We start from the raw sequence: 110,574 nt of genomic DNA on the forward strand, positions 1-110,574 counted from the left end.
AATCAAGATTTTTTGGTCGAGAGCAGAATTCATGGTTCCATCAATTACAGCAAAATCAAAGCAGCTCTAGACCTCCCACTGCCAGCACCATGTTTGACATTTCCTATGGTGTGCTTTTTATGAAATACTGTCTTAGTTTTACAGAGATATAATCGAAGTCAAACCTTCCAAAAATCTCAGCTTATGTCTGTCAGTCCACATAATCAAAATGTTTTTCAGGCAAATAAGAGACAAACTTTTGTATTCCTTTTGGTCAGCAGCGGTTTTCACATGGATGCTATTTTGCACAGTTTCTTTCTTATTGTAAACTAAGCAAAGGAAGTAATAGAATAAATCCGACGAATCTTTTGGCTAAAGTGAAGCAGATATTTTATTCTTGTAAATAACTTTAATCAAATTGTTTCATTTCCTGTGATAGAGGTCTGTCATAGATGTGATCAAGATTTCAAAGACAAAATGGATCAGTAGGACACGTATGTTACAGTGTTTGCATTATTTACAATCAACTGCACATCCCAACTTTGGTTATCACACAAAAATCAATCTACACCTATCCATGTAGAGCTAATCTAACATTTATATTTGTAAAAAATAAATAATAAAAAAAATGTATGGATTAAAATTACTGCCCAGTTATCTTTTAATTGACAGTTTTTATTATTAAAAAAAACACACAATTAAATATCAAATAAGATTATCTGAAAATATGCCACTTACTGCTAATTGACTAAATAAAACTACATTTTCTAAATCAGAGCTCTATTAGATTATGCAGGTATACACATTAAACAGTTAGTTGTGAGTTCTCATCACATGCATTTGATACCAATTAATTTTCACCCACCACACCAGCCTGGACCTGTTCATTGTTAAAGAACATCGGGTTATCAAAGGTAGTTAAGTTTTCAGAGATGGACTGGCAGATACCAGACTTTTTCAACAGGAAGATGACGATGATTATCCCAATGGCAGTCACAGTAATGCCCAGCATAACCTCCAAAACCATGTGGCCATTGGCTTTAGGATCCTCTATAGAAGAACTTGCTGTATAGATTGAGCACATAGATTAGTCCAACTAAATTATAAACGTAAGACAAATGTAAAAAAAGACACAACTTACCAATTGTTGTTGGTGCTTGTAATACTAAAAAGAAGATTTAAAAAAAGGTAAACTTTTTGTGTCACTGCAGGGACTGGTACTGTAATGGTAAATCAATTGAAACTAGTGCTGGCAGCATTAATCTCGTTAAAATGACGTTAATGCCATAACTGCATTAACGCGGCAAATCTCCGTTAGCGAGTTAACGTGGAAACGTGTTGTTAAGTGTATGTATTGCACATTTCTGCTATTACAAAACCATTTTTTTAAATTTCTGGACTTACCTTTAGGTGCTTTACAAATAAATCCCCTGGTATTATACATCCTGCTTGTTGTCCAATTCCCATCTAAAGATGCAATTGCTCCATAGGTTCCCATGCCGTCAGGCTCATTTGGACCCCAGCTAACGTAGTCAATGGCTGTTTTATCCAACCATTTCCACAAGCCTAGAAACAAATAGAATTTCTCTTCAGAAATCCGAAAACTCACAAATGCCGAGTGAGAATTTTAAGGTCAGAAATGACTGAGAGCATGCTCTAGTTCATTAGCAAGAAAACTTATAATTTTAAATCAGTACTTTATTTTTACTCTTTGCAATAGGAAATATGTATGAAGGGGAATAACTTGAAAAGTTACATTAATTAGCCACTTCAGAGCAGTAGAAGTGACTGAAAACACAAGGGGCAATTAAGATACGACAGAGCAGCATGACGTTGAAGATAAGGACAGGGCATAAACAGGCAATAAGAATGAGATAAGAAATACACAGACCAGACAGACTAACCAGCTATTTTATGTCACGGTTACAATTGCAGAGCTTTTTCAGTTTATGTGTTCTGTTTTTATTTATCTTCAAGTATACATTAATATTTTTCCATGAAAGAGTGGAAAACGTGACTGTACCTTTGTGAGTCTGATACATGCCAATCCAGAAAAAGCGTTGGCTGTCTTTAAATACTAGCACGTTGTTAAAAATGAATCTTTGCTCAGCAGGATTTTCAATGCTGGTTAGAGTTCCACCTTGACCAACAAAAGATAAACAAACCCTTAAATCCAAACACAGCTGATGGACTGGGAATTTGCATTATACCATTCCCATATCCTTACCATATCTTATACATTGTGCAGATGCATCTCCCCAGTCATAACTTCCTTTGACAAAGAGGTAACAATAACCCTTGAAGGGTACCCAGGTATAACCAGCTCTTGATGCTGGGTCTTCAGGGCAATTTCCTGGAAAACTGACTGATTCTGTTGACTCTGTTGGTGGCACATCTGTGAATTCAAAAGTAACCAGATATATAGTTTAAATCCAATGAGCATTCACGTATCTTTAATTGGTACTGATATACAATAGAGCTGGGCGATAAAACGATAACGATATGTATTGTGAAATAACTTTTTCTCGATAGAAAAATTAAACTATTGCGATAGGCCTCATCTCTCTTGTCCTCTTAAAAAAAAAAAAAAGAACAGCCAATCCAAATTAAGTAGCGCAGAGCCGAACCAATCACAGCCGCAGCGTCACGTCACGTGACTTGTTACGTACAGCACAAGCGCCAAGGCGCACATGTGTATTTGTGTGTGGGCGATCGTGGCTCAAGAGTTTGGAGTTCGCCTTGTAATCGGAAGGTTACCGGTTCGAGCCCCGGCTCGGACAGTCTCGGTCGTTGTGTCCTTGGGCAAGACACTTCACCCGTTGCCTACCGGTGGTGGTCAGAGGGCCCGGTGGCGCCAGTGTCCGGCAGCCTCGCCTCTGTCAGTGCGCCCCAGGGTGGCTGTGGCTACAACGTAGCTTGCCATCACCAGTGTGTGAATGTGTGCGTGAATGGGTGAATGACTGGGTATGTAAAGCGCTTTGGGGTCCTTAGGGACCATAAAGGCGCTATATAAATACAGGCCATTTACCATTTATTTGTTTTTGCAGCTGGGCCGCCCGGGTAATGAAGGAAATGAGTTTGCCGACTAGAGAAAAATCAACCGAGAGCGTGAGCGAAGGTTACCGAAGAAAAAACAGATGATGGTTCCAATGCCGCAGAGCTTGTCGAACGGAAGGGCCAGAGAAGTTCCGTAGTGTGAAGGTATTTCGGCTATTTCAAGTCTGACAAAAAATAGAGTAGCGCGCACTGTAAATTGTGCCGAAAGCAAGTCTGGAAATACAATAAAGCGGTGCATGCTCAATCTCTGACTGAAAGCGCTAATTCGTCATTCGGCTTTTGTCAGACTAAAGTAACTGTTAAAACTGTTTGAAAAGCTAAGCTATACAACAAGGAGAGATTGAGAATTTCCTTTTAGTTCTCAGTTTATTTGATATTGACAAAAGTTAGTCAATTTTGTCTGTTCTTCTGTAAAACGACCTAAGATTTATTTTTAGAATTAATATTTTGTTTCTAAGTGGAATTGACAATTTAGTAGTCTGTTTTGTTTGTTCTATTTTGAAACTTAAACGCTTTAGCGGCTGCCTTTTGTGTAGTTTGCAATATTTGCCTTTATTTATCTGAAACTGAAGTCTCATGTTCCTTAAGTGCATCTACCCTGTTGAACTTATTATGGGAAATAAATATTTTAATTAAAACAAGCTGCAGATTATTTCACATTTTACTTGTGAGCAACGGCACATTTAAATCTTACAAATATAGTTACTTGACTTATATCGTGATATATATCGTTATCGCCTGAAATGAAAAAAACATATCGTGATATGAAAAAATCTTATATCGCCCAGCTCTAATATACAATAAACAAACTATGTCAGATCTAAAATGAGGAAATAAAAAAACATAGTTCATAATGCTAAACCAGAAATGTAGGATCACTTTATCAGATTTTACATGAGCCCTACCTGTAGACTTCATACAAACACTGGCCATGTTGTGAGCGCAATCAGCAGTCTTCCATTTTCCATTTTCATTATTCACATACACACAAGATTGATACATTTCTGGTTCAAGTCGATCCCAGTTGGAAAAGGTCATTTCCCAGCCTTCAATAAATCTGAAATATCCAGTCTGAAGGAAAAAGATGAAGATGATATGTAACATGCTTCATGCTTCACTGATTCACTGGGTGAATGGGTTAAATGCAGAGTGTAATTTCCCTACAGGGGATTTATTAACATCAGGTACATTAGCAAAACTAAATAATTACCATACCCATGGTTTTACGCAAACATTTACATTAGTAAAGTTACAAGTAGATTAGGTGAAACCATTTGTGTGCTGTACCTGCTTTTTGTTCAGTCCAATCCACAAAGGACCTTTCATTTCCAAAGCCATCAGCTCGACATAGACCTGTGACCACTCATTTCGCAGGCTAGCCAGGTTAGCGCCATCAAGCTCACAGTACTTTTTGGCTGAATCCCAGTTCATTTTCTGAGTAACAACTTTGATTGAATCATTAAATATTTTCACATAACCATTGTTAGCTGTTGGTTCAGGGGAGTCTGGGAGAGATGGATCTGTGTATAGTAAAAATAAGTAAAATAATTAAAAAACTTAATTAAATTTTAATTTGCTTCATCTATGTTTGAAAGCTAGAATATTGTTCTGCTAGGAGCACTAGGAAATACTACATTCAAGACAAATAATACAGAGCATGAACTTAAATCATCTCTTAAATTCAAAATAAAAACTCAAAACGCTGATTTGAAGACCCAGGACCATGACACAAAATGCACTGATAGTTAGTCAAACATTTTTAGACATTTTTTTCCAAACAATATACTAATTTCTGTGTTCTAATGCTATATACACTCTCATGGCAGCAGTACAATACATTCTTGAACATGTGAAATTAGCTGATTGTACTCAGTTGGCCTCCATAGTCACCAGATTTCAACCCAAAAGAGCACCTTAGGGATATGTTGGAACAGGAGGAGCTACTTACATAGAGCTACAGCATTTTTCTGATACACTACATTATAAAAATACAAATAAATAAATATATATAACAAGCATTTGAAAATCTTGGCTCACCAAGATTACGAAGACAGATATATCCATTTTTGTCACTGCAGGACCTTTGGTCCCATTTTCCAATACCAGTGGTTCGATCAGTTGTCATCACAGCACACCCTTTCTGGTGAGACAGACAGAAAGAATAGAAATAAAGAAACTAAGGTTATATCTGGATCTGTTTTGCTGGCCTTACTTTCCATATTTATGGTTTGTGTTTATTGCCAATATACTACTGTGAACAATTTCTTTAATTCATTATTAACCCTTACATACTTTTCAGGTCAAATTTGATGTGGTTTGACATTTGACAGAAGAAATGTCCTAAATGTCATTATTTTATTATGACATTTGATGACTAAACGAAAATAATAGTACTTTAATTTTTTTTTCTTTTTGGGGGGTGGGGTTATTTATTATGTTTTGAATGTTGTACAGGAATTCGTAGCACTGTTCCAGGTCAATGGGGGTGTCAAAATTCATAGGCTGCAACCTCCTGAGGCCGCATTTTTAGGCCGATTACATCACAGCGATGTGACAAAGGCTGTCCAAATTTGATTTGAAGGATGGGTTGGATGTATCCTTCGTGGCCTACCATATCCCAGAATTCATAGCGCAGCCCAGCCAATTCCAGTTTCCAACAATGGCGGCAGCTACTTAGTTTTAATATTACTCTTTTTACTCTTTCTGGGTCACAAAATAAATTTTTAACATATTTCAGGCTTGAATGTAGCTGTGTAAACTTCAAATATCTGCTTGGTTTATCAATACATCACATATTTGCAAAAGTGCTACGACATTTTCGGAGACGTCTGTTACCCACCAGCTCGATAGCTAGCCGGGGTGAGAACAGCGAACTCCCGGCACATCGTTTTCAAACCCCCCACGGTCTTTCGCTACTCAGGTTAAACATGAGAGAAAGGGACCTTCTGGTCTATAAAGGATTAGGCTGCACAGTATCTTTGCTGTTCCTACGACTGCGTTGTTCTAACCTGAGATCTCGTATGTTGTTCCTGGGATCTGACGCGGGTCACTGCCCTGGGTGCCCTTGTTACCACTAGGACCACTGTTGCCTTCACTACGGGTGTCTTCCACTGCTTGTCCACAATACTATGGCTGGTTGGTTAGCTATCACCAGTTTGCCTGTCTGTATCTGGAAGTCCCACTTGCACCCTGCTGTTATGTGATGGATTGCTCATCCATTCCAAATACACTATTTATTGTGCTAAATTGAGCTTTGTTCAAAATTATTATTGTATCAATACTATGATGGAATTCTTGGTCTGGATCAAGATATAGAATACAAATAGTATGTAAGGGTATATAATATTAACTGTTTTGTTTTTTTTAATGTGGCATAAGGAGAGTAGTTACCCTGGCATCTCTTGAGAAATAACCGCGATGATCTCTCTGCAATGAAAATTAGGATATGAACTAGAGCGATATTTGAATATAAGGAGAAAGTATATTACATATAATGACAATTAAATAAAAAGCACAATGTATCATGTGCTAGAATCATTAGCTACACCCGACCTTTCTGTGAGTTGTAACAAATTAAGTGTTATTGCACCTTCCAGTTAAATAATCAAGTACCTCATCCTCATCATCCGTAAAATGCATCCAGTGCCCAGTCATCTGCAGCTGAAGAATGGTACGTTAAACATGTTTAACAATGCACAAAAATACAGTGTATACAATTCAGATGTATACAAATGACTATAATGCTAATAATTTTTTGTTGTTGTAAAGTAAGAGGAATAACAAAACTGACAAGGTTAAACTTCAAGTACACCCATGACCACTCACAGAATGCCAGTTGGTGTACCGCACTGGTTGTCCATCGGTCCAGTAAAATGAATAACCAAGCAAATAATGTAAACCGATCCAGAGGTCTGTAGTAGGCGCGTCCAACATTTTAGAAGTCAAAAACACTAGAAATAATATAAACAACAGACATTGTTTTGTGTTTGTCACAAATATATGCTTATTTTGAATTTCATGTTAGCAGTTTAAATTAAGAAAATGGTACGACAGGGCATTGTTTAGCACTGTGTCATCATTTACATTTATAGTTTTACATCATGGAGCCCTGCTCTCAAAAACTGACATAGATGTAACACTGCCTGTGTAGCTGGATTTAAGAAATAAGTGCTTAAAGTTAAACTTTAAAAACACGTTTACTACCATCTTCTGACAGTACGGAACGTTACATCACTGGTTTGGTTGGTTGGTTGTGGTCAATAGACTTAAATTAGTTTATGTTAGCTAACTAGTAACAGAACCAGTAATTCAAGAGAAAATAAAGCTAAAAATCAGTTTAAGGGGATCACTTTTGTGCTGTCCCTGGCTGCAACAAGGAGTTTTATGTTAAGAAACAAAGGATATACTGTCCACTTTTACTCTCTATTTCGTTAGCAGTAAAAGGCTGTATGCTGTTTGGCTAGCTGCACTGAAACAGGAAAATCCACCTCTTAGCCGTAATGTTCAGGTTTATAAAGCACTTTATGAATGAGGACAGGGTGGAGGAAAGTCTCTGTGAGTCAGGTGACAGGTGGCTCACCAGACCAACAAACTGGAGTCAGTAAATTATTTTTCCTTGTCTGGCCAAGTGTACCCAGCAGCGCAATAAGCTGATGTGATCAGCGCTATTTTATGCAATAAAATAGTCTCTTGTCATACACACATCTAGACAGTTTACATCACACAAAAGCATAACTATGTTTCTTATTGAAGCATGATTGGGAAACCCATCAGCATGTCTGCAGGGAAAATAGGTCAATGTATGCGATAAAGAAAAACAACCAAAAAACTGAGGGGATCAGAGGAAAAGATGCCACACTTTATGGACACACTTTCATGTGTCCACCACATATTTTTCCTGGTAACATAAAACAGATCTTTCTATTAGTATAACTGAGCATAAAAACCCAAATAATGAATGGGTTCAGACCTTTTAACGTCTTTGTTATAAAAGAGAATGTATAATATAAAAAGGACAAACCTTGCACATGCTTTGAGAGAATTGAGGCCAGATTTCCTCCTTTGTTTTTGCATTGGGTTCTTGCTCCTTCCCACGTCTCTAACTCCCTGCTAATGATGCTGTAACACTGTAGTTGAAAAATGAACAGCTTGTGATACTTCAGATTTGCTCATTCTTATGCAAAACCATAAATTTTTAAAATGCAGTGTTATAACACACTGTTGAGTTACATCACATTTCTTTAGGAGACAATATTAAGGTGTGACTCTGACCTTTGAATGAAATTTTTTCCAGTCCTGTGGGCAGCCACCCTTTGGAAGAGCAGTTGGTACCACTGAAATGTGCTCGGGCACTGAGCTATTGCGTTTACAAATGAAGGAAAGCTGAAATCCACAGTTATAATCATGCCAGAACCCTGTGAGCCGATTCCAAATATAAAATATTTTTTGTAATTGAAAGAATAAATATGCAGATAATGGACTTCATTAGTGTTTTATACTCATGTTAATATTTGGATGAAAGCTAGTGAAAATGTATCAGCTTACTCACCCGTAGAGGGAGTAATAGCCACGCAGTTCTCGTCATTGTTCTGGAAGTCGGGCTGATTTTCACTCCATGCTTGAAAGATGACTGGAGAATCATCCATCCAGCTTTTTGAAACACAGATTTTCAAAGACACAAATGTGCATTTCTTTTTCTACCTTTTAAACTCATTGTGTGTGTTAGGAACAATTCATAGTTTTGTGAGCTTTAACCTGAGATTCTGCTGTTTCTGGCAAAACACATTTATATTTAAAAATCGATTCAGGATGTAATGAATCGATATTGCTTTATTCAAGCTAAAATCGATTTTAATTGAAAAATCGATTATCGAACCCACCCCTAGTTTCCAGCACCTCGTTGAATCTATGCCATTAAGAATTAAGGCACTTCTGGCAGTAAAAGGGGGTCCAAACTGGTACAAGCAAGGTGTACCTGACAAAGTGGCCCATGTTAAGTTATTCACATAAACTGACCTAGTTTCTTTCAAATAACGTCACACAGTGTTCAACAGGTAATATCGGCTATATGTCAACTATTTTTGTTAAGTTTCTTTCTCGTCTTACATTTTTATGTAATTTACTCAGAATGAGAATTTGCATATTAATGTTCAAGGAACTGACCTCCCAGCCCATTGTTCATTAAGTGGTGCTAGTTTCAGTCTTATGCAAATGTACTGTTTATAAGGTTGGGGAGACTGAAGAAGTCACTTGGATGAGTGACGAAGCATTTCTCCCACTGAAAAGGCTCCCTACAGATGAACAGAATCAACTTTTTGGAATTTACTTAGAAACATTATTTATTTTATACTCACGCAAATGTTCCATCAAGATCTACAATGAGGCCAATCCAGTAAGGACGATAACCTGTGTCTTGTATCTAGTCACAAGTAGAAAGGAACCTGAGTCAGAAATCTTCAACTTGTAGCATGACCTGAACTTAAATTCTGTGGAAATGGATGCTAGTAGTGTAGTACAGTATGTTGCTGCTCACCAGCTTCCATAGAAAGACCCTTTCAGCTTCACTGCTGATAGTTACCAAGTCACTATGCCTCTGCTGGCAGTACCGACGAGCATCTTCCATGCCCATCTGATTTCTGTTAATATAATAATGATTCCTGTTCCATTCAAACCACCCATCTGATGTTTTATTATAGCCTGGAAATAAATCAAAACATGCAATATGGATTAAATTCACTATAACTGTTGTTGTTTTTTTTGATTTTCTGTTTTTTTAGGAAGACATAGTGGTTGTGTAGTTGAAAATTTAGTGAACTAAACAACAGATCAGCTATAGGTTTTAAAAAGTTAACCCACAGTTGTAAGCTTTATTGGGCTTAGAAGAACAAAAAAAATGGAGATAAAGGTGATTTTCTTCAAGTTTGATGAAAAAAATGCCAGACTTACTTGGAGTGACGGGGTCTGGAGGTGGATTTGGGGTCACTCCTGTATTGTTATAAAATAATTTAAATACAGTACACTGGACAGAGAATTCGAGGTTCTGCAGCTCTAAGCAGAGAATGTGTTAAGAAATATGACTAAATCAAAGCCTATGTACATCCTAGTCTTCAAGAACATGGGTACTAAACCAAGAAATCGTGCATATAGGAACAAACCAATCTGTACACAAAATCAGCTCCCAAATAAAGATTTTATCAATAGTTTGATGTTTACTCCAAAATCTGAGGACAATAAATCTTAGGAAGACATTGTGGGAAAGTTGCTCTCACTGAGTTCACCTTCAACAAATGCATCTTAGAGAGAGAAATGTGTTTAGTTAGCAATTTCACCTGCACGGATCTGGCACAGCCAGTCGCTGTATTTCTCACAGTGTATGTCGCTCCACAGTGTATGTCTTCTGAATGTGCGCTCTGGTTTCATTTCCACACAAGACTCAACATTATTTTTATTGTTTGGCTCTCCAATCTTCCATTGTTGGAAATTTAGCTTTAAAAAGAAGGAAACAACGAAAAATACAGTGACTCAAAGCCATTGTTTATTTAATTGCATCTCCTGAATAATGCATAAAAATGAACAACTTACTGGAGTTCCGTCGCTCCATACATAACCTGTGTCAGGATCTGGGGCACTAAGTCCAATCCAGACTGCTTTAAATCTGTAATAGAAATTTACATTAATGATATAAACTTAAAAAATAATTGTGAGATATTTCCCAACTCATTAGTTATCTGTGGAAGAACTTGCTAGCAATTATTATTTGTAACAGCTAGTTCTATTTTTTTTATACTGTACCGAAGTTGTACGGATTGAAGTTCAGCAGAACTGTGGATGCTGAGCAAGTCTCCTCCGATAGCCCTGCAGTAATCTTTGGCTTCATACCAGGTCCTCTTTTGTCTAGAATACCTATCAAACAACTTAACACCAACCGACATAAAGAAGTTCAGTGTGATTTGGTAATGTCACGGTCACAGAACTTTGATACACTGTACAAAGGCTAAGATGTTGTATTCACGTGGGGTGATCAAAAGGTTACTGGACTTAAACATCAAAAAGATTATCCAATAAAATTTTTGTCAGGCTGCTGTTTTTAAATTGTTTTCTGTAAGCCCTGTTCTGATCATACACACTGTGCACTCTGCAGTTTCAACATAGACCTTAAACTTGCACAAACAGCAAAAAACAACTTCTGTTTTAAATTGGTCCAAAAGTCTTACAAAAGGACCAACACAGCTGACGGGAGCTGGTTCTGCTGCTATGACTGAGCAGTTTTCTGGAGGTTTTAGCTGAACAGTTTCCAACCACAAAGGCAGACTGCCGTGTGAAGAGCGAGACCAGAATTGCCTGAACTTTAGCCTGAAACATGGTGTATGCTAGCATGCTAGCATGCACTACTATAGCGAGCACTGAAAAACACAGTGGCACTTTGGCCGTACCAGCATAATCTTTGCTTGCCAACTTGGAACATTCAGCATTATTGCCTCGCTGAAACATTGTCCACTTCCCGAAATGTAAAATTAAGCACAAAGGAAGATCACAGGACTGCAATGAAGTGATGTGAAAATAGAAGCTGTTTTATAAGGGAGATTTAGCACATTTAAATCACTTTTATTGATCTATACTGGGAACTTTTTGATGACCCTTTATATATATGATTTTGTCTTTAGTATGAGTTAGGAAAACCTGATCAAATTAAGTTTTTCCTTGAGATTGTACCTTAAAACACCGGTTACTAAACCCCAGGCGAGTCCAGCCAGATGCACACTCAGGAGGGAAAAGAGTGGGTGGTGGAGGGGTTAAAACTGCCCCCTCGGCCAGGTGCTTACAGATGTATTTCTCCTTATTTGTGCAGGGCACCACATCCCAGAGGCCAGCAAAAATCCCAGTTTTCATCGCAACACAACCCTGTCTGTTCCCTTTCATTGTCAGGGAAATAATAAGAAATTTGGTTGTGAGGCTACGTTCTGCAATGTCTTACTGATGGAGTTAAATGTGTCACCATACCTGGCATTTCAGCATTCCAGTGTGTGAATCTCACTGAGTCTGTGTTGGTCCATACAAATTCTTCAGTATTTTTCTGGTTTGAAAGCCCCAGCCAGAAGTATTTCTCTGGTCGCATCCCCACCAAGCTTACAAGAAATGCATTATCCACCCTGAAAATAATTTCAAGAGTTCAGCCATTTAAAAAGCTTCAAAAGCTGATGTGATTATTTATGTTTGTTTTTCGTTCACATTTTGTTTTGTGCGCTCAAAACATATGGAATAAAGACATGCAAAACAAATCTTACCCATTTGAAACATCAGCTAAGTAAGAAAGGGAACCTTTACAGTCATCTTTAGCTTCATCAAATGTTTTAGTCTGTATTCCTATAAAGTAGCAGTATGAGCCGTGTCTCCTCCACCCCTGGTTTGATGGAAAAGAAGATCATGAAGAAACACTGTAAATGATTCAGATTTTTAACAATGACAAAGAAAAGGGGATTTTTTTTTTTTTTTTAAAGCTCAGTTCTGGTCAGTTCTTATTATGACCCAGCAGCTGTGTGGGGCTCCCATGAGTAATAATATGGAGCTTGAAATGAGTGAACAGGTTCAACAGTATTTGTCAAACATTGGTCATGTTAAAAATGACTGTCAACACACTCAAGCAACCCAGTCCACTAACTTTCACCTAATTGTCTCATTGTACGAAATGATTCTTTAGCTTTAAATTTAGCAGAAAACAGTATTAATTTAATGAAATAATCATTATTTCATGCAACCTCAACCCCAACCTAATCACTTCACCATTCTTGTGGTTTATTTTTTAAACAAATTCATAATTGTACCCACATTTTTGCAGCCTGTGTTCTGCTCCACTTCCTCTCCAGATGGTCTTAAGGCACTCATCTTCTTACAAATAAAGCCATGTTGCTCCTCGCATCCACGATCTGCCCAGTTTCCATTCTGCAACAAAGTACCATAAGTAGATCTGGAAGTACTGGTATTGGTATTGTTTTAATCTTTACAAATTTAATGTCATATGTTAATGTAAATATTTATTGTATATGCTGTGCATTGTGTGTTCAGTATAGTATGTTGGAGGACGAAGACAGTGGTGCAGTCTACAGTGTGCATATGGACTTTTACTTTTATTGCACAAAAGAGAGCGCGATGATAAAGTGCAAACTGCATCCAGGACAGAAACAAATGTATTATGCTACTGACACAGCTCATGGCTCTTAGCAAACACCTGCGCAGAAAGCATGCTAACACTAAGCTAGCCGAAAACCCAGAGTGACGATAAGGCTGAGTGAATTTTGACCCCAATCCGGTGTTGTGCCAAAAAGTGATCGTCTGCCAAAAACTGATTTCCGGTATTTGCCAAAAACTGATTGCTTGTATTTAAACTGCTATAAATAACTTGTTGGTCTATAATATGTGAAACATATGTCAAATGTATCACTCATGAATGATATCAAGTCATCTTGAGCAGCAAACAACATTCCTATAACAAGGTAGAAGCCGCAATCAGTTTTTGGCAGTGACTTTTATGTATGCTTTATTTATGCAGTTAAAAACATTCTTGTTGACTTTAAAAATGTCTCTTTTAAGAGTAATCTGGCCAAGAGGACAGCTGAAATTGCAACAAATGCAATAATAGTTCTGTAAACATATTTTAAGTGGACAAAAGGGACCAGATTGACTATATTGCAAGTACAATAACACAGTTATAAAGATACTTGAGAAACAGGTAATTTTTAAATTTTATATATAACCCCTTTGTAATACCTGTTCACCAAAGTATATTTAGGAACACACGTAAAGATATTACACATAAAAAACACACGGAAACATTGGAAATCACTTTTTGGCGGGCAATCACTTTTTGGCACAACACCGGCAGGCAGACTCTGAACTTCAACAGGTAACAAAAGCAATGACAAGATGATTACACTGATCAGAACAAAGAAGGGAAATAACTCCAACATGCACACACATTTGACCACACAGTGTGCAATTAATTTGCATGACTATAACGTTTTTGATATGCTGCTCAGCGACGGTGGTGACTCTCAAAGCAGAGCCAATGAGAACCCGAAAAGAACTGATAAGAGAATCGATAAGTAATCAAATCAATGAGTAATATTGATAATGGAATCTGAATCACAAAATCATTATCTATTTCCATCCATAGTGTTCAGAAATGCTCTACAGCCTCACGTTGTATTATATTGGTTATTGAATATTTGAGTTACTGTTGTCTTCTCAAAGTAGTCAAAGCTGAAAGCAGTCATCATCATTTTTGTTTTTCATTCTGATGCTCTGTTTAAACTTCAACGGCTCCCTATCAATGCACTGAGTTGCTGCCAAACTGCCTAATAAAGTGGCCAGTGAGTGTAGATTGAAGTAATATGTGCACCATATGCACTCAATGATGCTGCTTACCTCTCCGTGCATGAGAACACAGTCTTTTATTTCAGAAGACACAGCTGGTTTCCCAAACTCCCAGCTGGTGAAGGTGACAGTCGAGTGGTCAGACCAGTCAAATAACCCCTCTGTTTTCCTGTCATTCATTCCAATCCAAAGCTGATCAGTGGATGCTGCAGACATTGGTTAAAAACAAAAGGAAATTTTTGTATTTTTCCAAATGTACACATGGATTACATGCATGTTAGAAAACATGTTCCATACAGTTTGCTTGTTTTTATTCATGGTTGTAAATCTTTAGCCTCAACGGTCTTTATATTTTCCTGATGTCAAAGTATTGATTCATTAACATAAGGAATAGAGACCAGCACCTGAGGATTTACAGGGATTTTTTGTTTTAATTATTTGTTCCTTAACAATGATCCTTTTTAAAATAAATATCCATACATACTATATCCAAGCTGAGAGATGATGAAGCTTTGGTCCTCCACACTGTGGATGCTCACTAAGTCTCCTCCATCCTGGTGGCAAGCTACCTGAGCCTCAGACCATGTTTTCTGAGCCCGATTCCTGTGGAAGCAGTGGCCATTGTAGTGTATCCAGGGGTTTGAACAAAAACCTGTCCCAGCTGATCATAAATAACAAAGTAAAGTAAGTGTTGAGGAATACTTCAGTTATACTGTAACCAAAATCTGAAGAAAAAAAAAAAGATATTTTTATTTACCTTGTGTAGGAGCTTCTTCAGCCCCTTTACTGTAGCAGATGTAGCCCAGTTTATTGCTACAAGGTAAACTTTGCCAAAGGTACCGTACACTAGGATCAACAACTGCACAGTTGTATCCCGGATTAGGAAGTGGATGTCCTAAACATGATGATAGATATACTTTACATGTTAACTTTACAACAGTCTTATATCAGGGCTCCAATTTCTATCTTTCTTTTTGCAGATGCATTTCAGTTTTTTCAGTTAAACAAATTTTATATTTTCTATTAGTATGTTTTATTGTTGCCGTCATAGAGAGTCAGGCTGTTCTGCCTCTTTCATGTCTTTATGCTAACTTAAACAACTGTTTTGCCAGTAATCTGTTAGAATATATTATATCACCTGAGTCCCATTTCATGTAACGGTAAGGCCTGCCATTTATCCATTTCCAGCCATGTTCTGGATCTAGGATCAGTCCAATCCAAAGTGTGTTTCCCCCTTTCCATAGCAGTGCTGTTGGAGCCATTGAGTACAGAAATGAAAAAGAAAAATTGTCTTTTCCTTTGTGTTAAATAAATCTCTAATTGTAACCTCTAACAGTAATCAAAAATAGTGTTATTGTTCTTTTTTTTTTAATGATGGGGAAAAAATCATGTAATCCATAACACAAAGATAAGAGATAAGAAAAGATAGGATAAACTCTGATTAGTCACACCTGTGCAAAATTTGTTGAGTCACGGCAGAAAGTGGACAGTGCAAAGTTACAAGCAGCAACAGTCAAGAAAAACAATGGAATAGAATAAGATAAAAAGAATAACATACTATATAAAATACAATAAAATACAATGTTTGGATACACATACTTTGCAGGAGTTAAAGTATGCACATAAATACATGATCGCTTTTTCAGTGTGTCTGAGGCACATTACCTGTGATATAAGCCTGCTCGTGAGGATCATCGATGCTGAGAAGGGAAGCTCCCTGCTGTTTGCAGCTGACTTGTGCCTGGTGCCAAGTCAAAGCTGACTGTATGTTAAGCTGGTAATACGCTCCTGTTGTTGGGTGCATATTCCAGTCTTCCTTGGCTGTATATACAAAATGCATATATGTTTACAAGTTATGTCAAACTCATTTTAGATCATGGGTAACTTTAATCCTAAGTGGGCCCAACCAGTGAAACTCAACTTTCCTTCAATGCAATTCAAATGCATAGCTCAGGTTCTCCACATGAGAAATGTATGAAATGACAGAAAAGATTCTGGTAGCTCATTGCTCACACTGTCCTTTATCTTTTTAAAAGATAAAACTTTGTTGTAGTATGAATGGAAATAGTGATTGAGTCATTATCAAGGAAAATTGGCAATATAAGAAAAGCAGCACAACTTGTGAAAATACAGTTTAAAGTTTAAAGTCTATGCACTTCTTCATATTTTCCAGAGTCTTCCAGTGGGCTCGATTGGAGTCTTTGCCAGGCCAATCCTGGCCCTGGTCTTTATCTATGTTCGACGCCCCTGGTGCAATAGTTAAGGTAATACTTTACTTCTCCAACTTAATGTTGATTTTTGCCTCTGTTCAGCTATGGGAGTTGACTTAACTTAAGCTAAAAGTATATAATAAACCGGATCATTCTTGTAAGAGCTCTGAAAAATAATTGTAGGACCTAATGGTTCAATTATTTACTTAAATTGGTTTCATTACTCACACATAGTTGGGCAGTACCCCCAGCGTTCGCTTTGATAGTTTGTTTCAACTGCACACCAAAGACGCTTTTCCGAGGAGTCAAATTTAGTGCAGTCTGAATACCACTGAGTTTTGTATAGAAAGGGAAACATACACGGCCTTCCCGCTGCATTTCCACCGATGGTAAAAAGCTCTAAAAGGTCAAATAAACAAACGAACAAAACAAAGAGTGACTGTAAAACACATTTATCTGTTTTGATGTACTTTTTAAAGATTTTATGACAAACAGCTTTAAGACATGAAGCTAGGTAGAAACCTGTGAACCCATTTAATACAACCCTCTTATCTCTTTTTCACATGGTACAATACCTCTATAAGTTCTTGTGCAGGCACCACTGGATGTTCCTGAAATTGTGAGGTGGTTATTTGGTCCTGTTGTCCTGGAGAGAATGGCTGTGCTATCTGCAGTGAGCTCAATGTAAAGCTCCTGGCCTTTGAGAGCGAGCACTGTTTCATTCTTGCATTCCCACTTTTGGAGCTCACTGGCTTCATCGCAATCGTAGAGGTTTACTTCACTGCCCACACTTTTTCCCTGGACACCCAGGCACTTGTTCCTCTCCAGAACCAGTAGTCGATCACCAGTTGTCCAGCGAATGTCATTGCAGTGGTTATTTGTTTTTATCAAACAAAAACCAGTGGCACTGTTAGTTAGCTGAAATGGTGAGTCTGTTGAAGAATAATTGATATAAATTCACTTCATTTCCAAGAGTGGGATTGCTTTTGGTGCCTCATTACTCTGAATCATTTGACTCTTCTTGCTGACAAGAAGAGCCAAATGATATGCTGACATAAATTAGCAGGATAAACACGCTTGTTTTAAAAACACAGAGCAGAGGAAATCAATAAAATCTGACAAAAAATTAAAATTAAAAGTTGGATTACTGTACCATCTGAAGCCAAACCATAAAATGTTTGGATGAGGATCACAAAGACTTTACAAGTTATCCTCATTGTTAGTATTCTTGCATTTCGTAGCAGGAAACTTTATACATGCATTTCTTGCAAAGAGTTTTCGGCTTGTGTGAATGACTGTTGACCACCAGTCCTAAGAGTATTAGTTGTTCTGTCTCAGAGGAACAAGGAGGGCCTTGCCGAATTCCAGTATTACACAAATCCGAATTCCAGTATTACACATATTACTATGTGATAGAAATTGAGTAATAAACAAATCAGTGCGTGAAACAGGAAGTGGTAGAATTACAGTTACAATTATGTTGCAACAACCACACTGAGGAAGTTATGATATCCTTCTGTGAATGCCTGAAAGAACTCAGTGGACTTTCCATGGATGCACTGGTTCTGTTAAACTGATGTACCAGTTTTTATCATTTATCCTGTTTAGTCTTTGCCCTCTACCTATATGATGGATGTACATGTGTTTTTCTTATACACTTTCCATTAACAGTTTTGATACGTGCTATACAATTAAAGCTTTATTATTATTAAAACTCAACAATGAGTATAGCTGATGAATCAGTGTTGCCTTGAGCAGAAAACACACAATGTAAGCCTTGGCTTGCAAAGAGAGTAGAGGAATTGTCTGCATGGCTGAAGAGTGGTTTTATTAAGGTAATCAGTAGCGGTTTTTGATACGGGCGACACGGGCAGTTGCCCGGGGCGGCATCGTGGTGGGGGGCGGCATCACGGGCATCGGCAAAAAAAAAAAGAAAAAAAAATTGCTCGTACTCATGCTGCCCCGACATCAGCCAGCGCATATTGGGGATGGCATAGGCACCGATCGGTTTTCTACCGCCCATTTGCTGGGAGTAAGAGCGCCCTCCGTTTGCGAGGTGCACCTGCTGCTTACGGCGCAGAGAGGAGAGGGCGGGGCGGCGGGGGATTCACTGGCTGGCTGGAGGCAGCATTTACTAACCAACTCGCAAAATAAAACAAAATAAAAACAAACCAACAAACACGAAAACTCCAGACATTATGATACAGACTTATAATTTGCACCGATGTTTTTTCGAAATTCTATACGCGAAAAGTGAGCGCGAGAGCCCTCGGTGCACCTGCTCGCTGCTGAAGTCAAAGTAAACTTTATTGTCACCTCCGCTACATACAGTCCAGTATATAGAGGAAGATGGACAAGAAAAGTTCAAAGCCATCTGGTGCAGTTTAGAAAAAATAGAAAAGAAGAGGAGGAGAAACGAGCCAAAGATACAGGTAAGCAGATATGTCATTGGATAATGGCAGGTCATGTGTCCTGAAACGATCAGAATCAGAATCAGAATCCTTTATTAATCCCTAAGGAAATAATGTGGGTTACAGTTGCTCCAAAAAGAAATGGTAAAAATAGTAACAGTAACCGACTAAACTCCAAACAATACATTATGTTACAGATTTTAATATTAATTAGTCATTGTCAATTGTTGATTTGTCCTGTTCTCATTGTATGACGAATTATGATGGCTGTTTGGTAGCCGTTTGCATACAATGTAAACTCTCTCTCTCTTCATATGTGTGTGTGTGTGTGTGTGTGTGTGTGTGTTTCTCTGGTGAAATTCAGTCTGGTTCCCACAACAGTTTTATGTTAATGTACAATCCCTAATATGTTTTATGTGTGTGTGTGTGTGTGTGTGCGCGCGCGCCAGAGGGAGTGTTCGCCCTGGGCGCCAAACAGGCTAGGACCGCCACTGAAGGTAATAGAATATTGTTTCTTTTGAAATGGTAATTTAAGCACACATATCTGATGACAGCCAATTATAGTTATTTATCTTCTACAGCATAGTGGCTAATTAAAAATTGAAACACTGTTTAGAGGCCCTAGTTAAGAGGAAGTGGGTAGTGGAACTCTGAGAAATGAACCCTAACAAAGAGGAAGATATCCAAAAATTCAGCAGCTGAGAGGTCAAATTATAAACTGCTTAGTAGACAAAGTAGCTGTGTAAGAATGAGAGTAAGAGAAATTTGCAGGTTTCAGCATCAAAACATTAATTGTGCCTTCATGTGAATATTATTGCCTGTTTTTTCAAACTGAATATGTCTTACTTGCTTGTTTTATTAAGCATGAATTATGATATGAATACAACTTGTGTCAACTTATTGTCATGAATCACAGACAGAGAAGGTAGACAGGTTAAACAGAGCAAAACTTTAATTCAGCAGGTTGAGCAGGTCCACAGCAAACAACAAAGCTGCAAAAGCATACAAAATCCCAAATGTTACAATGTTAGAATTTCCAAGTTGATGCAGAAACTCAGAAAAATGCTCAATACCATTTTTGACAGCTATAGCCACTACTGTGGGACAGACTGTTAATCTGCCCAGGTTGTACCTTGCCTCTAGACCACCCCCAACCCTAAACTGGATAAGCAAGTGGGAATGGTTGGATGGATAGCCACTACCTGTTGAATAGGGTAATTCAAATCACTTAATTGTTTTTGGTGTTTTGGAGAATTTTTAATGCACTTATCAAAAAAAATTGTTTAATTGTACAAACAGCACATCCAAGATTTCTGTGCTCCAGTTAGGGTAAGTAAATCTTTTATATTTGTTTGCTAGATAATACTAATTGGTAATTATTGCAGTAAGTTAGCATGTAGTGATGCCTCCATGCAGTCAATAAATGCAGCTTTTGAGATCTTACTGTCTTGTCCTAGGCATAAGAGGCACATGGCTGGCATTTTTTTGGTCTTTTGCTTTTTGTTGACATAGTTGACAGAGTATAAATGTAACTCACACTTTAAAGTGTTTAAAGGTTTGAAAATTTAAAGTCGTTAATAGATCTGAGTTACTCTTGGAATAAGCCATTAACTCAGTTTCCAGCTAGACCCAGAAACACAGAGGTGTTTCATGGCCCAGGAAAGACTCTTTGTCTTATTCTGACGTCTTAGCAATGGCTTTCTTGCTGCAACTCATCCTGTCAAACCTGCAGCTCTTAACAGTTGAAACTGAGACTTGCTTACTATAACCACTATTAAGCTGTGCTCGAAGTTGTTGTCCTGTGAGCCACCTATCACGCGAGCTGTTAACTCTCAGAAGCTTGTCCTCTGATTCAGTTATGGCTTTGGGTCTGCCAGACGTCTTCCTGTCAGAGTTTCTGAGTGCCTTTTGATGGTGAAGGAAACTGTACTCACTGACACTTTTGACATTTTTTGCAATTTTTCTGTAGGAAAATTTACATTTTTATGTGTTATGATGGTCTGTCTCTCTTCCATTGTTAATTGCCTTTTTCTTGCCATTTTTGTAGCAACACACTACTTTCTGCAGTACAATACTGTTCAACTGATGCTCAGTTGGTAGCATCAGTTGTGTTCCAACACTGCTTTCATGGAGACAGAAAGGGTTGTAAGTAATCCAGAAAAGTTGGAACACCTGTAGGAATTAGTAGCACTAGCTTTCAAGGCTGTATAATTCTGAAATGTTCATTATTTTTCAGTTTTGGTTAACCTTACCTTCTTTCCATCCTCTTTCAGTTCATTACTTGCCTTTGTACCATTTCAAGCTATATATTGGACTTGAACGAATTTAATTGCAATAAATAACTTGAAAATTGGGGTGTTCTAAGACTTTTGACCAGTAGTGTATATAGTCTGAATATTTAAGAACTGGTGAGCTACTGGAATTTTCCACAAAACCATCTCTAGGATTTAAAGAGAATGGTCTGAAAAAGAGAAAATATCCAGTGAGCTGCAGTTCTGTGGGTGACGATGCCTCATTGATGTAAGAGGTCAGTGGAGAATGATGATACTACTACAAGCTGACAGGAAGGCAAGAGTAACTCAAATAATTTCTGAATGCATAACATGTAAAGCCTTGAAGCAGATAGAAGAAAAATGTTGCCTGGTCTGGTGAGTCTGGGCTCTTGCTGTGAAATTTGGATGGTATGGTTAGAATCTGATCTCAGCAACATGAAACCATGGATCCTTCCTGATTTGTCTTGATATTTCAGGTTGCTGCGTGCATATATGATTGTTGACTAGAACATGCATTAAACTCAACTTACCCTACCTTTTATCCTAACCATAACTGAAGTGACAAAAGCCAGCATTTATGTAACCTACATTCACAGAATATGATAATATGAGATGATTCTCACCTTTTATTTTCCAATAAGCCATATTAGCTACTTGCTGCCACCTCAGCACAAATTTTCACAACATACTAGGAAATCATATGGGCCATGCAAATGAGCCCAAAATATTTAAATTACATACTGATTAAATTCCCAGTGTTCTCTTCTACTGCATTCTCTACTAGTATACTGGTGTCAGCTTGCTCAGGCTGGGACACCCTACTGTTGAAGAAGAGCGGGTTATCAAAGGTGTTAGGGGCGGGTAACTGATGACGAAATTTCTTAAAGATGAAGACAGCAGTGACTGCCACCACTGCAATCCCAGTAATGACTAACACAACTGCTGTGGTTATATAGACACGCTGTTGATGAGGTAATCCAGTTTCTGTACAGAGTGAAAAAGTAGATGTAATCAGCTAAAAAACATTTGTAACAATTTTACATAAAATAAATAGGTAAAAGAGGTGTTACTTACGGGCTGGTGGTGATGGCGTTGGTAGTAATACTGCAAAAGAAAAAAAAGAACAAATAAGATACTTTATTTAAAAAAGTAGCTCTACTTCATTTCAAAGTAAAAATAAATTGTTCAAGATTCTTGTGGAGCAAACAGGCATTTGCATTTATAAATCTGATTTTGACTGTGCACTCAAGATTCTGACCCACAAGAGTTATTCCTTTCAGCTTTTGGATTCATGTGACTGTGTTATGTATGCAGTCAAAGTCTTACAACTGATTCGAATCAGCATTATAAAAAGGAAAAAAGGAAAAACACTGCAATAAATAAAGATTACTTTACCTTTTTGTGTCTTGCAGATGTAAGGTCTTCGAACCCACATTTCCATATCCTTCCATGTCCCATCTGATGTACTAATCTCTCCTGTGCGCGATCCAAAGCTCATATTATCAGGTTGACCTTCAGCCCAGTTAGTGTAACCCATGACAGTTCTATCCAACCAGAGCCATTCCTCTGCAGGCAAATAGACAAAAAAAGAGATGTAAAAATGTAATTTTCTTTTCCAAAATAATATTTTTAAAGAACATAGCAAAAATAATAAATCACCTTTGTATTGTTTTTTAAACAGGCCAATCCAGAAAGATGTGTAACTATCTTGAAAAGTTCTCAGGTTAATTTCTAGAAATTTTTGCTCAGAGGAATCTTCAATGCTGGGAAGCATTCCACCTTAACAAAACAAATCAGTTGTTAATGAAAACTACAGCAATTTATTGCATAAAAGTATCTTTCACATAGATTGCCTACCATGTGCTACACAGCTGGTAGATGCTTCTTGCCAGTATTTTTGCTCTGTAATAAAAATATAACAATAACCCCTGAATGGTACCCAGATATAGTTGTTGCTTTCTAATGTTGCCTCTGGGTCTTGAGGGCAAACTCCTGGAAAAATAGTCGACTCTGTTGGCAGCACATCTGTGAATGAGAACATGTCAATGGGATCAGTTAATTACATCTTTTAAAACTTTGAAAGATACTGTTGTGGCAACAAACTGTGTGTGTGTGTGTGTTTGGTCGTACCTGTAGATTTCATGCAAACACTCATTAGTGTCTCATTACAGTGAGCAGTTTTCCATTTTCCATCCACATCCATGTATACACAACTTCTGTCCTTTCTTGGTTCATTTGTACCCCATCGACTGAATATTAAATGCCATCCATCAACATATCTGAAAGAACCATTGATCTGAAGCAAAGATTAATGAGACAGAAGTTACCGATATTTTCTGGTTTTCAGGAATATCTGCCTTAGTAAGCATAACTGCATGGAGGGTATAACAGTCAATAAAAAGAGTTTTCTTTCTGTTAATACAGTTAAATTAAACTAACATGATAATCTTCACTGTTTAAAAAATTGGTTGCATAGGTAGTCCAGCTCCTTCAGGATGGCACATGAATATGTGCCATTTCCAGAAGGTTTGCTGTGTCTTCCAGCTCAGTCTCAAGAACACGGAGGAGAGTCCAAAGAGACATGCAGTTACTGTACGAGAGCTTGACAGCTCTACATTTTTTAAACAAGTTTTTTCAGAAAGATGCAGTGTTTGGACACTTTAGAAAAACGTTTTTTTCTCTTCACCTTGGTTGTCTTGATTCTCTACCTATGTTTTGCCCTCTTGTTACATAAGGGGTGCTGTTGCTCAACATGCCTTCCTCTCACAGAGCATCTCCCTGCTGGAGCAGGGATGCTGCACTGCCCACTGCTTATTTAATGAATGCCGTATTTAAGAGTGTTCTTGAGTTTGTTGGTGTTATGTGCAACTGCTTCTTTACATCACATTTATTGGTACCTTCCTTAAATTTAGTCAAGTTAGCCAGTGCTTTATAACAGTAAGTCATTTCAACCATGATTGAGAGTACAGAATGTAAACACACAGTGACTTCAAATGTGTTTGCTTAATGCTGGAAGATTTATTGTCAAAAGGGACAGCTAGATTTAGCTGACATTAGTTAACAGGTTAATACTGGTCACTATTACCATAACGGACTATTATTGCAGCCAATAAACTGAAAACCTGGTGCGGTGCATTTCTAGCTAGAAGGGAATCACAACATCAGCTAGCTCTAGACTTTTAATAAGAAATGGCAGTTGAGGCTGGCTCCATCCTCCAACAACCTTATATTGGATGATCAGAAGAGGATGGATGACAATCTCAGTTCAAAATTTATCATGCAAAAATTGTGCTGGATAAATAACTGAATCAGTGGATAAATAACTGGACCAGTATATTTATCCATCAATGACAATTTCATTTTCATAATTACAGATTATTTAGTTAGATAAAATCTTTGTTGGAACAATTTATTGTACCCATAAGTAAGTTTTAGAATTTTTACCAGAGTCAGTTTCAAACTGATTGACCTATTATTGAGCCATGTACTTTTTATATGTTTTTATAAGTTTACCTGTACTTTGTGTAATCCAAACCATAGAGGAGCCTTGAGATTCAGCGCCAGCAGCTCAACATAAGCTTGTGTCCACTCATTCCTCAGGCTAGCTAGGAGGGCATCATCATTTTTACAGTACTCTGCAGCCTTATCCCATTTCATTTGTTGAGGAACAACCTTAATGGAGTCATTAAGTATTTTGATGTAGTTAGTAGAAATTGTTGGTTCTGGAGGATCTGGTCGAGATGTGTCTGTTTAGGATGAGAATAGAAACAATTTTATTTTTTTTACATTACAAACCCTCTACGGTACTCTTAAACCTATTACAGCTATTGTCAATGCAGAATCATATTCTTGATCATAGATTTTATATATCACTTATAGATATAGATATTAATTATAGGACTAAAAAAGTCAAAACATATTTTTAGTTGTTTTAGAGAGTCTGATGGAGCTGCAGCTGAAGTTGGGTGGCAACAGGCCTGGGGGTAGAAATGGACTCACCAAGATTTCGATGACAGATAAATCCATTGGTGTCATTGCATGACTTTAGAATCCATTTCCCAATACCAGCCAAAGGCTTGGTATTGATCACAAAACAGTTTTTCTGTGGAAACACAGTTGGGTCAACAGAATGATGCTATGTGGTGACACAGGGAATTTACATATACTTCCACATACAATATACTTTATTATTGGTTACTGTCTAATCATCGGAGCAGATTATACTAGGAAAGCTTTCTTTCTTATTTTATTGAAACATGCAAACATTTGAGTGCCCTTGCATAATATATAGCTATATAGATAACAGATAAATAATTAAATAGTAGTTCTGTCACTGTAGAACATGTAAAATACAACAAAAATTGTAAACTGTCATGCCATAAGGTGGCACTGCACTTTACATATAACTTTTAAAAACTACTTACCGGTTGATCGTACCAATACATGTACTGCAATGTAAACACAAAGATTTTAAATATTTATACAAGAATATACAGTTATAGATTATTTCTAAGTATCTGACCCTTCACAATAGGTAATATAGACTGTATCTACATGGTGCAAGTACACTGCTCAAAAAATTAAAGAAACACTTTTTAACCAAAGTATAGCATCGAGGCAGTTAAAGTTCTGGGATACTGATTATTTAATAAGCAGAGAAGGCTCTTAATTGGTTTCAGCTGATTTGCTGTTAATAACATTATCAACAGGTGCACTAGTGAGGCAACAGTGAGAAACACCCTCCAAACCAGGAATGGTTTACCCTCACATTTTTTCCCTGCTCATCTTTCTGTATGTTTTTTCACTAGTTTTGTCATTGGCTAGAGTTCGTGTCATTGCTGGTAGCATGAGGCCTGGACCCTACAGTGGTTGCACAGGTAGTTCTGTGCAACCATATAGTTGTGGTTGTTCACTTTTAAAGAGTATAATGTTTTCTCAGAAAGAGAAACACAATAATTTATTATTATAATTCATTCATTAAATTATCATTAATTAATGTATATATTTAGATTATCCCACTTACATTATCACCCAAATTGGTATATGACTTTGGTTGTCCATCACTCCAGTAAGTTGTCCACTCTGACTGAAATAAACCAATCCACAAGTCTGTAGTAGGTGCACCAACCATTTGAGACAGTAGAAACACTGAAGATGTAGACAAAGGTAGACAAAGACAAATGGTTGAGATATTTTCTTGCAAAAGTGCACCGTGGTATCAGTTCTAACTTGTAGGTATGCCAGAACTGCACAACAACAGAAATTCAGTAGTAATTTTAGCTACTAAGAACAGATATCTATGGACCACACAAGAGAAGAAGTTCACAAGATCTAAATACATATTTGAGTAAAATGAAAATGAAACAAACCTTCCACCTGTCTTGAAGTAATAGATGCCAATTGTCCGCCTTTTTGTCTGCATTTTTCCCTTGCATCGTGCCATGTTAAATTCTGATTGTAAATGACGCTGTAACACTAAAATGGAAACATGAAAAAAATCAATATAGTGTCCTAACCACTAATAACATATCCCTTCAACAGTAAATAATAGAAAAGTTAAAAGACATGAAAAGACATCTGACCTTAGAGTTAAATTTTTTCCAGGGGGGTGGACATCCACCTTTTGGGGACACTGTAGGCACTGCAGCAGTGGTGTTTGTGGGTGGTGAGCTGCTGCGCTTACAGAAGGAGATATACTCTAGCCCACAGTTGGAGTCATGCCAGAATCCTGCAAGCCATTTGAGTATAGTAAATTAATCATATAATCAACTTGAATGAGTGATTTAAAAAAAAAAAATCTATCTTTAATCAGTTTTGATATCACATAAGCCAGCTTTCAGTTCTTGTAGTTTATGTAATAAGCAGAATCATGATCAGAATACATGGTTGTGCACTAAAAAATCTCTATGGGCTATTCTTGTTAGTCTGCAGGCCAGCAAACAAAGCTGCATGAATGGGTATACCTATTATTTCGGAACACTTACCGTTATGATGTGTCATGACAGCACAGTTTTCATCAAAGTTCTTGAATTTAGGTTGATTTTCATCCCACCTTTGAAACAACACTTGAGAACCATCCATCCACCTTAATGTAAAAAGACACAGGGTTTAAATATGTGTGTAAAAACTTATATTACCAACACAGTCACATACTGGTTTAAGTAAAAATACTCTTGGCCTTCTTTCTTTTGGTCACAGTTTTTTGGTTTTCGCTATAGCACCTGAATTAAGTTGGTAAGAAAGATAGCAAACTGGAATAGTAACTCATACATTTTACAAATATTAAATTAAAGTAAGTTAAAGATCACAAATATAAATGCAAATGAATCACGATTTACGGTTAATATGCATTTTGGTAGTTAATAGGTAATTTTGTCTCTGTACACTACCCATCAGATTTTAAATCAAACAATCAAGATATGATTAATAACATTAAAACTGGTATTCTCATATATCCGGCATGCTGCCTTGCACTATTTTATACATGGTGTCACATAAATTTAAGTTAATTGTGTTGCATTTACATTTTTTAACTAAATTCATACTCACTGAAATGTTCCATCAAGATCTACAGATAGGCCAATCCAAGAATTCCAATAACCTGTTGAAATCTGCACAAAAACATGGATACATAGGAAAACTGTTTGTATGGATGTTTCAGTTTGTGCAATTATATCTTAATTACCCATTACCTTGAAAAATATTTTAAAAATGCCATTGCTCACCTGTTTCCATAAAAATATCCTTTCTGCTTCACTGTTGATAAATACCAGGTCACCATGCCTCTGTCTGCAGAAGGTACGAGCGTCCTCCATGGCCATCTCGTTTTTGTTAATGTAATACTGAGCCCCATTCCATTCTAGCCACCCATCAGAGGTCGTGTTATACGCTGAGAATAGATAAGAAATGTGCATGTGTGTGGTTCTCTGGTTGAATTTAGGAAACTAGTACTATGTAAGAAAAAAACCCCACTGTAAATATAGTTGATGAGCAGATTTTAATATGAACAATTTTTGAAATAAAAAAATCTGCAGGTTTTTGATCTTGTGCTCACACCCATATAGTTCACTTTCTTCACTGTAAGTTTTATGCTCATACTGTATCAATCAGGTAAACAGATGTTTTGGTTTTTTTGTTTTTTTAACCAATATCCCTTTATCTTAAGATACTTCAGAAGAGCAAGTTTAGGTTTCTTTTTTTATTTTGGATTTGTTTTTGGGTTACATTAAAAAATTTATTGTATGAGTTCTCATATTACTGCCATGTAGAATTATATAAGAAAAACAAAATCAATAATACTGTTTGGCCACAGATAATCCCCATGCAGTATATCAGCATCCATTAGTTTCGTGTCAGCATAGTATGCTTCATGGCCTGGTAAACATAATAGAAAGTCAAAATTCATGTAAAGATGCTGACTGCCAATGTGGTCATATTCCTCAACATACCAGGGGTGACAGGGTCTGGAGCCGGCTTTGGGGTGTCTCCTGTAAAGGAATAAAAATAAAAAGTGCTGAGTTACTAGTGACCACTTCCAGCTTGACATTGTGAGAATACATGAGCCAGACAACAATGTTAGTTCAAAAAAATGTTACAAAAGGATTTTATAACTGTGACCGTGCTTTACCTGCATGGATCTGACAAATCCAGCCATTGTACTTCTCACAGTGCACATCACTCCAAAAAAAAGTTCCACCCCAATGCTCGTGTTCCATTTCAACACAAAATTCAGCGTCATTCTTATTGTTTGGTTCTCCATCTTTCCACTTTTGGAAGTTTACCTTTATACAAAAATAAGATAATTATGAATAGTAGTAGTAGTATTTGTAGCAGTATTAATAGTAGCTGTAACATTATTAATGTTAATAATCATCATCTTGATGGTTATCATCATTTAGGTTACATAATATCTACACATTGTAGAGAGTTAAATACTGTAAACTCACCGGGGATCCATCACTCCATACATAACCTGTGTCTGGGTCAGGAGCACTAAGTCCAATCCAGTATTGATTAATCCTGTAATGGACAAATGTATGTTCTAAATTTTAATACTTATACAAAACTCACTGCTTAAGCATGACAAGGATCTATGACTTCCAATAATGTATGACTTAGGCTGGTCTCTTCTATGTCTCGTTGCCATCAAGTAAGAAAAGGGGATGGCTTCTACATCAGTAATTCAATTACATTAAAAATACAGTATTTTTATATTTACAATCTTTTGTAATGATAAAAATCTTTACAAAATACTTTCATCTTATGTAGCTCTGATTGTAGACCACAAAATACTATACCAATGATAGTAGCTGTAACTTTGTGTGTGTAGTAAATCAGCACTGCTGTGAATGCTGACTAGGTCTCCTCCAATGGCTCTGCAGTAATCTCTAGCCTCGTACCAGGTCTTTCTCTCTTCTGAATCCTCTGGAAAGATCTATAAATAAAACACAAGAAATTGAATTGTGATCTAAAGCTTTGGTAATATTTGCACATTTAGAACTACATGCTAAACTTGGGCAGTCAGTCCTACATTAAACGGCTCACAAGGTTGTGAGGTTTTTCTTTGTCTGTTTGGGTTTTTTGTTCTTTGAGCAGCACAAAACATTTGGGTTTTGATGATCTTTCTGAGTAAAATAACATTGGACATGTCCTAAACCAGTTTATATAGGTCCCCTGCCACCAGGAGAAGCTCAGGGTAAACCTAGTTTGTTTGTTCGTAGTGTTACTAGACTGTTGTTCTTGGTAACTTCACTGTCATATATATATATATATATATATATATATATATATATATATATATATATATATATACACACACACATATATATGTATATGGCTGTTTATCACCACACAGCTAGCATATATATATATATGCTATATCTATCTGTCTATCTATCTATCTATCTATGGTTAGGTATATATATACATATATATATATATATATATAGAGAGAGAGAGAGAGAGAGAGAGAGAGACAGAGAGAGAGACAGAGAGAGAGACAGAGAGAGAGACAGATACTGTACCTTATAACAGACGTGTCTTGATGGCATCTTAATCCATCCATCTGTGCAGTTAGGTGTGGCAGTGGTTGGTGGAGCAGGGGTTAAAGCTTCCCCCTCTGCCAGGTGTTTGCAGATGTATTTTTCCTTATTGGTACAAGGCAACACATCCCAAAGGCCAGCAAAATGCCCAGTTGCCATAGCAACACAACCCTGCACATGACCTTGTGTTATAAAAGAAACTGTTAGCCGTCATTTGTGAAGGCATCTCTTAACTATAGATTTTGAGATTTGCATTACCTGGCATATTAGTGTTCCAGTGAGTATATCTTGCATAGGCATTGTTGGTCCACATAAAATATTCTCTGTTTTTCAGGTTTGAAAGACCTATCCAGAAGTGTTTCTCTGGCCTCAGTCCCACCAAGTTTATAAGGAAAGCATTATCCACCCTGGAAATGTTTACACAACTCAGATTAGAGACTGCCTGCAACTTGATACAGTGGTGTGAAAAAGTGATTATCCCCTTCCTGATTTCTTTAACATTTTTGTCACACTTAAATGTTTCAGATCATCAAACAAATTTTCATATTTGGCAAAGATACCACAAGTGAACACAAAATACAGTTTCTGAATGAAGGTGTTTATTATTAAGGGGAAAAATCCAAACCTACATGGCCCTGTGTGAAAAAGTGGTGGCCCCCTAATAACTAGTTGGGCCACCTTTAGCAGCAACAACTGCAATCAAGCTTTTGCGATAACTAGCAATGAGTGTTTCTCAGCTCATGCTTCTGTGCAGAATTGGTCTAATTCGGCCACATTGGAGGGTTTTCAAGCATGAACCACCTTTTTAAGATCATCCCACAGCATCTGAATTGGATTGAGGTCAGGACTCCAAAGTCTTTATTTTGTTTTTCTTCAACCATTCAGAGGTGAAGTTGCTGGTGTGTTTTGGATCATTGTCCTGCTGCAGAATACAAGTGCACTTCAGCTTAAGGTCACATTCACCTTCGGGATGTTTTAGTAGACAGCAGAATTAATGGTTACATTTGCCCCAGCAGTTTTCCAGATCCTGAGGCAACAAAACAGCCCCAGATCATTACATTACCATCACCATATGTTACTGTTTGTATGATGTTCCTTTTCTGAAATGTTGTTAGTTTTCTTCCAGATGTACTGGGAATCAAAACTTCCAAAAACTTCAGCTTCTGTTTCATCAGTCTAGTATTTTCCCAAAAGTATTGTGGATCGTTTTGGTCAGTAGTGGTTTTCTCCTTGAACTCTCCCATGGGTGCCATTTTTGCCCAACCTCTTACTTATTGTTTAATCATGAATACTGACCTAACTGAGGCAAGTGAGGAGTGCAGTCCTTTAATGTTGTTCTGGGTTCTTTTTTAACCTCCTGGATGAGTCACTGATGTGCTTTTGGAATAATTTGGTTGGCTTCTAGGAAGATTCACCACTGTTCCGTGTTTTTGTCATTTTTGAATAATGGCCCTCACTGTGGTTCTGTGGAGTTCAACAGCTTTAGAAATGGCTTTATAACCTTTTGCTTTACCAGACTGACAGATGTCAGTGACTTTATTTCTCAGGTGTTTCTTTAGGTTGTAGCATGATGTGTTGCTTTTTGAGATCTTTTAGCCTGCTTCACTTTGTCTGACAAGTTCTATGTAAGTGATTTCTTGATTCAACAGATCTGCCAGTAATCAATATCAGTGAAACTGAACACAACTTTGCAAAAAATGTGGTTAACCACAGTTAATTTGTGATGTAACATGAGAATTCAGAAGGGGGCAAACACTTTTTACACCACTGTATATTACCTTTTTGAATGGTAAAAATTTTAGGAATCATAAAAACTCTTTTACCCAGTTGAAATATCAGCTAAGTAAGATTTTGAGCTCTTGCAGTCATCATTGGCTTCATGAAACGTCTTTGTCTCAGTCCCTACAAAGTAGCAGTAGGATCCATGTCTTTTCCAACCCTGCATTGCAGAGAAACAACAGTTGGAAAGTTATTTAAGCTTGGCTTTATATGCTGTCTTTGTGTACATATCTTTCTGTGGCAGCAAGAAGAAAAACCCCATATGCCCACTTTGACTACTTCAAAGTCAAAGTGAACTTTATTGTCATCTCTGCTATATACAGTACAGTATATAGAGAGACGAGACGACGAGGCTCCAGTTACATTCAGTGCAAAAGACAAACAATAAATATAGGAGTACACTTTAAGACTAAGGTAAAAGGATCAATAACAATTTAAAATTTACAATTTACAGTTTGATAATACTTTGTATTGTATGAGATTGCTTACTCCACAAGATTTTTTTTCCTAAAAATGCAATGACTAAATAAGGTGCTAATTTAATCAGGAGAATCTGCCTGCTTTTTTTTTAATTTTCTTTTTCTTCTAAACAGCATCTAAATACAATGTTTGAGGCATCATATCTTATGGGTATGCTGTTTCCCAGCTATTTCTTGGACCATAGGCACAAAGTAGCTTTAGACAACGTACCATTTGAAATATACAACAGCCTTTATAAAACAAACAGATTACAGAATGTGTGCATTCAGACCAACCAGATGCAGACATTCTTTGGAAAATATAGGAACTGTTCACATACAGTTTTGCAGCCTGCATTCAGCTCCACTTCATCTCCAGAGGGTTCAGAGTCACTTGTCTTCATGCAGATAAAACCATGTTTCTCTTCACACACACGGTCAGCCCAGTTTCCATTCTGCAAGAATGGAAAGAACAAAATTCATGTGGAAACTGAAATTAACAAGAGATAGGCAGGCTGTGGTGCATATCATAAAACAAAAGTCTCATACTCTTTCATATGACCAGGCTGGGTTTTTATTTTTAGTTTTTTATTGTATTTGTTTTGTTTGTTTGAAAAATCATGTGAATGCGATAATTCAAACAGGAAGTAACGTAGGACTCACAAATTCATACCGTAGGTTCATCTACTAGTAGGCTGAGCAGTAGCACTGACATGTCATAATCATCAATAATCACTCCCACATTGTGCACCTTACCTCCCCTCTGATGAGAACACAGTCTTGTTGTTCAGAGGTGACAGTTGGTTCCCTAGAGTCCCAGCTAGTGTAACTCACAGGAGAATGATCACTCCAGACAAACAGCCTCTCTCTCTTCCTGTCATTTAGTCCAATCCAGAGTTCATCAGTGGATGCTACAGACAGAAAATAACATTAATTTGTTGTATAATTTTCTTGATACATTCTGCTCATTTGCTACTCTTTACATGTTACTTTTGCATGTAAGTTTTAGACTGTTGCTAATTGCTGTCTGCCAGATGTGCTGGACTAAACAAACATTATCATATGTGAGATGTGCAACAGGAATCAGAAAACAACAGGAACTTACTGAATGCTTATGAAGAGATAAACATAATGACCTGCCAAAATTAGTCGATTCCAAAAACTAACAACTGACAAATGGTCATTATTATAAAGAGGAAGTCTGCCTGTTGGCTGAGAAATGACTATTACCTGTTGTCAGAGAACTGGATTTTCTTAAGTTGGAGGACAGTTGTACATTGAAACTACAGCAGTAGACCTCTTTTCCAGGAAAAGATGGCTCACATTCTTATTAAGTGTGTAGCTATAAGATGTTCATTAATATCTGGGTTTGGTGTGTCTTTAACTTTTGAGTGTGATTTTCAACCCAACTTAGAGATTTGCAAAATTAAGGAGCGACGACTACTTGTGACTTAAACACAAGATGAAAACTTCCTGGAACTTTAGCAATAACTTCTGATATCCTCGTGTTGGTGTTGTTTCTGGATCAACATAATAGTATTGTTCCAGGACTGAAATTGCAACTGACCAGTCACATTGTTATGATGTCATAGCTTTGCAACTTGCAAAAGAAAAGGGAGGGGTTAGGATTAGAGTTGGGTGTCGTATGTGATCATGGTTTGAGTTATGGTGTTAGGGTTAGGATTTGGTGTGTGGTGTGATGATGTTTCCACATCGCAACACTATGACATCACTGCAATGTGACTGATAACAAGCAATGTTGAACCTGGACAAACATTTCTTTTTTGATCCAGGAACATACCAACACAATCATATTAGATCATGTTTCAAAAATATTTAATTTAGTCACCAGAAAGAGCAGACATGTGGGGAAACTGCCAGCAAGAAAAGATTATGTTAAAGGAATACAAATTTTTATTGCCGTACCATATCCAAGTTGAGAGATGATGAAGCTTTGGTCCTCCACATTACGAATGCTTACTAGGTCTCCTCCTTCTTTACGGCAAGCTTTCTGAGCATCAGACCATTTTTTAGTTTCATTACGATAAAGGTAAAAGCAGTCGCTATTGTAGGGGATCCAGGGTGCTGTACAGAATCCGGTCTCAGCAGCTATGAAGTATATGAAGAACAAAAGAAGAAGATCAAAGGAATAGCGTCGGTAAAATCATCAAGTTTTTTAAAGAGAAGAGAAAAGAAGGGATTTTTTTCTATACCTTCAGTAGGTGCAGCCAAAGGTCCTTCACTGTAGCAGATGTATCCCAGTTTCTTGTTGCATTTTGAACTTTGCCAAGAGTACTGAACAGCGCCATCAATAATTCCACACTTATATCCTGGATTAGAAACTGGATGTCCTAAAGTACAGTGATGGTAAATGATACTTGTCACTTATGAGATGAGACTTGGCAACTTTCCATTCACACGATTCTCCAGATATTTAGAAACACGCTGTGTATTGTGTATAAGCATTTTAGTTTTAATGGAAATGAAGTAGAAGCCTATGATTTCTATCCAAGAGTGACAAGGTTATGTGACACACAACGCCACCGCAATAATTTAGCAGTTGTTGAAATTGCTGACCAATAACAAGTTCTCTGATTATTGCTACATCTGCAGTGTGGCTGGCACGCCCATGTGGAAGAAATTCATGAGAAATAGGGAAAAAAATTCTTTACTTGCTGACAGATAACATTTCTTATATAAATAAAAAAGATGGCAAACATGATCAAGATGAACTGCTGAGGTAATTTAACAATAGTAATATAAATTATCATCAGAATGGTAACACAAAGTCCTGAAACTTGAAAGAAAACTTACCTGAGTCCCAATTCAGATATGCATAAGGATTCCCATTAGACCACTTCCACACATAATCTAAATCCTGGAAGATCAAACCAACCCAGAGCTTGTACTCCTGTCCCCTATTTGCCCCTAATAGTGCTGTCAGTAGAGTTTAACAGAGAAAAGAGACAGAGAAAACAAAAAGTTACCAAGTGTAATACTCAAAACATAATCATCAGCTGGAGCTGTGTCTACAGTCTACAGACCACAACAACTTGAATGTTTCAAGTTTTAGCTATTTTAAACTCTCTCAGCTTAAATGAATCGTTTGGTTTTCAATACATTCAGTGTACTGTGGAGATTTGTTACCTTACCTGAAACATAAGCTTGCTCGTGAGGATTGCTGATACTGAGCAGGGAGGCACCCTGCTGTTTGCAGCTGGCGTCAGCCTGATCCCAGGTCAGCGCTGACTGTGTGTTGAGCTGATAAGATGCTCCTGTTGTGGGGTCTTTGTTCCAGGTTTCTTTGGCTGTGACACAAAAACAGTCAAAGTATTATAGTATTGCACTGAACTTGTACCGCAAGATGGTGTTTCTCAACATTTTAATTTGGGTGTCCACATCCAAACACAAATTCAGGTGGTCTGCTTATACAGTAGATTATTACTCTGAAAACTTGTATTAGAATTTATTGTGTACTTACAGTTAGTTGGGCAATAACCCCAGAGTTCATGATCATATTTTGTTTCAACCGCACACCATTTACGGTTCCCTGCAGAGTCAAATGCAGTGCACTCCGAGTACCAATTGCTTTTGTAGAAGAAAGGAAACATGCACGGCCTTCCAGCTGCATTTCCTTCAATGGTGTAAAGTTCTGAAGGACCAAAATAAGGAAAACGTTTAAGAAAAGAACAAAGATTAGCTTGAATAGTTTAAGCAAATCAATACTTTTATCATTTATCAACATCTTGTAATCATTTGACACACTATCTTTGCATTACAACTATTTTGGAACTAAATATGAAAATCTACACATTTATCTCGTCACTACTATTATTTCCATAAAAGTTATCATGAATAATTTTACAATGTATTTTTATTCATTTCAGTTACCTGTATATGTTCTTGTGCAAGCACCACTGGAAGTCCCAGAAATTGTAAGGTGGCTATTGGGTCCGACTTTATTTGAGAGCACGGCCGAGTTATCAGCAGTGAGGTTAATGTAAAGTTCTTGGCCTTTGAGAGCGATCACAGTTTCATTCTTGCATTCCCACTTTTGGAGCTCACTGGTTTCATCACAATCATAGAAGTTTACTTCACTGCCCACAGTTTTCCCCTGAACACCCAGGCACTTCTTCTTATACTGAACCAAAAGTCGATCCCCAGATGTCCAGCGCATGGATAAACAGAAGTTATTTAATTTTACCAAACAAAAGCCAGTGGCCCTGTTAATTAGTTGAAATTGGGGATCTGTAGAGAAAAAATATTGAAAAACGGTACTGTTGGTGATGTATAAAACAAAGCATAGGTTATAGAGGGTGATAGAGAAATAGAGGGCATAAGAATCTTACATATAGCACAGACAGGCAGGACGTTAATTATGCTCTGTAAAAGAGTAAAAGAATAAAATTAATAGTTGGATTACCGTACCATTTGAAGCCAAACAGAAAAATGTTTGGATGAGAAGCACAAAGGCTGTAGAAGTTATCCTCATTGTTAGTATTCCCATTCCTGTGTCTTATATTTTCATATAAGCTACTTACACAGGACTGAAACATAGGGTGCGAATGATTGTCGACCATGACTCTTTATATCATCCTGTCTTGCCTCATCATGATGGGTGATGTTGCACAAGAAAAGGGAGGGGAAAGTTATTGTGATTTTTGCACAACTGAGGACAACTGAGCAAACAGTGTAGATAAATAACCTTGAAACTCTTTGGATGAAATAGTAAAAGTAAAAAAAAAGTTAAAACTTATAAATAAATGTAAGTGAGCTCTCTAACCATGATAGATACAAACTCACTAAGTCACTAACTCACTAACAAATTTTCCCACGTGTGGGACTAATAAAGGTTATCTTATCTTAACTCAACATAAAGTTGTGGTGTACAGTATTTTCTAAAAAAACACTAACAACAAAAATACAGAATAGTTTGTCAAGTAGATATCAACATCAACATGAAGCTAGGATTTTTTTTGTCATCAGAATCAGAAATACTTTATTAATCCCGGAGTGCTTCATCAGTTGTGTTAGAAAGATGCAGGAACTCAAATTGTGATTTAAGCACAGCCAAACATAATTTGCAGCAGTGACTGATAACTGCAAGCATTGGGTAATAATTGAAAAAAAATAAACTTTCATTTTGCTGACCATCACATTATGTTGCAATGAAAAATTGTGCAATTATTTAAAAGGTTATAACTCTAAATGACGTTAATTGCCAGTGTCCTCTACAACTAACTCACAGCCCAGCAGAAAAGCTTCCTGTTGTGAATCAGAACATTGTCAGGAAAAGGGAAGGACATAAAATTCTCAGTAAACAGTATAAAACTTTCTCAATTTATATCTGCATATTACTTCCTTATTGGGTTTAGAATTTGTAGTTTCAGATTTCAAACAACAGTGCAGATCACCACAAGCTGTGATTTGTACTCCAGCAAACTCTGTATCAGTGATGCTTGCAAGTTTAACAAAGTTAGCAAATGCTTGCTCAATAAAACGGTTTCAACAGTTAACAGTCTGATAAAAAAAAAACAACAACTTTAAGCTAGTTTTATGTTCCCATGTAGACCCACCACATGTTTCCTCGAATCTCTGCATCAGAGGTGGCGAGGTTAAAGTTGACATGTCCCATTGAGCTCCAATAGTGACATAAGCAGGATATTTAGCAAGCTGTAATTTTTACTCCCAAGTTTCAAAACAACATCTCTGGTTTTCTGTTGTAATAAACACAATTGTCTATACATGTCAAGACTATTAAGATGGCTGATAATACACTCAAAAAAGTTTTGCACTCAAACTCGTTTTAATGAGCACTGAAATAAAACATGTACAAATAGATACTTGACATATGAAACTCTTTATCTACAAATAGCGTTTGACGTGTAAGTAAGTGAAAACTTTCTGGATTTAGACTTTCAATTAGATCTTTGTCTTCTGTGACTTGTGTCATTATAAGTTTAAATGGGTGAACTACTGTATGTAAAAACACTTCCAAATTGTTTGAAATGCTATGGTGTGCAAGATAAAGGCTATTTTACTTCCCCCCCCCCCTCTTTAGCAACTCTACCCTCTTCTGATCACAACTGATGTACTTATGCCCTCAGACATGTCAGAGTTACCATTAAATAGAATGACTTGGCCCGGTCTTTAATGCTTATTCAAAAAGGGGAAGTTCCTATTTTAAAATGATACTGTGGAAAAAAACTTTCAAGACACTACTGTCAAACGAATAATCTGTACTATCCAAATAGCATAACGGAAGTCACATTATTTGGAATCCAAGCTCCACAAATATCCTCCCCAAAGAACTTAATTGTTTAGGAACATACATCAAAACTTTAAATAAAGAGAATGGCAAAATATTGTAAAGGTCAGTTTTTACCAACAGAGAACCTTTGGTAAATTAAAGCAATTTATATTATTAAAGGTCTTAAAAACTGTTATCCATTACTTTATCATCTCTCAGACGGACTATTGCGAGACTCGGCATGGGGAAAATAGGAGGACAGGAAAAACTCAATAACTAAAAGATCGAAATGAAATCATAACCTAGGCAAAGGTAATATCCAATCTGAAACTACAATGTCAAGCACAAATATATAACAGCATGTTTCATGCTTTTTCCTATTTTCAAAGCATATTGCTTTGAATTTCCTGCCCTGACACTTTACTTTTTCCTTTTGTAACTTCCCCATTTTGTTTGCACATTCTCCAGATTTCCATTTTACCAATGCATGCAGTTATGTAGAGGCTAATGTAGGAACCAAAGATGAAGGACAAAGATGATAAGTGATATTTTTAAATGAGTTTGAGTAGCTTTTTTGTTTTGGGAGACTTTTATTAGTTAGAAAATTGAAACTGATCAATGACAAAGTAACTTCCATCTAAAATTAAAAATATACACGCTCATGTGATTATAACTGGTAATTTGCAAGGGGTGAATGTGTGTGTCATGTAGCAGAATTTGTTTTAGCTACATACTTGTGCTCAGGAGCATAAATTGTAGTTTGTGAGTTCTACTTGAACCCAGTGAGAATTGATAAGGAATTGAATCAATAAGCAATATTGATAATGGAATCGGAATTGCCGAATTCGTATCAATTCCTATCACTAGTTCCAGGTGAGATCAGTGATGGAAATAAGATCGTTTTGGTGTGAGTGCTAACAACAAAAGAGGGTAAGTCATAACCTGATGTGAGTCTCTCACCAATTTGCTCTGTGCATGCATATATGATTGCTGACTCACACATGCATCAATTTCAGCTTAATCTGACTTTTATCCTAACCATAACTAAAGCAACAAAAGCCAGCATTTGTGCAATTTCAATGCTATTGCTGGTTAATTACACTAGTATACAGAAGTATTATTGCAGTATTGCAGTTACAGAGACAAACATGACCAGTGAGAATTATTTTAATGTTTTTTTCTGATGAATGAAATAGTACCAAAATCTAACTCAAAAAACAAGGTACAACATTTTTTTATATCGTGTTTAACAAATTAGACCACCACCCAGTGCAAGGTTTATGCCACAGCTACATTACTGGAATGACCAGAATTGTTTTTCATGTTTATGTATTGCTTAATCTACCAGTATGTGCAAGCTCTTTATTCAAATATTTTAATGATGAAATCTAATATTGTTATTATCCATGAATGTTCAAATGTACAGATTTCTAAAAGATTTATGCTTTCTTGTTTTTATGTGGTCTGATTAACTTGTTAAGCCCAGTACAATCATAAGCCTACTATACACTGTAACTGTGGACAATATGTAACAGCTATAAACGTAAACGCTACTAATATATACAAAATCCATCCCATCCATCCATTGATTCTGTTCTGCTTATATAATTCTGGGTCACGGGGAGGCTGGAGCCTATCCCAGCTACCATAGGGCAAGAGGCAGGGCACACCCTGGACAGGACCCCAGTCTGTTGTAGGGCAAACACCTAAGCCCCTTTTCCATTAGTTCCATTACCTACCTACTGGGGCGACTGTGGCTCAGGGGGTTGGGAAGCGTATGTGCAAACGGGAAGGTCGCCGGTTTGATCCCTGGGCTCTCTGTCCTGGTCGTTGTGTCCTTGGGCAAGACACTTTACCCTACCGCCTACTGGTGTTGGCCAGAGGGGCCGATGGTGTGATATGGCAGTCTGCCCCAGGGTAGCTGTGGCTACAACAGTAGCTTGCCTCCACCAGTGTGTGAATGTGAGAGTGAATGAATAGTGGCATTGTAAAGCGCTTTGGGTGCCTTGAAAAGCGCTATATGAAATCCAATCCATTATTATTATTATTACTTGGATCGACTCTGCACGGTTCGCCACGGTTTTAAGAGTTTACCATCAGGTCATAGTACATGGTACCAGGTACATTTTTAGCACCTGCTTGGCCGGGGTTCCAAGCGATGTGAGGTAATGCAATGTGTCGTCATCAAACTGCATGCCACTGATTGCCTGGTCAGTGGAGTCACTCAATGAGTCATTAGAGCCTCTCATTCCCAGTAATTAAAACTGCCATTTTTTAAATTTGGCAACGAGGGAAATACAAAAAAAACAATGTTGCGGTCCTGCGAATTTGAAGAAAAGCCACAGACCAAGCACCAGGTATATCGTCACCTCGACATACACCTTTGTTGTAGCGTTCGTGTCGCACTAATTACGTCACTCAGCAGCATTGCTATAACGACAACCACACACATAAGGTAGTACTGGATTGTAATACCTTATCTGGATTGTAATGGAAAACTGGTTGATCGGAATCAAGTTGTAGCGATTTGATCCAAGCAAGTACTATTAGAACAGGTTCTATAGACACAGACAACCATTCAAACTCACATTCACACCAATGGGCAATTTAGATTCACCAATTAACCTAACCCCACTAATTGCATGTCTTCAGACTATGGGAGAAAGGATGGAACTCAGGACCTTCATACTGTGAGGAAACTGTGCCACCGTCCATATACAAAAATGTTTTTAATATTTACATTCACAAAATACAGCAAATTTAATCAATTTTCATAGTCATAACATACATATTTGGTTAAACATGATTCTCCCTTGTTGTTTCAAATATGCTTTTAGCCATTTACTGCCACCTTAGCTCAAATTTTCATAACGTACTAGGAAATCATATGGGCTATGCAAATGAGCCCAAAATATTTAAATTACATACTGATTCAATCTCCAGTGTTCTCTTCTGCTGCATTCTCTACCAGAATATTGGTGTCAGCTTGTTCAGGCTGTGACACCTTACTGCTGAAGAAGAGCGGGTTATCGAAGGTGTTAGGGGCGGGTAACTGATGACCAAATTTCTTGAAGAAGAAGACAGCAGTGACTGCCACCACTGCAATCCCAGTAATGACTAACACAACTGCTGTGGTTATATAGACACGCTGATGATGAGGTAATCCAGTTTCTGTACAGAGTGAAAAAGTAGATGGTAATCAGCTAAAAAACATTTGTAACAATTTGAAATAAAATATGTAAAATAAAGAGTTAAAAGAGGTGTTACTTACTCGATGATGGCGATGGCTTTGGTAGCAATACTACAAAAAGAAAAGAACAATCAAATAAGACGCTTTATCAAAAAGTAGTTCTACTTCATTTAAAAATAAAAGTAAATTGCTGTGGAGTAAACAGGTATTTGCATTTGTAACATGTTAACAAGAGTTATTCCTTTTGGATTCATATGACTGTGTCATGTCTGTTGTGAACATCTTACAGGAGATTCATATCATTACAGAAAAGAAAAGGAGAAAACACTGTTATAAATAAAGATTATTTAACCTTTTTGTGTCTTGCAGATGTAAGGTCTTTGACCCCACATTTCAGTATCCTTCCATGTCCCATCTGATGTACTAATCTCTCCTCTGCGGATTAATCTGCTGCCATTAACAGGTTGACCTTCAGCCCAGTTAGTGTAACCAATGACTGTTTTATCCACCCAGACCCATTCCTCTGCAGGCAAATAGACAAAAAAAACAAACAAACAAAAAAACTGTGTACATCAGTAAAATAAAATTCTTTATTTTAAACTTAAAATTTAGTTAAAAACAAATAATTAAAAAATATGTTATTATTATTATTATTATTTGCCATAAATAATAAATAATGACTCACCATTGAAATGACTTTTAAACAGGCCAATCCAGAAAGATGTGTAACTATCTTGAAAAGTTCTCAGGTTACTTTCAAGAAACTCTTGCTCAGCGGAATCTTCAATGCTGGCAAGCATTCCACCTTAACAGAACAAATCAGTTGTTAATGAAAACTACAGCAATTTATTGCATACAGATATCTTTCAGATAAGTCGCCTACCATGTGCTACACAGCTGGTAGATGCTCCTTGCCAGCGTTTTTGCTCTGTGATAAAAATATAACAGTAACCCCTGAATGGTACCCAGATATAGTTCTTGTTTTCTATTGTTGCCTCTGGGTCTAGAGGGCAAACCCCTGGAAAAAGAGTCGACTCTGTTGGCAGCACATCTGTGAATGAGACAATGATGTCAATGAGATCAATGAATTACATCTTTTAAAACTTTGCAATGTATTGTTTTGACAACAAACGTGTGTGTGTGTGTGTGTGTGTGTGCGTGTGTGTGTGAGAAAAATTTTACAGATATCAGTACCTGTGATCTGTAATTTACGCTTCTCAACAGTGATTCAAGTATAAATGAAACAGACATGTCAGTCACTACAGGGTTATAGGCTATCTATTAGCCAGTGTTTGGTCGTACCTGTAGATTTCATGCAAACACTCATTAGTGTCTCGTTACAGTGAGCGGTTTTCCATCTTCCATCCACATCCATGTATACACAACTTCGGTGCTTGCTTGGTTCATTTTTACCCCATCGACTGAATGTTAAATGCCATCTATCAACATATCTGAAAGAACCATTGATCTGAAAGAAAAGATTAATGAGACAGCAGTTACCAATCAAGACAACTAGCAGAACCATAGGAACCATCTGTTTCATCTGTAATCCAATTTTGAGATCCCTTCCCACATGTCTTAACGCCCTCTCATGATAGGGTGGTGCAAGATCTGACAATGGGTTCACCCGAAACCTTGGCTGATTGTGACCCACACCTGTTTTCACTGCTTGGCTCATGTGATTAGGCAGAGGATCAATAATCAGAATCAGACTCAGAATACTTTATTAATCCCTTAAAGAAATTATGTGGATTACAGTTGCTCACAGTAGCATTAACAAAAACAAACTAGACTATTTATCAATACAATATGTTAAGATATGAAGAATAGCACAATATATACAAGTCACCAAATAATAAACATTCAGGGTTGACAGAGGTGATTATAAATAAATATCAAGAAATTGACAGAAACACTACAGAGTATGAAAGAGTTTGTGCAAAAGGATGTAACTATTGTAGTGTTTACATTGTATTAGATGGAGGAGTTGTACAGGGCGGTGACTACAGGCAGGAATGATGTCCTGTGTCATTCAGTGGTGCTTTTTGGTAATGTCAGTCTCTAACTGAACGTGCTCCTATGGCTAGCCAGTATGTCAGGGAGTGGGTGGGAGGTATTTTCCAACATTGTCTTTATCTTGGACAAAAGTTGGCCTCTCTGACACCACCTTAAGGGAGTCCAGCTCCATACCCACAAAATTACTGGCCTTGCGGATAAGTTAATTTAGTCTGTTGGCATCTGTGACCCTCAACTTGCTGCCCCAGCATGCAACAGCATAGAGGATAGCACTGAACACAACAGAGATACAACAAGATAACACTAATTAGTAGGGATAGTGAAAAGGTCCATTTACGTTTGTTAGCCATTTGGCTATGATAGTAAACAGTAGACACTGATGTAGCTTAGTGAATCTTTTGGACTGTGTTCAGCACAATATTAATTAGTCATTGTCAGTTGTTCATTTGTCCTATTCTAATTGTCTGATGAATTATAATGGCTGTTTGTAAGCCGTTTGCATACTATGCATGCTCTCTCTCTCTTCATATATATATATACATATATGTGTGTGTGTGTATGCGTGTGTGTGTGTGTGTGCGTGTTTGTTTATCTGGTTAAATTCAGAATGGTTCCAACAACAGTTTTTATAGTAAAATATATTATGTATGTACAATCCTTAGCTCAAATTGGGAGTGGGGTAGAGGGTGGGGGGTGGGGGGTGGGGGGCGCCAGAGGGGGTGTTCACCCAGAACACCAAACAGGCTAGGACCTCCACTGTGGTATCAGCAACCCTCAACATGCTGTCCCAGCATGCAACAGCATATAGGATAGCACTGGCCACAACAGACTCAGAAAATCCTGAGCATTGTCCTACAGATGTTGAAGGACCTCAGCCGCCTCAGAAAATAGAGACGACTCTGGGCCTTCCTGTAAAGTGCATTAGGGACACTCCTAATAGGGCTTAAAAATTTGTGACTCTCCACCAATTGCTCTTAGAGCTGAAGAAGCTTCTCAAATGAGAGAAGAAAGGTCTTATTCGGGGTCACCTGATCCAGCCCTACCTATTTGCTTGCCCACACAGTCTGAGAGCCAAGTGTTCTAATGGGGTGCTACAGTAATACCCACATAGCAAGCAGGTCTGGCCTGCTTTCCTATTTTAGTTAGAAGACCCAAATGCCATACTATACTATACTGCTATAGTAGCCAACGTTTCAAATGCAGATTTCACAGGTTTGTGAGTGTACACTTTATCCAAAACCTAGTGACAATTTACTCTGGCTTTCCACTGGGTGGCTGTAGCTCAGTCGGTAGAGCAGGTCACATACTGATTCAAAGGTCAGTGGTTCCATCCCTGGCTCCTCCAGTCTGCATGGTATGAATGTAGTTAGGAAGCACTCAGTTTTGTGAAAGTGGGTGAATATGGCATGTTATATAGAGCACTTTGAGAAATCTGGGAGAGCAGAAAAGCGCTATGAAAGAGTCAATCCATTCACTGTCTGAACAGAGTTTCGTCATGTTACTTTTGCACTATTATGTTCCAGCGCATGTTGTCATTACATGGCTTGATTAAGGTACACATTAGACTGACATCTGGGGCCACAGCTGAAATTGTTCTGGGCCAGCACAGGGCCAGCAGTGTGTCTGCAACTGGCCCGTGGCTGCACACAACTTACACATGGCCCACATACCGCAAGGAATGACGGCCCTTTGGTGGGGGTATATATGTGTAAGCACATTGTGTGGGCCAGATCCTGGCCATAGAATTTTGCTATGTGGGTATGACATCATTAAGATAAGATGGTGCCTGATAGGGCTGCCAAGATTAGTCGACTAGTCACGATTACGTCGACTACAAAAATTGTCGACGACTAATTTAATAGTCGACTTGTCGTTTGAAGCTTTGTAAGTCCTTGAAAGACGCAGGAATAAGCAGTAGGATTTAAGAGTAATAACTGACTGAAACAGAAGATGGCAGCATTGCATGTACAAGGATGCCAGCTGCCGTTAAATGCCAAAGAAGAGGAAGAAGCAGTCTCCGGTATTCTAGCTGTGTCCAAATTTAAGGGCCTCATCCTTCGGAGGCCGTATTTGTAGGCCGATTACGTTACAACGACACAACGAAGGCTGTCCAAATTTGAAGACTTGTCCAAATGCGGCCATCAAATGCGTCCTTCATTTCCCCAGATTTGAAGGATGGGTCGAGTGTAACCTTCGTGGCCCAACCTATCCTAGGATTCATAGCACGGCCCAGCCACTTCCGAGTTTCCAACAATTGCGGTAGCTACTTAGTTTTAATATTACTCTTATTATTCTTCCTGGGTCACAAAATAAACTTTTAACATATTTTCAGGTGAGAATGTAGCTATGTAAACTTTAAATATCTGCTCGGTTTATCAAGACATCACATATTTGCAAGATGACGTCTGTTACCCACCAGCTCGATAGCTAGCCGGGGTTCAAGGCTCACTAGAGCCAACAAGAACACCAAACTCCCGGCACAGTTTTCAGATCCCCGCGATCTTTTGCTACTCAGGTTAAATAAGTCACTTAGATAACTTAAAAATGTTATTGCATGGCCTTTTTCAGTGTTTTATTTGTTCCTCAGTAAATCAGTTTGACTGACATTAAAGTTATAGTTTTTTTTTTTTTACACAGCTGAATAAATGTCAAACAGAAAACTAACTGAACAGAAGTGTGAGATGGTCGAGAATTTACTCCAATGTTCTGTTATATTTTAGGGAGTAAAGAGCAATAATAAACTGTCAGCTTGTCCTTATTTTTAGTTGGCACATACCTTTAACACTTCAAGCTGTAAGCTAATGATAGTTATATAGGAGCAGATGCATGCTGGCTCAATAAGCTATACGTTTTACGTCCAATTAATGCATGATCTGATTAGTCGAGAAAAATAATCGGTTGACTAGTCAACAATCAAAATAATCGTTTGTGGCAGCCCTAGTGCCTGATTATTTAAGATCTCGTATGTGATGAGAAGCATTTTAAATTCAACTCTTGATTTAACAGCGAGCCAACAGTTAGCTGTTTTATAAGTACTCTTTCAAGAGATTTAGGATAAAAGGTAGGTTTGAGATCAGCCTATAATTAGCTAAGACAGCTGGAGCTTTTTAAGATTTTTAAGTAACAGTTTAACCACTCCCAGCTTAAAGGCTTGTGGTACATAGCTGATTAAGATTGAAGCATTTATAATGGTAGGACTTCTTTGAGCAGTCTGGTCTCTGTGCTCACTGCCTGGCACCGTGGAACCCAATTGCCATTTTTCATAGAATACCAGAACTGCCACCAACGCCCTGTGCTTTTCACAGATGAGAGCATGTTCAACCTGACCACATGTGACAAACATGAAGGGACCTGGAGAAGCTGTCAAGAACATAATGTTCCCTGTGATTTTGTTCAGCGTAACTGGTTTTTACTAACAAAAGAGGGAAAAGCCGTCGGCCTGTTCATATCATCATGACAGACACACTGTTGTTCTCTAAAACATCTGCAGTGAATGGTTGTAAGTGAGAAAGTTGCTTTTCTAGATGATTAATCTTTTTGAACAAGTTATACATTGCTTGTAGGTAAAAAGCCAGTGAATTGTGTTTGCAGAATGCAATATTTAGAAGCTTTAGAGAAACTGTGTTTTCACTCCACCTTGGTTGTCTTGATTGTGGCTCTACCTATGTGTTGTCCACTGTGTTACATAAGAGGTGCTGCTGCTTAACATGCCTTCCTCACACAGAGCATCTCCCTGCTGGAATACAGCATAATGTGCAACTGCTTCTTTATATCAGATTTATTGGTACATTTGTAGCAAGTTAGCCAGTGCTTTATAAAGGTCAGTCATGTCAGCCATGATTGAGAGTACAGAATGTAAACACACAGCAACTTCAAATGTGTTTGCGTGATGCTGGGAGACTTATTTTTAAAAGGGATAACTAGATGTAGTTGAAATGGATGGATGATAATCTCATTTCATAAGTAACTGTATGAGTGGATAAATAACTCGACCAGTATATTTATCCATCAACGACGATTTCATTTTCATAATTACAGATTATTTCGTTAGAAAAAATCTTTGCACTTATTTTACCCATAAGTCGGTTTTGGATTGAATTTTTACCAGAGTCAGAAGTTTCAAATTGGTTGGCCCTATTAGTTATGTACTTTTTATATTTTTTTAAAAGTTTACCTGCGCTTTGTGTAATCCAAACCAAAGAGGAGCCTTGAGATTCAGCGCCAGCAGCTCAACATAAGCTTGTGTCCACTCATTCCTTAGGCTAGCTAGGAGGGCATCGTCATTTTGACAGTACTCTGCAGCCTTATCCCATTTCATTTGTCGAGGAACAACCTTAATGGAGTCATTAAGTATTTTGATGTAGTTAGTAGAAATTGTTGGTTCTGGAGGATCTGGTTGAGATGTGTCTGTTTAGGATGAGAACAGAAACAATTTTATTTTTTTACTCAATCATTCTCAAAAGGTTATTATAGCTATTTCCAATGCTGAATCATACCCTTGATCATAGATATCATTATTATTATTGTTATTATTGTTGTTGTTATATATTATTTATACATATAGATATTAATTATAGGAATGAAAAGTCAAATTCTTTGTTGTTTTAGAATAGCTAGAGAGAGTCTGATGGAGCTGCAGCTGAAGTTGGGTGGCAACAGGCCTGGGGGTAGAAATGGACTCACCAAGATTTCGATGACAGATAAATCCATTGGTGTCATTGCATGACTTTTGAATCCATTTTCCAATACCAACCAAAGGCTTGGTATTGATCACAAAACAGTTTTTCTGTGGAAACAGAGTTGGGTCAACAGAGAATAATGATACTTGATGACACAGGGAACTGTGTCAGGGAACACAGGGCATTCTTGGACCTTTAAAAACTGCTTACCTTTTGATTATAATACCAATACCAATGCTGCAATACAAACACAAAGATTTAATTATTTGAAAATATAAAAATATACAATTATAGATTATTTCAATTCATCTGACCCTTCACAATAGGTAATATACACTGTATATACATGGTGCAAGTACACTGCTCAAAAAATGAATGGAACATTTTTAACCAAAGTGTAGCATTGAGTCAGTTAAAGTTCTGGGATACTGATCATTTAATTAGCAGAGAAGGTGTTAATCAGTGTCAGCAGCTTTGGGGTTAATGAAATTATCAACAGGTGCACTAGAGGGGCAACAGTGAGACAACCTCCAAAACAGGAATGGTTTTACAGGTGGAGGACACTGACATTTTTCCCTACTCATCTTTTCCAAGTGTTTTTCACTAGTTTTGCCTTTGGCTAGAATTAATGTCACTGCTCCTCCAGGATGGCACATCAATATGTACCATTGCCAGAAGGTTTGCTGTGTCTCCCAGCACAATCTGAAGAGCATAGAACAGATTCCAGGAGACAGGAGGTTACTCTGGAAGAGCTGGGCAGGCCTGTAGAAGGTCTTTAACTCAACAGCAGGACCAGTATCTGCTCCTTTGTTCAAGGAGGAACAGTACTCAATTAAACAACATTTAATTGAGCACCATTTCGAGTTGTTGCAGTAAAAGTTCAACAAAATGGATTGGCCTGCTGTCTCATTTTTCAAATTTGTTTTTCAGCAGATCTTTGAATTCGGCCACTCTGTAGGCTGATCATTTTAATTTCCATCAAGCAAGGTGAAGCCATACCACGGAAATCTGTTCATTCCTAACACATTACCCAGTCCATATCACTATTTTCAGCATGATTTTTTTTTTTACTCATTGAGAACAGATTACTATTTTCCCACTTACATTATTACCCAAATTGACGTATGACCTTCGTTGTCCATCAGTCCAGTAAGTTCTCCACTGTGACTGAAATAAACCAATCCACAAGTCTGTAGTAGGTGCATCAGCCATTTGAGACAGTAAAAACACTGAAAATGTAGACAAAGATTTATGGTTAAGATATTTTCTTGCAAATAAAAGTGCACCGTGGTATCAGTTCTAACTTGTGGCTAAGCCAAAACTGCACAACAACAGAAATTCAGTGGTAACTTTAGGTATTGGGAATAGATGAATCTTCAAAGGATGGCAAAATATAGCTTGTTTAAAACAGAGTTGTTGGCTTTGTGAGCTGTAGCTGTAGTATCATAAACGGACCACAAAAGAGGAGAAGGTAACAAAATCGAAATACTTATTTGAGTAAAATGAAAATGAAACAAACCTTCCACGTCTCTTGAAGTAATAGACACCAAGTTTCCACCCTTTTGTTTGCATTTTTCCCTTGCATCGTGCCATGTTAAATTCTGATTGTCAATGATGCTGTAACACTAAAATTGAAAGATGAAAAAGATCAATATAGTGTTTCAAGCACTAAGAACATAGTAAATAATAGAAAGATTAAAAGACATGAAAAGACATCTGACCTTAGAGTTAAATTTTTTCCAGGGGTGTGGACATCCACCTTTGGGAGGCACTGTAGGCACTGCAGCAGTGGTGTTTGCAGGTGTTGAGCTGCTGCGCTTACAAATGGACGCATACTCAAGCCCACAGCTGGAGTCATGCCAGAATCCTGCAAGCCAGGTCAGTATATTAAATTAATAACATGATCAACTTGAATGAATAATTTAAAAAATCTTCAATCAATTTTGATATCACACACGCTAGCTTTCACTCATTTTATTTTTTGTAACTTGCCTCTTGAGTACCGTAAATCCCGGACTACACAGCGCACCTGATTAAAAGCCGCATGCTCTAATTGTAGAAAGAAAATCAATTTTGTACTTGTACAGGCCGCACCGGATTTTAAGCCGTATGCGTTTCACTTGTAATATGAGATATTTACACAGAAATATTACACGTGAGGATTTTTAACATTTCATTTAATCCATAAGGTAAGATAAACATGGTAACATACCAAAATACATACTGCAAATGCTCTTTTTTCCTCGAACAGCGCCTGTAAAACGGCTACCTTTAAGTATACGTACGTATCGGTAACACACAAATTACGTTGCTTATGGTTTTTTTTACAGAACAGTACACAAACTACATTACAACGTCTCTTAACAACCGGTAAAAATATATACCGTATATATACTACTGATCATTTTGATTGGTCTTCTGTTACCAGGCAAAATGTTTTTTGCCGCATGAAAAAAAATATGCATTAGCCGCACGTCAGTATAAGCCGCAGTGTTCACAGTGTGGGAAAAAAGTAGCGGCTTATGACCCGAAAACTACAGTAGTTGTTTTCTACATACTTTTTACTTTCACTCTCTACATTTTTAAACAAATATCTGTATTCTACTTCTTACATTTTCAAAACAGGCTCGTTACTATTGCTTTAATGCAAATGGGTCAAGTTATTATTTCGTCACTACGAGCCTCCAGACATCAAACTGATTTGAGCCTAAACAGAAAGAAACACATGAAAGGCAATCCTGTTCATGTGTTTGCTCTAGAGGATGACTTATAAAGAGATGACGTATGCCAAAGTCAGGGGTTATAGGTGGGATGGTGTTTTTCTTTTTTTTTTTTGTCACAACACCGCAACAACTGCAGGGGTCCGTACGTTGCGGTTTAGGTACTTTAGCATCTAGCTAGTGCTACAAAAGAGGAATTAGCATATTGAGAGTGACTTTGTTTTAAGTGGCAATTTCAAATTTAAAGTTTCTGTCGGCTCAGCAAACATGAGCAAACACACAAACTGTTTGTGTGCAGTTTGTCTCACAGTGTGTTGCTAGCTGAAGGCCCAACTGCTGTATTTATCAGGGAGAGAAAAGAAAGAGAGCTAACTTCACTCAGAAGATGACAAAGATGACAAAGACAGGAGAGGAGAGGAAGAAGAGAGCTTAGATTTAAAGTTAGTACTGCTCATTTAAACCTTACGTTTAAGTAGGTTTTTAAGTAAGATATTGGGTCTGTATATGTGACACTGTAGGTTGTTTTTCATAATGTGAAAAATGCAAATCAAACTGAGGTAAACTAAGTGTGTTATTTAAAAGTGCAGGATAAAAAGGTTAGTTTGCTGTACTGTGATGGATTTAAAGTAAAAACAGTGTGTGACTGTGACTACATTTGACTTTTTTTTACGGTGACTTTTTAATGATGACATTAATTTAACTTGTATTTTCTAATAGTAGTATTTCTACTTCTGCTTCAGTAAAGAATGTCTGTACTTTTGCTGTTGTTTTATATGTGTGTATGGGGTGTGAAGGATATGTATTACTGTCATAAAACTAGGGTGCCATTAAAACTGAAGGGCTAGTTGTGACGAGATCGCCTGAGCGCTATCTCTGGGTGATACCACTTGTTCTGTGTATGTATTTCAGTGAAACTGAATCATATTTCGGTACACTCACCATTGTGATATGCCATGAAAGCACAGTTCTCATCAAAGTTCTTGAAGTCAGGTTGATTTTCCTGCCAACTTTGAAACAACAACTGAGAACCATCCATCCACCTTAATGTAACACAGAAAATAAATTTGTTTAAATATATCTGTAAAAGATTTGTGACAATATTACCAAGACAGTGGCATACTGGGTTCATTAAAGATACTCTTATCCGTCTTCTTTTTGGTCACACTTTTGTTGTTTTTAGCTGTAATAACTGAATAAAGTTGATGGGAAAGATTACAAACAGGAAACTCCAAAATTTTACAAATACCGACAAAGCTTTGCAAATAGAAATGCAAATAGATCTTCATTTGCAATTAGAGCTTATCACGGGGTGATCGTGGCTCAAGAGTTGGCAGTTCGTCTTGGCTCCGACAGTCTCGGTCGTTGTGTCCTTGGGCAAGACACTTCACCCGTTGCCTACTGGTGGTGGTCAGAGGGCCCGGTGGCGCCAGTGTCCGGCAGCCTCGCCTCTGTCAGTGCGCCCCAGGGCAGCTGTGGCTACAATGTAGCTTACCATCACCAGTGTGTGAATGTGTGTGAATGTAGTGTAAAGCGCTTTGGGGTCCTTAGAGACTAAGTAAAGCGCTATACAAATACAGGCCATTTACCATTAAAGTATTTTGGACAATATGAAACATTTAATTTCCCCTTTGTATATCAGAACAGTCTATTTTAAATCAAACACTCAAGATATAATTGAATGAAATTAAAACTGGTATACTTATCTGACATGCTGCCTTGCACTAAGTACTCTCTATTTTTAACTTGCTGTTACATAAATTTAAGTTAATTGTGTTGCATTTACATTTTTGTCACTAAATTCATACTCACTGAAATGTTCCATCAAGATCTACAGATAGGCCAATCCAAGAACTCAGATAATCTGTTGAAATCTGCACAAAAACATGGATACATAGTAAAACTTTCACTTTGTGCAATTATACCTTAATTACCCATTGCCTTGGTAAATGTTTTAAAAATGCCATTGCTCACCTGTTTCCATAAAAATATCCTTTCTGCTTCACTGTTGATAGATACCAGGTCACCATGCCTCTGTCTGCAGAAGGTACGAGCGTCCTCCATGGCCATCAAGTTTTCATTAATGTAATACTGAGCCCCATTCCATTCTAGCCACCCATCAGAGGTCTTGTTATACTCTGAGAAAAGATAAGAAATGTGCAATTTATTTCAGTAAAGGTTCAAGTAATATTACCCTCTTTGTCAATTATTTTTATGTTTAGAAAACATTAAAAAAAGTTTTATAAAATCACTGTAAATGTATAAATGTAAATGTATTTTTTTTTGTATAAAAAAAAACTCATGTTTTTCCAGCTGTTCACAGTGAGAATTTAAAATTATCAACAACAACTGCATGTTTTTCATCTTTTCCTTAAACTACACAATGTTCATACTGTATGAATGAGATTCGGTCGCATCAGATTGACACCCTCCTGAGCCTGGTGCTGCCGGAGGTTTCTTCCTGGTAAAATTGAGTTTTTCCTTCCCACTGTCACCAAAGTGCTTGCTTATACACTGTAAAATGTAATATTGTGTTTAATTAAAAATATTAAATAGGCTGAACTCAATTTTTATCAATTTGTTATTAGAACTCAATTTAAATAAGTTACCAGTACTTTTTATGCAAAAATGCTGATAAACTCGATTAATTTGAGTTGTCCTAACTTAGAAAAACTAAGTAAGCTGGAAGTTTTGCTTCTCAGGGCGGAAGGATGAAAGATGTGTTTTGAAAATGCCACGTCCCCCTCCCTCCTGGATCAGTCCGCATGTTCATGGCGCCAGCATTTGTTATGGAATATATTGAGCAAACCTGGAGATATTATTGTTGTCATTGCTGTGGATCTTTACTGACTTGGTGAGTAAATGTTTACTCTTATTCAAACTGATTTTGTGGCTTCTCTTAGTTTAGCACCAGGTTTATAATCTTGCTAGCTAGTTAGTGTTAGCCTAGCGTTGCTGCTGCCGCTGTGCTCATGTTACTTAAAAATTAACACCACAGCCTTAAAAACCTTACATAAAACTATGTCGGTGAATTTTTTTGTTGATTGTTTGAAATAAATAAGTGAGATAAGAGCCCAGACAAAATTCTTTGGGAGGTGCAGCCGTTAGGAGTGGGGGGTGGATAACGGAGCTCTCCGAAAACGTGGAAGCACTTTTGCAAATATGTGATATTTTGATAAATTAAGTAGATATTTGAGCATTACTCAGCTACATTGTCGCCTGAAAATATATTAAAAGGTTATTTTGTGACCCAGAAAGGGTAGTCTGGGGAAAAGGAGGATCGCATTTGTCGGCTGCGGTTGTCAGAGCCTGTGCGCACTTGTAAGCGCGGCAATGGCGGAGGAGCACTGCTGAAAAACGTATTACTTTTTCTGGGTCACAAAATAAACTTTTAAGATATTTTCAGGCGAGAATGTAGTTGTGTGAATTTCAAATATCTGCTCGATCTATCAAGACATCACATATTTGCAAAAATGCTCCGACGTTTTCATGCTTTGTGGCAGCTTTAGAACATCTGTGGCATCTATTAATGTGAAATCTAGCCTTTATTTAACGACATAAGCAAACTCTATGTTACAATGATTGCACAGCCATTAAGGATCAAATCAGTTTCTGAAAAATGTTCTGTTTTTTCTCCCTCTGCTTGCTTCTTACTGTCTTTGAGGCTCGGGACCAGCACTCCTGTTGGACAGAAAGACATCAACTCAGTGGTAAGTGTTTTGGTTTTCCAATATATTAGCAACTGTCAGTGACATTTATATTAATCAGGCTGAACTTTAATCATACTTTAGATCAGCCTGTTTTACTTATTGTTTTGTTTGTGCTTTGGTTTGGGGAAGTTGTTTCTTTACTGATCTTTTCCTGTCTTCTGTTATTAGACTTGAGATATGACTGCACTATGCTGTTGCTGTGACTCCAGTTAATTCTACAAGACATGCTGTGTGAGTAAACAAACAACAACAGTTTGGTCTGCATTTCTTGAAAGATCACATCCCCCAAACTTAGTTTAGAGGGTTTACACTGTATATAGTGAAGTCTGCAAGTTTTCTAACAGCAAAATTTGTTTTGTGCCCAAAATCATTTTGCACATCATTAGAATGAAAGTTATTGCCCATGTTTGCATAGCCCTTTTTAAAATGATGTTTTCATGACAATATTGTGTGTTGCGTGGTGGTCACGGCTATCCAGACTGACAATTTGAGACATTGAATGTCACCTCTCCGGTGGGGAGGGAGCCTGAGATTGTCTAAATTGGAGTCTGTTTTATACCAAATGCAGAAAAAAATGTTTTAAGAAAGCAATTAAGTTCATGTTCCAAAAAATATGATTGTTTGCTTGCAGGACACCAGGAGAGATGAGTCCTCCGTCACAGATGGTGTGGTCAGTGAAGATGGTCGCCTGCAGGTTCAAGCTCATTGCATCTCCAACCCACATCCACTGCCACTGTACTTAAGGGAAGTTAAAGACTTTCTTCTGCACCCACATTTGGATCACCTCGATCAATGATAGTCATTCAGGCAGTAATGCCTGGACTGGAAACAAGCCATCCTTAAAATATTACAACATTCCAGCTCATGTGTTGGAATGGAAAACAAATGTGTTGTTTAAATTAGAGACTGCACTTGTGACAGAACAATAAATATTTTATGTTGATTATATAAGTAATGTAAGTACAAAACGAACTTGTGGTAGGCCTAAACTTATTTTCAGAATAATTACATCTGAGACTTTGTTTCATTGTAAGATTATAACAGTGATGGCAATATAATTGTTTGTTGTTCAGCAGAACAGTGTCCAGTATGTTGGCTGTTGTACTTTGTTGTGTTTGAAAATAAAAGTTGTGCTCATTTTAACATCATTACAAAAATTGTTGTTAATTATTTTTAATCATATTCATGGTACTACAAATTGTTTTTTCATTTAGTTGAACTTGAAATGTTTGTCAGTAGGTAAACAATTAGTATTGTCAGAAAGTCAGAAATATCAAGTTATTCTTAATACTGCAGACTTGCAATGTATAAGTTGTCCTAACAGTCATCCTAAGTAAGCTTTACTTGGTTTTTTTGAGGCAACGAGTTTCCATAATTTTTTTGAGTTCTGGGAACTAACACGGCTGTACAGTGTACTCAAAATGAGTAAGTTGCCCTAACTTGGTCATCTTACGTAAACTTGATCCAATTTTTTTGAGTTCTGGGAACAAATGAGCTTGTACAGAGTACTCAAAATAAATACGTTGTCCTAACTTAGTCATTTTTAGCTAAGCTTTACTCAATTTTTTTGAGGCAACGAGTTTCCATAATTTTTTTGAGTTCTGGGAACTAATTAGATTTTACAGTGTAGGGGGTCATATGATTGTTGGGTTTTTCTCTATATGTGTTATTGTAGGGTCAACCTTAAAATGTAAAGCACCTTGAGGCGAATGCTGTTGTGATTTGGCACTGTATAAATAAAACTGAATTGAATTGAAAAACAGATAAATCCTACATAAGTGTTTTCTCAAGTTATCGTATTCACAAACACGACACCCATCCATCCCATCTGCCTGCCCAGTGGGAGTTACAGCAGTACGCCATCAGCCTTTAACAGCTTAGTGGTAAAAACAAAACAAAACACAATAATACTATTTAGCCTATTATTATTATATTAATTATATTATACTATTTTCAAATATTTGCCTCGCAGAAAACCAGCATCCATGAGACATCAGTTTCCCTGTCAGCATGGTATACATAATGGTCTCAGCCTGGTAATCCCAATAGAAAGTAAACAGTCATGTAAAGATGCTGTCTGGCAATGTGGTCAAATTCCTCAACACACTGGTGCACTTACCAGGGGTGACAGGGTCTGGAGCCGGCTTTGGGGTGACTCCTGTGAAGGAATAAAAACAGAGTAGTGCTGAGTTACTAGTGACCACCTTGATTGACATTGTGAGAATACATGAGCCAGACAACAATAAATGTGTAGTTCAAAAAAATGTTATTAAACAATTGTATAACTGTGACCATGCTGTACCTGCATGGATCTGACAAACCCAGCTATTGTACTTCTCACAGTGCACATCACTCCAAAAGAAATTTGTTCCTCGTAAATTGCGTTTCATTTGAGCACATGATTCAGCGTTATTTTCATTGTTTGGTTCTCCATCTTCCCACTCTTGAAAGTTTACCTTTATACAAAGATAAGATAATTATGAATAGTAGTAGTAGTATTTGTAGCAGTAGTAATAGCAGCTGTAACATCAGTAATATTAATAATCATCATCTTGATCGTTATCATCATTTTGGCTACATAAACCATTGTAGAGAGTTAAAAACTGTAAACTCACCGGGGATCCATCACTCCATACATAACCTGTGCCTGGGTCGGGAGCACTAAGTCCAATCCAGTATTGATTACGCCTGTAATGGACAAATGTATGTCCTAAATTTTTATACTTGTGTAATTTCTTTTTCTTTCTCAAAGACCTTTTATTTAGTTATTTTGCATAAATATTTTGTAAAAGCATGTTTCTTTTTTTCTATCGGTGATTATGCTTATACACAACTCATTGCTTAAGAATGATAAGAATCTATGACTGCCACTAATGTGTGACTTAGGCTGGAGGTGTACTTTACGAAAGATTTTTATCTTATGTAGCTCTGATTGTAGACCAGATAACACTGTACCGTTCAAACTGCCTCGGTAGTAAATCAGCACTGCTGTGAATGCTGACTAGGTCTCCTCCAATGGCTCTGCAGTAATCTCTAGCCTCGTACCAGGTCTTTCTCTTTTCTGAAGCCTCTGGAAAGATCTTAAACAAAAGATAAGAAACTGAATTGTGATCTAAAGCTTTGGTAATATTTGTACATTTAGAACTACATGCTAAACTTGGGCATTCATCTCTGTTTTTATGTCATCCTTATTATGAATAAGATCACAGAATAATCATATCCTTCTACAACAGAAAGGATTATGAGATGGGAAGTGACAGAAACCCTTGTGCAGAAATGATCAGGAATCACTAATAAAAAGGAAAGTCAAGTTGTTAGAAAAAGTCACAACTGTCACAGATACAGTGGTCCCTCGCTATATCACGGTTCACCTTTTGCGGCCTCACTGTTTCACAGATTTTTTTTTGTGCAATTTTCCATGTTTTTTTGTTGGGGTTTTTTTTGCAGCGCATTGTGTTCTGCGTCCTGATTGGCTGTAGACCATTGTCAACAATCTCGTGCCGTGTCTCCTGTACAGTACAGAATGCTTTCAGCAAATTGACATAAATCTTCGATCGCTAGCAGTGTGACTCTGAAATGCTGTACTGTATGTTTATAAGTTGTCTCCCCAGCAAACACAACGATGTCAATGAAACATTTTGCACCATCAAAGGCACCTGCGGGTGCCTTTGGTTTCATTCTATAATACTGCACTTATTTTTCTACGATGGTTTGAGCTTTGAGAGTTTAAACAAGAGACAAAAGTGTGAAAATGTTCATGCCTGTCTGAGAAAAGTGTATAAAGTGTGTAGTGAGGGGTTTTACAGCCTTAAAACATCTATAATAATTGTAAAAAATAAAGTTGGCTACTTCGCAGATTGCACCTATTGCAGATTATTTTTGGAATGTAACTGCTGTGATCAACTAGGGACCACTGTATTTTTGGTGTTTTGTTTTTTTTTGTGGGCTAGTTTTGAAGTTAGCTCTGCAAATCAAAAGGTGATATTACAGCTAAGAGGAATACCATCTATATTTACATCCTGGAAAGCTATCACAAGCAGATGCCTCTTGTCATGTGTCAATACATACTTTATTTTGCACAAATGATCCAACTGACAAGTGTAGTTTGGTGGGAATGAAATCATTCTTACATGAAACTGATCACTGATCACTGTAGCAGCCACAGTACCTTATAACAGATTTGTCTTGATCGTATCTTAATCCATCCATCTGTGCAGTTAGGTGTGGCAGTGGTTGGTGGAGCAGGGGTTAAAGCTTCCCCCTCTGCCAGGTGTTTGCAGATGTATTTTTCCTTATTGGTACAAGGCAACACATCCCAAAGGCCAGCAGAATGCCCAGTTGCCATAGCAACACAGCCCTGCACGTGACCTTGTGTTATAAAAGAAACTGTTAGCTGTCATTTGTGAAGACATCTCTCAACTATAGTTTACATATCGATTCACATTTTTCATTACCTGGCATATGAGTGTTCCAGTGAGTATATCTTGCATAGGCATTGTTGGTCCACATAAAATATTCTCTGTTTTTCAGGTTTGAGAGACCTATCCAGAAGTGTTTCTCTGGCCTCAGTCCCACCAAGCTTACAAGGAAAGCATTATCCACCCTGGAAATATTTACACAACTCGGATTAGAGGCTGCCTGATGCCAAATTACATATACAATTTTTTTTTACACCTGAGGCTTTTTTATGTTAAACATTTCAGGAGTTGTGAAAACTTTTTTACCCAGTTGAAACATCAGCTAAGTAAGACTTTGAGCTCTTGCAGTCATCGTTGGCTTCATGAAAAGTCTTTGTCTCAGTCCCTACAAAGTAGCAGTAGGATCCATGTCTTTTCCAACCCTGCATTGCAGAGAAACAACAGTTGGAGAACTATTCAAGCCTGTCGTTAAATGTTGTCTTTCTGTCTTTTTGTAATAGCAAGGAGTAAAACACCAGAATGCAGAATCACTCTGCATCACTGTGACCACTTGTTTACTCTACTGGAATGTTTTTTTCCCCTAAAAATGCAATGACTAAATAAGATGTTCTCTTAATCAGGACATTCGGCCTGCTTTCGTTTGTTTTTACTATAAACAAGATAAGATAAGATACGATTATCTTATCTTATCTTATCTTATCATTCAGGCCAACCCGATGAAAACATTCTTTGGAAAATATCTGAAAAGTTCACATACAGTTTTGCAGCCTGCATTCAGCTCCACTTCATCTCCAGAGGGTTCAGAGTCACTTGTCTTCATGCAGATAAAGCCATGTTTCTCTTCACACACACGGTCAGCCCAGTTTCCATTCTGCAAGAATGGAAAGAATAAAATTCCTGTGGAAACTGAAATTAACAAGAGATAGGCAGGCTACAGTGCATATCATAAAACAAAGACCTAATTTTCCTGGATAATAATGGACCTATACTGGACGCATAGTTTTACAGAAAAAAGCTGGCGTGTCATAATCATCAATAATCACTCCCACATTGTGCACCTTACCTCCCCTCTAATGAGAACACAGTCTTCTTGTTCAGAGGTGACAGTTGGTTCCCTAGAGTCCCAGCTAGTGTAACTCACAGGAGAATGATCACTCCAGACAAACAGCCTCTCTCTGTTCCTATCGTTTAGTCCAATCCAGAGTTCATCAGTGGACGCTGCAGACAGAAAATGACATTAATTGTTATATAATCTTCTTGATACATTCTGCTCATTTGCTACTCTTTAGATGTTACTTTTACACTTAAGTTTTAGACTGCTGCTAATTGTCTGCCAGAATTGCTGGACGATGTGCAGCGATACAGGGATCAGACAACAGAAAGCGACTGAATGCTTATGAAGCGACAAAAATAAAAACGTAGTTTGTGTCCAAAATAGCAAGATTCCCAAAATGACTGACTAATAAACGGTCATTATTCTAAAGAGGAAGTCTGCATGGTTGGTCTGAAATGACTGTTAGCTGTGGTGAGAGCCCTGGATTTTCTGGAGGTGGTGGGCTGCTGTACATTTCCAAGAATAGATTGCTCACAATTTTTATTATGTGTGTAGCTATAAAATAAGATATTCATTAATATCTGTGTTTGAGTGTGTTTTAACTTCTCAGTGTGATGTTCAAATTAGACATTTTAAAAATTAAGGAGAGACAACTTCTTATGACTTAATTACAAGCTGAACACTTCCTGGAACTTTAACAGTTAACTTCATATTTATGTGGAATTTACATCTTTCAGTAAAGTGGATTGAAGTGAATTTAGGGCTGAAGTATAAAGGAGCATAAATTTGTTCAATATTCAGTCACCTGACTTCTTGTTTTTTTTCTTTTGACTTTAGTTTTATGAGGTTAGATGTGTTCTCAGAAATGGACTATCTGATATAATCACGTTAAATCCATAATTGAACTATAAATCCTTCTCATTACGTACCAGGTCTTGAATAACCTGGCGCCATCTTGTCTTAATGACCTTATCACCCTATTAGAGCACTTCGCTCTCAGCCTGCTGGTTTACTTGTGGCCTCTACAGTACACTTAAACTTAAACTTAGAATGGGAAGCACATCATTCAGCTTCCAACAGCTTATCAACAGTGTATATGAGGTTCGGCATTAGTATGTGCTCTTCGTTAAGGTTTGGGGTGTGGGGTTAGGGTTAGGGTTTGGTGTGTGGTGTGATGGTGTTTCCACATCACAACAGTATGACATCACTGCAATGTGATTGATAACTTGCAATGTTGAACCTGGACAAACATTACTTTTGTTGATCCAGGAACACACCAACACAATCATATTAGATCGTGCCTCAAAAAATTTTGAGTTACTCACCAGCAATTGCAGATATGTCGGGAAATTACCAACAAGATAAATATGAAAAGTGTTGGGTGAAGATTATGTTAAAGGAATGCAAATGGTGCTCAGAAGTTTTTATTGCCATACCATATCCAAGTTGAGAGATGATGAAGCTTTGGTCCTCCACATTACGAATGCTTACTAGGTCTCCTCCTTCTTTACGGCAAGCTTTCTGAGCATCAGACCATTTTTTTGTTTCATTACGATAAAGGTAAAAGCAGTGGCCATTGTAGGGGATCCAGGGTGCTGTACAGAATCCGGTCTCAGCAGCTATGAAGCATAAGAAGAACAAAAGAAGAAGGTCAAAGAAATGGTGTCAATCAAGTTTTTTAAAGAGAAGAGAAAAGAAGGGATTTTTTCTATACCTTCAGTAGGTGCAGCCAAAGGTCCTTCACTGTAGCAGATGTATCCCAGTTTCTTGTTGCATTTTGAACTTTGCCAAGAGTACTGAACAGCGCCATCAATAATTCCACACTTATATCCTGGATTAGAAACTGGATGTCCTAAAGTACAGTGATGGTAAATGATACTTGTCACTTATGAGATGAGACTTGGCAACTTTCCATTCACAAGATTCTCCAGATATTTAGAAGCACGCTGTGTATCATGTATAAGCATTTTAGTTTAAATGGAAATGATGTAGAAGCCTATGATTTCTACCCAAGCGTGACAAGGTTATGTGACACACAACGCCACCGCAATAATTTAGCAGTTGTTGAAATTGCTGACCAATAACAAGTTTTCTGATTATTGCTACATCTGCAGTGTGGCTGGCACGCCCATGTGGAAGAAATTTATGAGAAATAGGGAAAAAAATTATTTACTTGCTGACAGATAACATTTCTTATATAAATAAAAACAGATGGCAAACATGATCAAGATGAACTGCTGAGGTAATTTAACAATAGTAATATAAATTATCATCAGAATGGTAACACAAGCTCCTGAAACTTGAAAGAAAACTTACCTGAGTCCCAATTCAGATATGCATAAGGATTCCCATTAGACCACTTCCACACATAATCTAAATCCTGGAAGATCAAACCAACCCAGAGCTTGTACTCCTGTCCCCTATTTGCCCCTAATAGTGCTGTCAGTAGAGTTTAACAGAGAAAAGAGACAGAGAAAACAAAAAGTTACCAAGTGTAATACTCAAAACATAATCATCAGCTGGAGCTGTGTCTACAGTCTACAGACCACAACAACTTGAATGTTTCAAGTTTTAGCTATTTTAAACTCTCTCAGCTTAAATGAATCGTTTGGTTTTCAATACATTCAGTGTACTGTGGAGATTTGTTACCTTACCTGAAACATAAGCTTGCTCGTGAGGATTGCTGATACTGAGCAGGGAGGCACCCTGCTGTTTGCAGCTGGCGTCAGCCTGATCCCAGGTCAGCGCTGACTGTGTGTTGAGCTGATAAGATGCTCCTGTTGTGGGGTCTTTGTTCCAGGTTTCTTTGGCTGTGACACAAAAACAGTCAAAGTATTATAGTATTGCACTGAACTTGTACCGCAAGATGGTGTTTCTCAACATTTTAATTTGGGTGTCCACATCCAAACACAAATTCAGGTGGTTCTGCTTATACAGTAGATTATTACTCTGAAAACCTGTATTAGAATTTATTGTGTACTTACAGTTAGTTGGGCAATAACCCCAGAGTTCATGATCATATTTTGTTTCAACCGCACACCATTTACGATTCCCTGGAGAGTCAAATGCAGTGCACTCCGAGTACCAATTGCTTTTGTAGAAGAAAGGAAACATGCACGGCCTTCCAGCTGCATTTCCTTCAATGGTGTAAAGTTCTGAAGGACCAAAATAAGGAAAACGTATAAGAAAAGAACAAAGATTAGCTTAAGCAAAATGATACTTTTATCATCTTGTAATCATTTGACACACTATCTTTGCATTACAACTATTTTGGAACTAAATATGAAAATCTTCAAATTTACTATGCCACTACTATTATTTCCATAAAAGTAATCATGATTTACTTTACAATGTTTTTTTGTATTAATATTTCAGTTACCTGTATATGTTCTTGTGCAAGCACCACTGGAAGTCCCAGAAATTGTAAGGTGGCTACTGGGTCCGACTTTATTTGAGAGCACGGCCGAGTTATCAGCAGTGAGGTTAATGTAAAGTTCTTGGCCTTTGAGAGCGATCACAGTTTCATTCTTGCATTCCCACTTTTGGAGCTCACTGGTTTCATCACAATCATAGAAGTTTACTTCACTGCCCACAGTTTTCCCCTGAACACCCAGGCACTTCTTCTTATACTGAACCAAAAGTCGATCCCCAGATGTCCAGCGCATGGATAAACAGAAGTTATTTAATTTTACCAAACAAAAGCCAGTGGCCCTGTTAATTAGTTGAAATTGGGGATCTGTAGAGAAAAAATATTGAAAAACGGTACTGTTGGTGATGTATAAAACAAAGCATAGGTTATAGAGGGTGATAGAGAAATAGAGGGCATAAGAATCTTACATATAGCACAGACAGGCAGGACGTTAATTATGCTCTGTAAAAGAGTAAAAAAAATAAAATTAATAGTTGGATTACCGTACCATTTGAAGCCAAACAGAAAAATGTTTGGATGAGAAGCACAAAGGCTGTAGAAGTTATCCTCATTGTTAGTATTCCCATTCCTATGTCTTATATTTTCATATAAGCTACTTACACAGGACTGAAACATAGGGTGCGAATGATTGTCGACCATGACTCTTTATATCATCCTGTCTTGCCTCATCATGATGGGTGATGTTGCACAAGAAAAGGGAGGGGAAAGTTATTGTGAATTTTGCACAACTGAGGACAACTGAGCAAATAGTGTAGAAACTTTTTGGTTGAAATAGTAAAAGTAAAATATCAATTAAAGTTAAAATTTCACTTTATATCTCAATCCGAAATGCTCCTTTGTCATATGGAGCACAGTCAGGAACAATAAGCCCTTGCCAGTTCAAAATATTAGATTCATCCACTTGAATGATTCGGAAATTCTTTATTCCATAATCACGATAGACTGGGATAGGCTCCAGCGCCCCCCGCAACCCTGAAAAGGATAAGCAGAAGCAAATGGATGGATGGATGGACTTCACTTTATAAATAAATGTAAGTGAGCTCTCTAACCATGATAGATACAAACTCAAAATAAAGTTCTGGTGTACAGTATTTTCCCTGAAAAACACAATAAAAATACAGAATAGTTTGTCATGTAGTCATCAGGGTAGATATCAACATCAATCTAGGCAACACGTTCTCACTCCCAAAGCGTAACATTTTACGCTAGGTGACAAATCGTCAACATATTACGTTTTCGGCCACCCAACGCGTTCCTACATGACGACATCGGAAAACTGCGGACACATGAGAACCGTTTGGACTCAATCTACACATCTTCGCTTTTTCCTTAAAATCGCTTGGGAAAACACTATTTCACGTCATTAAAGTGCTGGTTATGGTTAGGAATAAGGTTATGGTTAGGCTTAGGGATAAGGTTAGGTTTAGGGCTGCAATACAGGGCTGGAACCCGCCGCATACCGTAACAATGTGGAAGGTCACCTTTCGCGTTCCTCAGGAACGCCGCGGGACGTGACAAAACGTCGGGATGTTACGCCTCGGGAATGAGAACGGGCTCATCTAGGATAGGTTTTTATCATCGGAGTGATTCATGAGTTGTGTTAGAAAGATACAGGGACTCAAATTGTGATTTAAGCACAGCCAAACATGATTTGCAGCAATGACTGATAACTACAAGCATTGGGTAATAATGGCAAAAATTAAGCTTTCATTTTGCTGACCGTCACATTTTGTTGCAATGCAAACTTGTGCAAATATTTAGAAAGTTATAACTCTAAATGACGTTAATTGCCAATGTCTTCTACAACTAACTCACAGCCCAGCAGAAAAGCTTCCTGTTGTGAATCAGAACATTGTCAGGAAAAGGGAAGGACATAAAATTCTCAGTAAACAGTATAAATCTTTCCCAATTTATATCTGCATATTACTTCCTTATTGGGTTTAGAATTTGTAGTTTCAGATTTCAAACAACAGTGGAAATCACCACAAGCTGTAATTTGTACTCCAGCAAATGCTGTATCAGTGATGCTTGTAACTTTAATGAAATTAGCAAATATAATGTGCAATATATTGTCTATTTTACTTTTTTCTTTTTTACCCTCTTTAGCAACTCTACCCTCTTCTGATCATAAGTGATGTACTTATGCCCTCAGACATGTCAAAGTTGCCAGTAAATAGAATGACTTGGCCCAGTCATTAATGCTTATTCAAAAAGGGGAAGTTCCTATTTTAAAATGATACTGTGGGAAAAAAACTTTCTAGACATTACTGTCAAACAAAAGTTAGTACAATGACTTTCTTCATATCTAAACGATATAATCGATTGGTGGGAATTTAACGCGTAAATTGCGATTAATTAATTTGAAAAACATAACGTGTTAAAAAAAAAATAATGCATTTAATCGCATTTTGCATTCCAAGCAAAGCTGAACTTTTCTTTTACAAAGAATCAGAAGAAAGCGCGTTGCTAGAACTGATCAGAGGCAAATTTCATTTCAAAAGACTACCCGACAGATATGGAACGCCAGGACTGCCATAATGAATTAATTAAATACACCATTAAATAATTAATTAAATGTGGCAATAATTAATTAAAACTGGAATTAATTAATTAAAATTGGAATTAATTAATTAAATAAATAGTTATGACACATGTAATTAAGTAATTATTGACACATTTAATTAATTATTTATGTATTTCACATTTTAATTAATTATTGACACATTTAATTAATTATTTAATGATATATTTATTTATTTCATTTTGGCAGTCCTGGCGCCTGGCTCTCATCATGAATTAATTTTCTGTCAGCCTCACCCATCAAACTCAGGGGGCGGGGTTAACGCTGATCGAGTCAAAACCATTGCTTTGGCCTGGTGGCCATTGTTTTTAGCACACAACTACCAGCATGTGGAAACTAACAGAACTGAACTTTGAAAAACCCTGTTTGTGTGTCACCAAATACCGTTTTAATATTTTTAGCCGAGAATGTAGTGGTTTAATCTTCATATGTCTGGTCGGTTTGTCAAGATACAGCCTCTTTGCAAAAGTGCTTCAATGATTTCGGAGATGTCTGCCCAGTCTCACGGCAAAGCGTGGGATAGACCCGCTCGCCTCGCAAGCAATCGAGCTGTTATTACCGCCGACAAAGCGCAGGCCCCGGTACACAGCTGCAATAACCCCCGCTGAGACTGACTTATTTTACTGAGGTTATATTTATCTGGGTTTTATTTCCTGATGTTCGTATGTGTCCTACGTGTTTCAGCCAATTCTGAATTATAACTAACATTAAAAACATGTTTAAGGAGGAGAGAGAGCAAATAGATTCGATTAACAGCTGATCTTTGGGTTTTTGTTCAGTAATCAGCGTATAAACGCATAAAAGAGGTAAAGTTGGTGTTTCCGTCATGTGGTAACTGCTGGCTTTAACTGTACAAAGGTTGTTCGACACTATGAAACACATACAGACTTCATGATGTTCGGCTAATATTTTTATTGTGAATATTAATCATGAGGGTAAGCGGACCTGTACACCACGGAGCGAGGTCAGCATATCCACGATATCTTCAGCTCTCTGAGTTAACCCAGCTGACTATCTAACTGTCATCTACGAATATGTCACAGGTCATATCAATATGATTTTACAGAAAAGCATCCTTAATACTGCCAACTATTACAGAGACGTGAAAATCTACAGCATAAAGAACACAAAAATATAGCAGTCTAACACAACACTGTAACAGAAATGAACCGTGAGTTTGTCGCAGATCAAAGTGGAATGAAAGTGATTGGTTGAACAGGTGTTCGTGATCTGTGTTTTCTGCATTTTCATCAGTGTAAGAGACTCAGCAGCAGATTAGAATAACAGTTATACATTTAATAAATCACCAAATGAATCCACAATCAAACCTGTTCCAACAGTTTGAGTTTGTATTCCCTCAGCTGCAGACTCGCTGCTGTTTAAATGTTTGAGAGGAAGATTAGATATAAAGCAAACGTCAAACACAGACTCAGTCTGCATTCACATTTGATATGAGGCCAGCAGGTATAGTGGCTGTGTCCTGTTTTAAGATCATACATGTAAAATTGTTGTCTGACCTCCGTCGATCCAGCCACTCAGAGTCCGTGGTTACCATGGTTACTGCATCTATAATGTAGTATGTAATTAAGCAGCTATAATGTAAACATTACGCAGCATGGGTGTTTATGTTTTTCATTGCAAAAGAACTGTTTGAATGGTTAACTGAAGTCAGGGGCGATTCTAGGATCAGAGCTTTGGGGGTGCTGAGCACCCAGAGAGCTGCCCAGCCAGGCAAGATAAACTTTACTCGTCACGATGAGACGTCTTCCCTGTGTCTGTCAGTCCCTGCATCCTTAAATGTCTCCAGTTGTCCCAAGTTCCCTCTGACTGTCTCCTTGGTGCATTTAAACCCCTGTTCCTCCCTGTCCTCGTTGTCTGTTGTCTTCGTCTTCGTCTCCGTTATCAGTCATCATAATTTTACCATCTCTGTGTAAGTCTGCAAATTTCTTTATTAAATCATAAGATTCTTAAATTCATCAAGTCTCTCTGTGCCTGGGTCCTCGTCACAAAACATGACATCACTGGTTTGTACATTTTAACACAATTTAATCCCCACATGTGTGAAAGAAAAGCAAAACACTTTTTTAAAAAAGTCTGTAACAAAACCATCAAATCAGATGAAGGGTATTTAAATGCTGCAAATGAAGAATGGATTGGAATAAAAAAAAAAAAACATATCCTTACCTTAATTACTGGGAGAAAATGATGAATGATGATCATGGTGAGTAAAAAGTAAACTGAGTGCATTTTTTGGGGACAGAGATTCACTTTTAATGTGTATGTATAATACAATACAGATACATAAAAGTACACTCCAAAAAATAAAGTCCTTGAAATGTACAGATGTACAAAATATTGATAAAAAAAAATTATAAAAATGGAGGCAACTTTGCCTATGGTATACAATGTATGAAAAGATCTTTACGGCAGATACTACTATGGCTCTGCAGATTTTGTCTTTTATTTTAACCTATGTGCCTCACCTTGAGGTTGGCAAATCTGTCCTTCACTTTTTGGTGATCAACTCTCTCAAGCAGTTTAACAGTTTCTGTTTTGCCTGTCACTTTTCCCTGTCTCCTGTCTGTTTCCTTACCTGGTTCTTCCTGACCTTTCACTTTCTCCTCACGTTCCCCTCTTTCCTCTCTCCCTCTTGGGACTGACAATCATACACAAATAGATTGTATTCAATTAGATGAAAAAATTTAATTAATATGAAAAAACAAATACTATTAAGATCACTAATAAAAAAAAGTCCTCTCTCAGTGTACTTTCAACCAAATGCAAATAACCAAACCACATGTACATCTAATAAAAGATATAAATATTGAAACACTGATCCAACATCATTCTTGATTGACGGATCATTTGTTCTTACACTTTTACCTGAATGTTGCTCCTGGGTTTAATATCGGCACATATGACAAAATAACCAGCTTCTCTCATTCCATTTCAAACAGGACAGTGGCAACAACAGTAGGCTACAGACAATTTTAAGTTTTAGATTTTAAATAGGCTGTATACATTTCAATGGGAGCAACAGGACGGTCAAATGTCGCTGATTTTACTACAGAGTAGGACGGATTGCGGGGTAGCAAACATCGTCGGAAAACACGTTTTCAACACTGCAGGTCACCTGGTGTAATGTTTTTCAGCTAAAAAGAAACATGGTCTGACTCCTACCTAACTATATACAGAGTAACTGAAGGTTAAATGCAGCTAATATGTCCTGTTTTAAGCCAGGCACTTACACCTCCGCTCCGCGGGTATTTTTGACAACGGAGATTTTTCTATGCGTTTGCACCTTTCGTCCACACGTAAACGGCGTTTTCGGTCACTGAAAACGGCGATTTCTAAAAACGCCTGCCAGGGTGGATATTTTCGAAAACTCCGTTTTTGCATTTACGTGTGGACCAGAAAAACGGAGAAAACGCAGCGTCAAAGGTGTGCGCCTTTTTGACGTCACTCTGTGCGCCACGTTATTGTTTCGGTGAAATTAATTTCTACAATACTGTTACCGTTAATTGTACTCTCTGCGGTGTTTAAATGCTTACATATACACACACAGTTACTGTCCCTCCACACATAGGACTCGGTTCTGCTTCTATGCCCCAGCTTTGTTTACTATTTCCCACCGAGGCTTCTAGACTTCTGATTGGCCAACATTTCTACAAGGTTAGGAATACATGCCACCTGTTGCTTTGGCATGTTCCTAGCAGCGTTTTCCTTCATTTCTGCGTTTACGTGTGGACCGGATTATTTTTTAAAACGAAAACGGAAAATCTCAGTTTTCAAAAATACCCATGTACGTGTGGACGTAGCCTCAGCCACCATCGCTCTGGCAGCAACTGAGCTAGAGCCAGAGTAGGGGAGAGGCGAGCTGGAACAAACCATTTTAGGAGGGGGGGCCTGTCTATACTTTTGTTGTTAAAATGTTACGTCTCAAACAAGTACTGTATGCTTTTTATATTTTAGTAGTGTGTCACACAAACAGCAAATATTGTCCAAAAAAAGTAAGAAATCTTTGGGGGTGCTTTGATTCATTTTGGGGGTGCTTCAGCACCCCCCAAAATGGGCTAAAATCGCCCCTGACTGGAGCACTGTAACCAAAAATGATTTCCTCTAGGGATCAATAAAGTATTCTGATTCTGATTCTGATATAGTATTGCCCAAATTATTTGTATTTATTCATTTTTGCTTGATATTTATTTTTTTCTGCTTATAGGAGCTCTGTGTTTTCAGAGTTGAGTTTTTGAACCAGGAATGTAAATGCATCTAGCTTGAAAGCACGTGTCATGAAACTGTGTGAGGCAGGCAGGATTGGGGACCCGAAATGTAGACTCACAGCCAAAACAAACTCAAAATACATTTTTATTGCTGATCTGCAGGCTACAAACAGTGTTGCCAACTTAGCGACTTTGTCGCTATATTTAGCGAGTTTTCAGACCCCCTTAGCGACTTTTTTTCTGAAAAGCGACTAGCGACAAATCTGGCGACTTTTTCTGGTGTTATTGGAGTCTTATTTATGACGACTTTTTGACGTGAAAGCGCATATCGTGTGAAGTAAAGTGTAAAGTGTGTTGTGTTAGTCCCCGAAGGGAAATTACTCCTCTGCATTTAACCCATTCACCCAGTGAAGCAGTGGGCAGCCACCAGTGCAGCGCCCGGGGAGCAGTGTGTAGGGACGGTACCTTGCTCAGGGGTACCTCAGGGTAGCCGTTCAGTGGGGTCGAACCCCCGACCTTCCGATCATGGGGCAGACACTCTACCTACTGAGCTATCCCTCGCTCCTACTCTCAACAAGCAGCGGGTGCTGCCGTGGGCACCTCGCCCGTGCCAAAGCGCTCATAGGCGTAGGATAGTCCTCACGCAGCTGCTATCATGTTAGGAGACGTTCACCCCTATGCGTTCAAACTGCAAATGAATCGCGCATGAGCGAAGCCGCTGCTCCCGCACTGACTGTAACGCAGTCAATTCTTCTTTCAATGTTATGCTGTTTTGTGGATCACAAGGTTTAAAACTACTCATAAACACACACACAAAGTAACCCCACCAGAGTGCCGATTTTGGGTCACTTTTGCCAGTCCAAGCCCGGGTAAAGGAGCAGGGTTGGAATTGTGACATTAAAAAAAACAAAACAATAATTGCTAAAAGAAATTTAATTTGTAGTTCTAAATAAATTCTAAATGCATTTAGGACGTTTTTTACTCACTTTATGTCTCTTCCATGATGTTATTTCTCTCTCCAACAACGTAGGTTACATTTACATTAGCGTGACCAATTATGCAAATTAGGCGATGACGTCATTTAGTGACTTCTAGCGACTTTTAGGACAGCCAATAGCGATTTTTCTTACTGAGGAGTTGGCAACACTGGCTATAAACCTAAAACTGGAAAACGCTAACCAGATGGCACACACAACCCGCGGATGAGGATGGATGGAGGGAGGCACAGCACTGGATGGAGGGAAACGCAATACATACACGAGAGGGAATCATAGCTGGACTAACTGACAAGTCAGGGGAACCAAAACTGAACATGATGTACACAGGACAAGCAGTAGCGGTTTTAGATACGGGCGACACGGGCGGTTGCCCGGGGCGGCATCGTGGTGGGGGCGGCATCACGGGCATCGGCAAAAAAAAATAAAAAATTGCTCGTACTCATGCTGCCCCGACATCAGCCAGCACATATTGGGAATGGCACAGGCACCGATCGGCTTTCTATCGCCCATTTGCTGGGAGTAAGGGCGCCCTCCGTTTGCGAGGTGCGCCCGCTGCTTGCGGCGCAGGGAGGAGAGGGCGGGGCGGCGGGGGATTCTCTGGCTGGCTGGAGCAGCATCTAATAACCAACTCGCAAAATAAAACAAAATAAAAACAAACCAACAACACGAAAACACCAGACATTATGATACAGACTTATAATTTGCACCGATGTTTTTCTATATTTCCCTCGGGATGAATAAAGCATAATCAATCAATCAATCAATCAATACACGAAAAGTGAGCGCGAGAGCCCACGGTGCGCCTGCTCGCTGCTGAAGTCAAAGTAAACTTTATTGTCATCTCCGCTACATACAGTTCAGTATATTATAGAGAGACGAGACGACGAGGCTCCAGTTACAGCAGTGCAAGTAAACAAACAATAAATATTTAAGAGTAAAAAAATAAATATACACTTTAGGACTCGGGGTAAAGGGATCAATAACAATTTAAAATGTATATTTTATATTTTGTTGATTTAAAGTCTCACACACAACCCGTTTTTAAAGTTTAAAAAAAGAGAAAAGAAGAGGAGGAGTGTAGCGACTTCCACAGTCGCTAGAGGCCGGGGGATTGAGCCTATTTGCCTGACGCGCTGTCAACTTTACGCAATAGGGCTTTGGAGCGTGATGTCACAGGGGTGGGCGTGGAAAGGATTTTGGCCCGATCCGCCATTTTCGGGGTCTAGCAAGTGAAAAGGGAGCGAAGGCACACACAACAGCCATGGTTCGTATTTGCTGTGCGGTCGGCTGCAATGCTCGATCGCACGACCGGCAAGAGAATAAGCTTGAAAAGGGTTTATCTTTTCATTCTTTCCCAACCTGGAAGCAACATGAGGCAGCTCGTGTATCGATGTTACCAAACGAAGGCGTCTAGCCTGGATAGCAGCTGTGAGACGAGCTGATATCCAGCTCTCTTCCATCTCCAGATATCTGTTGGTGTGCTCCAGACATTTTCATTCCGGTAAGTTCTAAATATGTTCATATCACTCTTTATAGCCTATTAGTTTTATTCTCGATGCGCTTTGAGGTCATAGCAAATTAGTACAAACATCCTAATGAGTGATTTTGCAGAACTATCTTCTGTTTATAGAGTTGCTAATTATTTGGCATTATTGCAGCAAACCAGCCTATGAAATGGATGAAACACATCGTGACTGGGTTCCAGCGCTACATAACGGACCTGCTTCAAACATACCACCATGCCAATCAGATTACTTCTTCATGTGAGGGTGAAGAGGTGACCCTTCTGGATAAGATGGTGAAGGTTTGCTGCGTTTGTTGAACAGTGTGGTAGTAAAACCAGGGAAAAATGAAGCTTGCTCCTGTTAAATATTCTTAAGTCTTGTGCTGTATAAATAGTGGGTTTTTTTTTTTTTTCAAAAGATACAGTAAATAATGTTAGTAGTGGGTGATATCATGTAAACACTGTCATGATTTTATGTAAACATTTTGTCTTTTGTAAACTATAAATGACATGGATTCTACATTGTAACTGATGTGATGTTCTACAAAGTGGTTTTAATAATAAAAAAGAGGCAAAAATTAGTTTGTTTCTTTATTCAATTTTTGAACAGTGGTACTCAGTACATATTCAGTAAATGCAAATTATTTACATGGCAGTGCACTTCAGGCATAAATCTAGACCCCTTGATAAAACATTATGGCATTATAGCAGTGACAACTCCTCCACAGTAGCAGGTGGGATTTTTCTTTTTTGAGGACGGCTCCTTTTACCTTTCACTACGGATGGTCTGTTTATGTTTTGATCAAGAGCCTTTTTTTGGGCAGCTGAAGAGGAGAAGTCTATCTTATGGCCAACCTCTGACTGTATCCAGTATGGAGGTTCATCTGTAACAGGCCTTGTGCCACGGATCAACACTGTTGCTTCTAGATTAAACAGAAGAGCAGCGACATGGGTGCAGGTCTCCACGACTCCGGCCATACAGGTGCAGTGGGCGGCTTCAACCTTCCCTGTGATGCTCACAGTGACCCATGGCTGCAATGCTGTTCATTCAGTCTTTGAGAGTGCAGTACCTGAAACACACACAGACAAAGTTCAATTAAAGACAAGAACTATGAGCCAAGGCCGACATAAATGTGTTTTATCTACTTTATCATAAATATAACAAAGTGTTTAGAAAGTTAGCACATACATGTAATTTTTCATTTCTTTATGTGTCCATCTATAGAACGCTGCATTTTATAGGGTAAATCTGCCTGTTCTCTGTCAGAAACCTGCCTGCAGAAAATGAACCTAAAGTATGTAATGCAAGGATGTCATCACTTTAGAGATGGAGAAAGCATAAAGTGACAATTATGAATCACTTAATATGATAAGGAGATTCTGCAGGTCATTAATCAATGTATAAAATTAAAATAAAATGTATTTTTAGTGACACAAGATACAAATATTGAAGCAAGATCTATAATTAGAATTATTTATAATAAATATGAATAAATCAGTGCAATTTCTTTAACCATAAAGAATAACTAAGTCCTTCAGGACAATGTCACATCAATGCACTGAACTCACTATGTTATCCCTCTAACAGCCTCCACATGTTCTCACTGTAATTTCCCCTCATGAATGAATTTATGCTGCACTAATCTGAATGTTTGCAGGGAAATCAAACGCATTTCACACGCAGTACTCGAGCTGACTTACCTTTGTTTGAATGACAACTTGTACGCGCTGAATCCACAGATAAGGTAAGAAAATATGTCAGGCTATAGCGGTTGCTCTTCAGGGTTTCTACTCCACGGCAGTGTTTCATACGGGTCCACATTTCCAATGCACGCAATTTTCGGCAAGTACCGCTGCTTCGCCTCTGGACGCAATCGGTCTCTATACCGTCCGTTTTCTTTGGAGCTGCTTTTAAGCATGATTCTTGTCGTCGTCGTTCCAACACTGTCTCTTTTGATTCGTAGACCCCGAAAATGGCGCCGCGCTCCGCGGCGTGACATCAACTCCAAAGCCCTATAATGCGAGAGGTGGAATTGCTTGCTTGTTTATTAAAGTGCTTGAAAAGTTTATAGAGCAATGTGATCGGCTCGCGATTCAAACTCTTAAAACATCACAGGCTCTAATGCAACAAGGGGAAACTCGTTGTGCTGCGGTCAACAAAAAATACAGCTACCCAGCCCTGCTCTGTCAAAATCAAACCAGTGAAAGACAGACTGACAACGCCCTCTTAATGTCACCGCTACCACCCACGTGACTCCTGTTACACATCACCATAGCAACCAAACAAATGAAAACCCAGTGATCATTAAAATTCAATACATTTAATTATGGCTCCTACAAGAAGAAACGAGCAAAAGATACAGGTAAGCAGATGTGTCATTGGATAATGGCAGGTCATGTATCCTAAAACTTTCAGAATACTTTCTTAATTATGTGGGTTACAGCTCCTCCAAGAAGAAATGGTAAAAATAGTTACAGTAACAGACTAAACTCCAAACAATATATACAATAATATAATATTAATATAATAGTAATTAGTCAGTGTCACTTGTTGATTTGTCCTGTTCTCATTGTATGACGAATTATGATGTCTGTTTAGTAGCCGTTTGCATACTATATTTCTCTGTCTTCATATATGTATGTGTGTGTGTGTGTGTGTGTGGGGGGGGGGGGGGGGGGCAGAGGGAGTGTTCGCCAGGGCGCCAAATACGCTAGGACCGCCACTGAGGACAAGTGACTATCAAACAGAGAGATATCACAAAAATGCAGACTAGGCATGGGGAATGGGGAAAATAGGAGGACAGGAAAAACTCAAGAACAAAATGACAACATAACCTAGGCAAAGATAAAATCCAAAATGAAAACTACAACATTGTCAAGCATAAATATATGACAGCATGTTTCATGCTTTTTCCAAAGCATATTGCTTTGAATTTTCTATCCTGACACTTTATCCTTTTGTAACTTCCCCATTTTGTTTGCACATTCTCCAGATTTCCATTTCACCCTTGCATGCAGTTACGTAGAGGCCAATGTAGGAACCAAAGATAAATCCAAGAACGATGATAAGTCATATTTTTAAAATGTTTTTAAATGTTGAGTTTGAGTAGCTTTTTTGTTTTGGGAGACTTTTATTAGTTAGAAAATTGTAACTGATCAATGACAAAGTAACTTCCATCTAAGATTAAAAATATACACGCTCATGTGATTATAACTGGTAATTTGCAAGGGGTGAATGTGTGTGTCATGCCAAAATACAAGGAGTGAACAATCAAATAATGAAAACCAAAGTCTGTGCAGAGGTATCTGTAAGCCAAAATGAGATTAAAGCACAAATGCAAAGCAGAGGTGTAGTGCTTTTGTCTTGCAACAGTCATGTGCTTAGAACATACATTACCTTACATCTTTTTCTCCCTCACAACACTGACGAAACCACCAGTTCTTTTAACTCCAGTTTTGTTTTTTGTTTTTCTACTTGCTACTTTCTTCAGTTGCAGTACATTTGACCTCTCAGGGCCACAATACTATATTATTATATTATAATATTATTATAGTACAGTATTGCATAATATGATGTGATATCAGAATTTGTTTTAGCTACATATTTGAACTCAGGAGCATAAATTGTAGTTTGTGAGTTCTACTAGAACGCAGTGAGAGTTGATAAGGAATTGAATCGATAAGCAGTATTTATAATGGAATCGGAATTGCCGAATTCGTATCAATTCCTATCACTAGTTCCAGGTGAGATCAGTGATGGAAATAAGATCGTTTTGGTGTGAGTGCTAACAACAAAAGAGGGTAAGTCATAACCTGATGTGAGTCTCTCACCAATTTGCTCTGTGCATGCATATATGATTGCTGACTCACACATGCATCAATTTCAGCTTAATCTGACTTTTATCCTAACCATAACTAAAGCAACAAAAGCCAGCATTTGTGCAGTTTCAATGCTATTGCTGGTTAATTACACTAGTATACAGAAGTATTATTGCAGTATTGCAGTTACAGAGACAAACATGACCAGTGAGAATTATTTTAATGTTTTTTTCTGATGAATGAAATAGTACCAAATCTAACTCAAAAAACAAGGTACAACATTTTTTTATATCGTGTTTAACAAATTAGACCACCACCCAGTGCAAGGTTTATGCCACAGCTACATTACTGGAATGACCAGAATTGTTTTTCATGTTTATGTATTGCTTAATCTACCAGTGTGTGCAAGCTCTTTATTCAAATATTTTAATGATAAAATCTAATATTGTTATTATCCATGAATGTTCAAATGTACAGATTTCTAAAAGATTTATGTTTTCTTGTTTTTTCGCCACGGTTTTAAGAGTTTACCATCAGGTCATAGTACATGGTACCAGGTACATTTTTAGCACCTGCTTGGCCGGGGTTCCAAGCGATCTGAGCAGGTACTACAATGTGACGTCGTCAAACTGCATGCCACTGATTGTGTAACGCAAAATTATTTAAGGGCTAGTTTTATTGCAGTGGGTAAGTTTACTGACTGACGCGCAGAAGAAATAGTTCTTTATGGAGCCTAGATGGTGTGAATGACGAGACCAAAGACTGCAATACCTTGTACCAAAAATATATTGAATAAATGGGGGAAAGGGGAAATGGAACAAAATAATCAATACAACACACAACATAAATAAATGCCCACAATTAAATAATAAATCAATTGCTGTGATTTTCTGTGAAAGAGTCCTTTTGTTAAGAGTCCTTTTTGGTCCTTTGTTAAAGTTTCTTTTTTTAAGGTATTCCTCCTTAGGGTCCAGCTTCATACAATGGGGAAAAATATGTCCGTAATCCAAAGACGGCAAAGTGGGGGAAAAGAGGGGAAAAAAACAAAGAATGGTCCTACCGGCTCGACACTTCAATATGAAGAAGATCAATTTAAAGGGGGAAAAAAAACCTGACCGCTGAGGTGATACAATTTTATAGACGAATTTAGGGGAGAAAACACTTCGTTTTCCAACGCCGTTCTACACGCAATAAGTTTACAGCCACAGCAGGAGTCGAACCCGCAAGTATCCCTCCACAGCCGGTTTTCATAGTTGCCGCGACGTGGAAGGAGCCAATCAGGAGAGGGACCTCAAATCAGCTGACGTGGGTCATGTGACAGGGAGTAGTTGATATGGGTTACAATTGCCTGGTCAGTGGTGTCACTCAATGAGTCATTCCCAATAATTAAAACTGCCATTTTTGAAATTTGGCAATGAGGGAAATGCAAAAGAAACAATGTCGCGGACCCGCAAATCTGACAAAAAGCCATGGACCAAGCACCAGGTATATCGTCACCTTGGCACCTTTGTTGTAGCGTTCATGTTGCACTAATTACGTCACTCAGCAGCATTGCTTTGACGACAACCACACACATAAGGTAGTACTGGATTGTAATACCTTATCTGGATTGTAATGGAAAACTGGTTGATCGGAATCAAGTTGTAGCGATTTGATCCAAGCAAGTACTATTAGAACAGGTTCTATAGACACAGACAACCATTCAAACTCACATTCACACCAATGGGCAATTTAGATTCACCAATTAACCTAACCCCACTAATTGCATGTCTTCAGACTATGGGAGAAAGGATGGAACTCAGGACCTTCATACTGTGAGGAAACTGTGCCACCGTCCATATACAAAAATGTTTTTAATATTTACATTCACAAAATACAGCAAATTTAATCAATTTTCATAGTCATAACATGCATATTTGGTTAAACATGATTCTCCCTTGTTGTTTCAAATATGCTTTTAGCCATTTACTGCCACCTTAGCTCAAATTTTCATAACATACTAGGAAATCATATGGGCTATGCAAATGAGCCCAAAATATTTAAATTACATACTGATTCAATCTCCAGTGTTCTCTTCTGCTGCATTCTCTACCAGAATACTGGTGTCAGCTTGCTCAGGCTGTGACACCTTACTGCTGAAGAAGAGCGGGTTATCGAAGGTGTTAGGGGCGGGTAACTGATGACCAAATTTCTTGAAGAAGAAGACAGCAGTGACTGCCACCACTGCAATCCCAGTAATGACTAACACAACTGCTGTGGTTATATAGACACGCTGATGATGAGGTAATCCAGTTTCTGTACAGAGTGAAAAAGTAGATGGTAATCAGCTAAAAAACATTTGTAACAATTTGAAATAAAATATGTAAAATAAAGAGTTAAAAGAGGTGTTACTTACTCGATGATGGCGATGGCTTTGGTAGCAATACTACAAAAAGAAAAGAAGAACGATCAAATAAGACGCTTTATCAAAAAGTAGTTCTACTTCATTTAAAAATAAAAGTAAATTGCTGTGGAGTAAACAGGTATTTGCATTTGTAACATGTTAACAAGAGTTATTCCTTTTGGATTCATATGACTGTGTCATGTCTGTTGTGAACATCTTACAGGAGATTCATATCATTACAGAAAAGAAAAGGAGAAAACACTGTTATAAATAAAGATTATTTAACCTTTTTGTGTCTTGCAGATGTAAGGTCTTTGACCCCACATTTCAGTATCCTTCCATGTCCCATCTGATGTACTAATCTCTCCTCTGCGGATTAATCTGCTGCCATTAACAGGTTGACCTTCAGCCCAGTTAGTGTAACCAATGACTGATCTATCCACCCAGAGCCATTCCTCTGCAGGCAAATACACAGAAAAAACAGTGTACATCATTTAAAAAAAAATTATTTATTTTGAACTGAAAATTTAGTTAAAAACAAATGATTAAAAAATATGTTATTATTATTATTATTATTTGCCATAAATAATAAATAATGACTCACCTTTGAAATGTTTTTTAAACAGGCCAATCCAGAAAGATGTGTAACTATCTTGAAAAGTTCTCAGGTTACTTTCAAGAAACTCTTGCTCAGCGGAATCTTCAATGCTGGCAAGCATTCCACCTTAACAGAACAAATCAGTTGTTAATGAAAACTACAGCAATTTATTGCATACAGATATCTTTCAGATAAGTCGCCTACCATGTGCTACACAGCTGGTAGATGCTTCTTGCCAGCCTTTTTGCTCTGTGATAAAAATATAACAGTAACCCCTGAATGGTACCCAGATATAGTTCTTGTTTTCTATTGTTGCCTCTGGGTCTAGAGGGCAAACCCCTGGAAAAAGAGTCGACTCTGTTGGCAGCACATCTGTGAATGAGACAATGATGTCAATGAGATCAATGAATTACATCTTTTAAAACTCTGAAATGTATTGTTTTGACAACAAACGTGTGTGTGTGTGTGTGTGTGCGTGTGTGTGTGAGAAAAATTTTACAGATATCAGTACCTGTGATCTGTAATTTACGCTTCTCAACAGTGATTCAAGTATAAATGAAACAGACATGCCAGTCACTACAGGGTTATAGGCTATCTATTAGCCAGTGTTTGGTCGTACCTGTAGATTTCATGCAAACACTCATTAGTGTCTCGTTACAGTGAGCGGTTTTCCATCTTCCATCCACATCCATGTATACACAACTTCGGTCCTTGCTTGGTTCATTTTTACCCCATCGACTGAATGTTAAATGCCATCTATCAACATATCTGAAAGAACCATTGATCTGAAAGAAAAGATTAATGAGACAGCAGTTACCAACAGGGTTTTAATAGTTTTGCAATTTTCATTAGTTTTTATTTTTATTTCGTTTTGACTTCAGATTTTCAATTTTATATTAGTTTTAATTAGTTTTTACCATTTGTTTGCTAGTTTAGTTTAGTTTTAATTTTTTTTGAAAATCCTTAGTTTCAGTTTAGTTTTGATTAGTTTCAGTTATAGTTTTAGTTGTGTTTGCAATAAAGTGTAACAAAATCCCAGTTTCATCATATCAGTCATTCTCTTCTGCTTATCCTTGGGTATGTTGCTATTCCAGCTACCATACCCTGCACCCTGGACAGGTCGCCTGTCTGTCGCAGGGCTAACACGCAGAGAAAGACAACTCACATTCCCACCTATGGGTTCTTTGAATAAATAAATAAAGGCAGATGAACAACCATTGATACCAGGCAACTATAAATGTAAATGTATATCTTGGTGAAAAAGAAGTTTAGTTTCCAGGTTTTTTTCTTGCTGTGTCTCATTATGCCAGCAGGTGGCAGTACGTTAGTCGAGTCGTCTGTGTTGGTGCTCCATCCACGCGCAGAATCATGTCAGGAAAAGTCGGGAGAAAGCGCCAAAGAGTCCAATTTGGGATTACTTTGAATATGACTGTGTTTTGGATAAAGCAAGTGTCTTGTAGTGGAAAGAGACAAATTATGAGGGACATTTCTAAAGGGAAAAAAATCCCACAAACCTTAAAGTGCACTTGAAAAGCTCACACAAGAAGGCTAACCTAGCCTAGCTTACCTGGAGAAGGTAAGGGAGCACGCCCAACCCTCATCCCCAGAAACAGAAGCTAACCCCAGGCAAGGCAGCGTGATGCATCCCAAGACAACAGGACTGGGATATCTACATAACGGTTTGAGTCAATTGCCTTAACACCCGGTGCTGCAAGAGTTAATAGTCTCATTGGGGCCAAGATATACATTTTATAGTTGCCTGGTATCAATGGTTGTTCATCTGCCTTTATTTATTTATTTAAAGAACCCATAGGTGGGAATGTGAGATGTCTGTCTCTGCGTGTTAGCCCTGCGACAGACAGGCGACCTGTCCAGGGTGCAGGGTATGGTAGCTGGAATAGCAACATACCCAAGGATAAGCAGAAGAGAATGACTGATATGATGAAACTGGGATTTTGTTACACTTTATTGCAAACACAACTAAAACTATAACTGAAACTAATCAAAACTAAACTGAAACTAAGGATTTTCAAAAAAAATAAAAACTAAACTAAACTAGCAAACAATTGGTAAAAACTAATTAAAACTAATATAAAATTGAAAATCTGAAGTCAAAACGAAATAAAAATAAAAACTAATGAAAAGTGCAAAACTATTAAAACCCTGATTGTATGACACGCACACATCAACGAAAACTAAACACATTTTTGCTATAAATTTAGTTAATTTTAGTTAGTTTTGTGAACACTCATTACAGTTTTAGTTAGTTTTCCTTTTTTTGTTTTCATTTTTATTTCCGTTAACGAAAATGTTTTTTCACTTCTAGTTTTCGTTATTTCGTTAGTTTTCGTTAACGATAATAACCTTGGTTACCAATCAAGACAACTAGCAGAACCATAGGAACCATCTCATCTGTAATCCAGTTTTGAGATCCCTTCCCACACGCCTTAACGCCCTCTCACATCTTGGGTCATTTGATCTGAGTAACTCACATGATAGGGTGGTGCAAGATCTAACAGTGGGTTCACCTGAAACCTTGGCTGATTGTGACCCACACCTGTTTTCACCGCTTGGCTCATGTGATTAGGCCGGAGCTGGGTAAAATGATGGAGTTTTAAGTAACGGTTTAACTACTGCCAGCTTAAGAGTTTACATAAGAGGTGCTGCTGCTCAACATGCCTTCCTCACACAGAGCATCCCCCTGCTGGAGCGACTGAGAGTACAGAATGTAAATACACAGCACCTTCAAATGTGTTTGTGTGATGCTGGCAGACTTATTATGAAAAGGGATAACTAGATGTAGTTGAAATGGATGGATGATAATCTCATTTCATAAGTAACTGAATGAGTGGATAAATAACTCGACCAGTATATTTATCCATCAACGACGATTTCATTTTCATAATTACAGATTATTTCGTTAGAAAAAATCTTTGCACTTATTTTACCCATAAGTCGGTTTTGGATTGAATTTTTACCAGAGTCAGAAGTTTCAAATTGGTTGGCCCTATTAGTTATGTACTTTTTATATTTTTTTAAAAGTTTACCTGCGCTTTGTGTAATCCAAACCAAAGAGGAGCCTTGAGATTCAGCGCCAGCAGCTCAACATAAGCTTGTGTCCACTCATTCCTTAGGCTAGCTAGGAGGGCATCGTCATTTTGACAGTACTCTGCAGCCTTATCCCATTTCATTTGTCGAGGAACAACCTTAATGGAGTCATTAAGTATTTTGATGTAGTTAGTAGAAATTGTTGGTTCTGGAGGATCTGGTTGAGATGTGTCTGTTTAGGATGAGAACAGAAACAATTTTGTTCTTTTTACATAAAAAAACCTGCGAATCATTCTTAAAAAGTTATTATAGCTATTTCCAATTCTGAATCATAGCCTTGATCATATATATTATTATTATATAGTATTTATACATGTAGATATTAATTATAGGAATGAAAAGTCAAATTCTTTGTTGTTTTAGAATAGCTAGAGAGAGTCTGATGGAGCTGCAGCTGAAGTTGGGTGGCAACAGGCCTGGGGGTAGAAATGGACTCACCAAGATTTCGATGACAGATAAATCCATTGGTGTCATTGCATGACTTTAGAATCCATTTCCCAATACCAACCAAAGGCTTGGTATTGATCACAAAACAGTTTTTCTATGGAAACAGAGTTGGGTCAACAGAGAATAATGATACTTGATGACACAGGGAACTGTGTCAGGGAACACAGGGCATTCTTGGACCTTTAAAAACTGCTTACCTTTTGATTATAATACCAATACCAATGCTGCAATACAAACACAAAGATTTTAATTATTTGTAAATACAAAAATATACAATTATAGATTATTTCAATTCATCTGACCCTTCACAATAGGTAATATACACTGTATCTACATGGTGCAAGTACACTGCTCAAAAAATTAATGGAACATTTTTAACAAAAGTGTAGCATCGAGTCAGCTGAAGTTCTGGGATACTGATCATTTAATTAGCAGAGAAGGTGTTAATCAGTGTCAGCAGCTTTGGAGTTAATGAAATTATCAACAGGTGCACTAGAGGGGCAACAGTGAGACAACCTCCAAAACAGGAATGGTTTTACAGGTGGAGGACACTGACATTTTTCCCTGCTCATCTTTTCCAAGTGTTTTTTCACTAGTTTGGACTTTGGCTAGAGTTAATGTCACTGCTGGTAGCATGAGGCCATACCTGGACCAGGATGGCACATCAATATGTACCATTGCCAGAAGGTTTGCTGTGTCTCCCAGCCCAGTCTCAAGAGCACAGAAGAGATTCCAGGAGACAGGAAGTTACTGTGAAAGAGCTGGACAGGCCTGTAGAAGGTCCTTAACTCATCAGCAGGACCAGTATCTGCTCCTTTGTTCAAGGAGGAGCAGGATGAGCACTGTCAGAGCCCAGCAAGTCACCTCCAGCAGGCCGCTGGTGTAAATGTTTCTGACCAAACAATCAGAAGCAGAATTCGTAAGAGTGGCCTGAGATCACTACATCCTGTAGGGTGGCCTGTGCTCACTGTCCAACTTCATTGAATTTGATTGGTATTTGCCATAGAATACCATAATGTTAAATTGTTCAGCATGACTGGTTTGGTTGTGGCTCAGTGATAGTCTGGGGAGGCATATCCATGGCAGGATGCAAAGACTTTTACAGGTTTGGCAATGGCACCAGTGTTGCCAACTTGGCGACTTTGGCGATATATTTAGGGAGTTTTCAGACCCCCTTTTCTAAAAAGCAACTAGCAACAAATCTTTGCTGGTGTTTTTAGGAAGACTTATGACCACTTTGTGACGTGAAAGCATGTTTCGCTTTTACTCTCAACAAGCAGCGGGTGCTCGCCCGTGCGAGGCGGCAGATCGTCCTCACGCAGCAGTGTCCCCCAGCTGGTGTCAGAGCAGGAGATGTTAACCCCTACGCGTCCAAATTGCAAATGAATCGCGCATGAGCGAAGCCGCTGCTCCAGCCCAGACTGTAACGCAGTCAGTTCTTTTACTCTTACTTTTTGTTGATCACTACTTAAAAACACACATACACACACACAAAGTAACTCCGCCAGAGTGCCTATTTCGGGTCACTTTTGCCGGTTCCAAGCCCGGATAAAGCAGGTGGGTTGGAATTGTGACAAAAAAAGCAATAATTGTTAAAGAATTGAATTTGTAGTTCTAAATATATTCTAAATGCATTTAGGGTGTTTTTTACTCACTTAATGTTCTGATGTCCCAAATCTGGGAGGAGACACCAGAAACACTATCAGTCGTGTCATTAGAAACATGCCCCAATGTCATCAAGCATGTATACAAACATGCGGGGGCCATACAAGCTACTGAGTCATCTCTGTGCTTGTCCTCCTAGATCTTAGTGTGATACTGGTTGATACTTGGTGATAATAGCTTATTAAGTGATTAGAGCATGCTGTAGCTATTAAAGATACTGGACTGCAGTGGTTTGAATCATATCTATCTAAAAGACTCCAATTTGTTCATGTACACCGAGTCGTCCTTACACACTTATGGTTAATTATGGTGTTCCACAGGGTTCCATGCTAGAACCGATTCTGTTACTGATTCTGTTACATTTCTCACTTAGGCAAGTGTAATCTATCCATGAAGCCAGATCACACACACCAACTAGTTAAACTATCATGCTGTATGCCTTAAAGACACAAAGGCTTGGATGACCCCTAATTTTCTGATTCTAAATTCAGATAAAACTGAGATTATTGTGTTCTGTCCTAAAAATATTAGAAATATGGTATCTAACCACATGCTTACTCTGGATAACATTACCTTGGACTCCAGAGACACTGTGAGGAATCTTAGAGTTGTTTTGACCAGGATATTAAACAGATATGTAGGACTGCTTTCTTGTGTTTGCCCAATATCTCTAAAATTAGAAACATCCTGTCTCAGAGTGATGCTGAAAAACTAGTTCATGCATTTATTATTCCTAGTCTGGACTACTGTAGTTTTTTATTGTCAGGATGTCCTAAAAACTTCCTGAAAAGCCTTCAGTTGGTCCAAAATCCTGAAGCATGCATACTGACAGGGACTACAAAGAGAAAGCATATTTCTTTTACATGTGCTTCTCTTCACTGGCTCCCTTCTAAATCCAGAATTGAATTTAAAATCTTTCCCTTCACATACAAGGTCTAATGAGCACCCATCTTATCTTAATGACCTATAGTATTGTATCACTCCATTAGAATCCTTTTCTCTGTTTTCTTTGTATTATTGTAGGGTCTTTACCTTACAGTATAAAATAACTGGAGGCAACTGTTGTTGTGATTTGGCACTACTTAAATAAAATTTAATTTAATTTGATTGAGCACCATTTCGAGTTGTTGCAGTATAAGTTCAACAAAATGGACTGGCCTGCTGTCTCATTTTTTGACTTTGATTTTCAGGGAATCTTTGAATTCGGCCACTCTGTAGGTTGATCATTTTAATTTCCGTCAAGCAAGGTGACATCTGTTCATTCCTAACACATTACCCAGTCTATATCATTGCAGATTTCCAGCATGATGTTTTTGTTTTTTTTTACTCACTGAGATTATTATTTTCCCACTTACATCATCACCCAAATTGACGTATGACCGTTGTTGTCCATCAGTCCAGTAAGTTCTCCACTGTGACTGAAATAAACCAATCCACAAGTCTGTAGTAGGTGCATCAGCCATTTGAGACAGTAAAAACACTGAAAATGTAGACAAAGATTTATGGTTAAGATATTTTCTTGCAAATAAAAGTGCACCGTGGTATCAGTTCTAACTTGTGGCTAAGCCAAAACTGCACAACAACAGAAATTCAGTGGTAACTTTAGGTATTGGGAATAGATGAATCTTCAAAGGATGGCAAAATATAGCTTGTTTAAAACAGAGTTGTTGGCTTTGTGAGCTGTAGCTGTAGTATCATAAACGGACCACAAAAGAGGAGAAGGTAACAAAATCGAAATACTTATTTGAGTAAAATGAAAATGAAACAAACCTTCCACGTCTCTTGAAGTAATAGACACCAAGTTTCCACCCTTTTGTTTGCATTTTTCCCTTGCATCGTGCCATGTTAAATTCTGATTGTCAATGATGCTGTAACACTAAAATTGAAAGATGAAAAAGATCAATATAGTGTTTCAAGCACTAAGAACAAAGTAAATAATAGAAAGATTAAAAGACATGAAAAGACATCTGACCTTAGAGTTAAATTTTTTCCAGGGGTGTGGACATCCACCTTTGGGAGGCACTGTAGGCACTGCAGCAGTGGTGTTTGCAGGTGTTGAGCTGCTGCGCTTACAAATGGATGCATACTCAAGCCCACAGCTGGAGTCATGCCAGAATCCTGCAAGCCAGGTCAGTATATTAAATTAATAACATGATCAACTTGAATGAATAATTTAAAAAATCTTCAATCAATTTTGATATCACACACGCTAGCTTTCACTCATTTTATTTTTTGTAACTTGCCTCTTGAGTAGTTGTTTTCTACATACTTTTTACTTTCACTCCCTACATCTTTAAACAAATATCTGTATTCTACTTCTTACATTTTCAAAACAGGCTCGTTACTATTGCTTTAACGCATTAGGGTCAAGTTATTATTTCATCACTGCGAGCCTCCAAACATCAAACCAATTTGAGCCTAAGCAGAAGGCAATCCTGTTTGTGTATTTATCACCAGAGGATGACTCATAAAGAGAGATGACATGTGCCAGGGGTTAAAGGTGGGATGGTGTTTTTCTTTTTTTTGTCACAACACCGCAACAACTGCAGGTGTCCGTATGTTGCGGTTTAGGTACTTCAGCATCTAGCTAGTGCTACAAAAGAGGAATGAGCATAATGGGAGTGACTTTTTTTTTTTTTAGTGGCAGGTAATTTCAAATTTAAAGTTTCTATCAGCTCAGCAAACATCAGCAAACACACAAACTGTATTATGTATTTTCTAATAGTAGTATTTGTACTTCTACTAAAGTAAAGAATGTCTTTACTTGTGAAACTGAATCATATTTCGGTACACTCACCATTGTGATATGCCATGAAAGCACAGTTCTCATCAAAGTTCTTGAAGTCAGGTTGATTTTCCTGCCAACTTTGAAACAACAACTGAGAACCATCCATCCACCTTAATGTAACACAGAACATAAAATTGTTTAAATGTCTGTAAAAGATTTGTGACAATATTACCAAGACAGTGGCATACTGGGTTCATTAAAGATACTCTTATCCATCACGGCAGCTGGACCTTTAGCTAGCAACACACTGTGTAACAAACGGCACACAGACAGTTCCTTTAATATTTTGGTAAAAAAACATTACTGTCATGATCTATATTGCTATCATGCCCTAAGTTGATGGGAAAGATTACAAACAGCAAACTCCAAAATTTTACAAATACGGACAAAGCTTCGCAAATAGAAATGCAAATGGATCTGCATTTGCAGTTAGAGCTTAACACGGGGTGATCGTGGCTCAAGAGTCGGCAGTATTTTGGACAATATGAAACATTTAATTTCCCCTTTGTATATCAGAACAGTCGATTTTAAATCAAACACTCAAGATATGATTGACTGATATTAAAACTGGTATACTTATCTGACATGCTGCCTTGCACTAAGTACTCTCTATTTTTAACTTGCTGTTACATAAATTTAAGTTAATTGTGTTGCATTTACATTTTTGTCACTAAATTCATACTCACTGAAATGTTCCATCAAGATCTACAGATAGGCCAATCCAAGAACTCCGGTAACCTGTTGAAATCTGCACAAAAACATGGATACATAGTAAAACTTTCACTTTGTGCAATTATACCTTAATTACCCATTGCCTTGGTAAATGTTTTAAAAATGCCATTGCTCACCTGTTTCCATAAAAATATCCTTTCTGCTTCACTGTTGATAGATACCAGGTCACCATGCCTCTGTCTGCAGAAGGTACGAGCGTCCTCCATGGCCATCAAGTTTTTGTTAATGTAATACTGAGCCCCATTCCATTCTAGCCACCCATCAGAGGTCGTGTTATACTCTGAGAATAGATAAGAAATGCGCAATCTATTTCAGTAAGTGTGCAAATAATATTACCCTCTTTTTCAAAGATTTTTATGTTTAGAAAACGTTATAAAAACGTGTTTGGCGTTAAACACTGTAAATGTGTTAGATAAGCAGGTCTTAAAAAAATAATTTTTTTTATGTAAAGCTCATATTTTTCCAGCTGTTCACAGTGAGGCTTTAAAATTATCAACAACAACTGCACGTTTTTCATCTTTTCCTCAAACTACACAATCCAATCTTCCTTTCTTCAATGTGAGTTTTCTGCTCATACTGTACGAATGACATCCGGTTGTGGCAGATGGCCCCGCCTCCCTGAGCCTGGTGCTGCCGGAGGTTTCTTCCTGTTAAAAGCGAGTTTTTCATTCCCACTGTCGCCAAAGTGCTTGCTCATAGGGGGGCATATGATTGTTGGGTTCTTCTCTGTATGTATTATTGTAGGGTCTACTTTACCATATAAAGCACCTTGAGGCAACTGTTGTTGTGATTTGGTGCTGTATAAATAAAATTGAATTGATAAACAAATAAATAGTTCAACTATGAAAAAACAGTTCAGTCTAATTCAACTGATCCTGCAACCGTCAGATACAGAGAAAAATAAAGGATGGTCAGCCATTAAATCCTTTCAATGGGCTTCACATAGTCATAGAACTGATTTTCTATTTACTATTAATATTCTTACAGGTTTTTGTTTTGTTGAAACCATTATCCCATTATCTTTTGAGATTTCAGAAGAGCAAGTCTGGGTTCTGTGTCATATTTTGGATTTGTTGTTGGATTACATGAAAAACGCCTTTCATATGAGTTCATAAACATTCATACATTCATATATTCATTGTACATGTGTCCTAGCAGACACAGCTATGGTATCAATTTCAAAATCCTACATAAGTGTTTTCTCAAGTTATTGCATTCACAAACACGACACCCATCCATCCCATCTGCCTGCCCAGTGGGAGTTACAGCAGTACGCCATCAGCCTTTAACAGCTTAGTGGTAAAAACAAAACACAATAATACTATTTAGCCTATTATTATTATACTTATTATATTATACTAGTTTCAAATATTTGCCATGCAGAAAACCAGCATCCATGAGACATCAGTTTCCCTGTCAGCATGGTATACATAATGGTCTCAGCCTGGTAATCCCAATAGAAAGTAAACAGTCATGTAAAGATGCTGTCTGGCAATGTGGTCAAATTCCTCAACACACTGGTGCACTTACCAGGGGTGACAGGGTCTGGAGCCGGCTTTGGGGTGACTCCTGTGAAGGAATAAAAACAGAGTAGTGCTGAGTTACTAGTGACCACCTTGATTGACATTGTGAGAATACATGAGCCAGACAACAATAATCTTCTGGTCCAAAAAAAATGTTACAAAAGAATTTGATAACTGTGACCATGCTGTACCTGCGTGGATCTGACAAACCCAGTTATTGTACTTCTCACAGTGCACATCACTCCAAAAGAAAGTTTTCTCCCAATAATTGCGTTTCATTTGAGCACATGATTCAGCGTTATTTTCATTGTTTGGTTCTCCATCTTTCCACTCTTGAAAGTTTACCTTTATACAAAGATAAGATAATTATGAATAGTAGTAGTAGTATTTGTAGCAGTAGTAATAGCAGCTGTAACATCAGTAATATTAATAATCATCATCTTGATCGTTATCATCATTTTGGCTACATAAACCATTGTAGAGAGTTAAAAACTGTAAACTCACCGGGGATCCATCACTCCATACATAACCTGTGTCTGGGTCGGGAGCACTAAGTCCAATCCAGTATTGATTATGCCTATAATGGACAAATGTATGTTCTAAATTTTTATACTTGTGTAATTTCTTTTTCTTTCTCAAAGACCTTTTATTTAGTTATTTTGCATAAATATTTTGTAAAAGCATGTTTCTTTTTTTCTATCAGTGATTATGCTTATACACAACTCATTGCTTAAGAATGATAAGAATCTATGACTGCCACTAATGTGTGACTTAGGCTGGAGGTGTACTTTACGAAAGATTTTTATCTTATGTAGCTCTGATTGTAGACCAGATAACACTGTACCGTTCAAACTGCCTCGGTAGTAAATCAGCACTGCTGTGAATGCTGACTAGGTCTCCTCCAATGGCTCTGCAGTAATCTCTAGCCTCGTACCAGGTCTTTCTCTTTTCTGAAGCCTCTGGAAAGATCTTAAACAAAAGATAAGAAACTGAATTGTGATCTAAAGCTTTGGTAATATTTGTACATTTAGAACTACATGCTAAACTTGGGCAGTCATCTGTTTTTATGTCATCCTTATTATGAATAAGATCACAGAATAATCATATCCTTCTACAACAGAAAGGATTATGAGATGGGAAGTGACAGAAACCCTTGTGCAGAAATGATCAGGAATCACTAATAAAAAGGAAAGTCAAGTTGTTAGAAAAAGTCACAACTGTCACAGATATTATGAAATTGATGGGACACACACTCAAAACAAAATTAACATGTTTTTCCTCTGCTTATTCAGCAAGACTTTTTTGGTGTTTTTTTGGGGGGGGGGGGGGAGTTTTGAAGTTAGCTCTGCAAACCAAAAGGTGATATTACAGCTAAGCTAAGAGGAAAACCATCTATATTTACATTCTGGGACATTATCACAAGTAGAAGCCTCTTGTCATGTGTCAGTGCATACTTTCTATTGCACAAATGATGCAAATGGCAAGTGTAGTTTGGTTGCAATTAAATCTTTCCTACATAAAACCTATCAGAAGGTTGTGAGGTTTTTCTTTTGGTTTTTTGGGGCTTATAGCAGCACAACGCAATCTGGTTTCAATAATTTTTCTGAGTAAAATAACATCGGACATGTCTTTACCCATTTATTCTTTTAACAAAACCAGTTAATATTGGTCCTCTGTTACTGCCTTGAATCAGAAGGAGCTCAGGGTAAACTTACTTGTCTATAGTGCTACTATACTGCTGCTCTTGGTAACGCTACTGTTTCTAAAGGGCTTGTGAAAAATAGAGACTGCAGAATACTTAAGTCATGTACCACTGTAGCAGCCACAGTACCTTATAACAGACGCCTCTGGATTGCATCTTAGTCCATCCATCTGTGCAGTTAGGTGTGGCAGTGGTTGGTGGAGCAGGGGTTAAAGCTTCCCCCTCTGCCAGGTGTTTGCAGATGTATTTTTCCTTATTGGTACAAGGCAACACATCCCAAAGGCCAGCAGAATGCCCAGTTGCCATAGCAACACAACCCTGCACGTGACCTTGTGTTATAAAAGAAATTATTAGCTGTCATTTGTGAAGACATCTCTCAGCTATAGTTTACATATCGATTCATATTTTTCATTACCTGGCATATGAGTGTTCCAGTGAGTATATCTTGGATAGGCATTGTTGGTCCACATAAAATATTCTCTGTTTTTCAGGTTTGAGAGACCTATCCAGAAGTGTTTCTCTGGCCTCAGTCCCACCAAGCTTACAAGGAAAGCATTATCCACCCTGGAAATATTTACACAACTCGGATTAGAGGCTGCCTGATGCCAAATTACATATACAATTTTTTTTTACACCTGAGGCTTTTTTATGTTAAACATTTCAGGAGTTGTGAAAACTTTTTTACCCAGTTGAAACATCAGCTAAGTAAGACTTTGAGCTCTTGCAGTCATCGTTGGCTTCATGAAAAGTCTTTGTCTCAGTCCCTACAAAGTAGCAGTAGGATCCATGTCTTTTCCAACCCTGCATTGCAGAAACACAACAGTTGGAGAACTATTCTAACTATAAGTTAAATGCTGACTTTGTGTCTTTCTGTGATAGCAAGGAGTAAAACACCAGAATGCAGAATCACTCTGCATCAATGTGACTACTTGTTTAATTTACTGGAATGTTTTTTTTCCCTAAAAATGCAATGACTAAATAAGATGTTCTCTTAATCAGGACATTCGGCCTGCTTTCTTTTCTTTTTACTATAAACAGCACCCAAATAAAATGTTTCATTAGGCATCATACCTTATGTGTATGCTGCTTTCCTAGATATTTCATGGACCATAGGCACAAAATTAAATTTAGACATCGTGCCAATTGAAATATACAACAGCCTTTACAAAACAGAAACAGATTACAGAATGTGTGCACTCAGGCCAACCCGATGAAAACATTCTTTGGAAAATATCTGAAAAGTTCACATACAGTTTTGCAGCCTGCATTCAGCTCCACTTCATCTCCAGAGGGTTCAGAGTCACTTGTCTTCATGCAGATAAAGCCATGTTTCTCTTCACACACACGGTCAGCCCAGTTTCCATTCTGCAAGAATGGAAAGAATAAAATTCCTGTGGAAACTGAAATTAACAAGAGATAGGCAGGCTACAGTGCATATCATAAAACAAAGACCTAATTTTCCTGGATAATAATGGACCTATACTGGACGCATAGTTTTACAGAAAAAAGCTGGCGTGTCATAATCATCAATAATCACTCCCACATTGTGCACCTTACCTCCCCTCTAATGAGAACACAGTCTTCTTGTTCAGAGGTGACAGTTGGTTCCCTAGAGTCCCAGCTAGTGTAACTCACAGGAGAATGATCACTCCAGACAAACAGCCTCTCTCTGTTCCTATCGTTTAGTCCAATCCAGAGTTCATCAGTGGACGCTGCAGACAGAAAATGACATTAATTGTTATATAATCTTCTTGATACATTCTGCTCATTTGCTACTCTTTAGATGTTACTTTTACACTTAAGTTTTAGACTGCTGCTAATTGTCTGCCAGAATTGCTGGACGATGTGCAGCGATACAGGGATCAGACAACAGAAAGCGACTGAATGCTTATGAAGCGACAAAAATAAAAACGTAGTTTTGTGTCCAAAATAGCAAGATTCCCAAAATGACTGACTAATAAACGGTCATTATTCTAAAGAGGAAGTCTGCATGGTTGGTCTGAAATGACTGTTAGCTGTGAGAGCCCTGGATTTTCTGGAGGTGGTGGACTGCTGTACATTTCCAAGAATAGATTGCTCACAATTTTATTATGTGTGTAGCTATAAAATAAGATATTCATTAATATCTGTGTTTGAGTGTGTTTTAACTTCTCAGTGTGATGTTCAAATTAGACATTTTAAAAATTAAGGAGAGACAACTTCTTATGACTTAATTACAAGCTGAACACTTCCTGGAACTTTAACAGTTAACTTCATATTTATGTGGAATTTACATCTTTCAGTAAAGTGGATTGAAGTGAATTTAGGGCTGAAGTATAAAGGAGCATAAATTTGTTCAATATTCAGTCACCTGACTTCTTGTTTTTTTTCTTTTGACTTTAGTTTTATGAGGTTAGATGTGTTCTCAGAAATGGACTATCTGATATAATCACGTTAAATCCATAATTGAACTATAAATCCTTCTCATTACGTACCAGGTCTTGAATAACCTGGCGCCATCTTGTCTTAATGACCTTATCACCCTATTAGAGCACTTCGCTCTCAGCCTGCTGGTTTACTTGTGGCTCCTACAGTAAACTTAAACTTAGAATGGGAAACACATCACTCAGCTTCCAAGCCCCTCGACTATGGTTCAGAGAGGTAACTGGTGCTGTGATTTGCGGTATATAAATTAAATAAAACTGAATTGTTGGTGTTTTTCTTAGACCAACATAATAATGTTTGTCTAGGATCAACAGTGTATATGAGGTTCGGCATTAGTATGTGCTCTTCGTTAAGGTTTGGGGTGTGGGGTTAGGGTTAGGGTTTGGTGTGTGGTGTGATGGTGTTTCCACATCACAACAGTATGACATCACTGCAATGTGATTGATAACTTGCAATGTTGAACCTGGACAAACATTACTTTTGTTGATCCAGGAACACACCAACACAATCATATTAGATCGTGCCTCAAAAAATTTTGAGTTACTCACCAGCAATTGCAGATATGTCGGGAAATTACCAACAAGATAAATATGAAAAGTGTTGGGTGAAGATTATGTTAAAGGAATGCAAATGGTGCTCAGAAGTTTTTATTGCCATACCATATCCAAGTTGAGAGATGATGAAGCTTTGGTCCTCCACATTACGAATGCTTACTAGGTCTCCTCCTTCTTTACGGCAAGCTTTCTGAGCATCAGACCATTTTTTTGTTTCATTACGATAAAGGTAAAAGCAGTGGCCATTGTAGGGGATCCAGGGTGCTGTACAGAATCCGGTCTCAGCAGCTATGAAGCATAAGAAGAACAAAAGAAGAAGGTCAAAGAAATGGTGTCAATCAAGTTTTTTAAAGAGAAGAGAAAAGAAGGGATTTTTTCTATACCTTCAGTAGGTGCAGCCAAAGGTCCTTCACTGTAGCAGATGTATCCCAGTTTCTTGTTGCATTTTGAACTTTGCCAAGAGTACTGAACAGCGCCATCAATAATTCCACACTTATATCCTGGATTAGAAACTGGATGTCCTAAAGTACAGTGATGGTAAATGATACTTGTCACTTATGAGATGAGACTCGGCAACTTTCCATTCACAAGATTCTCCAGATATTTAGAAGCACGCTGTGTATCATGTATAAGCATTTTAGTTTTAATGGAAATGAAGTAGAAGCCTATGATTTCTACCCAAGAGTGACAAGGTTATGTGACACACAACGCCACCGCAATAATTTAGCAGTTGTTGAAATTGCTGACCAATAACAAGTTCTCTGATTATTGCTACATCTGCAGTGTGGCTGGCACGCCCATGTGGAAGAAATTTATAAGAAATAGGGAAAAAAATTATTTACTTGCTGACAGATAACATTTCTTATATAAATAAAAACAGATGGCAAACATGATCAAGATGAACTGCTGAGATCTTTTAACAACAGTAATATAAATTATCATCAGAATGGTAACACAAGCTCCTGAAACTTGAAAGAAAACTTACCTGAGTCCCAATTCAGATATGCATAAGGATTCCCATTAGACCACTTCCACACATAATCTAAATCCTGGAAGATCAAACCAACCCAGAGCTTGTACTCCTGTCCCCTATTTGCCCCTAATAGTGCTGTCAGTAGAGTTTAACAGAGAAAAGAGACAGAGAAAACAAAAAGTTACCAAGTGTAATACTCAAAACATAATCATCAGCTGGAGCTGTGTCTACAGTCTACAGACCACAACAACTTGAATGTTTCAAGTTTTAGCTATTTTAAACTCTCTCAGCTTAAATGAATCGTTTGGTTTTCAATACATTCAGTGTACTGTGGAGATTTGTTACCTTACCTGAAACATAAGCTTGCTCGTGAGGATTGCTGATACTGAGCAGGGAGGCACCCTGCTGTTTGCAGCTGGCGTCAGCCTGATCCCAGGTCAGCGCTGACTGTGTGTTGAGCTGATAAGATGCTCCTGTTGTGGGGTCTTTGTTCCAGGTTTCTTTGGCTGTGACACAAAAACAGTCAAAGTATTATAGTATGTCACTGAACTTGTATGTTAACATGGTGTTTCTCAACATTTCACACAAATGTAAAGTTTGGGTGGTCTGCTTATACAGTAGATTATTATTCTGTAAACCTGTATTAGAATTTATTGTGTACTTACAGTTAGTTGGGCAATAACCCCAGAGTTCATGATCATATTTTGTTTCAACCGCACACCATTTACGGTTCCCTGCAGAGTCAAATGCAGTGCACGCCGAGTACCAATTGCTTTTGTAGAAGAAAGGAAACATGCACGGCCTTCCAGCTGCATTTCCTTCAATGGTGTAAAGTTCTGAAGGACCAAAATAAGGAAAACGTATGAGAAAAGAACAAAGAATAGCTTGAATAGCTTAAGCAAATCAATACTTTTATCATTTATCAACATCTTGTAATCATTTGACACACTATCTTTGCATTACAACTATTTTGGAACTAAATATGAAAATCTACACATTTATCTCGTCACTACTATTATTTCCATAAAAGTTATCATGAATAACTTTACAATGTATTTTTATTCATTTCAGTTACCTGTATATGTTCTTGTGCAAGCACCACTGGAAGTCCCAGAAATTGTAAGGTGGCTACTGGGTCCGACTTTATTTGAGAGCACGGCCGAGTTATCAGCAGTGAGGTTAATGTAAAGTTCTTGGCCTTTGAGAGCGATCACAGTTTCATTCTTGCATTCCCACTTTTGGAGCTCACTGGTTTCATCACAATCATAGAAGTTTACTTCACTGCCCACAGTTTTCCCCTGAACACCCAGGCACTTCTTCTTATACTGAACCAAAAGTCGATCCCCAGATGTCCAGCGCATGGATAAACAGAAGTTATTTAATTTTACCAAACAAAAGCCAGTGGCCCTGTTAATTAGTTGAAATTGGGGATCTGTAGAGAAAAAATATTGAAAAACGGTACTGTTGGTGATGTATAAAACAAAGAAAATCTTCATCCATTTATCATACTTGCTTCAACTGATTTTTATATTTGTAATTGCAGAAAGTTTACTTAAAGAACAGTTTTTATGATAAAATCACAAATAACTCATTGTAGAATTGTAAAAAAAAAAAATACATAAATACAGCAAGAAACGATGGAGGACACAACAATCTTACATATAGTACAGACAGGCAGGACATTAATGATGCATGATTCTCTCTAAAAGCATAAGGAAAAAAAAAAAGAAATAGATGGATTTCCATACCATCTGAAGCCAAACAGAAAAATGTTTGGATGAGAAGCACAAAGACTGTAGAAGTTATCCTCATTGTTAGCATTCCCATTCCTGTGTCTTATATTTTCATATAAGCTACTTGCACAGGACCAAAACACAGGGTGTGAATGATTGTCGACCATGACTCTTTATATCATCCTGTCTTGCCTCGTCATGATGAGTGATGTTTCACAAGAAAAAGGAGGGGCGGGTTACTGTGAATTTTGCCTAACTGACTTGTATCCTGATTTCCTAACTTATCCAAAGAAAAGAAATTGTAGACATTATCCCTGTAAAAAGAAGTTGAATTAAGTTAATTGTTGTTGGCAAACAGAGTTTTAAGGGGGGAAGTAAAATAAAGTATTCATATATAGGTGGATTAAAATGGATCATATTTAGTGCCAGAGGAATGAGCCACTGCTCAGACTGTGAACCTTTGGTTTTGTATTTTTTGTTTTTTTCTCTGGTAATTTTTGCCATGCTAGAGTAAGGAATCAAGAAGATTTGGATTTCCACTCATAAGTGCATCTTATGATCCAGTTGTGCTTATCCTCAGACCTCGTTTTTCCCCATTGAGCTGACTCTTCAGGACCTTGATTTAGCACTTTGATTTAATTCAGCACTGTGATTTACCAATTGTGTTAGAAGGATACAGGGATTCAAATTGTGATTTAAACACAACTAAACATAATCCACAGCTGCTATGATTGGTAACTCCAATTATAGGGTAATAATTGCAGAAATTAAGCTTTCATTATCCTGACGGTCAGAATTTGTTACAGTGGAAAATTATGATTTTTTTTTTTTTTTAAATATCACTCTAAATTATGTTTGTTTGTTTGTTTGTTTAATCTAGAATTTGTGTTCGTACTTAGTTTTTTCACTGAATTCGCCACAAGCTCTGATCACCAAGTTCTGCATCGGTGATGTTAAGGCTTATATGTTTAATGCAGTTATCAAAATACCTGCTCAATAAAACTGTTTCAACATTTTTAAATGTCTGATAATAGAAAACCCTTTGAGCTAGCTATATTTTTCTATATAGTCCTACTAAGTTTCCCTGAATCTACATGCATAAGAAGTATAGAGGCCAACAAAGGATGACACACATAGGAAGTTTCAAAACAGCTCTGGTTTTCTGTTGTAATATCCACAACTGTATGTGATGTCTAGACTAATGAGATAGCGCATAATGCAAAAAAAAAAAACCAACCCAATCAAAATGGCTTGAATAAGCATGATAATAAAACACACGTACAAAAAGATATATGATATATGAATCTCTTTATCTGCAAATAGTTTGTCATGTAATGTGAAACTGCCTGGATTTAGATTTTCAATTAGGTCTTTTTCTTCTATGCCTTGTAAGGCACCCATATAACGATAAGTTTAAATGGGTGAACTACTGTATGTAAAAACACTGTGAAATTGTTAGAAAATCCTCTGCTCAGAACAAATGCAAGATAATGGCTATTTTACTTTTTTTTTCCTGTTTAGCAACCCTACTCTCTTATGATCAGAAGTGACGTACTATGCATTTGATCATGTTAGAGTTGACTGTAAATAGAATGACTTGGTGCAGTGATTAATAGTTATTCAAAAAGAGGAAGCTCCTATTTGACTGATACTGTGTCATGAGCCGACGTTCTCACAATTACTGGACCCAGAAACAGACTCAAAACAAATTTAGCAGCAAACTATATACAAAGTTTATTTCTTGTATGAGAAAACAATAGCAAACTATGAAAGTGAAATTTAAATTCAGGCCAGAGGAAACAGAGCAAATATGGAGGTCAGTGCCGAGAGAAGCCATGATTGGGACTGTGGAAAACTGCAACAGAAGAGGAAACATTTACTTAACTGCAGGGAAGCAGCAGTTAGATGACTAAAAAACATAATAATCCTGTGGGCTTGCTGTTGGTGCCAGGCCGTGGAGCTCGGAGGCGAAAAATGTCTGTGGGAGAATCTAGAGGGATGAAGTGACAGAGAGTGTTATCCAGCATGCAGGGCAGGCAGGAGGACAGGCAGGTGAACAGGCAGGTAGTATTTCCAGCGAGCAGGACGGAGACCTGGGCACAAGGGAGCAGAATTAAACCCGAGCCAAAATCCAAAATGGGTACAGAGCACAGGCAAGTCTTAGTTACCACTAAGAGTGACTGAACAGACTGGCGTTGAGCAGCAGACCATGCTGCCTGAAGTATTCCTCCTGTGATTGCCTGTCGATGGAATTCAGGTGTGACGCTGGTGGCCCTGGCCGAGGGCGTAGCCAAAGAGCGATCCTGAAACACTCCCCGCATGATTGCTCCCACGGATCATGACATACTGTGGGGAAAAAACTGTCAAGGCACTATAAGTGTGTCCCAATTCAGGGGATGCATCCTTAAAGGCCTTCTCAGTCTACGTAAACAGTCTGTCTATTATCTCCATCGCTCAGGTAGGTTCAAGGTTCAAGGTTCAAGGTTCTTTATTTGTCACATGCATAGTTATACAAGTATAACACACAGTGAAATGTATCCTGACACGATCCTCGACATGTGCAAAAACATGGGGGGGGGGGTGTAGAGGAATAACATTATAAATATATATATAGTATATACATTGGGTGAATGTATATACTATATGAGTCCCAATTGAATGAGTAGAAGCAGCAGCAGGTGAATTCTGTACATTAATATGAATAGACATCTGACTATTTTACAGAATGGACACTATACACATATTTAAAGTTAAAGGAAGTTAAAGGAATTGAGTGTCTGGAGGAGAGTCTCAGTCAATTATAGATGATGTGAGATGGCGGGTGTGTGTGTGTGGGGGGGGGTTGGTTTAGGGTCCGGATGGCTTGAGGATAGAAGCTCTTCTTGAGTCTCTCTGTCCTTGCCTGGATGATGCGGAACCTTCTACCAGATTGTAGAAGTTGGAACAGTTTGTTGCCAGGATGGGACATGTCCTTCAGTATCTGCGTTGCTCTAGTCCGGCATCTCCTGGTGTAGGTGTCCTGAAGTGGGGGGAGAGCAATCCTGCAGCAGCGTTCTGCTGTACGGATCACTCTCTGGAGAGCTTTTTGGTCCTGGTAGTGCTGGCACTTACTCCTCCTCTTCCTTACACACTGCTGAGTTTGTCCTAATGTATTATCAGGGGTGGACAGCCTCCGTCCCATCAGCTCTCTGTCAGAGATGATCACAGATGATCTGCAGCACTGTGTTTCTCAGTCTGTCCTGACTCTGGACACTTGCAGTTTTCATACATGGAAATCAAATGTGTGATAAGCTGCAGGATTAAAACACAAGTTTAAAGTATAAATGCATGCAATAACAATGAATATATGCATTATTATTTTACAATCAGAGAGAAAGAAAAAGAGAGAAAGGAGAAGGGGAGGACAGATAGAAAGGTGCAAGCCTCAATTGGTATACACTACAAACACAGCACAAGAGAAGAAGCATTTATTTACTGTTTTGTGTTATTAGGAGTACTATCATAAAGCTGAACTACTCAGTATCAGCCACTTCGACTCTCTGCCTGTGGTACATGCCGTGCAGGGGCCTGCCCTTCAATGCTGGTTCCCCTCTTTGCTCCTCATCTTTCTCTGGCTTCTGCTGCCTGTATTAATTAAGCACACTGTTAGTTATGGCCATCTTCCTGATTTTGTTTGTTGTTCATCTTGAATAGTGAATCTAAGATACACTAGCCCCTCAGGCTCCTTCCTCCAGCTTGGCGTACAGTCTCAGGGTGTTGGACTTGGGGTGACAAAGCATCTCCTTGGTAAATCCTGCATGGTGACTTGTGCTATAGGCTTGAAGTTGCCCAGTGTTGTTCACCATATCCCTGTTGATCTTATATAGTTTTAGGCATTCCAGGATCCATGTGTGAGGCATTGAATCATGGGCACGGGTTTTTCAGTTGGTCTTACAGTCTCGAGCGACTGATCTTTTTACCTGTAGGTGGTGTTTTGCCCCTCTGGTGTTTGTGCCTTTTCCTTATGGGTAGATAAGGAAAAGGCACTCATGCATTCATGTATTGATCCATGTACAGACGTGACAGCATTGTCCATGTGGTACTGAGGGAGGTTATTGGTTGGTAGTTGGATGGGATAGGTCCCTTCTGTGGAATCCTTGGGGATCAGGTCCATTTGGCCTTCAGTTAGCCGTTCTGGGTGTGTCTCATTCATTAGCAACTGGTTCATTTGTGCTGCCAGACATTCATGAAGTGCAGTTAAGATAAGATAAGATAAGATAAGATAAGATAAGATAAGATAAGATAACCTTTATTAGTCCCATGCGTGGGAAATTTGTTTTCTTACAGCAGTGGACAGCAGTTAGCTTCTTTAGCCAGTAGCTGTAAGTCATATCAGGGCCTGGTTCTTTCCAACTCTTCATGCATGAGTCCCTTCCTTGGATGCCTGCCACTGCAATGGTAAGTGGGTTCTGTTCAGGGAGGGTTCCTATGGTCTGTTCTTAGCTCCACTAGCCACTGATCACTGCTGCATCCTTTTTCCAGTATCGTTCTGTCTCCAGCCTTGGTGTGACTGGTCTCATATTGTTCCCCTGCCACTGAGAGTACACTTTGGATGGTTCAGTAGAGAACATTTAGTTTATTCTCCTGGCTTCAATCTTTCTGGTACACCTCTTCAAGCGGTTGGACTAAGCTGGAAGTTTGTGCTTGGCAGTTCCCAAGGCCTCGGCTATGGACAACTTACTGTAGTTCTAAAGCATTACTTTCTTTTTACACACATGTGTGTGTATTTTTTCATGAATCAAAATTGAGGTAAAATGTTCAATTAATGTTAAATTAATTAATTAATTTTGATTTGAGGTCATATCATCCATTAATAGTAGTTATGCTATGATAGATGCAAGAAGGCAGAATATTTCTAGATCACAGTGATATTGCATTGTTAACAGTGAAGAGAACAGTGACAAAATTGGACTGAAAGGGATGAATACGATTCAAGACTAGGAAATGATTCATTTTTACAGATGCCTTTCTGATGTATTTGTGGGAGTTTTACTTTAAAATGAAACATTTGTGTAGGAGGGAATTTGAAATACAATGGTTCCTTGTTTATCGTAGGAGTTACGTGAATTTGAGATCTGTAGACTCTGTCAGTAAAACAGTTAAAAACCCATCTTTTGTAAAACCCCTCACTACACACTTTATACACTTTACTCCAATTGTGTAAAGTACGGCCTCCCGGATCTGAACCCGAGTGGTGTTTTGTTATTTGAATTCTGTGCAAACCACAGATTGGCCATAACAAACACCATGTTTGAACATAAGAGTGTCCATAACTGTACATGGCACCAGGGAACTCTAGGCCGCAGGTCGATGATAGATTTTGTAATCCTATCACCAGACCTGCGGCGATATGTTCTGGACACTCGGGTAAAGAGGGGCTGACAGGGACGCTGGACAGACCTAGCGCTCTTAAACATATAGTGAGGTTGCACTGGGAACGCCTGGCAGAGGCCCCAGTCAGCGAGATCGTCAACTCGCACCTACTGCAGAGCTTCAACAGCATTCCAAAGGAGACTGGGGACATTGAGTCCGAATGGACCATGTTCAGCACCTCCACTGCCAAAGCCACTGCACTGAGCTGCAGCAGCAAGGTGGTTGGTACCTGTCATGGTGGTAACCTCCTTATCAATTGGTGGACAACAGAAGTAAAAGGAGCCACCAGGCTGAAGAAAGAGTCCTATCATGTTTGGTTAGCCTAGCGGAATGCGGCTCGGGCAGTGGCTGAAGCAAAAACTCGGGTGTGTGAGGATTTCAGAGAGGCCATGGAAAAAGACTTTCCGATTGCCTCGAAGAGATTCTGGCAAACCGTCAGGCGACTCAGGAGGGGAAAGTGGTTCTCTACCTGCACTGTGTATAGTTCGGGTGGAGTGCTCCTGACTTCGATTGACAAAATTGTCGGGCGGTGGAAGGAATACTTCAGGGACCTCCTTAATCCCATTGGTACGGCCTCCGTGGAGGAAACAGAGTCTGGGGATGAGGGGAATGACTCGCCAATCTCCAGGGATGAGGTCACTGAAGCAGTTAAACAACTCCTTGGTGGCAGAGCACCTGGTGTGGATGAGGTCTGCCCTGAGTTCCTGAAGGCTCTGGATGTTGTAGGGCTGTCCTGGTTGACACGCCGCTACAATGTTGCGTGGAGATCATGGGCGATACCTCTGGATTGCCAGACCAAGGTGGTGGTTCCCATTTATAAGAAGGGGGACCGGAGGGTGTGTTCCAACCAATGTTCCCTCTAATTTTTCATGTGTCTGAGTGAACACACAAACTCCCTGAGCGTCCCTTGGACCACTGTGAGCAACATCAGACGTGTGCACTGTGGTCACGCCAGCATCGAATCCATCCAAGTTACATGGTTTATTAAAATAATCAAATCACAGCATTTACATTTATGTTAGACTACTTTTCAGCCCATTTACAATGAAAATGTAAAAAAAAAATCTAGCCATTGGCCTGTGTAGTATGTTAACACTATTGGAAGTAAAAATAACTTGAACTCCAATTTCGAAAACACAACTTTCTTTTTTTCTTTTTTCTTTTTTATAAAGCTCTGACTTGTATTATGAGTCTGTGGTCTGCGAGAGAGTCCTGTAACTCTCTGTTTGCAAAATATAGTATATAATGACCAATGCTGGGCAATTAATTATATAGTTACTTCTTCAAAAAAGTTACTGAGTTTTGCAAAAACAACAAAGTTTTTGTAGCTGTTTACCTAAAAATGCAGCCAAGGTGTTTTTTTAAATAAACATTTCAAACTATTTACAGAACAATCAGCTGTTCTGCATGAAATCTGATGCCACACAAATTATTTGTGCCACTCCAAAAAATAATTTCCGTCCACTATGAGATAAAGGAGAACAACAACCTGATACATGCAGGCCTGACAACAGGAGATGTATCACTCCTGTAACACCTGTAACATTCAGCAGTCGCCTCATTGTTCTGACACACTCAACAAAACTTTTGACTACACTACACACTAACTACACAAGATTTGTGCTAAATGTCTCAAATCTCTCACATCTCAGTACACCGCCGTCACTCCTAAAACTTCCTCCCGTTTCTTAACAACCAGATGCCACGTTGCCATATCATTTTTTGATTGGTCGACACGGTACTTTTTTGGACGAATAGGAAAGAGAGAGGGGGGTGGGGGTTTGTTTTTGCTCACAGGCGGAGAGCGCTTTCGAGCCTTTTTTCTTATAAAACGCAGTTTTTACCGTTTCTTCCCGCAGTAAATATAAACAACGATAGTATTCAGGAAGAAAACCAAACATATTCCATATTTTTTTTATCACAACTCTGGTTTTACGTGGCCTATCAACACAATTTAAAAACTGGTATAAAGTCCACACTTCTTCCGTCAATTGTTCCATCTGTCCTGCTCACATCTCCAATGGTTGTACACGTTGTCATTAACGTGGCTTCACTAAATATCAGCCAAGCCGCTTTGCTAGCTAAAACTCCGGTGTCGGCACATAAGGACGCTGTCATACCCTGTCAACCACGTTGATTGGCTGCGTATACGAATGTGAATCGCATTATTGGCTGGACTATGGGATAAGGTGGCATCGTTCTAATCCCATACGGGAGCAGCCAGTCACTTAATGACTAACACTGCAAAACAGAATTGTTAAAGTATTAATTTTAATTTCAATTCAGGTTAGATTTTTTTTGTGCGCAACGCAGATTTTCTGTGCGCAGAGACCGTGCCAGCAGTGCGCAATTGCGCACGTGCGCAGCTTAGAAGGAACATTGGTTCCAACTAGGGGGGATCACACTCCTAAAGTCTATGCCAGGGTGCTGGTCCGTTAGTCGGACCTCGGATACAGGAGAAACAATGTGGTTTTCGTCCTGGTCATGGAACACTGTACCAGCTCTTTAACCTCTCAAGGATACTTGAGGGTGTATATGAGTTCGACAACTAGTCTACATGTGTTTTGTGGACTTGGAGAAGGCATTCGACCATGTTCCTTGGCGTGTCCTGTGGGAGGTGCTCTGGGGGTATGGGGTGTTTGGCCCATTGCTACGGGCCATTCGATCCCTATACAACCGTTGCAAGAGCTTGGTCCTCATAACCAGCAAAAGTTGGACTCATTCCTGGTGGTTGATGGGCTCCGCCAAGGCTGGCCTTTGTCACTGATTCTGTTCATAATTTTTATGGACAGAATTTCTAGGCGCACCCAAGTTGCACAAGGCTTTCACTTGGGTGGTCTCAGAATCTCACCTCTGCTTTTTGCAGATAATGTGGTTCTGTTGGCTTCATCGGGTAACGGCCTCCAGCTCGCACTGGAATGGTTTGCAGCCGAGCGAACATGGAGGATGGAAAAAGCGCTGTCATGGTCCTGGGCCATGTTGGCCCAGTATTCTTAGGTTTTGTGTGTTTTGTATTTTGGTCTTTCTTTATGCATTGGTTCCTAGGTCATTCTGTTAAGATGTTCCTTTGGTTACCCTCTGTGTGCCCCTCTGTATCTGTGAACCCTCGTCTCCCCTCCTTGTGTTTTATGCCATGTTTCCCCAGCCCGCTATGCCCGTGCTCTCCTGTCTCTCTCTCTCTCTCTCTCCTCCTGTCTGCACCTCTGTACTTCCTGTGTTACTTTGACAGTCTCCCGTCAGTGTCGTGTTTCTCCTGCCATGTCTCGTTACGATTATCTGTGTCACCTGTGTTCCCCGTGTGCTCCCACTTCCCTCGTTAACCCTCTGTGTATTTAGGTCTGCGTCTCTCTCAGTTCTGTGTCGCGTTCTCCCTCATTCATGGCCGTGTGTTTCTCTGTGTGCTAGTGTATTGTTTCCCAGTGTAGTTTATCAGTTTGTTTCACCGTTTCTCTCCAGCAATAAAGCTGTGTTTTGAGTTCATTCCTGCCTCTGTGAGCTTGCGTTTGGGTCCACTTCCTGCCTGCTACACAGCCGAATCATGACAAGCTCATACTAAAGTGTCAGCAGTTTAGAGACTTTTTGTCATTTTTATTTTTAGCTGCGAACTGGTCAGAGTGACGTGACTCATTTTCTTTTACTGATTATGGTGGCTCTCATTGTGTTTGTCAGAAAGACGTTATATAAGGTTAGAAGGACATTAGTTTAAAAAAAAGTTATAAGGACATTTGTTTGTATAACACTTGTTGATAAGGTTTTATTACTTTTAACCTAATATAACATTTCTCATTAATTACATTTAATATCTCACTTCAGCTGTCTCTTGGCAGCTCAACATGCAAGTTGTGTAAGGAGAAAAAAGGAGAAATCACAACTCTAAATAACAGCAGTATGGAGCATAATGACTGACTTTGAACCAAAATAGCGTTCATTATTTAATTTACATTGTACATATCATTGACTTGTTGTCAATCATTACTTCACAGATAAAATTCAAAAATTAAGGGAAACTTAGTGCTTGGATAAATTTGTTTTTTAATTATTTTTTTTTACAAAGATAAGAAAGATGTTCAAGTTGAAGCTGATATTCACATACACATGAAGAATGAGTCCCAGCCTCTTCAAAACAATGAGAAATGGTAGTAGGCGACAGGACCCGTACCCATGGCAGGTAGGAAGGTTTACACAAGAGAACCTGAGCCTTTGTTGGCTCTGTAAAGAGTACACAAAGCGCATAAGTGAAAAAAAGAGGGAGAATTCATGAGGAGCATGTATTCTTGCTAGTTACACTCGATATGACAGGAAGAGTAAACAGTGGATGAAAAATACTGATGTGGTAGAAAGCATTAAAAATTGTTTTGTGGTTACATTTCACTTACACTGTGTCACTTTATATAATGGCATGCCACCAAAATTGCGATATAACTATTGCTGCAACTTCAAATTACTGAGTCACAGTGAATAGGAACTTGTTGGTACGTAATTATCCAGCGTGGATAGCTGTTCTTCTCTTCTGCGCAAAAACAGAACATGATAGAGAAAGAGACAGCAGGGAGTTTATGCCCACAGTAATGAATTAGTGGAAATAAATGGAGAACTAGGCAGAATACATACATCCCCTTAAAACATTAAACTTTTCTTTGTTGTTTATTTCTTCTACCAATCTACCAAGCTTTTAATCAGGGAATTTCATGCGGTATATGCTGAGCCAGTCCATCACAGGGACAACATAGAGAGAGGACTATTTATTTCCAGGCCAATTTAGAATTACTTGTTAACTTTACAAACAGTGTAATGCAATAAAAGCTTTATTCCCCTCCTAGGTCTCTCAGGTCAGCTGACAAGCTGCTCCTGGAGGTACCCAGGTTTAAGAGGAGGCTGAGAGGGAACAGGGCCTTCTCTATTGCTGCTCCAAATCTCTGGAACAATTTGCCTCAGCACATAAGGGAGGTTCCGTCATTGTCCACCTTTAAAGCCCGTCTTAAAACTCACTTTTACTCTCTGGCTTATGACACAGTCTGACCCGGACTTTTTATATGTTTTTAGTCTAATTAAATTTGCATTTTTTAATTTTTTTAATTAATTTATTTTACATATACTATTTTACTTTTTTATTTGTTATGTCATGTGTACAGCACTTTGTTGTCAGCTGAGAGTTGTTTTGAAAGTGCAATATAAATACATTTCTTGCTTGCTTGCTTGCAATAAAAGCTACCCCACCCCCTACACCCACACACTCTGCCCCACCCCCATCTCAGGCCAGATTTCTTTCAGATGTTTTTTTACTAAAGGGCAGCTACACTAATGCTTTCTCATGAAACACTGTCACCTGGTGGTGAAATGTTTAGTTCAGTTTTGTACAGTGACTGTAACTATTTCCTTTAAGGTATACTGACAGACAAAGACTAACAAAATCCAACGATAAATGAGAAGTGGAAACCAGGACTGCAGAAGCATGAGAGCCTAGAGCAGGGGTGGGCAACTCCAGGCCTCAAGGGCCTTTAGAGCTCACCCTGGGTCAACACACCTGAATCAAATGATTAGTTCATTATCAGGCCTCTGGAGAACTACAAGACATGTTGAGGAGGTAATTTAGCCATTTGAATCAGCTGTGTTGATTCAAGGACACATCTAAAACCTGCAGGACACCAACCCTCGAGGCCTGGAGTTGCCCACCCCTGGCCTGAAGCATAGAAGAGGAGTGCTCATCAGGGGAAACACTAGTTAACACAGATATGATTTATATTATATTAATTATATTATATTATAAATAGAATTAATCAAAAACTAAGCAATCTGTGACATGACATGGCATGCATAAAGACATATTAAAAATAAATAAAATAAACAGATGCTTTAAACTAGTAACACTGTGATAGATACAAGTAGGCAAAGGACCTCTTGTGAGATTGAGAGAAAAGAATGATGTGGTAAGTGAGAACACTGTGTCCATCTTGAATGAAGCAACACAATATCCTGTTTTGGGATGAAAACAGTCAGATGTTTGCTCTTAAATTCTTCCCAAATGTCTCTCGTAGCATTTTCAGTTCCTGTTTTGCTATCGATCTTTCTTGTGATAATATATGAAGCTTTGCTACCACAGTAAGAAAACCCCTGAGATATATATTATTGGAACAATCACTGCAGTTTTTCAAATCTCAAATATATCACAGTTCATAAAAACATCTTTTCATGTGTGTCTTTTCTAGCATCTATTCCTTTTCTCAAATACCCAGATTAAGCAATGCAACAGCACAAACAGGGATTCTGCATTTAGAAACTACCGTATTTTTTGGACTATAAAGCGCACTTTAATTTTCTCAAAAATCGACAGTGCACCTTAACGTAACCCTGTCATAGATTACATATTGTTATAATTACACAAAATGTGTTCTTTATATCTAACTGTTAGGACCTCCAAGCCTGTAGTTATATTCATTATCAGTTAGAACCCCTCCTCATCTTTTCTTCTTCTTCTTTGGTGCAACCATGTAAATACATTTGTCATGTCCAAATTCATGGACAGGTCGGCCGGGTCCTCAGAAGGTCGGGTAGGCCGGAAGTAAACGGCTGTGAAATTGGACAGTTAGCCTTCAGATTTGCGTCACCGCTGTCTCTGTGGAGTTTAACTGGAGTTTAATAAACCCAGCTGTCTGCTCCTTGCTATCTGAAATATAACAGGCACTGGTGTAAATTCTCGACCATCTCACACTTCTGTTTAATCAGTTTTCTGTTTGACGTTTATTCAGCTGTGTGAAAACCAAGGAGGAACCCACCCGGGGGATTAAGCTCTGCTATCACTTCCAACATAAATGAAGACAGAAAACTAAACAGCAGTGACTTTTGTAAGATTACTGAAGTTGGACTAGCTGGTATGTGCTACGTGATCACTAGCGACACAGATATGTTAGCATAACATAAATACAGTGAAGCTGGAGGATGAACGCTAACTTTTTTCCACTCAATAAAAGTAATGGGACAGTTCCCGATGGTTAGGGACAAATGCAATTGCATGGCGGGATGCTGTAAATGCACTACACTTTAGTCAGGAGAACAACTGAAATAATCCAGCCACATTAAAAGGTTAGTCATTAATACACTGCAACAACATGGGAATAGAGCAGCTGCGAGAGAACTCAACATTAATGAATCAATCATTAATCAATCATCATGGAGGAAGCAAGAAGAATGAGTTGAGTGAAATTTAACTTATCTGACTGTTTTGTTTCGCTTAATGTGCCTTATGGTCCGAAAAATACAGTAATGTCAAGCTTTACTAAAAAGTACAGTGTCAATTTCATGACTGAAAGGCACTATGCTGGTATTAGGTATTTTCTGTCCTGCAATTTGCCTTCTAGTGGTTGTTTT

The 110,574-nt window shown here is 38.2% G+C and overlaps 2 protein-coding genes across 8 annotated transcripts; both read right to left on the minus strand.

Annotated features, from left to right (window-relative positions):
* Nucleotides 1-343: 343 nt before the first annotated feature.
* Nucleotides 344-17,926, minus strand: LOC100710283 (macrophage mannose receptor 1). The gene is made up of 32 exons (XM_005476566.4): nucleotides 17,770-17,926; nucleotides 17,192-17,548; nucleotides 16,845-17,015; nucleotides 16,072-16,227; nucleotides 15,545-15,655; nucleotides 15,164-15,301; nucleotides 14,891-15,067; nucleotides 14,458-14,612; nucleotides 12,862-12,975; nucleotides 12,321-12,436; nucleotides 12,037-12,185; nucleotides 11,749-11,948; nucleotides 10,828-10,949; nucleotides 10,618-10,690; nucleotides 10,365-10,521; nucleotides 9,982-10,020; nucleotides 9,569-9,732; nucleotides 9,390-9,454; nucleotides 8,585-8,685; nucleotides 8,308-8,450; nucleotides 8,057-8,162; nucleotides 6,862-6,986; nucleotides 6,649-6,696; nucleotides 6,427-6,462; nucleotides 5,074-5,176; nucleotides 4,324-4,556; nucleotides 3,942-4,107; nucleotides 2,207-2,374; nucleotides 2,003-2,119; nucleotides 1,384-1,545; nucleotides 1,121-1,144; nucleotides 344-1,044 (listed from the first exon to the last, which is right to left on the minus strand). Exons 1-32 carry the CDS (start codon nucleotides 17,831-17,833, stop codon nucleotides 830-832), a joined length of 4,275 nt encoding a protein of 1,424 aa, XP_005476623.2. The 5' UTR covers nucleotides 17,834-17,926; the 3' UTR covers nucleotides 344-829.
* Nucleotides 17,927-19,955: 2,029 nt separating this feature from the next.
* On the minus strand, nucleotides 19,956-97,930 carry LOC100710017 (macrophage mannose receptor 1). 7 transcript variants are annotated; one of them, XM_025900651.1, is made up of 32 exons: nucleotides 64,530-64,662; nucleotides 63,992-64,348; nucleotides 63,597-63,767; nucleotides 63,267-63,422; nucleotides 62,929-63,051; nucleotides 62,327-62,464; nucleotides 62,049-62,231; nucleotides 60,622-60,776; nucleotides 60,316-60,429; nucleotides 59,865-59,980; nucleotides 59,595-59,743; nucleotides 59,309-59,508; nucleotides 58,096-58,220; nucleotides 57,756-57,828; nucleotides 57,443-57,596; nucleotides 57,260-57,298; nucleotides 53,405-53,568; nucleotides 53,243-53,304; nucleotides 52,373-52,473; nucleotides 50,435-50,580; nucleotides 50,233-50,338; nucleotides 49,818-49,942; nucleotides 48,924-48,950; nucleotides 48,718-48,820; nucleotides 48,209-48,441; nucleotides 43,321-43,486; nucleotides 42,902-43,069; nucleotides 42,716-42,823; nucleotides 22,960-22,971; nucleotides 22,696-22,866; nucleotides 22,375-22,404; nucleotides 19,956-22,284 (listed from the first exon to the last, which is right to left on the minus strand). In XM_025900651.1, the coding sequence occupies exons 1-32, from the start codon at nucleotides 64,606-64,608 to the stop codon at nucleotides 22,034-22,036; spliced, it is 4,305 nt and encodes a 1,434-aa protein (XP_025756436.1). In that variant the 5' UTR covers nucleotides 64,609-64,662; the 3' UTR covers nucleotides 19,956-22,033. The 7 variants fall into 7 exon arrangements, 6 of the variants coding, with proteins under 6 accessions (XP_025756436.1, XP_025756437.1, XP_025756435.1 ...); XM_025900652.1 differs by lacking the exons at nucleotides 42,716-42,823; nucleotides 42,902-43,069; nucleotides 43,321-43,486; ... (23 more) ...; nucleotides 63,992-64,348; nucleotides 64,530-64,662 and adding exons at nucleotides 80,353-80,520; nucleotides 80,768-80,933; nucleotides 83,196-83,428; ... (22 more) ...; nucleotides 97,140-97,496; nucleotides 97,813-97,930 and having other exon boundaries at nucleotides 22,960-23,079; XM_025900650.1 differs by lacking the exon at nucleotides 42,716-42,823 and having other exon boundaries at nucleotides 22,960-23,079.
* Between the last annotated feature and the right edge of the window lie 12,644 nt (nucleotides 97,931-110,574).

This window comes from Oreochromis niloticus, linkage group LG18, assembly GCF_001858045.2.
Source record: "Oreochromis niloticus isolate F11D_XX linkage group LG18, O_niloticus_UMD_NMBU, whole genome shotgun sequence".
Classification (NCBI taxonomy): Eukaryota; Metazoa; Chordata; class Actinopteri; order Cichliformes; family Cichlidae; genus Oreochromis; species Oreochromis niloticus.

Bases quoted from the DNA above. Each gene is read 5' to 3' on its own strand.
- LOC100710283 (XM_005476566.4), bottom strand. From the start codon at position 17,833: ATGAGGATAACTTGTAAAGTCTTTGTGATCCTCATCCAAACATTTTAT. The intron at 10,522-10,617 runs GTAAGTTGTTCA...TTCTTTTTAAAG, and splicing joins TATGGAGCGACGGAACTCCA to CTAAATTTCCAACAATGGAA. The intron at 2,120-2,206 runs GTAAGGATATGG...TTGTTGGTCAAG, and splicing joins TGCACAATGTATAAGATATG to GTGGAACTCTAACCAGCATT.
- LOC100710017 (XM_019348209.1), bottom strand. From the start codon at position 37,085: ATGGGAATACTAACAATGAGGATAACTTCTACAGCCTTTGTGCTTCTC. The intron at 29,320-29,597 runs GTATAGTATTTT...TGTCCATTACAG, and splicing joins AGTTACAGCTACTATCATTG to GATTAATCAATACTGGATTG. The intron at 23,326-23,430 runs GTACGACCAAAC...TCTCATTCACAG, and splicing joins TGTTTGCATGAAATCTACAG to ATGTGCTGCCAACAGAGTCG.